The sequence below is a fragment of the Sipha flava genome, unplaced genomic scaffold (genome assembly GCF_003268045.1).
Source record: "Sipha flava isolate LNK unplaced genomic scaffold, YSA_version1 217_pilon_pilon, whole genome shotgun sequence".
Taxonomy (NCBI): Eukaryota; Metazoa; Arthropoda; class Insecta; order Hemiptera; family Aphididae; genus Sipha; species Sipha flava.
The window spans coordinates 492167-636345 of NW_020272843.1; the positions used below are offsets into that span (position 1 = coordinate 492167).

Here is a 144179-nt window from a genome sequence, read left to right on the forward strand (position 1 = left end):
CACGGACGTTATTTTACCGCGTGACATTCTTACCACGTCGTAATTTTAACGGCGCGTCTTTTTACATTAAAGTACATTAAAATGAATAAAGCACAGCACACGAGTGTCACGCCGTAAAATTAACGCGTGAAATTTCTAAAACTGTCATGTGCACTTTGAGATTTTTCTGCGAGTTAAAAATATCGCTCAATGAAAACTTCCTATTGAAATGCATAAAATGATACATGGAGAATCACATGCGGTAACAAAACGCGCGACGATCGATTATTAATTATTAAATATACGTTCATTCCTCATTTGTGGATCAAGTATAAACAGTCAGAGTATACCGTCAGAATATGATTTGACTCAATGAAATATAATTTAATAACAAAATATAATAGAAATAATAATAATTATAAGGAGTGTTTTTATAAAAAAAATATTACTAAATGGAAATTTAGAAGACAATTTTCATAATCTTATAATATTATATTTATACTTACATTTAATAAATAATTTAAACGTTAAATTGTTAAGGACTCTTTTTGTGATTAGTATAAGAATTGTATAAACTATACGCGATCGATAAGAAATTTAAATATAATACATAAATATATATTATCGTACATATTTAAATTGATTTTATTTTTGTTATATCTAAAATGATAACAAGATACACACATATTGAATATTTTTTTAAAAATCGTTCTAAGAAAAACTCAATTTTGGAATACTAATAAATTAAGTTTGGGATACATGAACCAAGTTCAAAGTCAATATTTGTAAAAAGCAAAACTTTAATTTATATTTAAAGTTCTCGATAGAAACACTTAAAATATATATTTACTTTTTGAAATTTTAACTTTAAGTGTATAGTGAATTTATATTTTGTAATTCAAAACGACTTTCTACTCCAAAAATCTAAACAATTTATTATACCATATTATTCAACTTAGTAACGTTTTTTGATTTTTTCCTTTGAATTATTGGTAAACTTATTAAAATATATGTCTACATAGTTATATAATATGAACATCAATTTATCTTATTATAGTTATCTATCTTATAAATAAAAATAAACTTTTTCACTTAGTACTTTTTTCTTGATGATTTACAAAAATATTTTATTACGATTATTTTCGTGACTATGTTTATAAATATTATACGTAAAGATGTGTAGTTTAGATATGATTTAATTATCTTCAAATGTTAGTGTTTCGAGTTATATTAGTGGTCATTTTTAGAATAAATAATGTATGGTGGTTTTTGTTAAGATGCAATTTGTATTAAGATCACGTACTACTTTTATTTTGGTATAAAAACACATTCGCTTAATCTCTCGTAAAGGTTCAGTAAGTATAAAGAAGCTCTATCAAATATCACACTATCTCTCTCTCTTTCTCTCTCACACATACACATACACAAATTTACTTACGATATCCTGATGACCGATATGTTTAAATGCTATATTCTGTAAATTGTTCAATAATTTAACAACTAAAAATCAACAAAAATTATACGTAAGTTTGTAATTTTTTCGATTAAAAACATGAAAATAAAACTTGATACGTATACTCAATTTGACCAAGGAATGATTAACGGTCTGCACATATATAGAGACTATCGAAACAAATCGCCTGACTGGCAAGTGCGATAATAGACTATAAAGGGGAACACATCAACCGCACCGCTTACAAGATTGATACGTCTAATTATTAAAGACGACTGTATTGTTAGAGTGAAAAATACTAGGCCAGTAGGTAATTTAGGGAAGAAATTTCCCACAGGACGCTATTTCCCCTAACCGATAGCACATTCGGTAAGCCCGTAGTATACTCTTCTGTACGAGTATACTCATTACGAGTAGCTGAAGTAACATTATTAATATCGGAAAACTATGTTCTTTCTTTGTTTTATATTTTTCGATCATCATTCAAGGGATCATCACTTCGTTTTAATTTAATAAATGTAATTCAAATAATATCCATAATTTGTGCAGATTATATTTGCATACATTCGTTTTGAATATTTGGTCAATTATAAGACATAACCAGTAACCAGTTTTTTGGAAAACTGCTATTGTTTAATAAATCGTAGTTTAATTAAATAATTTTTGACCCGGTCGATAAATGCGCAATTGAAAATGAATTATTAAATGAAACTATTAAAAAACTATTAAAAACTATTTAAAAACTATAAATTTTATTTTTGGTAATAAATGACGGGTATTGTATAAATATTAAACAATAAGATCCCACAACAGGTGCCAAAACAAACAAGAATGTTAGTTCAAAGAATTATTATGCATATCGGTTGATGATTAGACGCGATCAGGACAACGTTATTCTACGATGTCGCGAGCTTTGTCAACGATTCATGGTCAACATGTATGTAAAGATATAGAGCGAAATAACCGCATAATTTACAACTGAAGGTTGGATCTCCGGTTATTTTGCTTCGTTTTTTGAACCCACCATGGTTGTGCAACGGCATGCGATTAGTCATTAAAAAATTAATGAAAAATATTATCGAAGCCATCATTTTAAATGGCAAATTCCGAGGTGAAAATATATTATTACCGCGAATCCCTGTTATACCCACAGATGTGCCAATACATTTTAAACGCCTTCAATTTTCAATTAGATTGGCATTTGTTGCAATGACTATCAATAAGTCTCAAGGCCAAACGATGGCTTTCTGTAGCTTAGATTTGAGCACATCATGTGTTTCACACGGACAATTATACGTGCTCTTAGGCCATAGTGTTTGTTTGTGTTGGCGAAAGATGGGATAGCAAAAAATATTGTACACTCTGTTGCATTAAGGGATTGATATTATTTTTTCTAATATTATCATAATTAGCGATATATATAATTTTAAAGGATCAATTTTAATAAATAATTAGAAAAATAAATATTTAATGGTTTTTCCTTTTTATACTTCGTCACCGTTCACAGCACTCCATACCTTTTCCACTTATATACCACATCCTTACACACTTATATTAAATTAGTTATTTTTTTTCTAACAAAATATTCACTAGAAATAATTTATATGACAAAACAACGTTTGTCGGGTTAGCTAGTTAACTAACATAAAAGTTATTTTGAATTCTGTTATTTATCCGTATGATAATTTAAATATAGATTTTACTAAAAAAAATTATGCAGTGTTATATAATATGTATATATAATTTTAAAAATCATATTATGGAAAAGAAGAAGGCAAACCGATATTAAGTCCAGTTGATTTCGAGACTCAAGCACCAATTGTTATGATAGATATTTCTAAACAGAATTATATAGGCATAGCTTCGAATGTTAACGTTAGTATAGAAATTAAAGCTTTAGAGAATCTAGAGAGTGTAAGTGCATATTGTATTTTAATTCACGATCGTATTATAGAATGTGTACCTCTTAGCAGAGAAGTAAAAAAACTTGTATAAATGCTAAACGTAATATTGCAAAAATTGTGTTTACATTATGAAAATAAAATATTTGTATACAAAAAATAAAATAGTCCTTTTATTTTTAATTTTTTTTGAATAAACTTTCCTAACTAACTAATAATTTTTTATTGGAATAATTTTGAGTGAAAAAAAATGGAAATTATTTATCCTATATTATTGTACTTGTTAAATTTTGAAATTTTTTTCCCACTCTTTTCCGATTAATTTTTCTATGTTTATAGATTCACTACAACACCACAAATCACTTTTAAAATGTGCCAATAAGACGTTTAACGTTTTAAAGGAATTCATTTTTAATAGTTTTCAATTCTTATTGCTGTATTTTGTATATGTTACACCGAATTTATGAAATTGCTGATTTCATGAAATCAGCAACGACGCTGCCGCCGATTACGTGAAATCGGTAACTCAAAAAACATAATATTGCGTGAAATCGGCAAGACCCTTCTTAAAAAATTATAAAGCATAATTTAATTTAAATAAATGTATTAAATGCTGGAAATATAATAAAATCAAATTGTAATAATGAATATTATATATATATTTAAACTAATGTGTAAGACACCGGAAATATAATAAAATAATAAATACATTTTAATGTATAAAAAAAGTAAATAAAAAAAATTATATTATACTTAAATATTTTAGCAAGTATGGCTTGGGTGACACGCCAAATTACATATCATATTATTTTTTTTTACATGTGCACTTTTTAGGTGTGCAATTCGTACAAGTACAATATCAATATACAGCCAATCAATAGCCTTGTCCAGTCTCAACTGACCCCAATCTAACAAGTTCCCGTAATGAATATTCATTTTGTTGAACGTCTGTAGTCGTTAGGGAACAGTACTTTGTAGCTGCCAAACTATTCCGCTCCAGCCATGTGCTTAAAATCCCTTCTTTATTCCCTATACGAAATATGCCATCTTTTTATTCTATAATAACTGCTAGAAGGTAGGCTGCATAACCTCGCCCTCGATCCACAGACAGGATTGACACCAGCACATTGTCACCAACTTTTAAAGGAAGGATAAAATTTTCAAATACTGCCATAAGACACTATTTGTAATTATATCATAATAATGTGTTACCGAATTCGTGCAATCGGCAGAAAAAGGCTGCCTAATTCACGAAATCAGCAATCAAAATTTGCCGATTTCATGAATTTGGTAGCCAAATTGCCGATTACATGTATTTGGCGACAACGTTGCTGACATCATGAAATCAGCAATTTCATAAATTCGGCGTAACATATATATATATTATTGTTATATACTAGTTAAATTTAACAATATTGATTTTTGTTATTAAAATAATTTACATAATTTTAACAGGATTAAAATAAATTACGAAAAAAAAGTAACGTGTAAAAATAAATCATATGTTTCAAAAAATATATCTTTAAATAATTTTTACCTGAAATGTTTTTGATTTTATGCATTTAACTAATTTATGATAACTATTTTCGTGATATACTATAATATCATATATTTAATTTCTAAATGCTTTCCATATAAGAAGTCAAGTAACAAAATTTAAAATTGTAATTTCTGGCGAAAATTTGGAGAACTGTAACTACTGGTTAAAAAGAAGGTCAACTTTTGGAAACACCTCTGTTTAGTAAATACTTGTCTATTTTTTTTTTCTGTATGTTGTTAGAAGCTAATTTTAGAAACACAAAACTACTAAAACAATTATTATAATCAAATCGTTTGAAAATATCGTTTGTTAGAACATATTATAATGGGAAACTTGTGTATTTCATTAGTTGAGCACATTGTTCGAAAATAAGAAACAACTTCTATCGAATTGCCTCTCTGCGTAATTGTTAACCGCTGCACAAAAAAAAAAAAATATATATAAAAACGCGTAGGTGCCTATTATGTACTTTTGATCTAATAAAGCTATACCAACATAATCAATTTAAGCAAGTGTGTGTTGCGGCGGATGTCCTCGGGCCACTCGTGTGAATCGGAAACGGTCGCGTGGCAGAGGGTGCTGCGTTCATCGTCGCAGGGCCTTGCAAAACACGAAAAGGACTTACCGGACACGTGCCGTCGCCGCCGCGGGCTCGCCAATCAAATTACAATTATTGTTGTGCAACTATACAGCACCGTACGTGTCCTCGTTTTGTACTAATTTCGTGTTCCGTCGACCGGAAACCGTGTCCGCTGAACTATCTTTGGTTCCTTTTGGCACCTATCTTTGTATATTCAAAAAAATAATGTTTAAGGGAAAACCTCTTTATAACGGAACCCCTATAAGACGAAAATTTGCTTGGTACAGATAATAACTGCAATGCTGTTTCAAATGGAAACTTAAATTACCTCCTTAAATCGCAACCTCCGTGAACCAAAATACCTTCTACTTGCTGGAAAACAAAATTTTTCGATTAAAAAATTTCACCATGTAGATAATACAGTATAACTTCCTTGTTTAACAAACTCCTTATTTAAGATGAAAATTCTAGGTTATAAAATGGCAATATTGTGTTTGGAAGAACTACTATACTTTTAACCGTTTTATCAAATTATGATTTATTAGAATTAACATTAGAAATTCGAGAATAATACTGAAAAAACCAAATATGATATTTTTCTAAACTACATATATAATAGCTAATGTATTGTAAAATTTAATCATTTATATTAAATAGAATTAGAATCAAAATTGATTAGTAATTTATTATATATACCAAAAAAATGAATTTGATTTTTAAATTCTGCACGCGTTGTTTTTTTTTAAACTTATTTTTATCAGTCTACCTGAAATGGAAACTTTTTTTAATGGCAAAATCAGATGGTCTGCGAACTATTACGTTATAAGGAGATTTTACTGTATTCGTATAACGATGGGCAGAGATCAAATGTAGTGCGGTGTTATTATAAGCCGGTGTAGTGAGAAGATTACTCGTTTGCCGTGTGCTGATGTACCGCGTAAGAAAGGAAAATGCCGGAGGAAAGTTGTGATATACATTTGACGGATTGTCGGTCGTTCGGGCGAAAGTAATATATCATATATGTATAGAGCCAAAGTACCTGTAAAAAACGAATCAAATTTCTGATAACGGGTAGAGATATAATATATATAATATACGCAGTCAGCGTGCGTGTATGTACATGCGCGCACAAACGCGCGCGCGTATGCAATATAATAATATAATACACGCGGGGCGCGCCCGTCCGTGTGGAATTTCACATAAACAGAATAAAATATGGTGCGAGCGTTATACACACACTATATGTATTCGTGGCAGTTGTAATAGCAGTCGTAGTAGTAGGTCGTAGTAGTAGTAGTAGTAGTAGTAGTAGTAGTAGTAGTAGTAGTAGTAATAGTAGTAGTAGTAGGCAGTAGTAGATGAGTATAAATATAAGGGGAATAAATGATAACAATAAAAATATACACGTCGCATAAAAGTGAACTCGCTATGTGCGTGCGCGTGTGAGCGTGTGCGTGCATGTGTGTTCACGAAGAGAATAGGGAGTTTCGGTCATGGGGTACTGCCGCTCCCACCACCACTGTTGGCTGCTAGGTCCCTAGAGGTTATCTAAGGGATGATGTTCTTAGGCTTTGTGACTGTGTGTACGTATTTGTACGTGTGTGTGTGCGTGTTCTGTGTACTGTAGTATTTGTGTTATTGCCAATGCCTTATATGCGCGGAAAATGATAGCGATATTGCCCCCGCGTGAGACATATGCGGCCATGATCGTGCAGGGTGTGGGGAAAGAATGAACGGGAAATACACACGTTTTATCCAGGGCGCGTGCATTGCCGAAAGTCGCCCACGTCCTTCCCCGCCCTACCCCTACCGCACATCCTTCGACCGCCCACACACCCGCGTCACCACAGAAAGCGCGTGCACGCACACTTTACATATATATATATATATATATGTGTGTGTGTGTGTGTATGAGTATATATGTGTATTACGAGAACTTAGAATAACGTTAGAATCGCATAATATATCCATGCTATAGTGTATATGGCAATCACTTTGATCCTTCTTTTATTCCGAAGTAACAGTAGCAGCAGCCTATATGCGCCAACGTGTTTTTAACAAAACGGGGTAAAAAATCCCCCCTTTTCCCACTTTTTTTTCGTTCACCGAGTGCTATAACGCTGCGCGATGTAAAATGCGAAAACGCAAACTAGAATACAATAACACGTAATGCGCGCCTGCAAATACACACCTTAACATATATGGTATAAACAAATTGTTGTATGTTTTTCGTATAATATACACTTATAGCCGTTGCTTTGCCGCTGTAATTTTAGCAAAACGTTATTATTACAAATAATTCTGAGCGGCTAAAATATTAACCATGTGCGTTATCCACAACGGGCAAAGCGGTCACATCAACTCGAGAGCCCAATCGTGTCTATCTAATATTATGCGCGCGCACGCACCGCGATTCGGAACGGGATTTCGTATTGGAATTTTTATCGGCACTCCAATAATATTCCTTATCGTTCCGTTTCGACGTCATCTGACACCGAAGCGCTGTGCATGATTACTGCAATTGCTTTTCAATGCCGTTTTCGTTGATTATAGAATATGTTCAAATAAATACTCAAATAAAATATTCTGGATCAAACGTCTTTCAACTATTTTTCACTACACAATTACATCAAAATAATAATTAAAGTTAATTATCATGTAATTTCCTATTGTATGATGGAGGTGGCAAATATTGAATGCCTGTAGCTGTAAAAAATCCTGCGTTTACTAGTAAAATCTTTAAATACATCCAAGCTTTTGATGTTTCAATATATATATATACATAGACAGTGTCTATTAGACACACTAGTTGTTTAGTAACGCATGTATAATGCTGGTGATAACTGCAGAGTTAAACGCATTTCAATGGCACAAAACGCGCACACGTTTATTTGAGTGCGTGTTGTGCGTGCGTGCGTGTGTGTGTGTGTGTTGTGTGTTTTGTGTATTAGAAATGCTGTCCTATGAGAATACCCACACATAGTATATAGCGAATCCAATTAACTAGAGCAAACCACCACCTTTTGATATTGGGGACCAATAAACGCGCGCGCTAATACACATATACCAGAGTCAATATTGGCCATGCGTGGTTTTGGTAGACTTAAAATTTCCGTCGTAAAATGAGGTGCGCGGCAGTTAAGAAGCAGCTGGAGAGGTCTTGTTGAGGAATCGCTATATATATATATATATGTAAACTTGCAAGTTACAAGCATATAAGTATATGTATATATTTATGTACTCACACGCGACACGTGGAGCCCTATAAAACATTCATAATCATTGAATCACGCGAACTGTGGTTCACGTCGGTTGGGGAGACGATTGGGGGAAGAATAGACACGGAGAGAAAAAGAGAGAGAGGGAAACAGTGAGATAGAGAGAGATAAAGAGAGATAGAGAGAGAAGAAAAGCAAGAAGGTAAGATGTCTTTGAGTTGAGCTTTTCATAATAATATTCACAGAGAACCTGGCAGGCAAGTATATATACACAACGTGATTGCACGCACAGGAATACGAATATCACGCATCGACAGTGTAATATATAATATGCATGGTGTTGAAAAAATTGAAACCATACTTCGATATGCAACCATAATTATAGTACCAATACTACCTATACTTACGTATAGCCATCTGACATCGTTAATTATTATATACTTGTATGAGCCATTTTTTTTACCATTATCATTAGTACTTAAAGTTCGAAATACGAAATAAAAAAACATTTTTAAGGACATGAACACTTATTTCATTTTTCATAATCTTTAGAGGTGGATTTTTTTTTTGTATTTTAGTCAAATCTGTTTAAATATTATCGTGCACCCAAAAGGATTACGACGGGTAGTGATGGTAAGGAAAAAGGCAACACTTGGAAGAATTTAGTATAAATTGTATAGATGACTTGGTTTATTAATTTAAACAAACACACTGTAACTATGCAAATATAATTAATTTAAACTATACAGGAGTCAAGTCGGACACGACTAGTATTAACAATAACACAGTCAAGTACCTCCTAGAACTCTATATAAAGTGACTCCCAGTGCCTAGCGAGCAGTTACCTTATAAAGCAGTCCACCTGCGTCATAGCTTTTGATTGATCCACGTCTTATGGCGTGATGTTGAATAACGATGACGTAAATAGGGCCTGTTCGTTACAATTTATACTAAAATACATTTTTAACTCTAAAGTATATACAATGAATTTAACCATTTTATCATTATTGAAGTTTTGTTATTCAACAAATATATATATATTACGTTATATATTATAACAAACATAAAACGCAAATCTTACCTATGAGGTTGAATTGAACTTATATTAAATAAGATAGGACAGCACTATATTATGGATAATACCAATTAGGTATTGTATTTAATTTAATACAAATGAAAATCTCTCGATTTTTTTTGAGAAACATTACATAAATCCTTTATTTAATCATATAAGTACGAGTATACGTATATTTTCTATACTACAGCAAATCGGATTGTATTTTATTTTGAATGTTTTATAAAAGTCGCCATCGTGGTGGTACCTATTGTAGAAAGAATACAGTAGTAAGAAAACGTTATTGTTGTTGTGAACATGTATATATAAATATAATACGTTTTTGTACATATTGTACATTTTACACTCATATACGTATACATACGTGTGCTGTGTGTGTGTGTGTGTGTGTGTGTGTGTGTGTGTGTGTGTGTGTGTGTGTGTGTGTGTGTGTGTGTTTGTGTGTGTATGTGTATGCGCGGACAAGTATATAAAAGTATATACATTGGCCCAAACCAACCGAAGTCAACCATCGTGGCTGCTGCTGCCATCTGTGTCTGTTTGCTGATGTCGCCTCGGGCCACGCAAATTTAATCATCTCCTTAGTGTATACGTGTAAACACAATTTTCGGCCTTAACTGGCAACGATTTTCGCAAACATTTGCTCTCATTGTTCCTTTTGTAAATTCACTCACTATATATACATATTATAACCCGTAGCTGTACCGTTCCTACTGAGCCTCGAAGACTTTCTCCCCTTAAACGATATTATAATATTGTGCCGGTATGGTATCTCGAGGAAACATATACATACCTATGTGTATAAACACAAACGTTATTATTAGTAGTATTATGCGATTGTAATGAGGTAATAACATTGATGAATAACAGAAGAAATGACGTATAATACGATATGAAAAAATAAACGTACCTAGTAAATAATAATTTCGTATAAATACGAGTATTATGCTTGTATAGCGTATTATACAACGCAAAGGCTCCGGACGTAGCCGTAATTGATATTTAATTATTTTTATTTTATCATGTCGATTTATGTGAACCAAGTCCTCCTTTTTTAACTGTCGACCGTCTGAATGTTATATAAAGGTTATACTAAATGTAATATTTCACGTGGAAAATTCATTAAATCGTTCAAAAATCTACAATATATGATAAAAATTAAATAAATTTAGCTTACATAAAATTAAAATTTTAACTCATTATCAAATAGTAAATTATGAAAACTAATAAAAAAAAACACTTAATATATCAAAGTAACTACAAATAAATATAAGATTGTCCACATTAATTTATCAAAAAAAAAAAAAAAAAAAATGGCTATTAAAAATCGTTTAATTACTGAGCTTGTTTAAAAGTTTCAAAATAAGAATTTTTAGATTTTTCAATATGGCCATATTTTTTTGAAAGTGAAAAAAACGAATAAAGTTAAAAGATATGGTCCATTCAAAATCATTACTTGCTTTATATCATATACGAGTATCAACATTTTAAAAACCTACAATTTTTCGATGATTTTGATTGACTGATGACAGCCTTTTATATTATGAACTAATTAAAAACAACATTAATCATTAACATTTTATGACGGAAGTGTTGTAATTATCACACATTGCCCACTAAGGATGCAAGGATTCTAATACTCTTTTACTTTTTATAGATTCATCACCGCCCAAAAAACATATGCTGCTCAAAGCTAGAATTCTTACTTCGAGTGCATATATTATAGTTATAAGACTCATGCTTCAAAAGATATTTGAGTTTTTAGTGTCGATGAAAGAAAAGTGGTCGTTGGACGTGAATTTAAGATTCCAACGTATTGTCCCACCTACTCCTGACGACTGTCTTTTGTCGATCATTACCTAATTTATGAATGAATAATTATATAACACAAGAATCGGTTGCTTATGTAATACAATAGTATTGCAATACAATACACGTGACAAATACTATATATTCTCTGCAGGTATATACTTTTCCTTTATCATAAATATATTTATTTTTCCTTCTATAAAAATTTTCTCTTGTTAGAGTGACATTGCATGTTATGAATCGCTCGAATTAATAATTCAACGGCCTTTGACCATAGGGAAAAAAACGCACGCTTAATAACGGTACCTTATATACACTGCAGGATAGCATGAACAGTCTTCGGCAACTATTAGTTTATTTCACCGCTCATGGGTCGGTTGTCAGCTAATAACCGTGTGCAATAATAAGGACCTCGATCGTGTGTTCGTCAATGTACTTTAACCATCACGCACAGCATTTTATTCCCAATCGGAAACACATTATTATTATTGTTATTACTATAGAAAACACTAGTATTATGTATGTATATTATACTGTGTATGAAGTATACTAAAGCCGATAAAATTATATAGGCGCTTGTGCTATCAACCAGAAACTTTCCATGTGAAAATGAAAATTAATACAACCGGTAATTAGTAATACTATACGTTTTATGCACATACACAAATACATTAATGTATACATTTATGTTGTACATCTTGAACGTTATTATAAAATAAATACTTTTTTTACGAAAATAATATCACGTTTGTTTAAACATCAATAGTTTTAATATTCCACAACGTGAACATAAAAATAATATAAGTGTAACAAATAATAATGTAAATTTCTTTTGCGGTAAAAAACTTAAAAGTAAATTATTGAGCGTTGAACTATAAGAGTAGTATTAGGGTTTTTTTTATTTACCTAATAGATTGTATTCAATATTTATAAATTCTAATTTAAAATATTATTATTCATATATATTATAAATGTCATTATTCAGTAATCACAGATACTATTAATATGACAACTGTAAGTGGTCGAATGTTGAAGTTCTCGGATTATTTTCATTTAAAGCACTATGCAATTGTGGTTTATTCGACATCGGCAGTGTATTATAATTTTTTAATCTATATCTATACTACTATATAAAGTGAAGTCGTTTTTTTTTTGTTCGGGATAAATTCTAAAACTACTTATTGAATCGTCGTGCAGTTTTTTTTAAATTAAAGAGGACATCACAGAGAAGGTTTTAGGTGTAAATTTAGTCTGATAAAGTTAATAAATAATAAGTTATTAGTTATCTATATATATATAAAAATGGAGCCAAAAATATATAACATTTCATCAATTGAGAACGGCTGGGCCTATTTGGCTCAAATTTTTTTTAATTGTTCGTAATTGTCAGGAAAAGGTTTTTACAAAAAAAATTTTGGAATAGTCTTATTGTTTAATAAATCATAGTTTAATTTAATAATTTTTGACCAGGTTGATAACTGCGCAATTGTAAACGAATTATTAAATAAAACTATTAAAAAACAATTAAAAACTATTTAAAAACTATTAATTTTATTTTTGGTAGTAAATGACGGGTATTGCATAAATATTAAACAAAAAGATCCCGCAACAGGTGCCAAAATAAATAAGAATGTTAGTTCGAAAAATTATTATGCATATCGGTTGATGATTAGACGCGATCAGGACAAAGTTATTCTACGATGTCATGAGCTTTGTCAACAATTTATGGTCGAAATGTATGTAAAGAAAGAGAGCGAACGATTTCGATGCTTACAATTCAATCAAAAAAAGCTGCGTACAGAAGATTCTCAAAACAATTGTTAGATATTAGTGATGGGAAAGTTACTACATATGAAACGGGATGTATAAAATTACCGACCGCTTTTTGCACAATAATTTATTCACAAGATGCTTTCATTGACCAGATATTTCCCAATGTACACAGGCAATACACAAATCATGAGTGGCTGGCAGAAAGAGCAATTTTAGTAGCAAAAAATGTGGACGTCAATAAATTGAATTTCAAGATACAAAATTTGTTACAAGGAGACTTGGTGTCATACAAATCTATAGATACAGTTTGCGGTCCTACTGTTGTAAATTATCCAACAGAGTTTTTAAACTCATGCTACCGTATAATTTACAATTGAAGGTTTAATCTCCGGTTATTTTACTTCGTAATTGGACCCCCACGGTTGTACAACAGCACGCGATAAGTCATAAAAAATCAATGAAAAATGTTATCATTTTAAATGGCAAATTCTGAGGTGAAAATATATTATTACCACGAATCCCTATTATACCCACATATATGCCAATACAATTTAAACGCCTTTAATTTCAAATTAGATTAGCATTTGCAATGACTATCAATAAGCTCAAGGCCAAACGATGGCTTTCTGTAGCTTAGATTTGAGCACATCATGTGTTTCACACGGACAATTATATATAGCGTGCTCTCGAATCATCCAGTTTGTGTTGGCGAAAGATGGGATAACAAAAATATTGTACACTCTGTCACATTAAGGGATAGATATTGTTTTTTACTAATATTGTCATAATTAGCCATATATATAATTTTAATGGATCAATTTAATCACCAGATCTTCCACCTAAATGCGCTCTCTGCGAAGGCGCACACCCAGCTAACTATAAAGGATGGATGTACAGTATACAAGCAACTGACTCGCAAGCATAACAACTTCTCAACCAAGAAACCTCAACAACCACAGCAATTCAACTCCACCGTCAACGTCGAACAATCACAACAACACCTAGCTACTGAATTCTCGTCCAAGCCACAGACACGCTCATATGCTAATGTAACTGAGGGTCACCATCCTCCCAAACCTAATACCACGTCTCTCAACAACAATGCAGGTGAGCTTCTTAAATTTCTAAACGAGTGTAAAGCCATTCTAAACCCTCTTATAGCACTCCTCACCACGGTCCTCTCAAATCTCACAAATATCAATAATGCAAAGTAGCCCTACATCAAAGTCTCTTCTTATCCTCACTTGGAACTCGAATGGGCTCATGAATCACAAAAGTGAAATTTTAGCTACACTCCAAAACAATAGAATCGATATCGCGCTCATTTCTGAAACACACTTTACTAATTCCTCAAACTTTTATCTACCTGGATACCAAATATTCAAAACCAACCACCCAGATGGCACGGCACACGGTGGAGCCGCTATCATAATTAGATCATCACTGATCTACTACCCTCTTCCCAGTATCCAATTACCTCATATTTAAGCCTGCGGCATATCTCTAGCATTAAATAGCATACCTATTAACATTTACGCAGCTTACAGCCCTCCTCGCCATACAATAACCTATGTCCAACTTAATGATTTCTTCTCCACCCTTGGACAAAAATTTATAATAGGGGGTGATATAAACGCAAGACACATGCAATGGGGATGCCGTACAAACAATCCTCGTGGTAATACCCTCAAAGCACTAGCTTACAAAAAAAATACAAAATTCACGCCCCTCCCTCTCCAACCTACTGGCCTTCCTCACCCAGAAAAAGTCCGGACATCCTTGACATTTTCATAACAAAAATACCAAACGATCTATATTCTATGGTAATCAACCTAGATGACCTATGTTCTGACCACTCTTCTGTCCTCTTCACAATTGATACAGCTCCTCTTCACAATTGATACAGCTCCTCTTCACAAACACGATAAACCTAGTCTTATTCAAGGCCAAATGGATTGGGGTAAATTCAAATCAACCATTGACGACCAAATCAACCTCAAAATTAGCTTAAAATCCATTATCGACATTGACGATGCCGTAAACCATCTCACCAAAACGATACAAAATGCAGCCTGGTCTTCCTCTTCTCCACTTCCTCTTAAAGACCATGCTAGGAACCTACCCTTACATATTAGAGCCCTAATCTCAGAAAAACGAAAAGCTTGCACCACTTGGCAAAGAACAAAATATCCCTCCGATAAACGTAAATTCAACAATCTAACGAATAAACTAAAAAGAACTTTGGCCTCAATTAGGTCAGAAAACTTTACTAGGCACCTTGTTTCTCTATCCACTACTGACAATTCACTGTGGCAAACTACAAGAAAAAAACTTCGCTCCCAACCTCATCTTCCTCCTCTGAAAACAACTGATGGATCATGGGCCATCACTGATCTGGAAAAAACAAATTTATTCTCCCACTACCTCGCCTCTACCTTTTAACCACACAGCATATGTCCAACCCAAAATTAAAAAGTAAGCCACTCACTCTCCTGCACATTGCCTATGCCCCTTCCACCTAAACATATTCGCCCGAGCGAAGTTGAACATACAATACACCGCTCTCCTCGTCGCAAAACCCCAAGTTATGACTTAATCACATCTGAAGTAACTATAAAACTGCCAAAAAAAAGCCATATTGATGCTCACGTATATATATAACTCCATGTTGAGGCTCTCGTATTTCCCAGTCCTATAGAAGTTTTCTGTAATCATCAAACCAGGGAAATCACCAGACTCACCTAAATTATACAGACCAATTAGTCTTCTTCCGCTGTTCTCAAAAATCTTTGAAAAAATTATTCTTAAACGTATCCTGCCCATCATTGAATCTAATCTACCCAACAACCAATTTGGATTTCGACATAACCATTCAACTATTCATCAGATCCATCGCCTTGTTGATAACATCTCTTACGGAAAAAAAAGCTAATATGTACAAGTGTATTTCTAGACGTGGCATAAGCCTTGGACATAGTCTGGCATAAAGGTCTCCTCCTTAAAATTAAAACCATTCTCCCCCCTTATTACTATTTAATGTTCAAATCTTACCTTCTAAACAGACACTTCTCTGTCCGTTCAGGATCAGCCATATCTAAAATTTTTCCGATCTGTGCTGGCGTCCCCCAAGGAGCAGTCGCAGCTCCACTACTACTGTTCAACATATTCATCTCTGACCAACCTACCACTGTCCATACAACTACTGGAGACTTTGCCAATGACAAGGCACTCCTGCCTTTCCATTCAAACCCTGAAACGGCCTCAAACTTTATCCAAAACCACCTTAATATCTTATCAATATGGTATAAAGATTGGGGGATAAAAGTTAATGAAACCAAATCCGTCCACTGTACGTTCACGCTTCGACAAGCTGTTTGTCCTCCTGTGTACTTAAATCACCTCCCGATCCCACCTGCCCAAAATTTTCGCTACCTAGGTCTTCACCTAGACCGCCAGCTAACCTGGGCAACACATATCCACACCAAACGGCTTGCTCTAAACAATCGTTCTCGACAATTACGTTTTCTCTTAACATCTAAATATCTTAACCTTAAAAATAAACTTTTATTATATAATGACGCGGCACACAGGTGATGGTGTGTGTGTGCACGGTCGCGGTGCGGTGGGCCAAAAGTTGAATGTGAGAAAAAAAAGAACAACTTCGGTTTGTGGTGACACAAAATGTATATTTATGTAGACACACAGTTTAAGTTGAAATAGAGAAAGGAAATAATAATAATAATCAGAATAACGTACACCATAAATATGTCACAATAAACAAAAAGGTTAGGTTATATTAATATAGTTAGAAGAAGAAACGAATGGATAGGCCATATAATGCGACACGAAGGACTAAAATTGATCATAGAAGGATGCATAGACGGTAAGAACCATAGAGGAAGACCAAGATTAGAGTATATTCAACAAATAATTAAGGACCAAGGATGCAACTCATACGTAGAAATGAAAAAGAAAGCGGATAATAGAGAAGAATGGAAGATAGCTGCAAACCAATCTACGGATTGAAACTATAGAGAGAGAGAATTATTCCATTTAGCTTCGCTCGGGTTTCGACCTTATAAATTATTTCATAAGAAATGTTTGACGAAATAAAAAAGAAAAAGCAAAAATTAGAAAGTCAACAATTTTATCGTTAGTTTTCAAAAACTTGTTGCGCAATTATAACAATGTCAATGTACACTGAATTAGATATTAGTTAATAATTAAATTATTAGATAATAAATAAATATATTATATTAGAGGAAAAAAACATAAACAATCTAGTAGTTCTCAAATTAATGTAATCTCAAATGTGGGTAATAACAGGTCTTAATAATTACAAAGTAATTATATTAGAAATTTAAAAAATAAAAAGCTAAAAACCACCCATCAAAAATTATCTAAAAGCAAAAAAAAATTTTACGTTTATAAAGTCAGAAGATATAATATATCAATAAATTTAAATTCTTAAACTTAAGAAATTATTGTTTTCCTTAAAACAATAATTATTGAAGATTAACCTAACCTCGTCATAGCATATTGGTTAGCTAATTATAACAGTTTAGTATCAAGTAAACGTTTGGGTGTTGGCATAGGCGCACATCAGTATGAAACTTGGGAGTGCTAAAATTATCCATCCAAGACGAAGCCCACCACAAACCCCTTACAACAGTGGTTCCCAACCTTTTTCATCTTATGCCCCATGGTAAATTTTAAAAAATCTCATTCTCTCTCCCTCTAAATTTAGAGTTTAGGCGATTTTTTTTAGTCGTACTAATTAAACTTTGTACCTATCAATATTAGATTAAATGCAAAAAGGTCTATCCACTATCATTATAAAATATGATTGTTATCGATGCGGAATAATTTGAAAATATGTAGTGATTTCAATTTTAAACATTGTAAATTTAATATATCATAATTATTTTTGTAATTTTATCATCACTATATTCTCTTCTGAGTCAACCCAAAATTACCCTCTCCCTCTTGGAAACCACTGCCCTACAATTACTTAGCATAAAATGTTTTAGTTTTACTATTTAATTATAATTGTAGCAATTTTTATATTATAACTAAATATTATTAATAAACATCACTATTTTTTATCAATAAGCAATCAAACCTGTAGACGGTAAACAAAACCAAGATTCTAAATGGTATTCCAGCAATAAACTTGAACATAATAACAATATCACATAAATACAAATACCTAATATCATATGTATTCAAATAGTATGAGTACGTTCGTGGGCATTAGTGCATTATCAATGCAAACTGGAGTTTATTCTATCTTATAAATGCAAAATAAACCTTTTTAAACAATAATTTTACCTCAAGATAAACTGGAGGTACTAGTTTAGAACTCAGGGATGCTAAACACTCCCTAGCACCCCTGTATGTGCGCCATTGGGTGTTGGGTGGTATAAATAATATTGTTACATATTATTCTATGCGATGATTATTGAGTATTATCGCTCATTATAGTAGAAAATGCGAAAAAATCGAATGGATTGACGCTATCTAGGTGCATGACATATACGAGTATGTAACGGTCGTTCTTGAAAGAATAAGTATCAAATAGAACCGTATTGAATGTGTAAACTACGGCAGCTCGTCAAGTTACCGTGTTCCGATGCACGTGGGGTGTTATAGATTAACTCCCAAATCGTTAGCAGGTGGTGAGAAGGAGAGGAATGATAATAACTTGAGGTGAAAATCGCAGATGATTTATTGCGTCGCTAATTGTTTTCCGCTGCCTCAAGCACACTCGTTTAGGAGTGGAACGGGGCTGTAATAACATTTATTTATTCCGTGGTAATAACCACCCGTATAACAATAATTTGCTTACGCTAATCGATATTATATGTTCAATGGTTTGTCTGTAACATTTATTATGAACCCTCGGCTATTGTATAATTATGTGAAAACATAATATATGTGTTTAGCTAAGTAATTAATATGAATTCATTTAAAGCGACCTCCATCACCACAGTCAAACACGCTTGGTACGTAAGCTTTTGCCAAAAAATCATTAACACTGTGTCACAGTGACATTCCTAACGGGTAGGCCTAGTATGCCCGGGCCTATCCAGTTTTCAAATAGTTATTATTAATATTTTTTACGTAATTATTAACTAGTTTTTAAAATCTATAAGTATTATTAACAAATCAAACAGGAGAAAGTGTGTTATATGTATTATATGATCATTTTTTCAAATAAAATTTAAGAATATTATGAAAAGTATACAAAAAATAAATGAAGTGTATCTATATAAATTAAAATAATTATAACTGGGCCTGTCAAACATCTCGATTTTGGGCATGTCTCTGTTGCATAATCCTTTTTTTCATTAAACTTATTAGTTACATTTTTATTTGTAAAATTTAAATGGCTGTGTAATTTTAAAAAAATCGTACGATCTATATAGGTACACTTATAAACAAATTTTTCTTGTTCCTTGGAGTACACTTCTTTGTGAAAACGAACATTTTTCTTATGAAATAATGTCACTACGACTTTTAACTTGGCTAAATGAGAGACGAAACAGCGCTTCCAAGGAGTTCCAACAGCTGTAGACATAATATTTTCACCTCGTAGCTAAAGCGGTTTCCGCATTCATTTTATTTTTAACACCGTAATAAATGTTAGCATTGGGAACAGCCGTCGCTCGCCGCACACTATAATGTAGAGGCGTCTCCAGAACTTAATTATAGGGGCAAAGGCGTATTTGAGTTGAGGTCATGGGGAGGGGGCGAAATTAATTTTTCTTCAATACAAACTTAAAAATAATTTACAGTTCATTACCTACAGCTCATGTTTCTGTTATAATGATAGACTAGTAATTTATATTCTTATTTATACATTACATTTTTTTAAATAAATCAATGTATTACTCAAGAAAAATACGAACCATTAATTCGCCCATTAATTTTTTTTTTCATTTTTTAAAATTTAGAATTAATCTCCTTTACAAACTTTCTGTGTCACTGAAATGTTACATTATTAAAAACATACCATCGTCAGGGCCGTAGTAACCAAATAATGCGACCGAGGCAAAACTTCAAAATGCGTCCTTAAGAATTTTAATTTATAAAAAAAACTGGATATTTTTTTAAACGCAATATAAATAATGATTTTTCTTTATAATTATGTATTTTTATTAATTTTATTTAAATCAATAACTTATTAAAATATAAAATATACATTATAATTATAAGTACATAGGTATAACATAATTATATTTTTAAGTTATATAAATAAATACATAAATACATAATATTACTTTTACTTATGAGTAATAACTTATAAAAATTAAATTGCAATTTTTTCATTTTTGCGCCCCTCCAGGAATTGTACCCGGGCAGTGGCGGCGTGACGGCAGATTTTTGAGTCCCTGGACTCAAGTCAGTAGGTGGGTAGGTGGGTGGGTATCGAATGGGTATCTAGCATGTAGAACGAATAGTGGGGGAGCTCTTTATACAAGCTACCTTTAAATTTCTTTTTAGATGGGTGGGTGGGTGGTCAAAATCCTAACAGGACTCATGGAGTAAAATATTTCACTCCACCACTGCACCCGGGGCGTAGGCACCTCTATCCCCCCCTTGCTAGGGCCCTGATCAACATAGAGATCATAGTATATAAATTAATTTGATTGTTTTATGTATCAGAATCTCTACATATTTTGTTCTTAGCAAATCGGTCTATTATTTTTTTCTACATTTAATGCAATTTGCCTGTGAATATGCAAAACGTTAAACCTGAATTATTAACGTTAAACGTTAATCTTCTTTGGCTTAAATGTTTATCTATTGTATATGTGTTACAGGCAAAGTATACAATTTGGGCAATATAGATAATGGATGATATGATTTAATGAAATATAATAAATCGTAAAACATAGTTAAAATAAAGTCAAATTATTATCTGTAACTAGTTTGTTCATTTTTACAATGGGGATGTCCACTTTTCCACATATTATACGCGTGTACGTGACATAATATATTATTACTATATTTACTAATTTATAAGTTATATTATATGTAATTGTAGTGCTTATCATGCAGTCGGCCTTTTACCTTTTCTCAAAAATGAACTATTTCGTAACCGCGAATCATTTGTATAGTGCCGGTTAATTCATTCAGTGCGTACCTAACTACTAGTGCTCTACTAGTGCACGGTCCGTAATTTTAGAGACCGGACCGGACTGAAAATGTTAAAAAAGTACCGAAGTCGGACCGAACCAATTGCTACATTTAATTTTAGACCAGACTGGACTGAATATTTAAAATAATTTGTTATAGTGGACCGAGACCGGACCACCGCGCCGGTCCAAACTAATAAATTTCAGACTGTAAAAGCTTATGAACCAGACCGAACCAGACCGCGGACCTATTTTTTTTCTACCATACAAGACCCCAAGTATAACATAATATGATAGAGCAGACAAATGATCCAAACTAAAAAAATATTGCACCATGAAAATTGACTATAGTACATTTATATTTTAGTATAGGTATATTAGGTATATATATATACTACACTATAATATACTCGTGTTTATCTCATTATTAAGTATTAATTAATTTTACAAAGAATTTTACGTAGAAATATCGAACTTAGCGAATCGACTATTCATTTCCAAACTCCGTTTCCCCAAAATAATGAATAGATAAACTATAATTAATATAAATCAAGATCATAATGTGCGAGTATTTCATTGGCAGTTGTATACATTTATATATTTGAACGGCGCGGCACTTCTGCAATATTCCACGTTACCCGCAACCATAACGAGAATAATAATAATTTTTCTTGAAAATATGTTCGATAATAAATTATTAATAGGCTATTAATAATAGCCAATAGGTACCATGAACAGCTTTGAGATATATACAATATACATATACATTGGCCCACAGATTAAATAAAACTGTGACAGTAAATACAGTTTATATAAAACAACGGTGCTGGGGTAAAATATTGATTCCCATGAGCCATAATGATAATATTCGTGTTATTAATTCTATAAATAATGTCTTTATAATTTTAAATCATTGTTCAATAGATATTAGATTTGAAACAAGCCGTAATATTAGCCGTACATTTCAACCCATTAGTGCCGTGCGTTGACATTTGACAACGGAAATAGACCTATTTTTGGAAACTTCTTGTGGATTGGGAAATATACTTATCGCGATTCTGATGATTCGTATAGCTATATTTATATGTGTAGATTAAATCCCGTTATCGATATTTGATTACAATTACAGTTATTATGAGATATTTTATTGTTTTATTTCTACAATTGACGCTGTTCGTGTAACATGGATATTCCTTTTGAGTAAGTAATTTTTATCATATGTTAAATAATTTTTTTTTACTTTTTTTTACTGGACCCGATTATAAATATTCTAAGCTATATATTTTTATAAATAATATAAAAATCATTCAAAAATTGAATTCAATATGCTTGACTGAATTATTATGTTGCCAAATGGCAACGCTAGGCGGTTATGGTCATTAAATAACTAATATTAGTATTTATTTTCAATTAGAAATGGTTTTACGCTGTCTGAAGCGCTTGATATTCTTATGGATGAGGATTTTGAGGGGGATATTTTTATAGAACCACCCAAACCACATGTCGATACTGACGCAGATTCAAGTGATGACGACGGGGGCGGGTAAGTCATATAAGTTGTAATTATATTTTTATTATTTTTTATTTTATTTATTTTTTTATTATTCGTAGTATTGTCGACAATCTCACATCTCGTCAATTATTGTCCAATGCTGAAATACGTCTCTCAAATAATGATAGGATAGGATTGGATAATAATAATTTTGAACCTCAGAATATGTATCAACTTCACGGGGAGACTTCCCTAACTTCATCTACTACTTTACTACCTGACAAATTTCAAAAGTGAATTGCCGATCGAAAAAAATCTAAACGTAATCCAGACTGGATCAAAAGCGCTGATTTCGATATTGAAAGACCATCACAATTTCCTACACCAGATTATTCCAAGTATCAAAATTTATCTGTCGTAGAGATTTTTGAAAAATTTATTGATGATGAAATTATTATGTATTTAGTCGGGGAAACAAAAAATGACGCGTTATTTTTAAATTTTTCCGATCCCAATATAACAGGTGACAAAATTCGATGTTTTTTTAGCAATTTTATACCTTAGTGGATATAATAATTTGGCATCTAAACGCCACTATTGGAATTCTTTTGATGATTTGAAAAACATAGCTGTAAATCAAGCAATGCGTAGAGATAAGTTTTTACAAATATGTCGATTTTTTCACCACTGTGCCAATAATTCAGAAATTAATCACAGTGATAAAGGTTGGAAAGTACGCCCTTTGATGGAAATGTTAAAAAACCGTTGTGTTAATAATTTTGTGCCAGTAGAACACTTGGCTTATGACGAGAGCATGGTGAAATATTTTGGAAAACATTGCTGCAAGCAGTTTATTAGGGGTAAACCGATAAGATTTGGCTATAAAATATAAAGTTTAAATACGAAGGATGGATATTTAATCAATTTTGAATTATACCAAGGAAAAAATCCAAAATCTAATACCGATTATGGGCTATTATTTGGAAAAGCTGCTAGTCCATTGTTATTGTTATTAGATTAAATTCCTGAAAATAAAAGAGAATTTAAATATAATATCTACATGGATAATTTATTTTCGGGTGTTGCTTTATTTTCATTTTTGAAATTACGAAGATGTTCAGCAATTGGAACTATTCGTGAAAATAGAATTCCGAAAAAATGCCCCTTGACTAACAAGAAACTTTTTTAAAAAAAAACATCGTAGTTATTTTGAAACGGCTATTGAAAGAAAAGATGAACTATTGTATTGGAGGTGGATGGATAATGCTGTAGTTACTATGATTTCATCTTCATGTGGTACACAAGAAATTGGACAGGTAAAATGATATAGTCAACGAGGTAAACGGAATATAATGGTATCAAGACCAAAATTAGTTTCAAAATAAAGCTTGCTATCGAATAGGCATTAGAGGTAAAAAATGGTATTGGCCTTTGATTACTTGGATGTTTGATGTGGCTCTTCAAAATAGTTGGATTTTATATAACAAAACAAGCAAAAAAAAAATATCCCAGCTTGTGTTTAGGAAAGAGCTTGTAAATGTTTACTTACAAAAATATAAAATCATTCCTAAAGGAATAGGGAAACCCACGATGTCATTATTTTCACAATCACATTGTCGTATATCCGATTCTATAAGATATGATAAAATAGATCATCTTGTTTGCTAAACTGAAGATAAAAAAAAAAAAGAGTACGCAGGAAAAACTTGTAAATCTATAGTTCGGACAATGTGTTCTAAATGCAATTTAGGATTGTGTATTGATTGTTTCATGCCTTTTCATTTGCCATAGTAAAATATCTATAATCATACTTTTTATAATTATTTTATTATTAGGTATTATTTTTATTAATTTACAATACAAATATTCTCAAAGTTTTTTGATATTTTGATTTATTATATATATTATATATTATATACAACAAATAGATTGAATATTTTTTTTTTATAATTATGTTTTACTCATTGTTTAGATATTTCAAGGTGCTTTATATTACGAATACATTATTATAAAGAATGTTTTCAATATTATTATTATTATATATAATTAATGTTTTGATGTTCTGATGGATTTTATATGAGAAATAATAATAAAAAATGTGTTATTTTGATATTATGCTATAAACTATATTATAAACGCCTAGCGTTGCTATATGGCAACATCAAATTTTTCGGAATTTAAGTATACAATTTTCATTTTTTTGAAAAAATAATAATAATCAAGCATCTTAGACAAAAATTATTGAAAAAAAAACATTTAAAAAAAAAAACTCCGGCATATACCGATCGGTCCGGACCGGACGGGACTGATCTGTTATATTTTAGAAACCGGACCGAACCGAAATTATTATAGTTTAAACCAGAGAGTCTATTCTCAAAAGTATCAAATCTGATAATCGAAAAATATGGTTCGATCGTTAATATTGATTCGATCAGATATTTTCGATCAATCGTATTCTCAAACAACTGTCGAATACAATAAATTACTTTCGGCGCTCTTTTCGACTGTCGAATAAAATCATATTTTTTCCATGACATTTTTAATTGTTATTATTAATTTTAATGATAACAAAAGTTAATTAATATTATTTAATAATACCATCTAAACCTATATAGTATTTAATATAGTATTTTATAATACTTAATATTTATGGATTCTTAGTTTGAACTTTAAGATTATAATAACTATAACACTATGAGCCTAAAGAAATGCAAAGGAAAGTCCGTAACAAATACACAGAAGGAAACACTCGTCGAGTTCATGGAGAATAATATGGATTTAAAAAGAGGTAAATTTACTCCAGCTTTACCCACAAAAAGGCTCAAAATGTATGGGAACAAATAACTCAGTTACTGAATATGGCTGGTGCTAACAAGACCGCTGATAAATGGAGAAAAGTAATTATTATTAATAAATAATGACTAATAAGTAATATTAATTATTAACACCAATTAATTAACTCATCATTAATTTTTGTTTTACATGTTTTTAATTTAATTACATTTTTTATTTAACCCTAAAATAGATTTACCAATTGATTTACCAATACCCCTTACGGTTAACATATACATGTTCGGGATAAATAATGTCCTCCGACTTTGGAGGTACTATTGCTATGTGAGTCCCATCAATAACTTCTATCACACCAGGTATACCAAATTTTTTATTAAATCTAGTAATGAAAGTATATAAATGTAATATTTTCTAAGATGTTCTAATAACAGAATACTTATGCAAAACGGACGTCATTGAGTTCTTTAAGGGAACTTGGAAAATGAATATATTTATTTATTATTTCTGGACAATTAAAAGCATTTATTATCTCAGTAATACATCTGCTAAAAAAGGTTGACTTACAGCAGAACCTCTATTTTCCTCTATATCTTGATGATAACTTCCACTGGCAAAAAAATTTTAGAGCAGTTAATAACTTAAAGAATAACAGTACAAAAAAATATTATATAATATAATATAATTACAATAATCTTATATTTGTACAACATTGTTATTTATTACAAACCTTTCTTTGTATACTTAATCCAGCATTTGTCACAGAACTAACCATAAATTAAGTCAGAATGTCTAATAATTCTCGAACTAGCATCTTATTCAACCGATAAGTTCCAATAAATTGTCTATCACCAAGTTCTAAAACATGAAAATGTACATGATTGTATAGAAAAGTTTTCTATTTCAAATACTTAGGCATTGAAATTAATTTTCCAATAGTTAAAAAAAACATAACTATCTATTTACATCAAAATTAACAAAAACTGAAAAATTAAATCCATATTTCTTTTTATGAAAATCACAAATTACATACTTATGTTCATATATCTTGAAATTAGTAGGTCCAATAGTCAATAGTAGTTAATGTTTATAAGCGGTGCAACTATATTAATATTCATATATTTGTGTTAAAAAACATGATTATTACCAACGAATGGATCTTCTTCTAGTAAAATACGCCTTGGTATATTTTCTATATTCATAATATTAAATATGTCCATATTTGCGATGTTATTTAGCATATAATATTCCAATTCATGGTCAAACGCCATGGTTGTAAATTATAAATTTCACCAATTATAAGTTTAAACAAAATATAATAATAATGAGTTACGATTGTCGTAGTGTTTTCGACATGATTCACTATCGTTACGAATTATCGAATATTACTGTCAAACTAGCTGTCGAAAACGTTTGAGAATAATAATTTTTGCGGAAATCCTAAACGACGATATTTACGATCGATTATTGATCGAAAGTAGTTTTCGATACCTTTGAGAATAGACCCGCAAGGCCGGACCTAAATCATTCAAAAAAATATTGATTCAGACCGAACCGATCCTTCACGTATTTTTATACAATAAGACCGGACCATGGTGCGGTCCTTTATACTCTGTCCTTTTATATACTGTCCAGTTAGGACAGTGTATAAAATGCCCAAATTGTATACTTTGCCCGTAACATATATATATATACATATATTTTTACTGTAAATCTGAATTTTTCTCGTACTGCGTTACACGGAACGGACATTGCTGATGAAGATATCTGTCTAACTGCATTATCTCGGCCACGGTGGCGAAATAAAAACGACCGTTGTGCTTGCGAAGACGTTCCCGGGGAAACTCTTGGGAAATCATTGCACGACTGACGCGAACTTTACGTTGCTTAACAACGGGATTGGTTACTGCCGGTTAATGGGATTTCTCTTGCAAAGATTTACCTGAGTCGTTGAAAGCGCTCGCACACGCACACACTTGACCTATAGCAAAGGTGTATATAATAATACGATGTGCTAACAATTCGCGAAGTAATCACTTTCTTGGGCTCACCTGCAAAGGAATATACCTATGCTTTTGTTCGTCGTTTTAGAAATACAATTTATTTTATATGCTACATGTATTTCATAGGTACACGCGTTGTGTTGTATTATATTCTTTCGGGTAACCGATTAACAACGTTTGTTTACGATAATGTTAGGTTTGAAATGAGAATCAAGCAAGAAAAATATTTTAACCAAAACAGCCAACAGCTATGCGTATTACGCGGTTGTTCATGCTTTAGGTAATCAGGTAAATCAACGCCGATCGAGTGCTAAAATATGATATTATATTTTATTATTATAAATTGAGTATCTACTAGTGATGAGTACAACTGACTGACGAGTGACGATTACGTACTACAAATAATCTACTAATAATTATTTTTTTATCCTACCTATTAATTTATAATTATTTACACCTATATAATAAATAAACTATACAATAATTACAATATTTATTATATATTATTTATTATATGATTAATATATTTAGGTATTAGTATTTATATAAATTTTTATTCAATAAAAAATTCTTCAATTCTCTTTAAAAAATTATATAAAAAAAAATTGCTGATTTTATAAAAAAAGGTCTTTCAGAAATTTACCGCCGACTCAACAGCTAATGACAACTGAAACACTCTAGGGGAATGCCCCCCCCCCCCCTCGGAACGGACCAAAATCAAATGATTACTTATATAGTAGATTATCAGTTATGATAACTGAAAATATATTATATTAATAAATGAATAACTTAATTTACCTTATGGTTACAAGGAGCCTTTCTTCAACAGAAATTGGTTTTTGAAAATTTGTTGAACCATGACTACAATCAGATGATATTTTTTCTAAGATGTAGTCGAATGTGTCTATAGACATCCTAGCAGTGCTCGACTCTTAGGAGCACGCAGGGGGACGGCGTACTCCTTCTAATTTTTAGAAATTTGAGCGTCCCCCCCCCTATAGTATATTATGATGTTATAATTATAACGATTAACAAGTTTTGGAGACTCAATTTTTTTTAAGCAAATAGAATCCCCTTCTTTAATTTTGCCAAGTCGAGCACTGCATCCTAGTAAATGTTAAAAATAAACCAGCATTGCCACGTAATTTTCCATATAGACAATGGAATTCGCCGAACATAAAGCGTTCTTTATATATCTGTTGTATAGGCAAACGTTTTTTTTTATATTTTAAAACTAGATACTTAAGGTACGTACTTTCAGATAAATTTAATAACGAAACCATTTCTGATTTTGAGAGTGACATTATAATAAATTATAATTTACTACGAGTAAAACTTACAAGAGTAATGTACTCTTAAATCGCCTGTGATGGACTGACGAAAAATTGTTATTAAATCGTATACATCGCAATATCGCATTGACGGACGCCACGTAGTATTATCGGATTATCGCATTAACGAATAAACGCATCGCATTGACGGATGCTACCACGGCGTAATATAGTTAACCATAGCGAAAATTTTATTGATTCACTAATACAAGCACACACTCAACGGATAGAAAGTTTATTGAGACCATTATGCTTAAAAGTAATTAAAAATATGTGTGGTACAAGTCCTGATCTCCTTCCAAGGTAAAATTATTATAAGTTATGTGAAATAAATTTAACGTAATATGTATAGTACAATGATACATATTATTGTAGATATCTCATGGAAACATGGTGACGTGGCATAAATAAATCAGATATATTTAATGCATTTTTGAGAGATATGGCGGAAGTTTTTGTATAATATATTACATTATATTTATTTATACTCATTGACAACAATTTTTTTGGCAAACTAATTATTAATTATTAATTTTATTTTATTACTACTACAATAATTATACTTTAATATTATGATATAATTTTTAATTTATTTATTTGCGCTAGAACGCATACTATATTCATAAATCGCCGGTAGACCGCATACTATACTCGTAAATTCACCGTTTATACATTTTTCTTAGGTTTGTTCCTTGTTTAATTATTATCAACTTTAAAAAGTTTGGTAGTTCATAGTGAACATAGTAAAGAATAATCTAAAATTGAAGCACAAAAAAAAAAGTTTATTTTCTTAATTTTAATTACCTAGGTACCTACATTAAATTATTAATATATTGTACATTAAAAAAATTCAAAACTATTTTTTAAATAGGTAGAAAAAATGAAAAAATAAATTAATACAAAAGTTATTTACATTTCACAAAATTAAACTAAGAAACAATTAAATTGTTCAATTAAATGGTATAAACATGTTACCTGTGATTTCTAAGTAGGTACTTATTGTGAATAGAATTAGAATTTCTGGTAAATTATCGTTTCCAAAAAGATTGAATTTTTATAATCTAACGTCCAATATGAATAAACAAATTTACAAAAAAGTCGATTGAAAATGAAATTTCATTTTTACATCGACATAGATATCATAAAAATTATTCAACGTTCAACGCTCAACTTTAACAAGACAACGATTAATCGGTTTCCATTATGTGACAATTTGATTTTGAACGGCAACGGTTTTAAATAGTAATTGATTATTAAAAATCCTACTTCGCTCCAAATCGAATTAAAATTCACCGATGGATCAGGAAAAAAGGGGATTGGGATACGATAGCTGCGAAACCCTTTATCAATATCCTCATCTATTTTTAATGGTTCTGTTAAAAAATACAAATATTTCTCTGCTTCGTGTAAATCTAAGAAAATGTGATAATCATTGGTAAGTGAAATTATTCATTTTTATAATTAAGGATGTGTTTGTAGACAGTGTAGGTACACCATAGATAAATATACATAATATAAGTATACACAAAGGAGTCTTATAATGTATTAACCAGGGCCGGCTCAAGGTATAGGCGAGCTAGGCACTAGGGGGTAGTGATATTCCGTTTTTTGTGAAATTCGATGTTCCTTAGTGCTAAAAATATGCCCAGTAAGCTCCTGATCTCTAAACTTTTTATATTAAAATCGGTCAATATCTTCAAGTCACGAATTGGAAAAAAAAACGTTTTAATATGCGGGAGGGGAGTTTGTAACTTTTGCGAAACAATGCTCCGCATCGTTTTTTTCGTCACCTGAATGATTTTATTATGGCTAAATGGCTTTCTGTAAACACCCATCAGCAGTCAGTATGGGCATGACTTCACTAGACAGGAAAGCACACCCGGTAATGTTTTTAAACATCCGCGACACGCTGCCCGACGCCCGTGCCACGATCCGGCAGGTCAGGAACGTGTGAAAACCTGCACGATACACCGCACCACGTCTCAGCCGAGCAGTGTAGCTGTCAACACGTGTACTGTGTAAAACACTTCTGTGATATCATGATGTCTTTCAACCTGCGATCTTTGGATACTGAATGTCCGATCTTTGGGACACCAAAACCGTTTTCGATAGTAATGATACCTACCTATGGGGATATGATGAAACATTTTTTATTTATCTCTAATGAGATGAAAAAAACATGTAAGTAAAGCCCTCCAATGAAGGTGATCCGCGGAAAAATTATTAAAAACATAGTTGAAGTATGGGCTAAAGTTTCGATTCCTACAGTGTCCGTTTAACATGTTGAATCAATATTTTCTACGTTTTACTAAAAGTATAAAAATACTAAGAAAAGTTTCAAATCTAAAGCCCATGCAACTGAGGATATCACCAAGGATAAAAGTAAAATAGCATTACTTGAAATGGGGCATAAGTTATTTGATATCGCTGCATGTAAGTGCTCTGAACCGAAATTTTGCAAGTGTCCAACTTTCAAGAAGATTCCGTATCTTGAATTAAAATTTATGGAAGATCAACAAACAGTTCGTAAAATAGGAATCGGAGGAGTTGATCGAAAAGAAACAAAAAAAAAAAAATGAGAGAAAAAGAGGAGCGTATAATTAAACGGATGGCATGGTCAAAAAGTCTACAAACTATTCAAAATATTCAAGATGAATCTACATCAATTTTTGCTCCTGAATCGGAATCAGGTCAAGATTCGGATAGTAAAACGGACAAATGGCTTCTACAAAAACGCTCATTATCATTGGATTCGAGTTACTATAGTTGCATAAAACTTAAAAACTCATCTGTAGCAGCCGATCGATTTGGAGTGTCCAACGGCGCAGCAACAGCAATTATATCTGGAGCTCTGTAGGATTATAAACTGGTCATTGATAGTGATAAAAAAACCAAACTGGAATCCAGTTTGCTTGCTGATAAAAGTAAACTTAATAGACAGAGATCAAAGATAAGAACTGAAAAATGGGAAGAAGCGTCAATGGCTCTTCAGACCAACACTGCAACAGCAATATATTTTAATGGAAAAAAAATGAGACTAAAACCGGAGATAAGAGTCGCACAATTAACAAAATTGAAGAGCACATATCTGTGTTATCCCAACCAAATGACGAATATCTAACGCATTTAACGCCGGCAGACGTTTTGATTCCTAGTCCGTCCGTCTGATCTTCTATGTATATTTATGGATGTTCTTGTGAGGAAAAGTAGTGCTACAGATTACCAAACTTCTTAAAGTCGTAAATGTTATTATTCTCTGACCAAAGATTTCTGCATTTGCTTAAACAAAAATAAAAACATGTTATACATAAAATATTCATAAAATGTTCTTTAGGAATATTATTTAATCATATATTATTCAATTATAATTCATCAAATTATTTCCATATTTATGATAATGATTTATTAAATAATAAAAAACAATAATTTATTTAATTATTTAAAATATTATGATAAAAATAAATAACAATTCATACATGATTTTCAATACTATAATAATAAAAATAGTTTGCAGTATACAATTATAACTAATGGCAATACGAGACTACTTTCAATGAAATTTGATCCGTGTTGAATAATACTAAAAACTAATTTTTATGAAAAAATAGGCTGACATATTGAACGTATTTTGAGCAAGAATTTAATTAAACAAACAAAAACTAGCATATCAACATAAAAAAAAATATTACAAAATAGATGTGTTAGTATAATGTTTAAAAGAAAAAGGTATACATATTTAGATTCTAAAAATAATTAGAATTAATAAAATTAAGTTATTAATTTAAATTTAATTCATTTTTAAATTTATTTACAAAGATAGTATCAAGTTGAAAAATGTAACTTAAAAGCATTTATATAACTTTTAGAAAACAAATTAATTACACATAGAAATGATTCAGTATAAATAATAAACAATGTTCTGTACAAAATAAAATGTTTGAAAAAGAAAACATATTCTTCAATATAAGATAAAACTTTTTTTGTCCATTCTATTCAAATATCATATAAATATTTTAATCACTCTTTGATAATATATTTTGATTGATTCATCATAATTCCAGTATTAAAATAATATCCTATCGGCAATGGTATATTAACCATATAAATTCAGTAACTTACTTCATAATTTATACTAAATTATTTTATTATTTTACAATGGTGCAAAAAAAAATATATTTTTTTTTCATATATTTCTATTTCTATATTTGAAAAATTAAATTAAAAAAATTATTAAAATATGAATACATATTAATACACTGTGACTAGATTTAAAAAAAATTCAATGCTTTTTAAATATACAATTTATTAACACGTACAAGATACATTGATTTGAAAATTTTATATTGAATATACCAGCGTTTTCCAATTCATGGGCCACTACAAAATTGTCTAAATAGAATTGCTCTTTAAATGTAAATAAGTATAACAGAATATAATTTCTAAATATCAGAAAATTTAGTTGTCAAGATATCGCCTCAATAACAAGAAAAACAGAAAAATAAAGGATTAAAAAAAGACAAAAGAATTTCTACAGAAAAAATGTACAGTAATAAAATTACCAATTAAAAAAATTGTTTGAAAGATTATTCTAATCATCAGTTTTTGTAAAACAAAAAATTATCTGTCAAGATGAATATAACTATTAAAATTATTTTTCATAGAAAATTAGAATTCTCAGAAAATCATTAAAATTCAGACTGTATCATTAAAACTATTAGAAAATATATTTATATGGCTTTACTTAATTATAAGCAAATATCTTCACATTAGTTGATTAGGATTTAATTATACCTATATATTTTTAATATATTTGGACTTTATCAAATTTTTCCAAATTATCATAAAAGTAACATTGAAAGTTTAATTCTATTATTATTTTAAGTAAAAAAAAAAAAAATAAATGACTAACTATTCCAGGAATTAATTTAAATACATATTCAAACTATCTTAATGAAAATTATATAATTTAATAAGTATAAAAAGATATCAGTTAAATAAGATTATTAAACAGATTTAGTTCTCAATGAAGTTAAACAATTTTAATTTATTAAAAAAATTGTTAAAATGGATCCAAAAACATACTTCAATTCATTTTTATTTTAGGTATCATAATTTAAATAAAAATATTTTCAATTAAACAATCATACTTTTTGCCATATTTTTTAAAATACCAATGTGATACATTAAAGTTATAATTAATTGAACCGATAAATATAATAAATTATTAAGTAAATCAAAAAATAGCATTTGGTAAGATACTTTTTAAAAATCAATTTACAATTTAAAACAGCATAACAAATATTTTTTAACATAAAGACTGTTAAAAAATTCAAACATATCTAATACAATCTAAAAATATCATTAAAATACTTGATATTAATCAAGTATTAGTTGATAATATAAAGTCAATTTATCACTTCAGTCTGTTAAATATTAACTTACACCTTTAAAATTATAGACCTTGATATTAAGTAATATAGAAAGATACATTTTTTGTAAGCACTGATGGCTTAGCAAATATATAATCATTTGCTAAACGATCTTGTCTAGTTACTTTTGCTGTAACTATGTATCCTTTTTCTTCTAAGTATGCTCTTACTCCATCATCACCTTCTTTAACATGAAAAAATTCCACTGATAAAGTCTGAAAATATATTTAATAAAAATGAATAATAATTTATTACAATAATCATTACTAAATAGAATTAACTGGCAATGAACATATTAAGTTTGTTAGATTTGTTTTTTTTAGACATAAAAAGACATAGAGGATCAAAATAAACAAATGTTATCAACATAATACCACAGATTATATGAATAATAATAATAATAATATTCAAAATATTATCAACAAAAGAAAATTATTTAAAAAAATAATAACTTAAAATACAGAAATCCCATTTTTTATTATTCCTCAGTTATTACTCGACCATTTCTAGTCCATCATTATACCATAATCTATTAATAAGACACATATAACAACTAAACTTACTTTAATATCAATTTTGTCAAATGGAATAGTTTTTATTACATTTAATTCGGATCCTTCGACATCTAAGCTGAAATAATCGATTACAGTTACATTTAACGCTAGGAGATATGTATAGAGTGGAAAACATTGAACATTTACAACAGGAGATGTTTTTTTTTCAATATCATTTGATATAACTTCGTCTTCAACAACTTCATCATTTGCTATACGACCCATATTACTTCGTTGAAGAAATGATACCTTAAAATTAAAAATCAAAATTAATTTTTTCTATACTGAAAAATATAATAATACCGCCTTAAATTCAAATAATAAACTTACTATTTCAGGATAAGGATTAACACTAAGACAAGATGGTGATAAATAAGCTCTTCGTCCTTTTTTTAACATTTTAATGAAATTTAAAGGATCAGCTTCAATAAGTAGCCCTGTCCAACCATAATACCGTTCAAAATATAATGTATTAGATCTAGTTTCACCATCCAAAGCTCCACATTCAATAAAAAACCCTCCTTTCTAAAATTAAAATAAATTAATGATTACATTTAAAAAAAAATTCTAAGTAGTTCATTACTGTATAATCAATAATTTTTGCTATTTCCATAGCTTGTCCCATTGATGGATCAATTAATGACCTGTCTGATAGATTATAACGTATTCTTCTACCTTTGCTTTCTTCAGCAGGTTTAACGAGAAAATGATCTCGTAATTTTCGTATAAGATTAGGGTCATCCATAGATACTTTTGGACCATTCAAACCACTATCTATAACAAAAAATGTATTATGTATATTATATATTTATCATATCTAGTACTAAAAATAATAAGTAGTTAAAATACTAAAAACATTATTTTATATCTGGTTTTTACAAACATTCATGTATAATTCATGAATTATAACTAAAACTCAGATAAAATTAAAATATAACTAGAAAATTCGCAATAGATAATTTATTTATATAATAAAAAGTACATGTGCAATCAAATCAATATATAAACACATTTTAACAAATCAATAAATGAGTATAATATTGAAAATTGAAAGACATATCGAAATGAAAGAATGTTTATTAAACTAACTGGTAAGAGCCAATGAGAATGCAGTATTTGGAAAAAATTGAGAGTAAAGTTGATTGTGCACACATAACTTTTTTCAAACTCAACGAATTTAAGCAGTTAATAGCTCAAAAAAAAGAGCTTGATTCACCGAGTGTTCTGAGAGTCAAACAATCAAGAGCCATTCATTAAAAGAGGAGCTATGAGAATTTAAATTGCTTGAATTAATGTGTCTCATAAAAAATGTACAGGGAAGAATCGCGTTTGAGTATAACTTGAATAAGGTGGGAGTTGAGTAAATTTCAATGATTGATAACATGATATGTAACCTAATCAGTGTCTAAATACCTTTCGTTTAAAAAAAAAAAAAAATGGAAGAAATCATCCGGTAATAACGGCCAGACGGACTTTAGTTTTCATACATTTTTTTAATGTATAAGTTACGCTTGAGTCAAAATATTTAATTATGAATTTTAAATGTATATTTATGACTAGGACTGGGATTTCGTTGCACTGTGCATTTTTTCTGAAGCTTTCTGTACAATGCTTGTTGTTACAAATATGTTTTAGATATTTTTAAATTAGAATAAGAAATTTTATTTTGCATTTTTTGAAATTTTTTGATTTTAAGGTCATTTTTTGAAATTTTTAGGGTATTTTAAGGGTTTTTAAGTCATTTTTGGTGTGTTTTAATTTAAAATTGTAGATTATAGATTTTTTCTACCGATGGATTAGTGTTGTTGTGTGAGGTATGCAATGTAAAAGTTGCTGTTGAAAAACATTTTACCATACAACAACATATATCAAAAAACAAACATGTTAATGGAGTACAACTAAGAGAACAAATTGAAGAACAAGAAAAAAATATATATATTTACAATAACTTATTGGGGAACAACATGAGGCACGCTCTCGTGATTTACTGTAACAATAAAGAAAAATTTTTAATTTATTAATATATGAAGTAAAATAAAATACTTATGTACATGCAATGTAATTTTTTTAAATTTTAAAGGCATTTTCTAATGCATTTTTTGAGTTTTTTAAGTCATTTTTGCATTTTTTTAAGATCATTTTTTGTTATTATTAAGGACATTAAAATCCCAGCCCTATTTATGACTCTACAGTAAAATTAAAAAGAGTAATTTTAGTAATATTTATTTTTAACAGAAGATAATATAGATTCAATACTACCAAGAGTTTCAGAATGGTAGTTTGATCATGATAATTTATTTGCTTCTTTGTATATATTTTGCAGATTACTTTGTTTAGAATGCATATATTGGCAAATTTGAATGGCATATTTTAAATAATTTTTTCATGAAAAAATATATTTATTTACAAAATGTAATTTATATTGTAATTTTTCTGGAACACATTCACTTTAAAAAATCAAAAATATGGACAGTTCTTTTAACTATTTTAATATATTATTTTTTAAATTCCATTTTTTAAATTATATAATTTCCAACAAATCCAACATTTCTGGTCTTTACTGTCTAATAAAATCTACTTTTTAATTTTATCACACATTATTTCTGATATTTCTTTCCACTTTATCCATCCATACTTTTTTTTCCTACTTTTTCTTTACATTCTTCTCAAAATCACCATTTCTTTATACCGATCCTAAGAACTTAACTCCAATTAACAATTAACAATACTCCGAGTAGTAATTTGTATTTTACTTCAACTAATGCTCAATAATTTTACTTAGAGAACTATTTTCTCTATATTTTAGCTCTTCATTTATTTTTACAAGGACTTCTTTCACAAACAATAATTTCATTCCATGAATAATTATTTTATAAATTGATTATTAACTAAAGTCTCAAATTTACTAATAAACAATAAATAAACTGTACGTAAAATAAGATAGAAAGAAAATAATATTAGCTACAGACCAACAAGGAATACACAATAGACACTTATTGGTTCTTTACCCTCTAATTATTAAGTCATGTAAAAAATTCTAATATTACAAGAATTAACATGTAAGTATCTAAGTTCTATATAAATCACAAATGTATAGTCATAAAAATATAGTAGGTATCTATATAATTAATGAATGATTAAATTCCTTACCTTTGGAGTAGTTATAAAAGGTATTGAACATTTCTGGAAGAAAAAGATAAAATAATATTTAAGTGAAACCAATGTAGCCAACGAAAAATGTATGGACTTACCATCGTAGCTTTTTAAATCATTTTCCTTGTTGTATTTCGACGTTAAAACATTGATTAAGCAGACAACTAAAAACGCTAGTATGAAATACAGGCACAGCTTCTTCGACAAACGTTTCATTATTCAGAGGATTGAAGTCAATTCCGTTTTCAGAGTACTTCACCCAATTTTAATCTTTTTTCTATAACTTCACCTGAGCCCTTTAATCACTCGAATTCGGAAAAACACATTAAACGAGTTACTACTGACAACAATGACATCACTGTTGTTCACATATGAACAGAATCATCCCGTCAGTTATCGTACACAGACGTATAGAGGAAAGGCTTACTGCTACAAAAATAATCGAATGCCCGTTAACGAGTGGGTTTCATCACACGGTTCACAGCGCAACGTGAAACAACATGACACCGCTCGTGGTAAATTTCAATACATTTAAACGACGAAGATAAGTAAGAGAAATATTACCAGTAAAAGAACAAGGCGCAATAGTCTCGTATAGTGTACCAAGTGTTAATTAAGTAATAACAAAATAAATATTAATGTCAATTGAAATAAAAATATTATTAAATTTTTTTGAACAATGTTAATTATTAGAGAAATGTGATAACTAATATGTGCCTTCCGTTCGCGTTATCTATGAGGAACGTTTAAATACAGGAATGCACCGCTGATTATGCGCATGCGCCATTATTATCTATGTTGAAAAACCCCTGTAGAAGGGGCTAATTAGAATAATAAATATAACTGATATAATTAGATAATTAATTAGATAATTATATATAATTAGAATAACAAATAATAATTCTAATCAGAATACTTTCACGGTTCCTTAGCCGGTCGTAAGAGGCGACTAAATGGGTTAAATATGTCAAATTGACAGCCGGTGTAAAATTTTGTCAAATAGTGGAGTCCGAAACAAAACTTAGACGGTTTGTCCCATCTTAGATTTGCGCGGGGACTACAAGTGAGAGAAAGTATCATAGAGGTGAATGAGGACTAGATGATAAAACCGGAGTTGCCCGATTGCGGCCCGAATCCAGGTAGTCGTATTTTATCCCAAACACAAGTATCCCGATTGCGTCCAGACAAACATTGGTTCACAAAATGTTTAATATTTATTTTAAAAGTATGATTATAAGATTGCAGTAACAAATAGTAAAATAGTAAAATAATAAATTTTTTACAATATAAAAAGATATGAAATACAATTATGTCAGTAAATAGTCAATAAATAGTCGAATATTAAAATAATAAATTGTCTACAATAAAAAAATAGTTAATAGTTGTTGTATACATATATGGAAATTACCACGCCGAATATTGGTTATCGTGTGAATCGTGATTATGATAGTTGATTACGATGTCAAAATACGTATCGGACGCAATTGGGATATTTATTTGGTTTTGATAACCAATCGGGATAGGTGAAAAGGTAAAAAGGTTACTTTGGGCCGCAATTGGGTGACGCCCGATAAAACAAGACATAAATAGGGGCTTCTGGGCCACCCTTACCCTCAGTCCACCTGCAGTACTCAACACCCTCAGCCACCGCCATCACACCTATAGACCACCCTCAACCTCAGCAATAACCTATACCTCTGACGGCGAACAGCCTCAACCGCTACCGCCCAATCATTTACGTAACCTATCTTTATTATACCACCTCCATATTACTAAGTAAATATAAAAAAACGGTTAATGAAAACAAATTGAAATTTTTCTAGCGTTATGAATGATAAAAAAGAAATAATTTATGGTTAATAAAGAATTTTATTAAAGTTGATGAAGAAAAAAAAAAGAAAAAAAATTAAAATAAGAATTTTATAATACTTCTGAGTATATGATGTTTTTTGTTATATTTCCTGTTGAAATAAAAACATAAGATGATTCGGGTCCCCAGTTCGAGAAAATACCACGTATATATGCCCATGTGAAAAGCACTCTGTACGAAGATCTACGCCAACGTACTTGAATGTTTGACCTTGCGCTTTGTTTATGGTAATGGCAAAAGAAACTTTAACCGGGAATTGAAGCCGTTTGAAAGAAAACGGCAATTCAGAGGGAATCATGGGAATTCTTGGAATAAATGCAATTTCTCCTTTCGCTGGCCCTGTAAGAATTACAGCTTCTATATTATTATTTCGCAACGATTTTATTTGAAATCTTGTACCGTTACATAAGTTCGGTGGTTGAAGATTACGTAATAATGTAATTGGATCACCAATTTTTAATTTTAGCTTATGCGGAGGTTATTATGAGGTAGATTATTCTACAAATTCTTGTAATCGGTTATTATCGTAAGAACGCAAAATTGAGAATTCAAAAGGATCAGATGCATTTTCATTTCGAACAGGTGAGTTCATTCCCAATTCAGTTAAATATTTTTCAGACAGACAAACAACTTTATCTTCTATTTCAATCAATCCTCTATTAAATATTTCATCAGAAAAAGTAAATTGCAAGTCATTTAATCGAGTGCGCTCTGTATGAAGAATATCTTCACAAAAATCATTTCTGAACTGTTCCCACAAAGATTGAGGTTCAGATGGTTGGCAGAAAACTATGATTATTGCGAATAATTCTCTTAATTTTGAAGAACTTTCTGAAAGAGTTGCATCCGCTAGAGCATTATTCCATTGCTCGTCATTTTCTAAAAGCCCAAGAGCAAAACAGGTAGCTTTAAAAGTCGCGTGAATGACTCCATCAAAGGCCTTCAAGCTTTCAAATGAAGTAGGACCTTGTACATAATTTAGTAACAATATTAAATGGAAGCACTCACTTTGATTTGGGTGAATCGTGTAAATTCTACCAATGGTAGTGTCCATTTTTATTCCTGGCCAACCTGGAACATCTTTTCCCCGTCTTATCTTTAACCAGCCTTTGCTATCATCCCAGGTATAATAAGAAGGAACTTCATGAAAGAACAGTGTTTTCGCAAAATCATCATGTGAACACAGTTCAAAAAATGCAGTTAGTGTCGTTTTTCTTGGATTTTCAATAACTTGATGAAGATTATTAGCATTAAAGAAAACACGCTGTCCATTTTCTAGATGAACAGCCAAGTGCTGAACTGTCGGATCTCTATCATGGATTTCAAAATTGAAAATTCTCCAGAACGCTTTAGAAGTACATATGTATCGACCATTCAAATAATTTATAATCTCATCGTTTCCATGATTAACAGAAAAAGTAGCTCTATCTGAGCACTGGACAATACGGTACAACCCAGCGGTTGTTAACCACGATTTCTGTTTGACCACGAACTTTTAATATTGCAGTATAACCTCCATCATTTGGTGATCTCCGTCGGTAAGTCGGATAACCATCATCTCCAGTTTGAGTATGCTTGACCAATTTGTGAGGGTATTTCTTAGTACATTTTCCATTATTCATACATGGCGATCTAATATTTACTCGCCGAATGGGCCATGAATCATATTCTTGCATACTATTTCATAAAGTATAGGATCTCTGTCTTTGTTTGGTATCTTGGCAGAAATAATTTTATCAATATCATCTGGCTGAATTTTCGTTTGTAACCACAAAAGAATGTGGCAGTGTGGCAAACCTCGTTTTTGCCATTCAACAGTGTACCATAAACATAACAATTTACATCTCCGAAAATATATTTATTTTTTAATACATGCATAAACTTTTTTAGTTTGAGATGAAAAACTCTAGAGATTATATCGTGTCTATCCAATGATTTTTGGTCCTGAAATAATTCATTTTTTATTTCCGGCCATTCCGGGTTGCATGTGAAAGTAATAAATAAATCTGGACGGCCAAATTTACGAACATAAGTCATGACATCCTGATTTTTTTCATACATGTAACGTGGGGAGCCAGTATAAGAGGAGGGAAGAATTACTTGTTGCCCCACGTTATTAGCATTAATATTTGCATCATTGTTAACAGCATCTCGGAGGTGAACATAATCATCCGCACGTAGTTATTTTTGATGGTTACGAATAAAGTGTAGTCTTTCAGAAATCATTTTTGCCATTATATCTACGGCGAATTGGCTGAATAATGTTTTGTAATAATGTAGATGATTTAGACTTGTTTCTCTAACCATAAACCTATAAGAATAAAATTGCATGCAGGAGACAGTTTTTGTTCGATTTTGGTTATTTTTCTGTAAAATATTAATGTGATAACCGTCTTCGCCTCTAGTATACATCAATAGACATTGCAGTGCATCATAAGATCTATTCAATTCGGAAACTCGACTCAAGTGTCCACTCCGACCGTGCAGAACTATATCTCTGGGACCTTTATCTTCATTAACTAATAATACAGCTACTTCATCGATGGTAGGTGCATTATATTGACCTCTGTGTTCATCTTGAGGAACTCTGTCAGCATGAATAATTAACTTAAAGTTTTGCCACTCATCAAAAGACCTCGACTCCAGATTAGATCTGAAGCTGTGTATGAGGTGATTATTTTCACGCAAAACTGTTTGCAATGATTCAATGAGACCTCTTTTTAAATTTGGAATTATATTTGTTCGAATAGATATTTGATCCGATTCTGACATAAAATACATTTGTAAAAATTTAGCATTATTTCCAATTTCGGGTAATAAACTACCTATTAAATGATGCACTTGACCCTGAATTTTAAAAAAGGGCATGAAGTTCCCTTCAGCTATTTCGTTTGCTCCAAATTATGTAATTTGAAACAGAGTATTATACCGTCTAGAATTATCAAAGAAATGTTTTGATAGATGGTGAGAATTATCAATTAAACTTTTAATTAGGTCTGGAAGATCCTCAAATTGGTGTAAAACAACTTTACCGTCAGCGCAGCAAAGTCTATGGGTTTCATCTTTCCATTTTTTTTGCATGGCACTTAGGACATAATATAGTCATTCGTCCAATTTGAAGCGCTTTAATATTTAAATAATCAATCTCGTATTGATATACGCACAATATAGGTACAATTGTTTTTAATTTTTTATGAACTTTTATGAACTTTTTTACTGACAAAAGTGGTACTAAAACCTTCAGCAGAGTGTCGGGTTTCAGCCAAAAAAAATTTCAGCCAAATCGGTTTAGTAGTTTTCTCGATTAGCGCGGTCTAAGAATAACCCTTACAATTTTATAATAGTATAGATAGATAGATAGATTTCATCCGTCTGATTGAAATTTGCAAAGCGCATTCTATCAATCGCGCCAACTGTCAAACGATTGACAGTTAAGTCAAATATTATGTCAAAAGATTACATTAGAAAAGTTTACAAGCTCTAGAATATCTTTTTTAACAAACATCAATAAGAATGTTTCTAATTTTGATTGACCCAAACAGTTTAAAATATATTTAAGTGTAAAAAATGTTTTTTTACATCTAACTGACCTCTGAAGTCGATTGTCTGGGAACCATGAACATCCAACATCAAAATTAGACATAGGTAGTTTGGTCTATTCTATGACATCTAGAGGTTAAATCGTAGAACCTTTAGGATTTTTAGTCTGTATTTCTGTACATTAGAAAAGAGAATAAACACCTTAGAAACATGCCAATACATGATTGTTATCATAATATGTATTTTTTAACCTTATCAGTAAAACGAATGCTACCAATTCGTTGAACTAATTATTAAATTCTTTGAATATTTTGTTCAAATTTTAAATGAAATAGAAATGGAAGCATGTCATGTAGTTATTTGTACGATTTTTTTATTTTATGTAATAATTTCGACGAAATGTTTTGTAGAAAACTTAGAGATTGTTAATATTAAAGGCATATCAATAGAAAGTAAGTTCTATTTTGTAACAGATTTTTAAATTAATTTAGTTTACTATTATCTGTAATGTATTCTGTATAATGTAAAACCAAAATCGAACATTTTTACAAATATTTCCTGATTAGCAAGTATATGCTTATGTTAATTTTTCCCTTGATACATTTATTATAATTTTGAAATAATATATTTTAAATCATTCTGTTCCATGAACTATTTGCTAAATGTTGATGCATATGTTGTTTATTTATTTAAACTTTTTAATATTTTAGTATTACCATTAAATATTGTTTTAATATTACTATAAATCTGTAGAAACAAAAATAATCTATCAATACATTTTTATTAAAACTGACATGACATTTGATCAAAACGTTATATATCTATATTACTAATACAAGAATAAAATATGTATATAGTTACTCATTTCATTGGGGTTTAGATGCAAAGTTTTATGCACCTGGAAAACGTTTTACATGTTTAGATGGTTCACTTACCATTCCGTATTCATATATTAATGATGATTATTGTGATTGTTTTGATGCAAGTGACGAACCAAGTACTTCAGCATGTCCTAATGGTACATTTTACTGTACAAATAAAGGAAGTCTACCTTTTATTATACCATCATCACGTGTAAATGATGGGATATGTGGTATACAGTTTATCATTAATTATATTAAGACATCTATTAATTATGATTAATTTAATACTATTTTTTAGATTGTTGTGATGGTTCAGATGAATGGACTAATAATGTACAAAAAGGGAGGTGTTACAGTTCTTGTGAAGAATTGAATCATGCAACTAAAATAGAAGCTAATAGAGTAGACAATTTATATGCAATTGGGTTTAAAATAAGAGCAAAACTAGTTACTAAAGGCATATATCTTCTAAAACAAAAAAAAGTAAGTGTTTAATTTTTGCATATGTTTATATTCTACATGTGTATTGTAACAATTAGAAAATAAGTTCTCCCAAAAAAGAGTAAATTATATCTTTTCACTTGTCAAATAATATGTTTTTATTTGAAAATTATATACAATACAATTATAATTATTCAAACTGCCTTCTAAGAATAGACTTGAGTGTGCTACTACTGCAGTTTTAAGTATGAAATTTATAACAAAAAATCAACAACAAATAATTTAGTTTGTTGGATAGGTATTATAGTTTTTGAAAACTTATACATCATAAATAATATAAATCAGTGGCGCAACCAGGATTGGTTTTCTGGTGGGGGGTTGTGAATTTAGAAAAAAATCAGCATTTTCTGCAGATTTTTGGTAGGGATAAGGAAGTAAGATTAAATTAGGTTTATGAGCAAAATATTTAAATTACAAATTAAACTGTTTAACTTCTATTTCATATTGTGATACCACAAAAAAAAGTATTATACAATCGACTATTGAGAAATCGTAATAGCAAAGTCATTGATGTTTTAAAGTTGAACAGAACGTTGAATTTTTGAACGTTCCATATTGTCATGTTATTATTTTTATCAATTATAATATTCATATTTCATATCAATCAGCCATTTCGCGTCTTCAAGGTAAACCATTTTTTTTATACGTAGAATTTGTAAAAACCTCAGAAAAATTTTGGGAGGTCACAACCCCTAAACCCCACCACTAGTTGCACCACTGATATAAATAATTATGAAAACCAAAATGATGAACACAATGTTTATGTAAGATCATAATAAGATATCTTGTATATTAAATAAAAAATGTACTGCATAATTCTTCTTTATGGTGTTTTAAAAGTTTCAACTTCCACTGTCAAAAATGGATTATATAAACTTATAACTAAATAAGGAGTAAGATCCTTTATACTTTAATATTAATAATATATATAATATATTTAAAATTTCAAAACTGACTTAATAAAATTATATATAGGTAAATAAAAGTAACAATATTGTGTTTTGTTATTAAGAATAAAATGTTTCAACTTCTTGCTTTAAAAAGAAATGCTCAATATATCAGAAGTAATACAATGAAAAATAAAGAAAAAGCTGAAGCAAAAAAAAAAAAAGCTATTGAAGAGGAAAAATTAAGACAACAAAATGAAGCATTTAAAATATTTAGTGAAATAGACTCTAACAAAAACAATAAGTACAATAAAATTTTATCTTAAGTTTTTAGAGGATCAAATATGTTATTTTATTTAGTTAAGTTTTAAAAATACTTTATATAGAATTGAAGTGGACAAATTAATTGCTTACAATATTGTTGATCAAAATCAAGATGATTTCGTCTCACAAAATGAAAGTAACGTAAGTCAAACTAAAGTCTTAAAATCTTTTTAAAAATTGAACTTAACTAAATATGTCTATAACACTGTTGATAATATTTGTATAGAATTTTATGGAGGGTAAAAAAATTTTTGATCTAAATGATTTTATGTCAAATGGTTGGAAGTGTTTAAAACTATTAAGGTATAAAACACCTAAAGAGATAAAACATCATCCATCTATACTTGAAGTCAAAAAAGATAATCTAATTCAAGATAATAAATATCATATCAATAATGAAACGGAAGAATATAATGTTGAAACTGTCAATGTTAAAGAACTATTATTTACTGAAAAAACCAAAATCATAATTCATGGTAATTTATTATTAATTTTAATAGTTATATGAAACATATAATCAAAAGTATACTGTGTGTATAATTTATTTAAGTCATGTTATAGAGTGTAGTTAAAAATTTATTGTCGAGCATTAATGTAAAGTATGCCTATAAAATTATATTTGAGGGAAGATTAAAAGATTTTAATTTTAAAAGTGATTTTAGATAGACTTATAAAACCACTAATCAGCAGTGGCTTATTGATTTATATGATATTGGATCCGCCCCTGGTTGGGCCCCAATTTTAAGAATATATCTCAGAGCCCTCGGCGATTTCCGGGTATCTGAGTGGGCCAGACCAACACTGCTTATAACATATGTTTTTGTTAAAAAATTATAGATAATTATTCAATATGTACTATAGTTTATAGTTTTAATCTTGTTTCAACCGTAAAGATGGTGTCAATTTAGGGATATTTCAAAAAAAAAATGCTCAAACTAAGTTAGACTTTTATTAAAATTTCTCTAAGTACAATTAATTAATTCAACAAACGGTCTGGCGTGGAGGTGCTTGCTAAACAAGTATAAAAACACATCTAAATAGTGGTCTGTTCGGACTACCTTATATACCCCGTTCTTATGGGATAATTGACCCGGATATAGTTAATATTCTATATCCCCTTTGGACAGTATCAACTATCTAATTTTATAACACCTTACATAGCATGTTTTTTATGTTGTCTTGGCTTTTTGCAACAACCACTTAGTTTTATGTGTCTTCTCTGTAAATCTGGATATTCATAAAGATATATATATATTATATTACATGCTGTATTATATGATGCTCCCATGCAATGACCTACATTGTATATATCTGTAAGAGTCGTAACCTACGTATGTATGTCCGTAACAATCTATTAATTAGAGTAGCTACTGACAATATTTGACAATACGCAATCATACTTATTTTATCACACTAAGAAAACCACATCCGCACAAATTAACAGTACATATGTAATACACATTTTAATAATTTCATTTGAAAGGTATGCTAAAAAGTAGGCAGTCCAAAAAAAAATTTCAGCAGGCCGATATAGATTATACCAGAATTTAAATTAAAATAAAGTAATTAAAACAAAAAAATACTTACTGCTGATCAGGGCCGTGTTAAGGGGGGGTCAAAGGAGACAATTGCCCCCGGGCGCCGTAGTTTTTTAAATGTAAGGGGGCGCCCTTATCTGCACTTAATATGCTACCTGTGCCCAGTGGCCCCGTAAAAAAAATTTTGCCCCGGGGCGCTGAAATGTTTGACACGACTCTGCTGACTAAATCACTAAATATTAATGTGTACTGTATACTAGATAAATTATGTTATTTTTGATTTGATGGTTTGATTATTATTAGTTATCCTAATTTTATCAATCATAATATCATAGAGCACATTATTACATGGTACAATAATGCCACAGAGTATACTCTGTGCATAATGCTAATATTGAATCTATTTATGAAATTAATGTCGGTTATCTTTGTTTACCATGGAGAATACCTAACAGTGCTGTAGCTTGCTGCTGTCGACCAGCTGTTTGTGGTTGGGGGGATGACTGGTTGAAGAAAACAGGCTACAGAAATCTTTATCACTTTCGTAACCAGAATAAAATATATGTGGAAAAATATATAAGATTATAATTGATTATTGATTATTACATATTAGGTAATAATATGTAATAGAAAAATTGAAATCAGGATCACAGGATTCCATTTGTTGATACGGCGCAGAAAAATTGGATTCAGGCCAAAATACAGTGTTTGGAAATTTTAGGTATGCACTGGCATACCCTGCATACCTCAAATGACGCTCCTGATTTTAATTCTTACATGTAAACTTGATTATTATAATACATCAGTGGCGTATACATAACTTTTGTATTGGAGGGTTCATGTACAAACAAATCGTTTTTATCATTATATAATATATTGTTATATTATTTACATTATATTTATTATATCATTATTTTTTTTTACGTTTCTAACGCCCTCACACTGAGAACATTATTTTATAACATTTAAAAAAAGACCTAGAGGGGATTTGACCACCAAATCCCCCCTTGTATACGTCACTGTAATACATATATTACTAATCAGTGCATTTATTGTTTTCATAATGTAAATATAATTATTTCTAATTTGTTTCTAGAGTCAAAAGAAGCTCACAAACTCTTTGAAGAAGCTGACAGAAAACTTAAGGATATTCAGAGAAAAATATCTGATCTTCAAAAATCATTAATTAACAATTATGGTTTGGAAAATGAATTTGCTGCTTTATATGAGCAATGCTATGAACTTACTAATCAAGAATATACATACAAATTATGTTTATTTGAAAAAGTAATGGAAATAATTAATTACATTTTTAAATTAGTAATATTAAAGTATACTGTATTCTTATTAGGTAACCCAAAGGTCTGTAAAAGGAGGTTCTGAAGTGAACCTAGGTGTTTGGAAGGATTGGGTCAATTTTTCCAATAATGACCCAAAATATCATACTATGTTATATGATAAAGGACAATACTGTTTAAATCATTATCAAAGGTTTACTTTTGTAAGTATTTTCATACTTTTAATGTATGAATAAAAATGAAATGAAGTTTTAAAGAAATTATACTATTTTACAACTTATTAGTTACATGAATATACATTGATTATAAAAAATATATAAACTATATTATAATTATTTTAATAACATAATCTAATTATAACAGGTGCACTTGAGTTGTGGTTTAAAACCTAAACTTATTTCAGTAACCGAGCCTAATCACTGCGAATACTCAATGGAATTTGAATTACCTTCAGTATGTGTAAGGCAAGATGCTAAATACTCCAATGAATTTAAACGAGAAGAATTATAACCAGTTATTTTTATATTCTACATTTTTAGTATTAATACTATAATAATTTATTGTAATTTTTAATTGTTATTACAATGAAAAATTAACATTTTCTAAAATGTTTTTTAGTGATCACTTCATACGATGATATTGTATTAAATTGTATATAACGTGTATATAGATGCAAATAGCAAATTGTTTTAAGCTGTACAATGTTACCACTACTAATGATCAAATAAAATTGTAATTTTTTGTTTTAATCTTGATTTTAATTTAGTTGAACTATACATCAGAAGACGATTAATAATTTATTAATATATGAATCAGAAATTTGATGTAAAAAAATATAAAATTAAAGCAATTAGAAGCAGCGTATTTATTTCACATTGTAGACCTAAAAGCCTGACAAGATTACGCATACTTAAAATCATCATAATTACATTTTGTAAAAAGATTTGAGTGGATTCACCTTTTTTCTAGGTTAATGTGGAAATCGATTTTTGATATTTGTTTAAAAATTGTCTTTAAATCTTACTTGAGTTTCTCAATTTTTTTTTAATTTTTAGATTTACTTTAGTGTCTTTTTTTAAGAATGTTAAACAGTGATTTTAAAATCGACTACGACAATAACCTAGAAAAAAAGGTTGATCAACTCAAATCTTTTTACAGAATTGAAATCCGATCATTTGGAGTTGACTTTTCGAAGCTTCATTCGAAGCTGTCAAGCTTGATAAATTTTCAGAGTTTCTTATTCGAGGAATAGTAAGTTCCTACACCGTAAAAATCAGGTACCTATGTAAGTTCCTACATGGTAAAAACCAGGTACATATGTAAGTTCCTACACGGCGGAAAAAGGTGTAAATATGTATATACAAATAAATATATAATAAATATAATGATACAATATAATAAAAATCGCATAACGCATTTTCACAAATAAGTATATAAAAATTAGATTTGTTATTGAAACTTAATACGCTGGTATAGCGTGGTATAGCTATTTAATACAACTATACATTCAAATATACTTAATTTAAAGCAAAACGTAATCACTAAAAAATACGACAAGCTACAAGCTGATAATAGTATCCCGATTCCCGACTCGACATATTTACGACTTTTCACCATAAACTTGATTTTGGTTTGATAATCTTAAAATGACTTATAACTATACGCAGTAAAATGTACATCTAGTTATTTTTCTTAAAATTTTTGTTAGTATTGTTCGAAACATCCGTGTGTCCGTACATATCCGTCTATACTAATCATATACAGTTACCTATTCAAAGTCAAAATGAGCGAGAATGTATCATTCATGTTGAGTGAAAAAGGCAACGAACTGCTAGTTTTAAATGATTTTAAATTTTTTGAACATCATACATCCAAAAAAAATGAAATTACATGGCGTTGTGTTATAAATAAGTGTAGTGCAAAAGTTTATACTTTGGGTCAAAATGCCCAATTAATATAGATAAATTGTGTTTTGGTCACATTCATGCAAGTGATGCCACTTTAAAACAGCAACAAATTAGTAATTCTTGCAAAAAAAAAGCTGTAGACTCTATAGTTGAAAAACCGTCAAAAATAATACGAAAAGAAGTATCAAATTATGCTAACGAAGGAGATTTAATTGCACCCGACTTAAAACTCATAGCAAGGAATATTCATAATGCATAAATGCATTGTTTTCCCAAACTGCCGACATCAAGAAAACAAGTTCACCTATTTGGGTTTTATTTCAAACTAGCTGAATTATCCGTCATTGCCGGGTTTAAGTAAATAAATGTATGTAACCTGCCAAGATTAAATTTTGTTAAATCTATTGAAATTTAAATTAATTAAGATTTTTGAAATAATATTTTATACATATTAATTTAGCTTTTAAGAAATTTTAGCACTAAAGGTTCAAAATAAATGTTTTACTAATAGTTTTTCAATATGTTATCTACAAAACTTCTTTGTAGACAATGTTCTTCACTGATCTATTAGGCGACAAAATCACGTCAAAAAATATTAAACCGATTTCAACCTTTTAAATTCAAAATTTCGAAAAATCCTTTCTTAGCGCACGTCTTCATCATAATAGCTATCTGTATGCCAAATTTCAGCCAGATCCGTCCAATGGTTTGAGCTGTGCGTTGATAGCAGTCAATCAGCTTACTGTTTTATATATACAGATAAAGATAATACAAATGATTATACGGATACTTTAAATTCACATTATAATACTATATTCCATCAGAAATCAAGTTGAAAATGTTGAAATTCAATTGCATGATCAAGATATGTAGTCAAAATTAAAAGACAGTCAAACATTTAAAGCAAAGGAAAAAGTTGTTTCTGATAACATATGATATTAGTGCATTTAACGAACATATGTACAAAATATGATAATACATTTTCGAATAAAACTGATTCGTCAGATATTCTTCAAATGGGATTGAAGTTTAAAATGTTTCCTAAATATATAAAGCTATACCTTAATAGTTTGGAACTCGACTTTTTACAACTGATGAACGACCGTGGTGCAGTTGTTACGCTTGATAAGCCTGATAAACCGAAAATTAGACGATTAAAAATTGTTGACGACATTATAAAGAAATAAAGAATATTTTGAAATTAAACATCAATAATAATATTAAAACGAAAACAAGCGTAAATAAACCTTTAACTGTTATTATAACTGTTGATTTTAAATATTCTAAATCACAATATATAAATTATATTTTACAATAATAAAGACAAGATATCAATACGCCCTTGTGAAATATATATTATTCAATATGTGCAATTGAACATTCAATTGGTTTTACCATTGATTATAGAATAGATTCTATTCTATAATCAATGGTTGTACGTTACTTAAAAATCTATAAATATAAATGGACAAATGAAAGTCTTTCGAGTGCCATCGAAAATCTCACGCGTGCCAACCTTGGCACGCGTGCCACTTATTTGTCACCCCTGATCTATGTGGGGTACCGCGACGGCGCGCCGGTGCTTGTCCTCCGGTAAGACTTAATAGGTAACATATGGGTTATTATAAACACCAGACTGCGATACGTCAGTCGTCGCGTTATCACGCGGCCGCGTTATCAGTGCACGTATTACACTTGCGTACGAGCGTTTATTACCTAATACTACGACATCGACCACCACACACGGTCACTGTGCACTGTCGATAAACTCATGCTGTAGAACTGTTCGCGGCCGTAACTTAGCGGACAGCCGAACAACAACAATAAACGTGAGCCCCGTGTGCCGTGCGCGTCTATGTTGCAGTGCTCGTTTGACGCACACGCGCTCGCACGTACACACACACGCACACTCAAGCGTGCGCGCGCGCGCGCGCACGCGAGCGAAACGTTATTGCACCCGAAGTTGGTGATCGTCGGTGCTTGGAGTATCACGGTCGTTGTAGTACATTGGTGCATTTGCATCAAGTGTTGGACACGTTCCGTATCACTTCATCCTGTCTAATAGTGCTGGCCGGACGCCGACGAAGGGGTACGTAGTGCACGGACTGCGATTGGAAGTAAGCAGGTAGGTAACGAATAATAATTCTCGAACCCCGCGGTCCCTTAGTTTTCACCACACATCGCCTAGTCTCCGAATACCGTTTAATTGAGTTATTCATTGTTACTAGTGAGCTTCTTCTAGTAGTCGACGTCATTACACACTCATCTCGCAAAGCGAACTGATACGACTGACGTTACGGTGAAATGACGACCAGAACGGATCCGAACATACTGATCAGTCGTGTGCGCCGAACCCTGAACAATGCCATCAGGGACGAGAATTATTACATGGCTCATCAATTATACATGTCTCTCTATTCCAGGTAGGAGCTTATTAATTCAGATTTATCGCTTACCCTACTTGTGTAGTGTTGACATGCAACTGTCCTTTTTTGTACCGTCCATTTTACTTGCAGGTACATAGGCATACAGAACAAAGAGGCTGCAATCAGGACTCTGCATGAAGGCATTGTTGTACTAATGAATAAACATCAAGTAATTATTAAGTTAAAATATAGCTTTATAAATTATTATTTAATCATTGTGTGCATTTCAGAATAATCTAGCTATCGCCTTATCAGAAATGTTTGCACAATCATTATCAACACAACGCATCATTCCTAACGATGATATATTTGATTTCGTAAAAGAGTAAGCTTATATCATTATTACCTCTATTGATAACAAATTAAATAAACTAGTATTTTACATCAGAATATTCAGCAAACTTGGTCCATCACATGCTACCGAACGAGAATCCATGTTGAACACTATCGTCCAATGGACAATTGAATTTTGTCCAGAATACCCACACGGTCACCCAAGTTTACATAAAGATATAGGATTTGTTTACTGGTCAGGTATGTGTAATTAATTTCAGTCTAGTCTTATGATAAAGAAATTATTTAGAATCCATTCATTTTTAGAGTTCAATTATACATCAGCACAATACCATTACTTAAGGTCATCAGATGGCTTAGGATTTGCTGCCATGTTAGTAGAATTGCATAGAACAAGAGGATTCAAACATGAAGTAGATTTATTTATAGCACAAGTCGTACTGCAGTGAGTATTTACAATTTGTATCGGAGATCGAAGTAGTTATTTATATATTTGATTTTTAGAGGGTTGTGTGTGCGTAACAAAATAATTGCGCAATCTACGTTTCAATCATATACTAAATTACATCCTGCTATCAAAGGTGAACCACCATTCATATTGCCATTACTCAATTTTCTTTGTTTCTTACTTAAAATATTAGACAGGTTGGTATTTTATTTCTTATTTTATAGTTCATTGGTAATCAACCTATTTCCTATATTTTGACATTTATGTTTTAGCGGTCAGTTAAAAACTTATATAGTACTTTGTGAGCAATACCAAACGTCTTTGATTAGAGATCCAAGCTATACTGAATATTTGGATAAAATTGGGCAATTATTTTTCAATGTCAAACCAATTGAAAGGAGACCTAGACAACAACATGGATTTTTAGGTGAGATTTATAAAATTTAATTATACATGTCATAATAGCATAATTTTGTCCATACTGACTATAAAGAATTTTAAAAATTCCAATTTTAATATTTAATCTGATTATTTGGTTTTTATTGGTATATTAAGTGTATATGAGTAAAAGTTAAGAATTTTAAATAATCTTTTTGTGTTCATACAAATATATTAAAACTGATTTATATATATATATATAAGATACATAAAAAAATAAATATTTATTATTTATATTTCATATTAATGTTTTTACTCTATATCAGTGTTTCCCAACCGGTGTGCCGCGGCACATTGGTGTGCCACGAGGGCCCTTTAAATGTGCCACGATAAATCTATAAATTGTTTTTTAAGTATGTATTTACCAGCTTATTATTGATATTCGAGATGAAAACTGATCGAACTAATCGTATATATGTTTATATTATTTATTGTAAGTATGCCCGTCGCAGCCGTCTCGATCTATCGATTGTATTAATATATTTCACAATAAATAACCCTCTAATAGAGTAGACTGTAATTAGTATACATATATATGTATCAAATATGGTTCACATAATATATGGATTGGTGTGCTATGAAAATTTTGTTGGAGATGAAGTGTGCCGCATTATTAAAAAGGTTGAAAACCACTGCTCTATATATATGTGTCAGTTTTAATATATTTATATGAACCCAAAAAGATTATTTAAAATTCTTAATTTTTGCTTATGTACGCTTAAAAATATACTGATAAAAACTAATTGATTAGCTTAAATATTAAATTATATCATATTAGACATTAAAATATATTTATACTAGCTGATGCGACAAACATTGTTTTGTCATATAAATTAATTCTAGAGAATATTTTGCTAGAAAAAAATAACTAATTTAATATAGGCATGTAAGGATGTGGTATATAAGTAGAAGAGGTATGGAGTGCTGTGAATGGTGATGAAATATCATATAAAAATAAAAAAACATCAAACATTTATTTTTTAATAATTTATTAAAATTATATGTATTGCTAATTATGACAATATTAGAAAAATCAATATCAATCCCTTAATGCAACATAGTGTACAATATTTTTTGCTATCCCATCTTTCGCCAATACAAACTAACTGGGTGGTTTAAGAGCACGCCATGTATAATTGTCTACGTGAAACACATGATGTGTTCAAATCTAAGCTACAGACAGACATCGTTTGGCCTTGAGACTTATTGATAGTCATTTAAAATGTCAATCTAATTGGAAATTGAAGGCGTTTAAATTGTATTGGCACATCTGTAGGTATATTAGGAATTTGCGGTAAAAATATATTTTCACCTCGGAATTTGCCATTTTAAATGATGGCTTCGATGACATTTTCCATTAATTTTTCAATGACTAATCGTTTGCCGTTGCACAACCGTGGTGGGTTCAAATTATAAAGTAAAATAACTGGAGATCCAACCTTCAGTTGTAAATTATAAGGTGGCATGCCTGGTAAATCCAATTAGTTTAAAAACTGTTGGATAATTTACAGATTTAGTAGCATCGCAAACTGTATCAATAGATTTGTATGACACCAAGTCTCCTGGTAACAAATGTATCTTGTGATTCAATTCGTTGAAGTCCACATTTTTTTTCTGCTAAAATTGCTATTTCTGCCAGCCACTCATGATTTGTGTATTGTTTGTGTACATTGAGAAATATCTGGTCGATGAGAACATTTTGCGAATCAATGATTGTGCAGAAATCGGTCGGTAATCCTATACATCCCGTTTTATCTGTAATAACTTTCCCATCACCGATGTTAAACAATTGTTTTGAGAAACTTCTGCACGCAGCTTATTTTGATTGAATTGCAAGTATCGTAATCGTTCGTTCTCTATCTTTACGTACATGACGACCATAAATTGTTGACAAAGCTCACAACATCGTAGGATTACGTTGTCCTGATCGCATCTAATCATCCACCGATATGCATAATAATCGTTCGAACAACATTCTTGATTGTTTTGGCACCTGTTGCGTGATCTTGTTGTTTAATATTTATGCAATACCTGTCATTTAATACCAAAAATAAAATTAATAGCTTTCAAATAGTTTTTAATAGGTTTTGTAATAGTATCGTTTAATAATTAATTTTCAATTGTGCAGTTATCGATCTGGTCAAAAATATTAAATTAAACTACGATGTATTAAACAATAGCACTTAGGAGTTTAAAAAATAGATAAGAACCTATTGGCAGACCTACCAAATGTATGTATGAAATTTCATTAAAATCAGTTAAGTTGTTTCAGTGGAGTATGGTTACAAACACTGTGACACGAGATTTATATGTATATATAGATTTAAAACTTTATTAAAATAATATTATTTAGTAAATTTAGTATACTTAAAAGTATTAATAAGTAAAAATAAGGTTAATAAATTAATTAATAAGGTTACACTTATTTTTTAAACACTATCATCTAAATGTTTGATGAGTTTGATTTTTTATATCTTAAGTTAGCATTGTGGAACCTTATATATTTTAAGAAGGTGGCGTCATCATTACTGTGACATGTACTGCAAGATGTTAGAAAACTTTATATTAGAAAATGGAAGAATTTGGTAATAATAATAACTTGAGGTTTTAACAAAATAAAGCTACAACTCATATGACCTATTATTCTCATACCATTTTGCAAGAAATGTTTCCTGGTCGTCTGATCTCCTTACGGGAAGACGTCATATGACCTTCTTGTTTCCCTGATTTGAACCCATGTAACTATATTATATGAGGCTACCTTAAATCTGAATTTTTCAAACATCGACCTAGAACCATGAAAAAACTAAAGGAGGCTATCTGTCAATAAATGCTATGATTCTAGTTTATATTCTATCTAGAGTGATGAAAAATTTTCAAAAACAACTTCATATATGCATTGCTCATCAAGACATAATTTGGACGTTATAATTTTTTTTTTTAAAAAATCCTTATTATATATTTTCTATTAATAATTTTTTTTTTTTTGGCCCGGAAATGTAGAAGTCCATTATGCCGCACTCTGTATATAAAAATCATATAAATCTCTTAAGAAATAAACCATTAAATAATATTTTTTATTTGTTTTTAATATTTATTTATTGGCACAAATGTAAGAGTATAAAATATTGTTTTGTTAAAAAGTGCACTTTAACTATTTGATACTGTAAAAAATATTAGTTTAGTTGAAAGAATTTTGAAAATTACTTATATTAATTCTATTATAAAATTCTTTTGAATTATTGAATATTAATAATATCAACTGCACTGTTAATTTTCAGGTAATTTGTTAAGTACACTGATGGGAGACTGTGATCGCGATGGAGAGGAACGTCCATCTTCATCACGTCCAATGAATGTAGAACCTCTTGATTAATTCAAACTTTATTTCACTAAATATATTTATTTTTTCTTTCAAACACTGGGTTTTATATTATTGTATTAAAAATAAAATTAAATCTGAATCTATTTGTGTTTTATTTATTATATTATTATTATTATGATTTTTATTATATTTTTTTTTTACTATGTCTAAAATCTAAAAAATAAAATAGTGGTCAACTAATTTAATAATAAAATTTAATTTATTTAATTAATTAATTTGATTAATATGTTAAATTTAAAGTATATATGAATTGTTTATTTCATTTAACATAATATTATGTAATTTTTAAATATTTAATTTTTGGTTTTTACTTCTTTAAGAATAGTTGCAATTACAGCTATTTGAAGGTCTACAGTAAAAATATAAAATAATTATGGATTAAAATATAGTTTATCAAATGTTTCCTTAGTATGTATTTATAATTCTATTCTTGAACGCTTACTAAAATCATTATATGTATATACTTATAAATAAATGTATATGTATGCGTGTGTATACATACGTAAAATAAATGAATGATAAAAACATTAAAAAAGGATTCAATATAATTTAAAACCTTCTATCCCCACTTCTGAGTGACCTAATGTTATCCAGATTCAGCTAAATCATCTCACAGTTGTGGTTAAGACACCAACGTGTGTTTTCTAACGTTTCATTCTTCTAATATAAATTAACATACAACATAGTGAAGTTATTTTTGTTTTTATACCTTACAAAATGATCCCCATAAAGGAGTAAGTCTTATATAATCAACTTCACAATAATAAAATTAATTTCTACTTATAAATAAATATTTTATTTTAACAGAGTTTTAAAAATATTAAATATTTAAAATATATTTCAAGAAAAAAAAACTTTTAATAAAAGTAAATTAACCAAATAAATGGTTATAATATTAATAACAAGATAAAAAAAAATTTTTTGTGCCAACCTTACAATAATATAATTTAGTGTCTTTAAGTATCGAGGATTAAAAAAATTAAATATTTATTTATTCATTTGAATATAGTTAATATCGATAGTTATATGTGTAACAATAAGTGGAATATCAAGTTACATTGTCCTTGTATGGCAATACAACTAATAGTGAAACTGTATTAAGGAAGTAAGCTTAAATCTTGAGTCCAAATTTATATTATATGTTATTTATATTTATTTAATTTAAATGTTTATACTAATATAAATACTAGTTATACTTAAAATCGAAATATTAAACCGATATTCAGTAAAAAACAATTATAATAAAAATATTCAAATTGTATTATCAAACAATGAGGTACAAATATTCATCATTAATACAACTTCTTGAATAATTGAAAGGTTAATTTCTTAAAGGAATATTTGTGATAATATATTCTATCACATTACAGTATGTTTAGACATTGAATAAATTATTTTCTCTTTCAAAAGAAATCATAGGTGTTATTTATATTAGAATATTAGATTTGTTGTTGATTATTTAAACCAAACTAATGTATATCTAACTTAAACGACATTAAAGATTTATAAAATGTATTACTACTCGATTCATCAACAAAACATATAGAATACACCAATATAAATGATAATTTATATTAAATTATTCTTTTTTTACTCAATACGCAAACGTAGGTAATATTGTGTAGAATATTTGAATTCTGATATAGTATACCGAACAGAATTAGACACGTACCTTAGAAGTATTTAATTTCAAAATAAACATATAGAAGATCATATACATATATATAAAAAGGACGAAAAACATGGTTAGATGCAAGTTTTTTTTTTAAATGATATAATATTATATTTGGCACAACTCAACGTTCTCTAATCTTTCTAAATTTAACATAATGCTCTTTGGATATGAGGTAATAAACATATCATGATAATGACACGTTTTAATGGAATTCGTATATATTACATAATTAAAGTCTAATTTATATATTTTACAAATTATAAAATGTATACTTGTAAGGATTTGTAAATAAGATTTTTATATTTCAGAAAATATTCAAGATGGATACAAATTATTTTGTTTGCAGCGATTATTTTTCCAACTAAAATAAAAGTTTCTGCAAGTATGTGATTTGTATATAAATTTAACTGTTCATGATCTAGAACAGCGATTCTCAACCGTGGGGTTGTAATCCCTTTGGGGGTCACCAACATTTTTTTTAGGGTCACATCATGTAAAAAAAATTATTTAAAATCAACAACAGCAAAAGAGTAATTTAAATTTAAAAAATATTAAAATTTACATCATTTTTATTATTATTTTTTTTTTATTAATTTACGCTAATCGACTTTTATAATATACCTTTTTTTTTTGTAAAATGTATGCACAAATAAATACAATCATAACAGTTTGTACAATTTTTCAATGCATACATTACAAAAGGGTCGTTAGAGATATTGGTAACATTATAGGGGGGTCGCGAACTCAAAAAGGTTGAGATTCACTGATCTAGAATATACATTATTAGAGCATCGTTTCTCAATCAGGGGGTCGCGTCGGTCGGATATTATTAATCACTTATAATGTACCTACGGAAAGTATACCCAGTGGCGTATGAAGATTTGCTAGCGCCCCTTGCAAATTTAGAAAAAGTTACCTTTCTAACCAATTAAAATTTCATATCTTGATTTTATCTGCAATTTTTATATTATATGAAATTTCTGATCAGTCTGATTAATAACAAAAAACTTTATTTCATTTATTCATAGATATCAATTCTATACTTTAAGTTTAAAACTGATTTTACTTTATTCATGTAAAATGTAAAAATATAAAAATGTTCGCTATCTTCTGTAGTATAGATATACATTTATTGAAAAAAAAAACAGAGTCCGCAGGGGGCCGCGGCTCACCCGGCCGCCACGGTGCGCACCCCTATGTTGGTTGATATTTGTCCCATACGTGTTAAGATATTTGTAACTAGTAAAACCGATAATTTTAATTATACTCAAATTAATATTTATTACTAAGGGTCGTGAGGTGACTGATTTTTTAACTACTTTGAGGTCAAGACACTAAAATAGGTTAAAACGATGTACCTAATAGAGTAACGATCATCGGTAATTGTAACTAAACAAAGTGCAATGTATGGATGTGATTTACATTTTGATATTACACAAATTTAAATCAAAAAGTTTGTATACTAATTCGTTTTTAATTGAATTGCAGAATATAATACGTCAAAAATACATTCTACAGATTTCGCAGGTTGGTAATAACTAATAATATCCATAGTTAACTACGTAACATGTAACATAAGATATTGAATATATTTTTACAATAATCTAGAACGCGACTGGAAATTGGTAAAAGTCGCGCAAAAAAGATTATGGATTAATAAGTAATACATTTATGTAGGTAACAAATTATGTGTCTTGAACTTGAATATTTAATTAAATACGTTCTTGTCAATAAATATTGGTTTTTGTAAACCATGAATTGACCTGGTTGAATATATCACTCGAAACATGTTTCTTTGACTTGGTACAAGAAGGGCCAATGTCATATTATGACAATGTTCAGAAATTAAATCATTAAATTGGCCAATTTTTAATACATAGGTACACACAATTTTTAAATGTTATGTAGGAACCCAAAAAAATTATGTTACTATATTGAATTGTTAAATTGTTAAATGAAATAATTATTTAGTTGTAAAAATAGAAAAAAGGGATAACCTAGATATATATCTATCTCTATGGTATTTTTAAGTTTGAATAATAACTATTTCATTCAGTTTACCTCGAGTTTTGACTTAAAGAATTATTTCTCAAGATACTTTTAATGAAATAAAAAATAAAAAACAATTATAAGAAAAGTCCAAAAATTTATCGATATTACTCAAAAACTTTTACTACGCAATTACAAGATTGTCAATATAAACTAAATTATACACAAGATAATTATTAAATTATAATATATTAGATAATAAATAAATATATTAAAGGAATAAATATGGACAAAAAATATCTTATGAGATTAATATAATAGCTTCATATATTTTATAGACTGAAATAAGGTTGATACAATTTATGAAAATAGTAAACTATAATATTTCTGAGTAGCCATGTTTTCCGTTTTTTGATTAGAAGTATATATGTACATAAATTATTTTCCGAGCTAACTTGAAAGCATGCAACGTTCAATTGACAATACATGGGCGAAAAATGGATCTGTGTTATCAATGCCTGTTATTTTCAACGTTTGTCCTTTCGCATTTTTTATGGTCATCAAAAAACGTACCTTGATGGAAAATTGAAGGTGGTTGAATTTGAATGGGTACTCGCTTGTTGTAAATGGAATTCTTAAAATACCTTTACCGCCCTTTAGCCATTCAGAATTTTCACCTTTTATTTTTCAAAGACTACTTGTAACCTTGTACCGTCGCACAATTTTTAATTTTTTTTTCTACTTTTTGGTTATGCACTTGGGATAAGATTAATATCATTCGATCGCATCGATTAGTTTCGGTTATTTCGGTCACCTAACCTCGCGTTGAGCGGCCAATATTGGATTTTCTTTTCATTTTGTCATTTTATTTTTAATCAATATAAATAAACATTATTATTAAGATCTATGTACTATAGGTTATCATAGAAAGCCAGTGGTTCTTAAATTAATGTGATCTTATATGCGAGGAATGACGTGTTAATTATTATGTATATATTGTTATTATATAAGATATTGAAAAAATAAAAAGCTAGAAATCGTTCATGGAAAATTATCTATTAAACAAAAAAAAACCGATGTAGTCGGTCGCGTAGTTTCTGAGAATAGTAGTTTCAAAGACAGTAGTTACAGGTTTATATAGTTATATATGTTAAAATCATTAATAACCCGTGCTCCTATAGATATAGTTGTAGAAACAATTAAAGAATCGGTAATGTTGCATACAAATGTTGTGCTGCAGATTATGATGAGGGGACCAGCAAGCCCATTAAAGACCAAGCCTTAATGCATGAACCGTGCGGAGACTTCCGGCCTGGCGAAGACGACTTGCAAATAATCGATTTTATTAGGAAATTCGGTTTGGACTCGGTCGAAGAATCGTACAGAAGAAGCGTAACCAAAGTAACTGGATCCAACCGTTGGCAGACGGCTTACAGGGTGGAAAAAACGATGTATTTAACAATGCCCACGAGGTACACTCGATATAATATATTGCATTTATTAAAATATATACGTAATATAATATATAATTTTAATTTCTTTATAATATAATTATACAATTTGTACAGTGTCTGCATTGGTGGTTATGGCCCATTTTCATCTCCTCTCTCCCAAAACCGGTGACTGTCTAACACTGGGTTTCAAGATTTATAGTTGTATCCCTAGCCCGACTGGATTTGCATTTTTAGACATTGATTTTTTCAACGTCCTATTGATTTTAATTTTTTATATTCCATAGATAGCGCACTCTATAAAAAATATAGGGACACTATTTGACATGTAAATATAATTTTATGGAATTTTTTTTTATACAGATCATCATTTATAGATTATACTTAATAAGTTAATGTTTTGATTTTTGACATGTGAGTCGGTTTTAAATAATGATGTTCCATGTCATCACCCCATGTTTAAAATTGTCAATTTTTTCCATCTGAAGTACCATTATTTTATTAATTTTTGTTAATTAATATATTTTCATACGCCTTATATTAATAAATAAATGTAGATTGTTTCATAAAATAATTTTGAAAAGTGTGTCTTAAATTTGGCATGATACCAATCATAACTTGCAAGGAAAAAACGTATTGGCTATAGTTATCAAAGCTGGGCAAGTTAAAGATTTTTTTTAAAGTAAGTTAAATTAAAATTTAACCAATATATCTTTTTAACTTCGTTAAGTTAAAAATTAATAGATAAAAAATTAATAAAATAATAATCACTAATATCATATTATAATCGGTGGGAATTGTCTACCGGATGGCATCTCGCACACAAATTCTATATAAACATTACAATTTACACGTTCATTAATAAAAGATTATGTTAAAAATACGTTCGAGATGTTATTCATATTCACTTTCTCATCGGTAATAAAAATACCATTTCTACGATTAAAAAGTAATTTTATAAATACAAGTGGACTAGTATTATTTTATTAATATAGTACTCATAGCAGAGATATTTTTTATGTATTTTTTTGTATTACGAAATATTTTCGTATTGTATAAACATTTTTATATTTATAAAAAAAAACTCAAAACCTATTGTTTTTCTATACATAATGAGTAATGAGTATTTAAATGTAAATTAACATAAACACATTTGGGGGTGCTAATTTCGAAAATGAGGGTATATGCAAACCCCCCCCCCAAATTGCGCCTATAGTAATACTTCAACATATAAGGTATATTAATTTTATATATATATATATTTATGTATAGTAAATCTATTTATATACTCCCACTAATTTTTTTTGTAAACAATGTAAGAACATATCATTTACCTACATATTATAATAATATTTTTCAGATAAACAAAATTATTTGAAAAATTAGTTTATTTAAAAATGTAACTTAATTTTTTTATTTTTATATAAAACTACTTGAAGTTAACACGTTATGTACATTAAAAAAGTAACTTATTACATTAAAAGTTAGTTCGAAAATAAAGTAACGAATAATTAACTTAGTTAATATTAACTTAATGTTTTAATTTAATTTTAATTTTCAACTTTTTAATGTCCAGTCTTAATAATTATACATTTGTATGTATATTATTGAATTATTTACGAAATTAAAATGCTCTATTTTACATGACATATTGTTAATTATCATAATATTAAATTAATGTATGTTATAACACCAAGTTGTATTTGTGTTAACAGGGATGTATTTCCTTTAGGCGTTCCTCAGCAATTCTCTTTCATCGCTACTTTTAGTTCAAGAATGATGGACAGGACACAATGGTACCTACTTACGATCACTGATGATCAGAATATTATTAATTTGCAAATCACACTAAACCAAGTTAAAAAAATCATTGAGTTCTCTATAGTTAATTATGAAGGTTATTTGCAAACTGTTACGTTTGAAGCAATTAATGTAAGTTAATCTAATTATTATATATTGAAACAACCAATTACTTACACTAAATTGGGAATTTAATTGTGTACCTATACGGCTAATTTAGATCTGTATTTAGGTCTAATATAGTAAACACACACACACACACACACACACACACACACACGTAGTATACTTTTAATAGTATTGATGGGAACATCACTGCTTAAAATCCTCGCTATTTGGTTTAGTTCATAACCAAATATGCTATGCCATTATGAAAACTCCTTCCATTAAACTCCTTTCCATTACATTTTTAATGGTAAAGATTAAAAAATATAAAAATTTATAGTTCATAAAAATTTTTAAATTTATTAGAATATTATATTTTTAATAATATTAAGTTCAACAAAAGTAGAAACGATAAAATAAATAAGATTAATAAAATGTATTGCCTATCTCGTTGGCTGCCACATGACCGTCGGCAATCCAAATGATTTTATTTATTGTGAAGCCATTGGGTAGCCTCCATCGCCCCACCCACCTCAAATACGTCACTGTGGTAGGCCACATGCCAGCCGGCGACCCTTAACTTCATATTATTTTACAAGGTTTACTGATTAAAACTGTATACATTTTATCAAAATCGGACAATTAGAGCTATTTTTGTAAACGTAATAATTTACGACAAATTATGTAAAAATGTTATGGTTCACCACGATCTGAAATTACTTGAGTCGCCGACGGCCATGTGGCAGCCAAAGTGCTATAAAGTTACTTCGAACCAAGAATTACGTATTTTATTTTATTTATTCTATTTAATTTTAAATTTAGAATGTAAATTTAGATTTAGCGAGGGCCTCACAAAATTTATTAAATGCCGTGGTAGTGGATACCATTGGGTTAGACTATCTAGATATAAATAAAAAAAATTTAAAAAAATCGAAATGTACAAAAATATATAAATCATTTTTAATTTGGACTACAGATTGTCATAAAACACATATAAATCAAATCATTAGTATTTAATGTACTTAATATAATTGTTGATTGCGACATTTAAAAAATGTGTTACATTGATGTTTTTATTTTTAACAGATATTTGATAGAAATTGGCATAAAATCCATTTTGGAGTATTTTATGATAGAGTATTACTTTACGTGGATTGTAAACAAAACGGTGTAAGATTATTAGATCCCAAAGGTACGGTGAATATATTTGGTAATACATCATTACTAACAAACACTGATTATCAAACAGCGGCAGTAAGTTTCTTGGAATATTTTAATTAATTTAATTTATAAATAAGTTGACTTAAACAAGTTTATAATATGCATCTAATTATTTATAATACGTCAATTATATTACCATGTGCTTATTCCCGTTCTTACGAAATTTTTTTCGATTTTCATTTTTTTCTAGTGTTTATTGACCTCTAAAATGTTGTCAGCGAAACTATACCATTTATAGATAATCGTTAAGTTTTCTTTAGTTCTTCTTATAAGTATATTTACTCTTTCTAGAATTTCTCTTTGAAATTTAAATATAATGAAAAATGGAACCAAATAAATATTTAATTTTATACATGTTCATACAATACATCTAGTACATGTCCACGTTATAATTTTGGATAGGACTTAATAAAATTACCATCTAAGATAGGTTTCTGTACTATCTAACATGATTCGTTTAATACAGATTTTAAATTTTACATTAAAATATAATTTAGCAATAAAATCTCTTAACTATGGATAAATCTTAACTTTTCCACAAAATTACACGTTTGATGTACTACCTAGTTTTTAACCAATATTCAATATGATGAAGGCACAAAAAAAGAAAAAATCACTTTGTATCTAATGATCGGCTTTCTAATTTTCAAACTTAAATTAAAACTTTGTCTGCACTTTTCAACAGTAGATAATTTCCATTATTCGTTCAGGTGTCCAATACATATGTTTAACTATAATATTAATATTTATAACCAATGGTTTAGTATCCGAATATCTATCGAATAGATTCTCCTTAATATTTTCCTTTTTCAACGGTATATTCTAGTATATTTATCCTTCTATGTACAACTATTTAAGACCCTTTCAATTATTGTGATACTCAAAATATCCTTTAATATTGTTCGTCTCCAAACGACATTTTTTCTTTTCTTCCAGCTATTTTTAAAACTTTATAGTTATAAATATTTTTTTTTCTATTTACATATATATAATTATTTAATACAATTACAAAATACAAATATATTAAGTTTTATTATTGAAATATTAAAAACATGTTTTAGGTGGATGTACAATGGGTAACACTTAGTTGTGATCCAACAAGACCACAACGAGAAGGCTGTGCCGAACTCAATAATTTAGTAAAGCCTATAATATAAGATTAATTATAAAATACATTTTAAATGCTTTAATTTTTTCACGAAGATTGGAGAAGAAACCTATAGTAGTAAATGTCCTCTAGAAAATAAATGTTCAAAAGCACACCAAGTAAATGTAAATCAAAGTCTACAAGGTTCAACAGGACAACGGGGACCACCAGGACCAATAGGACCACCAGGACCACCAGGACTACAAGGACCACCAGGGCCTCGAGGACTTTTAGGAATTGAGGGACCTCCAGGATTACAAGGACCTCCAGGTTTACCAGGAGCTGAAGTAATATGAAAACTATAAAATAACTTCTTCTGTGTTATACTATTTTTTTTAAATCTTTGAGTTATTCCTGAATCCCTATTTATTCCATACAAGAAAAAATTATTTTCTTAATTTCCAAAAAATAAAAATTACATTTTTAAGGGCCTTCGAGGACTTCAAGGTTTACCTGGTACTCCAGGTTTACCATCGTTACCTGCTTTACGAGGGGAAAAAGGAGAACCGGTAATTACTATGTGTAATCTTTTAATATTACAGTTTACTATAAGATAATTATAATAGTTTTCCATGGATAAATTATTGTATTTCGCAGGGAGAACCAGGAGTTCCAGGTTTGAGAGGCGAGCCTGGACTTCCCGGATCTTCAATTTATATTCCAGCTAAACAAGACACGCAATATTTAAGACCGGTAAGTTTACGTCCTAACTCAATATGGGTAGTAGGTTATTGGGTTCATACAAACTCAGTAGTACTAAAATATAATTTTACCATAATATAAAGGTTATAATAAGTACCCAGTACATAATTACTGCTGTATTTGTAAATTTGCTTAAAAGGTAATTATTTTATTTTTATTTTCATGGAAACTGACAACAGTTAATATATATTACACAACTAAGTTCATAGCTAAAATATATATTTTTAACAGGGGACACTTGGAATACAAGGCGAAAAAGGAGAACGTGGAGAACCTGGGCCACCGGGTTATTCTGTACGTAAAACCATTTAACATTTATAGGCATATAAGTATAGTGTACATTTGCTCACAGAACCGTACCATGCTGTATAGTTGGTATCCAAATAAACATTTTAACAATACATTCCTCGTTATTATTAATATGTTTAAGGATAAAATGTAAATGCGTTATCAAAGATATAATTTGTCTATATAATAGCATAGCCTTTTCAATATTTCACGTCCCGTAGCCCGAAACAGCGATGTGTTGATTATTATATCGTATATTTTAATCACCATAATAATATTGAGTTTTATAATATATTATTTTAATTAGTTTAATACTTCATTATAGGGGAATAGTTTCAGTGAAAATGAGATAAAAGAAATCTGTATATCGATTTTGAAAGGTAATTTTTTTTAAACTAAATCAGTTGCTATACGAATTTTAAGTCATAAATCCTGATGATCGGTTTCAGAACAATTAATGGAACTTACCAGCTCGCTCGTTGGTCCACCCGGACCACCGGGTCGGTCAATTATCGGTAAGCCCGGATCCCCAGGTATCCAAGGACCACCGGGTAAGTTAAAACATACGTAGTCATTATGCGATATAATTAAAAGAAAATAAAAATCACCCATTTGATGCTTATTGTATTGAACAGGCGAGCCCGGGCCACCGGGGTTAGGAATGCCGGGTGAAAGAGGTTTCCCAGGAGCTCCCGGTACACAAGGATCAACAGGTAAGTTACAATGTAATAGAAAAATGGGCTACATTACGATTCCGCAAAATTTACGGAATCATGTAGATCTTCATAATTATTTATAAACATAAACGATTCTGCAAATTACAAATATATGTATGATTCCACATAATTTCAAATTCAGAGTTAAGACCTGAATTCATATTTTCCATAATTTTGAACTGTGCAGTCATTTGTTTTTGATTTACACGTGTAATTGTTTGTGAAAACTTGGTTTAACGGATCTTTATACGAAATTTTCGTTGTTATTAACACTACTATTATTATTCACTTTATTAATTTTATTTTACATTATTTAATTATTATTTGTATTTTGATACTAATCAGTTTTTGTGTTTTTATTTCTTTGATTAAAATATGTTGTTTCTATAAACAATAATAAGAACATAATATTTCAATACCACATGCAATAAAATAATTAGGTAAAGCTGTTAGTTTATTTATTTTTTTTTTTTTAATTATTTTTATCATCAAATACAAATGTACCTATATGAATCAACACGTCTATATGTAGGTACGTAAATACATCTGTATCGTCTATAAGTTTTAACAAGTATTTATAAACTGATGTTACGGCAACGCTACATTTGAAATCATGCGGAATCGTTTATGTTTATGAATGGTTATGATTCACAAATGATTCATAACTTATGATAAATCTCCACGAATGGGTACCCAATGCTCGACTTGGAAAAATTAAAGAAGGGGGACTTTATTTACTTTAAAAAAAAGAGCGTCCCCAAAACTTGTTAAGCGTTATAATTATAACATAATAATAGAAAGAGAACGCTAAAATTTCTGAAAATTAGTTGGGGTACTCCGTCCCCTTGCATCCCCTCTCAAGTCGAGCACTGTAGGTACCTTTTATACAACAGGTTAAGGGTTAGATATCATTAAGTAGGTATATTATTAAAAGTTAATAATCATTTCCATTATATTGAGAAGACACATTGTATTTTATACTCAACAAATTTACAGTATCCATTGGCGCCGAACTTCTAAAATTTTACTCAGGCCAAATAAAAATATAACGGCCACAAGCCTACATTTTTACTTAGCATAGAAAAATAATTTGTGCTCTAATTAAACGTAAATTATTTTATTGACAATAAATAATAAATGTAATAATAAATAAATAAATGAATAATAATAAATGTGTCGCTCGTTAGTTCATTCACTTTCTTCTTGTTGTGTGCACCTACTTATTTTATACATTTCAGTTGTCATAAATTTATAACGGCTCTTCGTAAACACTTTAATTAAACTTTAACTTCAGACCAAAAAGTTGAAGTAATTCAGTTAATACTGATAATGACCAGAGCTGTGGTACGAACGCTTGGAATTACGGAATAGATAAATCGACTTGCTGGTGACGCAAAGAAAATAATTATAAAGTTAGTCGGTACAATTCTTGGAACCTGGAAAAAACTAAGGCACACGATGCACACGTGCGTTTTTTTCCGCTGCGGTGCCGCTAATACGGCGAACTTTATATGTGATCAAATCGTGCAGTGCACATGTCTTGCGGCGCGCTGCGTTCGGTGTCTGCCGCAGATAACGTCGCCGCAACGGCACCGCGCACGCAAATCCGGTTCAGTAGTACATTGTTGTATATCGACTTATGCATACGTTCGATTTTTCCACGTTAGATGTCCGCAGCGGCGAAAAACACACGTGTGCATCGGGCCTAAGTCTGAATTCGTCCAGACTATCGTGTCTTTCTGCATTTATAATCAATGATTGTACTTATATTTATTCATTTTATTTTTAATTATTTACCTACTAAATTATACGTTGAATATATATATTAAATTATTTATAATAAATTAAACCAGATAATTATTGTAAAAGATTAAATTAGAAAATCACTAAATTGTAATTTCTATTGTGCAATTTATTTTAAAGGGCGCATGTAAATTCCACCGAATACTACTTTTTTAGACCTTTTTTCATGTAAATTCCACCAGTACGTTTTTTTTTACCTGAAAAGAAATGTGAATTCCACCGTTATGATATTTTTACCTAAAAAAATCATGTAAATTTCACTGGTATTTTTTACCTGAAATAAAAGTAACATAATTTAGGTAAAATTTTAATCCAAATCCAATCTGATTAATTAAGATAACATAATTTATGTGGGTATAGATTTATTATTATATATTTAGTGTATTAAATACAATAATTAAACATTTAAAATTTTGCTGGTTAATGCTTAGATCAGTGGCGTATTTACGGGGGGGGGGATATGGGGGATAGATCCCCCCCCTTGACCTTTTTTTTTTTCCTAGGTAGCTATAAGTTGTCTCATTTTCTCTAATATTCTTAATATGATATTACTTTCAAGCATGTATGTTTTCTGTTTTCTAAATGTTCTAGTCGTGGTAATTTTACCGCTCTGATAGTCTGATATACTAATCGCCACTAATCGTTTATCGTTGGCGGCATGTACGACTATCAGGCAACAAAAACTATACCTATATTATGGTGTACTGTATTTTGTACGTTTCTGCGAATTATTTTTCATGCAAGAGTGTTTATAATAAACCCGATAAGCAATCGGTAAACAAAACAAAATGACCATGAAGACCGTGGATTAACCATAGGGTGGCCGGGTGGGTTTATTTTTAGAAAATTTGTTACTAGTATATTTATGGCTAATGTATAGCTATATATATATATATATTTTATCGTATGATATCGTGATTCGTTAAAAGTAGATATGTACGGTCGTTGGACGTTGACGGATAGCGACGCCGCGCCATTCCGAGTACTGACTTACTGCCGAATTGACTATTGTTCGACTTTATTTTTTGCGTCTTGTAAGTTGTAACTGTGAAGTTTTAAGACAATATGAGTAATACTCAAAAACAAAAAAAAAACTTTATTTTCTTATTTTAGTACAAATAAAAAAAATTTGTTTGGAAAATGATGAGGTAATTATAAAGATTAATTCTTATTTTGCCTTGATCCACACTAACCTCAATAGGTAACAAGTTAGGGGATTTTAAAAATGTATATTATGTACGAATTTATGGGTGTTAGGATGTATTATTATATATTTCATCCCCCCCCCTAGCAAAATTCCTAAATACGCCACTGGCTTAGATGCAGCTTTGATGAATTGCATACCTAATGATAATATTGTTTTCTTTGAATGCCGAAATTATGGTGTTTAAATATTTTTGGTGTGATTTTGATTGTGAATTTCTAAAGTTATTAGGTTCATTAATGCTGTTTAATTTAATGTAAGTGAATGATTGAATATCTAATAGAGGTTTTGTAAAGTGATGTATATTTGAATGTGTGTTCTCAAAGGAGTTTATGTGTTTTCAGCAGACTTGGGTAAAATACTTTTTAAAAGTATTTAGAATAAATACTCAAATACTTACAAAAATAGTATTCCAAATATGTATTCAAATACTTTGTATAAATTGTATTCCGAATACATTATTTAGAATACTTTAAAAATACTTCTAGTTTTCATACTATAAAAATAATAGATGTCCACTCAGCAGAAATATTTAAAATTGTCAGCTAAATACCTATATGTTATTTTATATTACATAACTGTTATAGTTTATGGTTTACAACAATAATAAATACCTAATATTAGCTTATACAAGGTAGGGTATAGTTAATAGTAATAAAATAATTTAAAAAAAAGAGATGATTTAACGGTATTCGAAATACAGTATTCAGAATACTCGTCATAAGTATTCAAAATACTTTAATCAATACTTTCAAAAAAAGTATTTAAAAAGTATTCAAAATACTTAAAAAGTATTCTGAATACTACCCAAGTCTGGTGTTCAGGTCAAAATAAGTACCAGTAGAACTTACATTTTTTTTCAGGTACAAAAAAAGTATCGGTGGAATTTACATGTTATAAATCCAACACTAAAATCTAAAAACTACCTGAAAATCGGTGGAATTTACAATTGCCCATTTTAAATTAGATCAGACATCAAATTATAGTTTGGAGCAGTAATTAATACAATTTTTTTTTTAAAAATAAATTTGAGTGTAGATGAATGTCTTCAGTATTAAACCTAGTAATCTTCTGGCTTATGGACCTGTAATGGGCTATAGGTACATAATAATTATCAATTAGAACCTATAATAAATATCTAGTAGGAGTATCAAGGGATACTGTAATAAGTACAGCAATGTATTTTTTTATTTTAAATTGTTATAAAATTGTATTTGGTAATCGAATAAAAAAAATGAGTTAAATTGAATTAAACTGTGAACTGTAGGTCCAGAAGGAGCAATTGGACCTAAAGGAGATAAAGGAGAACGTGGGCCAGAAGCTGTAGCATATGAAGGTCCACCAGGACCCCCTGGTCAACCTGGTACATATTGTAACATTCATTTAATACTTCTAATAATACTATCACAATTTAATTGTAGGTCCTAATGGAGCACACGGTAGACCTGGAGATAGAGGAGAACCAGGAAGACCCGGTATAATTTAATAATCAAATTTTTTTTCTTTCAATATAACGCTAATGAATTTCTATCGGATAATATAAAATATGTGTGTATCAATGGCATTAATTGTAACGGACATTTTTTTAACAGGTCCAGTTGGTCCACAAGGTTATCCAGGACCTCAGGGTGCACCAGGTTATTGTGAAATGTGTAATAATGTTTATTACGCAGGTAGACCACCAGCAGCTGGAAATTTCAAAGGACCTTAAGTTACAAATATATATATATATATGTATTTTATTTTAATTAATATTTATAACTTAATAGATTGTAACTAATAAAGATTTATTTAACTAAGAAGCAAGTATTCTTTAATAAATTCAAATTGTGGTAAAATTATAAAAGTTTGAAAAATCATTAAACAATGATAGTTTGCTGAACTTCCTGAAATGCCAGAGATTTAATCACTAAAAATACATTTAAGTTTTTGATGGCTTGTAAATAAATATTTTATTAGAATTAGGTAATGATAAAAAATAAAAACAAATTATATTTCTAAAGATTTAATTCTAAATATAATTTTGTTAGTAGTATCATTGAAAAATGAAAGAACGAAAAACATATAAAAACAAATAATTGAATTTATTTACACAATTACATTGCCTTTAAAAATTAAAATAATTAATAAAATTGATTCTAAAATTTTAAATTTATCCAACATGGTTTTTAGTAATGGTATTATCCAAATCTGTTACCCATAACAGTAACGGATTTACATCTAAATGAGGCACTATACTTGGTTTTCAATTCAAATTAAAAATTTTATATAATTATTATGGTAATTTTTTAACATTTCTTAATCATTTTTTCAACTTGAGGTATCTTTTTTGTTTAAAAAACTGATCAAGTATTTTATTATATTAACTTAAGACTGGATTTACCTTTAGGATTAAAAAAAAAATTCAGTAAACCTAATTTGCGAGGAGACAATAGTTCATTAAAATTTATGTAAATCCGCCACTAATTCACGTTCATAGTGTATCATAGGCTATGTTCACATTTATGGTGTATTAAAGGCTATGTTATTCTACATTTAAATTTATGTATGTTATAATAAAGTTAGCAACATTTTAAATCATTATAAATTTCTTGAGGCAAGGTTTCATAAATAATTTACACTAAAATTGAATTTTAAATATTACACAATTATATAAATATATATATATATATATATATATATATATATATATATATATAACTTATATATTGTCCATAATATCATCTGTAAAATAAAAATAAATATACAATAAGTACCCTTTAAAACATTTTTGTTTTAAAATCAAGCAGAATTATTTATAAATATAATAGCAATTTTAATTAAACACAAAAACACATAATTAAAATAGGTATATCACCTTGACATAATTACTATCACACACAGTATTTAATTAAACAATTATTCAAATTAATTAACTTGAATATATAAATATTAATTATAGATTTTAATAGCTTTTTCTAAATAATTTAATCGTGTGCGTTTAGTTTTGTTGGGATGTTCCATGCCCAACCACGGTCGATTACATTGTCCTTGAGCTGAAAACAATAATTTTATATAAATAATTAAAAATTAATACATCTAAGTACAATGAAAATTTAATTAAAGCCGGGTTTACATGACGACAGTCACAGTCAGGACAGTGATTGTCAAGAAACTACTTCCGTGTAAATATAATGGCAACTACTGCCACACTGTCAACTGTTAGCTATCGAGCTCAGTTAGATAATTAACAGTAAATACTCGACAATGTGACAGAAACTTCTATCGTGTATGTAATATTACATATATTGGTAATAACTACCATACTGTCAACTAGTAATCGCATGATTTTTGTACATTGTTGTTATTAATTATCAAATGTTCTACGTGAATTTAATTTTAATGTTTAAATTAAAATAGTTAAAAATTAAAAATCATGAAGAGCATCCTTATTTATGGGATAAAACCACAATGGACTTCATGATTAATGTATTAATATATATATATATTTTTTAATTTTTAAATTCATTTTTCCTTAGTTGATAAACAGTACACCAAAATATTAATATATTTATAATACCTAAGTTATTCCAACTTTGTATCCATTTATTACTGTAAGAGGATCTCTCTTCTTTCAGTATCGTTCATGATAATATTATTATAATTTATTATTCAATGAATAAATATTATTTTCAAAAACACCTGTGGTAATTTCATAATATAAAAAAAACAATACAAATTACAAAAAAAAAAAACCTGTAGTGCGAGAGAACGTATGTGTAACATAAATACTAATAGGAGTATGACAGAGTAACGGGCCCCAGCACTCGGACGCTGATACAGCGCTTTTAACAGATGGTCTAGAATTGTTGCCGCTAGTAGCGCCATCTAGTTCATCCAGTCTTGTTATTATCAAAGCGGTCTCAGTGGAAAAATCTATGGCAGGGCGCAAAGAAGGAATGCACAATAATGAAAAAAATGTTGGTCGTGCTGTGGCTATTTCGCTGGACAAACTATATACTCAAAATTTAAAAATTAGAAATAATGTAAACTTACAGGTTGGAGGTGTTTTGAAATCTTGCAAGTTCATAACATGAGAATCCGGTATAAAAGTAGCTCTTACTCCTTGACAAATTGCAAATTTATACTAAAATAGAAAATGTAATTAAAAAAGATATTTTTCAAGCCAGAAAAATTATTTTACTTTTTCCAGCTCTTTATCTGGAATTCCAGTCTTGTTAACAATTCGTTCTTTTACATCTGCTAAAGTTTCTTCCTAAAAAAAAAAAAATAAATAAAAAAAAAAAAAAATAAAAAAAATTATTAAAACTTAATAAATATAATATTTATTTAAAAGTAGAAAAAATTTCTATGTAATTTCATATTATTTCTGGTATTTGTGACTGTTATTTATGCTAAGCTAATAAGAGAAATTTAATTACATTCCAATAAATGAGATGAAAAAATGTATTAAGGGCATATTTTGAAATTTAGAAAACTTATTTTATGATTTTAACCTTTTATATATTTTTTTTTTTTGTTTACTCTCCATAACCAACATAATATTTATAAATAATAAACAAGTATTGATAGTTAATGTTCAGTTCAATGCGTATAAAATATATAAATATAGTAGAGCTCAGATTATCCGAACTTCCAATTAACCAGACAAAAAAAAAAGTTTGGTTTTTTAATAACTTTTAATAACTTGTAAATAGGACTACTGCTCCATGCTAATTGAAGCATGGAAATGTATAAAAAATTGCACTTAAGGTAAGTCGTAAAATAAGTTACCGAAGCAAGCTGAGGACACCCAAAACATGAAATTAAATGTTGAAATAGGTAAAATACAGGAGTGTATAAACCAAGTACACGCATATGGGGATTGCGATGAAGATAATATAAATGAGTAGTTGCTTATGGACATAAGTGATTTTGGATATTAAATACTTACAGACAGCGGCATAGCCTGGTTAGTTAACGGGATTAATCATTACTAATAATGACTAAAATTAGTTATTAGTAGAGAACGGATTTCTATGTAAATACATATTTTTTATTAAAAAGATATATTTAAGATTCGATAAGAAATGTTCATAATTTAAATTATTCCTATTAACATGATGCTATTTTTATTTTACATATTTTACTTATTTGTAAATATTTTTAAACATATTTTATCATTTCATCATTCATACGTGTTCTTTGTACATAAGTACAAGAAATTATTTCAAATTTAGATCCAGTAACTTCTATCGCTATTAGAAAAGCTCAAAATATTATGCAAAATGAAACATTAAAAACTAATTAAATTTTCATCTCAGTGAATTTTAGTTTTATTGCACATACATTTACAAAATTAGAAACAAAAATATGTCCTTAAATGAAAGTATCTAAATTGTCGAATCAACGATTGCAAAATGAGAACTCGTAAGCGGACCAATAGATGTTGTAAAAAAGAAAATTCATGCTGTTACAGAAAAAAATTCCAGGCTATATTGATTTTCAATAATGAGAGACATAATGAGTGGCAGACACCTTTCTAAAAATTTGGAATTATTTCCCTCTGATATAATGCGCTTCAAATATGCTTTAATCAACCAATGTAGGTTGATGTGGAACGATCATTTAGCCGTTTTAAAAATATTTTCAGATCTCATAGGCAACATTAATATTTGATAATTAAAAAATATTGTAATAATTCAATGCAACAAACACTTTAATAATTTAATAATTAAATTTTTTTTTTTTTAATTACATTATTTTCCTACATATTTGGATGTTTTTAGCACTTATTTTATAAATTATACTTACATATATATGTACATATTTCTGTATTTTTATTACATATAAATCCGTTCCCTACTCATTAGTCAAATGTGTCACCAGTGCTTTTGAGTTAAAAGCTTTGTTTTTCAAGAACTTAAAAATATTTAAGGAAATTTAATTCCAATTTTGTTATTGGGTATAGAGTTATCTTTTTCAATGCATTTTTATTCTACCATATGGATATATTGGTTATTAATTATTGTTATTATATTATTAAATATTTGTGGTTAATAAAATATGTTTCAATAAGATTTAATTTGAAGTTTTATTTTGCCACTTACAACATAAAATACACTGCACACCACTGGTTAGAAGGCATACATGATTTAATACCAACTATTAATTTAAAACAAATCCACACTTATGAGTAAAATGGTCTAAAACAGCTAGCTGTTTGATAGTATACTAATATCTTATAATATCTTACTAAGTTTTTTTAAATCTATATAATTCAATATTATTAATTTTAATTCTTTACTTACATGTATAATTTTAATTAAAAAAGGAGTACCAAATGTAGAATATACTTCTTTAGAGAAATGATTTACAGGAACTAATAATTCATTTTCACTAAGTTCCATCTCATTTTTGGGTATTTCTTCTATTCTATTTACATTTATAAATTAAAATTAAAATTAATAAAATAATGGGCACATAAATGTAATTATATTTTATAACAAACCTATAATATTTGGACGGAAATGATGAATTAGCTTCAGGAATTCTTACTCCAGGATTGAACCATTTAGATATTTTAGCAGATATGATTTCTACTGTTCTATAAATTTATTTTAATATAATATTTATTCTAAGAAAGATAATTTATTTTTAAATTTCTTACCTAAATTGTCCAGATCCTTCAGGTGATAATTCTACACTGTCACGTAATACTTCATAAAAATGAGCACTTGATCCATCATTCTTATTTAAATATAAGATTATTTCCCTTTCATCTTTTATTTTTGGACCACACCAAACAATCTATAAAATAAATCATAAAACTGTAAATAATAGAGAATCATATTTAAAGAATACTCCACTTAACTTACTTTGACAGGTTTCTTGCTTTCTAACTCATCAACAGGCATGTGCATTTCTTGATAAAAGAATTTCTTGGGATACCTTTTTCCATAGCTATTATTAGAAATTAGGTCACGAATTTGTCCACCATAAGAGTACCCAATTGGCTCACCAGGACATTCTTTTTGACCGCTGCTAAAACAAGGAATATGAATACAAGAAAATAAAATGTACTAATGAAAACTCTATACATACTTAATACTTAAATAAATCTGTAATTTTCTTTGGTCGACAGCTACTCTTTCAGCAACTGCTTGTAATAAATCAGGGTACGATGTCCATCCAGGTAATCCCAAGGTAAACCCGGGATCATTAGGAATAAGTTTATCACAAAATGTTACATATGCTTGAGAACAAATATTCCTAAAAAGATTTTAAATTAATAGCCATAAATATATACTTTTTTTTCATTGAAAATATACTTAAAATGATCAATAACACTAAGATAATTTCTTATAAGTTCTTCTTTTTGATAAATTAATATTTCACCATATGTTGAAGTCTGCATAATCTTGAATTAAAAATATGTTAGACTTAATAATAATAATTAAAAAAAATTATATCATTAGTATTCATACTTCGCAGATTGGATCTTCAGGTTTAGTAATTTTTTCTACTTCATTTTTGTTAGTTTCTTTATAAACTGCAAGTTTTGTGTTCTCATCAAAACCAGCTCGTTTGTTCATGATATTCATAAGAGAATCTAGAAAAATATAAACAAAACTTGACTTAGTTTTATTTAAAAAAATAATAATAATGTTTTATTATTTGAAAGTTAACACTTACCTATTGTTGTTTCATACGTCACAAAATAGTAACCACAATAAACTAATAGCCTTTCTTCGGGTATAAACAGTTTAAAAAAAATCAAAGACTGATTATTTCTATCAAATGGTAATAATGAATTCATGCTTGGCTCAACTAACTCTAGCCAAATATTCCAAGTAGTTGCTGAACTGTCTTGTAAATCTTGAATAGTTTTTAAAGCATTTGCTTCCATATCAAGATATGTAGGTCTTAAAGAATCATGCTTACTAGTAATTAGAGGCCAAATTCTAATTTGATTAGAATGATATTTCTAAAAAAAATTTATAATTTACAATTGTTTTGAAAATATTTAAATGTAACTTACAAAAGTGTCTGCCAACAATTTATGTACTTCTTTCAAAGTATTTGTCTTTTTTACTTTGACTGTACGGACAGCAGACTGATCTAAATCAAACAAGTCTAATCCTAAATAACTATCAAAACAGTCTTCTAAGACCACTTGTACATTGGTGTATATATGCAAATCATTTCGTTCTTTTCGGCGTATAGTTTCAATACGTTTCTCATCTTGCAATCGTTCTACCAACTAAACACATACAAAATCATCAACATAATACCCTAAATACAGCATATTGTATTAGATTTTTTAGCTTAATTGGACAAGATTGTTTGAGGATAGTATTAGCTATTATACCTACTTCTTTTGGTATGTCATTGATAGTCACTTCTTGAAGAACATTTTTAAGTTCAGAATCACGTATATAAACTAACATATAAGCATTTGTACATTGTTTTATTGGCATCATGTTCTCATCACCGTCATTACCACCAAAATTATGTTCAATTGCTTCTTCTTTAGGACATCTTGATACAACATCATCGTCAAATTTACACCACTTAAATTAAATTAATTTGTTAATAGGTAATATAAAAAAATATTGATTGTAGAAATACTTTGCCATCTCCTTTAGGATTAATGAATACAACATAATGTCCACCGTGGTTATCTCCACTATGAACAAGTACAGCATGTAATATATAATCAGCTGGAGTTTGTTCCTTTACTTTTAAATACTCATCTAAATTGATTTTATCATAAAATTCAAATCTAAAACAAATATTTTAAAATATAAGATATAAATATTCTAAAACTAATTATAAATTTGGTTTTTACCTATCATTGAATTTCACAGAACTGTCTGTAACTGGATCATATTGAAATCGCATAAGGTGTAAATAAAATACAGGAGGAAACGAAGCAAATATGACACCCTTTTCAGCATCTTGTAAGCCATATTCACCAGCATCATATCTATTATCTCCATCTAGTATCTCAACTTGAATATAATCTTTAAATGACTCGTAAACTAAAAAGTGATATGTGACACAAAATTAAAAATTATTGTATATTATTTTCATTTTTTTTTTTTTTTTTTTTTAATATTCATAGGAAATATTAAAAAAATTATTTGAAAAAATCAATGCCCAAAAATTATTTTACAATTATAAGATAATTGTTCTTCTAGTTGTTAATATAGTATTTTCAAATTACATTTTGCATGATGAATAATAAATTAAATATATACTAAATTTAATATAACTTAAAATTGAATAATACAATAAATTATAGTTTTGAATTACTTACTGTTTTTTTTCCCTTTAATATTAAGCTGGATATCATAAAATGTTTCTGTCCGCTTAGAAGTGTAATCCACATTTTTACAGTTTATATATGACTAAAAATACATGGTAATTGATAATTATTTTATATAAATAAAATATTATTAATGTATTTGAAAGTAAAAAAATAACTTACAATCATTTTACCCTCGAATAACTTTGGTATTGTTCCTTCAACACACGTTCCTTTCATTTTATTTTCCAATTTGTCAAGCAACTTCAATAAAAATCAATAAACACAATTAAACATTTATTTTATTTTATTTAGAATAATTCACATACAACTCTCAAAAATTCTTGAACATCATGTTGCATAAATGAATCAAGTGTTTCCCATCCAAAGCTCTTAGTTAACTTTTTTGTACCAACAGGCTTATCATAGAACTGAAGCTCATGAAATACTCGTTGCAACGCCAAAGCAACACTTTTATTGCTATCATCACTTTCAGTGGGCATTTTATATACAGCCTAAAAATAAATATTGGAATCAGAAATGTGAAAAATATAAAATTATTTTATTTACTTTGCGTAGCTGATTAGTAAAATATAATGCTTGTAATAATGAGTTCATATAACAAGTTGCACCTTGGTTTTTCAAACCCACATAACCAGTATGTTTTTTCGAATCCCAACTAACACCATGAGGTGCATCAGCTGTTACAGAAACCTATTATAAAGAAATATTAAATTGTTAAATATTTAAACATTCATTTAAAAATATAATTTATTAAATAATTTAAATAAATCAAATATTTTTATCAGTGACATTTTTTGTAAGTCATGCTAAATGAAAATTGGAAATTTTTCCAAACAAATATTTAACTTACTTCAAATATAACAACATCATTTTTAATGAATCCTTTAGTTTCATCAATTATATCATCCCAAGACATGAAAAAGCTAAATCCCCAATCATTCTCCTTGGGATAAAACAAATGTTGAATTTTACGCTCAATATTCGCTATACCTTCTTTTTGTGATATTACACGAAGTTCGGCACTAGCATTGACACTCCAAGAAGTATTTTCTGAATCACCATTACACTAATATAAAAAAATGTAGCAATGAATAATTTATAATATTAATATAAATGTAATGTTAAGCTAAATATTACATACTTGAAGAAAAAACCCAACAGAAGGTTGAGCCGGTTTTGCTGATCGATTATCTTGGCTTACTCTATGCATGATCATAATTTTCCAAGGAAGATCACGTACATAACAAGGAGGCGATAGTCTTTGTTCTTTAGATTTACTAAAATTTTCAATTGCATACCTAAAAGTGGCTTCAGGTCGTGCATTATCTAAAAAAAAAAAAAAGTATCATTAATGCTTTATTATTTCTTACATTATTGTAGTCTGAATAATATTAACTTCAAAAATAAAAATATTTCAACTTTTTTTTTAATAAAGGTAATATTTATAAATAAAAAACTATCATCATATAGGTATGAATAAATGTACAGTAAATCTATAGGTGTATCATATATTTTTAACTTAGCATCCACCTGAGAAAAGTTGGTTATAACTAGGGAACGGATTTATATGTAAATGCATATTTTTATTAAAACGAGGTATTTAAGATTCGATAAGAAATGTTTATGATTTAAATCATTCCTATTAAAATTATGATACTTTTATTTTACATAGTTTTACATATTTTGGTATAATTACATATTTTTACATATTTCACTAATTTTTAAATATTTTTAAACATATTTTTATCATTTCATCATTCATGCGTCTTCTTCGTACGAAAATACAAGAAATTATTTAAAAATTATATCCAGAAACTTTTATCTCTACTGGCAAAGCTCAAAATATTATGCAAAATGAAACATTGAAAATAATTTAATTTTAATTAAAAATAATTTAACAAAATTATTAATAAAAAATACTTCACCAAATGATAGTATGCAAATTGTTGAATCAGCGATTAAAACTCGTAAGCGGACCAATAGATGTCGTAAAAAAGAAAATTCATGCTGTTACAGAAAAAAATTCCAGGCAATATTGATTTTAAAACAATCAATGACATAATAAATGGTAGACAACCTTTTAAAAATTTGGAATTATCGCCTTCTGATAGTATGCACTTGAAATATGCTTTTAATACATCGGTTGATGTGAAACGATAATTTAGCCGCTTTAAAAGTATTTTGATACCTAATAGGAGACATTTAACATTTGATAATTTACAAGATATTTTAATAATTCAATGCAACAAATCTTTTTGATAATTTAATAATAATAATCACTTTTTTTTAAATTTTTTTTTCCCCACATATTTGGATGTTTTTAGCACATATTTTATAAATTATACTTACATATATATGTACATATTTCTGTATTTTTATTACATATAAATCCGTTCCCTAGTTATAACTAATAATCAAGACTAGAAAGTTTTATCTTTAATTGCATATACATTTTTAGTAAATCTTAGAATATACTATGATGTAAATTTGTTTCATATGAACCTCATGTTATACAAACATTTATTTTGTCAGCTTTTGCATATTTATTATTTTTAGACATATTTTCATGTAATAACGAAAAAAAAAACTGTATAATTAAATTTATTTTATAATTAATTTTCTCTGAATAAATATCTAAAACAAGATCTAGAATTAATACAGTTCCGCTTAGAATTTATTTATCTCCACTATTCCTAATCATTTAGGAGATTGGAATTCTCTAATTTTATCAATTAATAAAAAAAAATTTTAAAAATACAACTTTGTAGAGATTAATAATTGTTAATAACAGAATTTAAATAAATAAATAAATATAATATTTCAAAAACAACTATATTGATAATTGTTTTTTTTTTTTTAGTTTTATTTTGCATATTTTCCCATTTCTAGCGCTAAATATAAACTACATTAGTGTTTTAACTTCTGAATCATGCTTAAAATAATATTAATGAAGTATAAAATAGGATAATTAACAGATATTGTGCAAGTATAATATTATGATAAATTTAATTTTGAAAAAAAAAATTAATATCTATTATATTATTGTGAAGATTGGTTTAAATTAACACAAATTACAGTTCAACTTAACAAGCATACAGTTATTAAATACAAATCTACAATTAAGTTATTATCATTGTTCATAAATTAACAAATAATTACCTTCTTCCATTTCTACATCATTCGAAGCAATGGGAATGCCCTCAGGTACCTCATCTACTAAATCAGTATTCATTGGCATCTCTCGAGTTTCTCTTAACATCAAAGGCACATTCAATACCTCATTAGTGAGGACTAAAAATAAATAAAATATAACCTTTTAATAATAACGGGTTTTGTTTTTTTCTTGATTTTTTGTATTACATTTTAAATATTGGTAATATTGGTAAACAAATACATTTGATACATGTTAAGCAAAGAAAAAGAAAAATATATTTTAATAAAATCATATCATATAGCACATTATTTTCTAAAAGTACATTCACAAAGCAAGTGAACATCAAAATCAAATAAAAATATTAATTTAACTTGTTATAAAAACCATGTTAATTAGAAAAATGTTGGACCCAAAAGGAGAAATAAATTTAATAGGTTTTGTATTAAACTTACATTACTATAATATACTAATACTATAATAAGTTGATATAGTTTACCCTACTCAGCACTTCTTAACATTTTGTGACAGGGATCACTGCAAAAATAATCATACAATAAGCCACAACAGCCTTCCTCCACTAAGTTTATAAGGTAAAACTATTATTATAATAGCTAATTTTATCATAAACTAATAACACCTGTCCATGTTGATAATGCTACAAAAAATTAGATGATAAGTTGCTACAACTAATAAGGGGCCACAGGCTACAGGTTAAGGAACCGCTGCACAATTCCATTAAATATTCAAATTATTTATTTTAAAATATTAACACCACAATATTATCTATTAAATAGATAACACAAAATTAATTATATTGAATACAAAAAAATATATATATCCTACATAACATTAAAATAAACAATTATTTTTTTGTATTATATATGGCTTCTTTTGATATGGATGAGTAATTTTTTTTTTTTTTTTTAATATATTGAAGTATAGTACAATGCAAATTATGTCTGGAATTGAAGGAGGATACTTTCAATTTAATTTTTAAGATTTAAATTTAAAGATTTTAAAAAGAAAACACCAAAAACTAATATTCTTATATTTAATGATTTTAGTTTTTCATAGTTAGCAATTTGATTAATTTTAATGTTATATAAATTGGTATTATAAGCAAAGAACCACAAAACAACTTTTCTGAACCACTACTGATTTTTTTTATCAAACATTTCATTAGGATACTACAATACTGTGTGTAATATATTGAAATGATGATCATACAAAACCAAAATACAATACTTTTAAGAATGATTATGAAAATCATAACAGATAAATTTGATGAACAAAGACACAAAGAATTTTACTATTTATGTTTATATTAGTTCATTCATTTTTAAGTTAAGTATTTGTAATAATTTACTAACATTAATATTAATTAGCAAATAATCTATCTATACTATATATAAAATTGTAAGGGTTTTCCTTCAACCGAGAAATATACTAAACCGATTTGGCTGAAATTTTTTTTGGCTGAAACCCGACACTCTGCTGAAGGTTTTAGTACCACTTTTGTCAGTAAAAAAGTTCATAAAAGTTCATAAAAAATTAAAAACAATTGTACCTATATTGTGCGTATATCAATACGAGATTGATTATTTAAATATTAAAGCGCTTCAAATTGGACGAATGACTATATTATGTCCTAAGTGCCATGCAAAAAAATGGAAAGATGAAACCCATAGACTTTGCTGCGCTGACGGTAAAGTTGTTTTACACCAATTTAAGGATCTTCCAGACCTAATTAAAAGTTTAATTGATAATTCTCACCATCTATCAAAACATTTCTTTGATAATTCTAGACGGTATAATACTCTGTTTCAAATTACATAATTTGGAGCAAACGAAATAGCTGAAGGGAACTTCATGCCCTTTTTTAAAATTCAGGGTCAAGTGCATCATTTAATAGGTAGTTTATTACCCGAAATTGGAAATAATGCTAAATTTTTACAAATGTATTTTATGTCAGAATCGGATCAAATATCTATTCGAACAAATATAATTCCAAATTTAAAAAGAGGTCTCATTGAATCATTGCAAACAGTTTTGCGTGAAAATAATCACCTCATACACAGCTTCAGATCTAATCTGGAGTCGAGGTCTTTTGATGAGTGGCAAAACTTTAAGTTAATTATTCATGCTGACAGAGTTCCTCAAGATGAACACAGAGGTCAATATAATGCACCTACCATCGATGAAGTAGCTGTATTATTAGTTAATGAAGATAAAGGTCCCAGAGATATAGTTCTGCACGGTCGGAGTGGACACTTGAGTCGAGTTTCCGAATTGAATAGATCTTATGATGCACTGCAATGTCTATTGATGTATACTAGAGGCGAAGACGGTTATCACATTAATATTTTACAGAAAAATAACCAAAATCGAACAAAAACTGTCTCCTGCATGCAATTTTATTCTTATAGGTTTATGGTTAGAGAAACAAGTCTAAATCATCTACATTATTACAAAACATTATTCAGCCAATAAGTCGTAGATTTGATGGCAAAAATGATTTCTGAAAGGTGTAATAATGAGTTTATGGGTGGCATGGTGATTTCCGTCAAACTTTACCAGTAATCCCTAAAGGTACTCGAGCTGATGTCGTTAATGCTTGCTTAAAATCTTCCCCTATATGGAACTATGTTGAAAAACTTTATTTGCGAACAAACATGAGAGTTTATTTATGTGGAGGGGACGATACTTTTCCAGCACAGTTGTTGAAAATTGGAAATGGAACTTTAGAAAATGAAAATGGTTACATTTCTGTCAATCACACGATTGGACGGGTGGTCAATAACGTGGAAGAGTTGATTTCTACAGTTTATCCTGACATTTTTAATCTGTCCAATAAATCTTATCAGTGGTTATGTGAAAGAGCTATTATCTCTCCGAGAAATGTAACAGCAGGAAAAATTAATGATATCATCCTTCTAAAATTCGATGGACACTCAAGTGAATATCTATCTATTGATACAATTACATCAACAGATGATGCTATTCATTATCCACAAGAATTTCTCAATTCTCTTTCTCCTTCGGGATTTCCTCCTCATAAGCTAAAATTAAAAATTGGTGCTCCAATTACATTATTACGTAATCTTCAACCACCGAACTTATGTAACGGTACAAGATTACAAATAAAATCGTTGCGAAATAATATAGAAGCCGTAATTCTTACAGGGCCAGTGAAAGGAGAAATTGCATTTATTCCAAGAATTCCCGTTTTCTTCCAAACAACTTCAATTCCCGGTTAAAGTTTCTTTTGCCATTACCATAAACAAAGCGCAAGGTCAAACATTCAAGTATGTTGGCATAGATCTTCGTACAGAGTGCTTCTCACATGGGCATATATACGTGGTATTTTCTCGAACTGGGGACCCGAATCATCTTATGATTTTAATTTCAACAGGAAATATAACAAAAAGCATCATATAATCAGAAGTATTATAAAATTCTTATTTTAATTCTTTTTTTTTTCTTTTTTATTCTTCATCAACTTCAATCAAATTCTTTATCAACCATAAATTATTTCTTTTTTATCTGTATTTATTTTTATCATTTATAACGCTAGAAAAATTTCAATCCGTTTTCATTAACCGTTTTTTTATATTTACTTGCTGATCACATTAAACAATAATAACAATAATATTTGAATAAAAAATTCTACATATCATGGTCCGAAGGCAAAATAAACAACCAATCACGGGCGAAGCTGTGACGGGTCGGCTAGTCGTAATATATAGAACATGTTAAATAATTTGAGCAATTATTTATTTTTTAGAAAAATAGATTCACTTTTAATGAATGTTAGACATAGATCATGTCTGAAAATACAATAAATGTTTTCACAAACATCAAAGATACAATGTTCATATAGTTATAAACGTACCCTACCATTTATTTAAATCTTTATCATCTTTCATAAAATTATACCAATAGTTTCCGAAGTCATCATAATGGTAACAGTCAAAAATAACTCATTATTATTGTCCATTAACACAGTTATAACATATTAATTAAATCCTACATGAATGTTAATAAAATACTTTGTAGTATAAATTAAATAAGAAATGAAAAATTTGCAAATAACTTTTGGCTTTTATATTAATATTTTAAAAAATGTTCAAAATGTACCACAGATATTAATCAATAGTTTATTTTAAAAATATTAGGCATTCATAACTTAACAGGCTTTTATCAAATTCAAATTACAAAATATCTGTAAAAAAACAAATGGTCAGGATGAATTTTGAATAATTATTATAACCCTTTAACATTTAAAAAAACCTTTAAAAGATTGTTGGATTTTTTTTTTTTTTTTTTTTTGATAGGTTATCATTCAATGAAGGTATTTTTAAGTTGGTCTAGAGTATATCAACTGTAAAATATTGTAAATACGACCTTTGAAAAGTTAAAACGCTATCAAACCACGTAGCAACAGTATAATACGAAATACTTTAAATAAATCAAAATAAAATACAGCTGAATCCTAATTACACTCACGCAGTAGATAACAGTAATATAAACAGTGCAAAGTTAATTACAGAGCGACAGAAGTAACACTACGGGGACGAAAGCATAACAAATGAAAAAAGTCTGATGCGCATGAACCGTATAAAAACAATAACTCGCAAGTAATCGTTTTGTCGTATTATAAAAAACGAATAACCGTCTTGACGACGTGGGACGGCGGCAACCGCGCCACAGAGCATCCCTTTCTCATCGTCGATTACCTTCCGAGATATCCATTTCCTCCGGAACGTCATTTTCACTGTCCCGTTCGACCATGTGGTTCATAATACAGGGCACAGGACTCGTTTTAGACTTTTTTCTCCTCTTCCGTCTGCCGAACGGTATGGCACTGCGCTTGTTTTCCGAATTTTTCTCGGCCAAAACGAACTTGACTGGTTTACTCAGTGCACGCCCAATTTCTGCGGCCGTCAACCACAGTGGTATGAGCCTATATTGTACACGATCGTCCAGACAATGTGGTGCTGGAACCAAGTCGGATGATTAAACATCCAAATCGTGAATGAAAGGGGTCGTTTGGATTTCGCGGTGGCGGCAACAGATATACGAATTACACGACGATACGGGAAAGGAATAACAAACAAAATGGCCGTGTGCGGAGAAACAACACCGCTCAGTACATCAAGCCGGTCACATGGACGGGGCAACGGAAACGAGCAGTGCGTCCCAAACGTTGGTATGAATCATGGAGTATCACTGAATGTTGACGATGATAATGACACGACGACACACGTCTAGGGAGAATGAGGAGCGTCTAAACTATAAAGTAATCTAAACACAGGAATGTACCTTATGCATTCTGCATATGCGCGTAATTTATTCACCACTATCATAATGTTAACGAATGAATCTCCACAGGAAAAATTTTTTGTGTCCGTATTTAATATTGCCTACATTTAGCTTCGTTTTTGCAGCTATCAAAATGTGATAACATTGATAAAACGATAACATAATTTTTATTATAATAATTTTATATATTGCTAAATTTAAATTTAAATAGTTAAATACAATACTAGTTAAATAAATTTAATAATACACAATTCGAAAAAAAAACACAATATTCACTTACGATCGTCATTTAAAAGGTAATATTCAAAAGTAATAAAAATATTATATTTCATTACTCTCATATTTTTTCATAACTCTAATTTCAAAGTGCCATATTTTAATCTTTATTAAACAAGAACAATGAATTAATTGTAAGATACAGCAATACTCAATTATGGCACCAAAATGAAATTGGTTAATTAAGGTTTACTACAGCTGATAGAGCGGAATTGGCAGGTAGCTGATTTTATTTTATATAATACTATACTACCATCTATACTGGTTCCTATTCAAAGGGTATTAAATGATGTCCACGATTCTGTAGAAGAAACAACATTAAAATGTTTATATCATAGTAAGAGTGTTATGAGCCAAATAGTAAAATCTATTAATAATCCAATTTAGTATTTTAAATACTGTGCAAGATAATTTTGCCACAAATTTAGGAAGAGATGATTTTTGTATTTAGAAATGACTAAATCTGTGTTGATGGGACCTATGGTTTAAACTTTAAACAGTTAGGTAGGCTTTTATTATAAAAATACAAAATATTAAACCTAATTATAACATTTGTATTATATTTCGCATGAAGTATTCGCAATGAATTGTGTATTTTTAAACTACGATATTGTGTTTTTTTTTCTAATTGTGTTTTATTAAATTTATTTAACTATTTTAATTTAAATTTAGCAATATATATAAAACTATTATAATAAAAATGATGTTATCGTTTTATCAATGTTATCACATTTTAATAGCTGCAAAAAAGGGGCTAAATGTAGGCAATATTATATACGGTCACAAAAAATTTTTTCCTGCGAAGATCCATTCGTTAATGTTAGGCTGTTATCAATATATTATATCAAATCACTATAATAATATGAGTTATGAATCTAACTATTCAAAATTTGAACATACTACATACGAATTTTACATTTTTTTGGGCTTCAACCATTTTCAGTAAATAAATCATTATACATACAAGATATATTTGAAAAAATAATCAAAACAGCAATAACTAATCTAATATGTTAAGATGGGTTTTATTAATGTTTATTTATATCTATATTTACCCAATTACCTATTTGAACATTTCATAAACCAGACTTTATCAAAATTTATCACACAAAGGCTATTTACTAAATTTTGTATTGAGTATTAACAATACAATTCACAAACATCTTAAACATAAAAATTCATTATATAATATCTATATAAATGACTAATAAGTTTAAGTATGAATTATCAAAACCAACTAGTGTAATGTGTCGAGTTATGAGTTCAACACGGTTACACAATATTAGGATGTAAGGATTTTAGAGTTAGATTAATAACTTTATCAAGAATACTTATTACGTTATTACTGATATTTTATTTAACACTTTTTAATTTAACATCAACATAGACATAGCAAATGATAGTAACAAATATAAGCGGAGCGTATATACTGGATGGCTGAATACATTTGGTTGCTAATGCTGTTTCGCAAATTTTTCCAATTCGAAATTTTGCGACTCACACGTGATTCATATTACTTCAATTAATTTCTTCATGGTTATAGTTGTAAATACGTAGTAACTATAATATACGAATGAAAAAATAATGTATACATAGTACATTACACTATAGTTGAAACTAAACATCTCAATAACAAAAAAAATTATAACGAAATTGAACATTATTATTTAATAGCTAAAATAAAATTATAATATATTATTTAGATACAGTGGCGTATAGAGGTTTTCATTTTGGAGGGGGCCGATTATTGAATATATTGATATATTGAAAACGCTCGACGCATGCCGTTAGTTTGTAGGTGGTATGAAGAGGTTCTCGAATAAGCTATACTGAATGTGGATGTAGGCGACTGGAATAGGTCCGACTCGAACTGTCGACCTTGATCAGTAATGATCGTATCGGGTACACCGAAACGTGCTATCCAGTTTGACGTTAATAGGTGAGCGACTACGCATGCGGATATATTTTCCAGCGGCTATACGTCTAGCCAGTGAGTAAATACTTAAATCCCTTGGACGGAGATAGTGGACTAACCAGATCGATGTGGATGTGCTTGAAACGTCGCTCGGATGGAGCGAAAGGCGTAATACTGGTCGTCTTGTGTCTGTGCACGTTGGCATGGTTTGCAGTATCGGGTCCAGTGAGTTATTTTGCGGTTCATGTCCGGCCAGCAGTATCTCGACTTGATGAGCGAGAATGTGGCTCGAATTCTGTCATGAGCCTGACCGTGTAATCCGTTAAATACTCGATGCCGGTGTATTGACGGTACGTACATACGTGCTTTGTCAATCGAGTAGTCCGTATATAGTTTGCCGTCAGGTGAATCGCGTGGCTGTAGAAATGAATGTACAACTGTAGTTGTAATGAGCTTCGGACGTTGATAATTGCCTGGAGCTGCTGGTCGATATCCCATTGTCGTAGGGCAACTGATTTAAGCAGAATAGACACTATAATTACTCGTCAGTTAAAAGTAAAGACAAATTATTGGATTAATGTGCTAACTCGAGTATGTTCTGTAGTGAAGTCATTAGCTAGCCATGGATTACCATTTAGAGGAACTGAAGAAAGGTATGGATCTTCTATTGCTAATAGTGGTAATTTTATTATGGCAATGGAATTAGTTGCAGAATATGATCCTTTTTTGTCTCAGCATATAAGTAAATATGGGAATCCAGGTAAAGGAAATACATCGTATTTATCTTTTTATACTTATGAGCAATTCATAAGTATAATCATAGGCACAATTTGGGGGGGGGGCTTGGGTGTGCTTAGCACTCCCATTTTCAAAATTAGCACCCCCAAATGTGTTAATGTTAATTTACATTTAAATACTTATTAGGTACTCATTATGTATAGAAAAACATAATAGTTTTTGAGTTCTTTTGTATAAATATATAAATTTTTATACAATACAAAAATATTTCGCGATACGAAAAAAAAAATATCTTTGCTATAGGGTAAAAGTTTCAAGTTTCTAGCCATATTACTTTTGGAATTATGACTAAATAACTAAAATTTGAAATGTGAAAGTCTTATTTACAGCGTATTTTTATCATTTCAGGACATTTTTTTCCTCATGTCTAGAAAAACTATTATGATTTTAAAAAATGACCTATCTAAAGTACCACCGCATGCCAATTTAAAATCTAAAATAGTCCTAGAAAAAACTTTTGGGCCAGTATTTCTATCCGAAAAAGTGTTAAACAAATAAAATACAAACATCATTATAAAACCATAATATCCTTTGCTTCAGTCAAAATCTAAAAGTGATCATGTGATAAAACATTTGTGTTTATAGACAGGTAATTCGCTATACGTGCAATAAAAATATAAAATTATAGTAAATAATTTAAATTTAGAAATATTCATATATTTACCAAATATTTTAGTAACTGTTGAATTGTACGGTTTGCGGGTGTCTATAACCATTAAGGTACATGAAAAAGATAGAAGGGCTTCAGCACCCCCAGTTTTTTCATTGCAATTGCGCCCCTGAGTATAATGTCAGAAAAAGTAATAGAAACAATAATTAATGAAGTAAAAGTGGCAACATACTTCTCAATTAGTATTGATTCAACCCCAGATGTAACTCACATTTAACAACTTTCTTTTATTATAAGGTATGTATTACCAAATGGAGAACCAGTGGAACGTTTTATTGGATTCATTGACGATGCTGGGCATAAGGTAGAGTCGTTAACTGAGGCTATATTTTCCATATTGAAGAAATATGACTTAAATGTTTGTTTTCTTAGGGGCCAGTCTTATGGTAACGCCAAAAATATGTCTGGCATATATTCCGATGTCCAAACAAGAATTAAAGATGTTATTTCCTTAGCTGATTTTGTTCCCTGTTCCACTCATTCGCTAATTCTCGTTGGAATGTGTGCTGCTAGTTGTTGCGAAAAAGCAAACAATTTTTTTTCATTCACCCAAAACTTTTATGTTTATTTCTCTTATAACTTATAGCTAGAGCTTATTAAAAAGTACAATAATTTCACTCTTAAGAGTTTATCAGATACTCGTTGGTCTACTCGAGATGATGCTTGTCATAGTTTGAAAATAAATTGGGCTGGCATGAAAAAAGCATTAATAGATTTGATACATGATAAACTACAGAAACCACTTACAAGGTCAGAAGCTGAAAGACTACTTCGACAACTTAATAGACTAGAAACATCATTTATGACTGAGTTTTGGAACGATGTACTTCATACATTTAATAAAACAAGTAAACTATTACAGTCTGTTCAAATAAATTTGAGATTGTAGTAGAATTATATAATTAATTAGTTGCTTATGTTAAATATGCTTCTTTCTTAAGTAAGAAATGTTTCAAACATATGAAGATGCAGTAAAAGAAAAATGTAGATTGTAATAAAATTCCGGAATTTGAAAATAAACCAAGAAAACGAAAAAAACATTTTGATGAATCCAATGATCCTGTTCATACATTTGATAGCCAAAACAATTTTAAAACAATACATTTTATGTCATTGTGACAATTTAACAGTTGAACTCAACAAAAGGAAATCTGCTATGACTGTATACAGTGGCGTAGATACAATTTTTTTCTGGGGGGGGGGTTGTTTAAGAGTAAGTTTTTAAGTGTTCTTAGTATATCTTAAAACAAGGTCATATGTCATAATATTACATTTAAAATGGTATTATTATTATGTCCCGTATTTAATGAAAATTATTTTGTTATTCAATTTTTAATATATACCTAATCATAGTAAAATCAAAATATTTTACTATAATATGTAAATATTAATAAATAATAATCAAATATCAATAAAAAAAATTTGTGTAGGGAGGGTGGAAACCCCTTACACCCTCCCCGTAACTACGCCACTGACTGTATAATATCTAATTATATCCGTAAATACAGCTTTATTTTAAAAATATATGAACTAAACCCTTCACAAATACGTGCAAATGCAAAAAAATGAGATCTATAAACAAAATCTAGATGAATCTTTTGAAAATTAATGTGTTAATTTTTAAAGTGTATTGAAATTAACCATCAACTCTCCTAAAACGCTATTAGACATGAATAAATTTATAAAAGAAAAATAATTAGTTACAAATTTTCCATATGTTGATGTAGCTTTAAGAATTTTCCTTTGTAATTTGGCCTCCAACTGTTCAAGTGAAAGGTCTTTTTCTACACTCCATCAAATAAAAAAATATTTAAGATCATCTATGTCTTGCAGTTCTAAACATAGAAGCTACTCATACAAAGAGCTTATATTACTCAGATGCGATAAAAAAACATTTACAGCAAAACAAGCAAGAAAAAAAACTGAAGTAACGATTTTATATATTATAATGTATTTAATAGTATGTTATGTATTTTATGTTTATTTGTTTATTTTATAATTTATTGGTATATTACCTATATTCTGTTATTTTTTACCTATTATAATATATTAATAATATTTACCAATCACTGCATTTACTAATTTTTTTCTTTCTTTTTTTTTTAATTTTATTTATCTAAATACCAAATTAGATACCACAAATCCTTATAATTAGTATTATTAGTACTACTTATCAAATAGTTTTAAATTTAATTATAAGCAAAATGAGGGGCGCTAAAATTTTGTTGCCCACGGGCTCCAAAATCTTAAATACGGCCCTGGTGTTGGGCGAACACCGCCGCAGTTTTCAGTTTAGCTTTAATTAAACAACTGCCTGGATGACATATTTCTACGCCACATGTTATTATCGCAGATTCTGCTTTTCCACCTAAAACATACATAATGAGACCATATCCTCAACATCGACATGATTTATCCGTAGAAAGAAAAATTTATTATTATAGACATTGCCGCGGAAGACGCGTTGTTGAAAATGATTTTGGAATTTTGGCCCAACGGTTTCGAATTTATTTTAGGACAATAACTTCTAAACCGGGTTACATAGAAAACATAATTCTAGTATCCTGTATTTTACATAATTATTTACGGAATAATAAAATGTTTTTAATAGAAAATAATTCGTATGATGAGATAGATCAAACTACTATTTTGAATGATTTACCATCAATCGGTATTAATGCCCAAACTGCAGGATTCAATGTAAGAGAAAAGTTTACAGACTATTTTAATTCAAATGAAGGATCAGCACCCTGGCAATACGGATACATTTGAAAAAAAAGTGTATTTACATACATTATGTATGATTAAGAAATCATAATTGAAAACAGTTTATTGATATTATTTTTATAAATTTTTACTTATATTAGTTATTATATGTATTAATTAATTTAGGTATGACAAACTTTGTAAACTTTAACATTACTGATGTATATGATATAACTATTATGTATATTATGCATGAATTAAAATTTCAATATATAATAAATAACTAAATAACTCGCCTTGTTGAAGTTTTTCCCCAATTTCTTTCCATAAATTGAATTTATAAGTTACATCACAATACTTTTTATGTGAAAAGTCATAAAAAACTTTATTTTCACGCACAAATTCAATTAGAATTTCGTTGTCCATTTCACAAATTTTTTTTAAATTTATAATTTTACATCATTTATTTATTTCAAATTATATATAAAAATAATAATTATAATAATAATAATTTTAATAATTAATAATTACAGTAATTAAATAATTTAATAATAATAATAATAATAATTAAATAATTTAATAATAATAATAATAATTATTATTATTATTTATTTTAAGATAAACAAAACAATGGATATGACCGAGATTAGCGCGACTATTCACACTAAACGGTTTCGATCAAAAAGCTCGTGACCGCGGCGGTCTGGATCGTGCATCGGCCGGACCTGACCGTGATCGATAGTGTGTACGATACCGTTGGATTACGTACTATCGATGTTGATTTGACCATGACCGGACCGAATCGAAACCGCTAGTGTAAATCGAGCTTTACAGATAGCAGGAACCCGATTGAACACGGTGGCAACCAAACAATAGGAACCAAAAAATAACCCAAAAACCACACGATTGAGCACGAAAATGGGAGCGACGTTTCCGCTTTGTACCGTAGAATATTTTTCGGTTCACCGTATTACTGTGCATTTAAGATTTTTTTGTAATTATTATGTAATTCAATTTTAGATTTGTAAAGATTATTTCATAATTTAAAATTTTTATAGCTCAGGTTTCCTAAAATAAATAACTCTCCAATAGAAAAACAAGACACCTTTTTTTTTCGCATTTTTTATATTGTTTTATATTGCACCTTAGGCAGACCACACACCAAAAGAGCAAAACTGCTTAAAGCAGAATTAGGCAGCTTTATTTTGACTAATCAAAAATAGAACTCATGTAATTCAGTGAAAACCCGCAGACTGATAAATCATAGTCAAAAAAAAAAAAAACGTTTTTGCTCTTTAGTCAATTCTAGTCATGATTAATCGTGTTTTATCAAAATAGAACACGCTCTATTCCGTCAGTCAAGACAAAACAATTTTTATCAGTCAAAACTAGTAGGATATCGTAGTCGTTGCAAAACGGTCATACGTAACATATATAATTATTATATTTTAATACTGTTTTTATATATTATATTACATTTAAATATACTATATATTTTTTTCATATATTATACATTTTGTGTACCTATATACCTATATTAAATAAATCTTCATCATGTGTGTACATATTATATATCCACATAATATATAAACAAATAATAAACATATGTATTTTTTTTAATTTTTCTACGCAGACTTTATTATGATCACTGAAAATATAGACCTGGAAACACTTATAATACTTGTCCAACAAAAATCAACCATCTATAATTATAAAGATAATTAAATTAAATTAAATTATTTGTTGTACGTATTTTATTTAAAGGATGAACCCACATTATTTTTTGTTTTTCACTCTTCGATAACAACAAAGAACACAAAATAGGCACAATAATTTTTTCTTCGTCGGAAGGTGACGAAATGGTGACTAAATACTATAAATACGATTTCAACATAAGGATGACTAACACAGTTTTGCTCTTTTGGTGTGAGCCGTCCAAAAACAATTAGTTTTTAATTTACTTAAATAAAAATAACTAACAATGACTAACACAGTTTTGCTCTTTTGGTGTGCGGCCGGCCTTAGTATTTTATTTTAGATAAAACTAGCTGTAGTTATAGTTTATAATTTATAAATAAATATATATATATATATATATATATATATATATATTATTTAACTGATAAGGGAAAACATTGTTTTTAATAGCAAATGGAAGTTTGAAAAATACAATACAAGAATATCAAGAAAGTTCTCTTAATATGGATGCATTTCATTTTTTTATTTTTCGAATTTCCATACTGAATCTTCAAAAATTATAAAATATGCTCTAAAATCTAAAAATCTCTAAATATGATTTATAAACTTTTAATATTTTTCGTAGTCTTGGAATGAATTTCTAGCTCACTTAAGAATAAATCCAATGGTGCAAAAAAAACATGCAAATGCAATAACTTCTGAATCCTAGTAATTAATATTATACATATGAAATATTAAATAATACCTTACCTTATACTTTGAGTGGTTAGACACCCTTTCCTTATATACCTCAATAATTTCCTTTCTTTTTTATGTAATACTTAATTTCACTACTACATTTATCGCACAATATATTTTCTACATTTACTAAAAGATTTTTAGAAACTAAAAAATTAGTAGCTAATTCTTCGTTTTGAATTATATTGTAAAATTCTTTTACAAACATTTTGAAATGTGACGTGAAAATAAAAACTATGTGTAAGCCCAAGAAATGTCAACCAATCACTAAATATACAATGAAAAATTATAGCACACAGTAAAAGAGAGCGCTAATTTTTATTAGCATCAAATCACAATAGTAAAGATATAAATTGACTAGTAGAACGCAAACGACAAGCATGCCGTAATTGCAGGTAGACAGCGATCTACAGTAGAGCGCATATGAAAAGATAGCCTGTGAAAAGAATGTCCATAAGGTAATGAAAAAATGAATGATTGTAATTTTCAATATAATTATATCAATTACTTTAAGTTATACTAATAAATAAACAAAACATTGCAAAACACTAAAGCTATTTGATAAATATCACAGAATAATAAAAATTGTGTCTAATTTTTAATGTAGATAGTAAAAATAATAATAATAATAATAGTACAATTCAAAGGTCAAAATACCTGTTTAGTGATAAATAATCTATTATTACAACTTTTAAAAAGGATAATCTTTAATAAAAAAAAAAATGAATTTAACAGTATCAATAAATAAACTATACAATACTTTAATAGAGTAACTCTTTTCATTGTATGTATATTAATAATATTATATATTTATTAACTTGGCAGCAACAGAAACATATTACAATAATTGAACAGAATTATTCTGTGCTAAGTATAGTAATAAAATAAAAAAAACAATAAATATAATTAGGTATGTGAATTGTGATAAAAAAAATTCAATAGATTAATAATTAGGTGTTAAGTAAATAAGTAAAAATGAAATAGTTAGGGACAAGAATTGTAAAAAATGGTAGGTAATTATATAAATTGCACAAGAAATTAAAACTTAAATAGACTAGACAAAATTACTTTAGTTTAAAACATCTATAAAAATTCAAAAAATAAAATAATATAAGACAATATGATTATGAAAAGCAACATAGACAAGCAAATTTAATATAGCTGATCATTTAAAGGCAGTCTTTTAGTGCGTAATTTTTATGTTGTTTGACTTATTTATAGTTATTTATTTTTGATTAATATCAACGATTAAATATTTGATCCCCCTTTACTTAATATTTATTAAAAAATAAATACATTATAGTACCCTTTTAAAAATACTTTATCACTTTTTAGTTATCATAAGACTTATCAAATGTTTGGTTATTGTACATTACAAACAGCAGAGGTTCCAACACGTTTGTCAAAACTTGCTGCACGTCTTTTGATTGCTTCCAAGTATACATCACGATTAAATTGTCCAGCAGCTAAAGGCATACTAAAATCAACAAATTATATATTATATTAAAATATAATTACACATGTATTAAATATTTGTAGGTCTTACGTATCAATACCCGGGCGAATTGAACATTTATAAAGACCCCAGACTGGTTTGTGATCAGAAGTACAAACTGATGGTACTGAACAGTATGTTAAACATTCAATACTGGATGTAGTACATGAAGATCCTGCAAAACATCAGTAATATATTTTATGATTTCTATTGTTATTAAAGTATTTTTAATTGACTGATCAATACAATTTAAATAGACCTATAAAATAAACTGAAACTGAATAATAAGATATAGTACGGCTAAGAACTCAAGAAAAACTCTTCTATTTATTTTCCATCAAAAGTGTACCTGTAGGACTTGGTAGAACTTGTTGTTTTCCACATTTGAAAAGAATTCTATCTGTATATGATGGTGTTCTTTGTTTAGCAGATGTATCAAACAATTCAGTTCCTGGATCATACTTATAAGATGGTGCAAAAGTTAAAGGGCCTTCTTGAAATCCACGAAATACTAAACCTATAATTAGTCGACATTATTATTTAGTTTCTTTTTAATACATATTATAATAGTTCATTGTTTATACCAGATAAGCTAGTTAAGCATTTTAACTGTTTTATAAGTTATTTATTCAAACTTATGTCTGCTCTACTATAATGAATAAAAATAGAAATTTATTTTCATCAGTATAACTATTTAAAAAATAAAAATGTCATATGAATTGAATAATTTAGTATTTAAATAAAAAATTATTTTGTTAAAAATACAAAATGAAAAATATATTTATGAGTAATGATTAAAAAATTATAATAAAATAAATGGCATAATTCTAGTATAGTAACCTTCCAAATTTTTTGATTTTTTTTTTTTTTTAATATGTCATTTTGCATGTTTTGTAAGAATGTAAAAAAAAGAAATAACCATGATAATAATCATCTTAATAGAATAGAACCAATTGTAAAATATTTTAATAATAGAATTACAATCATTTAAGAACCTGGTAAAAATTTAGTGTTTGACGTGTCAATAATTTTGTTTCATAAGAGATTAGTTTTCTGACAATATATCAAAAATAAGTGAAACAAGTATGGTATAAAACTTTATATACTGACATAACCTGGTGGATTAGTCCACAGAACAATGATATACTCTGGACAAGAACATGACAGAAATATCAAACAGAATTTGTTAACATAAAATTAATGGAAGAACTTCAGTTGAGTGACCGATCAATGTACATAGATAATTATTAAAATAGTGTAAAACTAGTAAAAATACTTCCAAGATAATGGAATATTTTGTACAGGAACTTAATGCGAAAACAGACAAAGAAACTCAAAAGAAATAATAACAAAGTGGGAGAATGTATTAGAAAATACACTAATGAAGGTATACTTGTAATAAAATTGTGAGACAGACAAAAAGTTTTAGTTATAAGCTCTGAGCATATAAACTAATTAATCAAAATTACTAACAGAACAGGTGAACAAAAAATGAAACCCATTGCAATTTCTATGTACAACAAATATATGTTTAGCATTGATTGACAGAACCAGACTTTATCATACTATCCATGCAAGAGGAATTCATTATTTTCAATTATTTTTACTAAATTCCTATTATATATCAGTAAAAAAGTAAAAAAAAAAATGTTCACTTTATTATAAGAGACTTTCAATCATGTCAGATTTAGTAAAAAAATTAAATAAGTATAAATGTTCCTTCACAAATAAAAAAATTTACATTTTCCTACAAACATTAAAAAACCAATAAAAACAATTATGAAAAAAAAGATGTAAGGTATGCTATTCCAAAGACATGGAAGACAACATTATTTTACTGTCCTGAATGTGAAGATCAACTCGGTTTATGTATTGAAAATTTTTTTAAAGTAATTCATGAACTACCTAAAAATTTAATTTATTTTTAAATATTATTATAATTCAATGTTTACAGTATGATTATACAAGTTATATATAGTGAAACCTCCACTAACAGACACTTCCCAATAGCAGACGTATTTTGGTGATGGTGTAATTATAAACAAAGTTCACCGATTTTTTCAAACAAAAATAATTTAAAAATACATGTATGTACATAATTTTGATTTTGATTGTAAAAATATAAAAATGTAATAATTTACAATAAATAATAAGTAATAACATTATGCATACATACATATTACATTATTATATAAATAAATTTCAAAAGTATCCCCTCTGAATAACGGACAACATTTTGGTGACCAAGAGTGTCCACTATTCAGAGGTTTCATTGTATTTACTTGCAAGATGAACAGTTCACTTTATTAAAATATTTAATATGTATTCAATTTTATTATTATTTTATAAATATTTTATTATTATACAAGGTTAATAAAGTTAGTATTCTTTTGTTTATTTTATTTTTATAACTGTTACTGTAATTGTATAATATTAAAAGTTAGTTGAAAAAATAAAAAATACAAGTATAAACGATTAAAAACAAAAGTTCATGGCTAATGTCAACTATAGTTGACACACACTTATCTATCAATTTTATGTGTGACAACACATGTCTGCAAGTCGAATCGACGACCATGTTAAATAAGTTCATTAATTAGTAAATTAAAGATTTACACACGATTTGACTTACCACTTAAAATACAGTCATTTAGTTGATCTGAAAGTGTTTGGTGCGCAGGAGAAACCAAAGGAAATTGATGCTGTGATACCCATTTCATAACTTCGGGTCGTGAATGAGCTAATCTAAAGTTTAGATCTCCACACCAAAATACATAATCAAAATTATTGGTAACATCTAAATAAAAATTAAATATTAATTTGGCTAAATAAAATTTTCAAGTATCCTATTACCTTTTGTTTTATGTTTAACAGGTAAAATTTTAGGAAGGTCTAAAGATTTAACAATCCTACGTACATCTTGTAAACGTTCTTTAACTTTTTCAACGTGTGCTGTTAGATGTGATGTTATAAATAAAATTGATGAACCAAATAGAGAAAAAGAAATTGCAACAGCACCTTTTGTTCGAAATGCTGTTCCTGGTCTGGTGCTAAAACTTGATTCTTCAGCTACTAATTAAAACAAACATAAATACTTAAAAAAATGTCTTCATTGCAATATATTTAAAATGTACCAGAGCAAAACCAAATTAAATCTCTTCGAATATAAATAGCTAAATGTAATGTGCCCAAGGATGCAGAATGAAAAAGAATATGTGATGGACCAATAGTTTCTTGAATATTAACTTCCCATTCAAATTTATCAGGATAACTTTCTTGAGTACCAATAGCAAGAATATCTGGAAGATGAGGAACTGTATCAGGCAGTAGTAATTCATTTAGTTCAGGTGGTGGTGCCTAAAATAAAATTATTAAATATTACATATTGTAAAAAGTATTTATTTTAAAATAATTCTTTTACTTGGCCATTCATGTTCCATGTGCCGACATATATACGAACTTCTCGATTATGTAACACTCGTTCTAATTCCATTGCTCCTAATAAAGAATTTCCAGCAATTCTTCCATGTAAATAGTTTCTATTCAAAATAATCAAGAAACAAATATGGTTTTTAAATAATTTAAATTTATCTAAATATATTACCTTTCTTTAACATCAGATGTAGGAATAAGATGTAATACTTGTACTGCAAATAAAGCTTGTCTGGCTAAACTATCCATTGAGTTATTTTTAGCTTCACTTTTTTTTAAATATTCAGATGCTGTTAACGTAGTAGTAGATGATGGTCGAATCACCTTTAAATCTGATGTATTTATACCTGTAGTTTTAGGAACAATAATACTATCAGCAGAAACATGTTGTGCATTACTAAAGATTTTACGTAGCTTATCACATTTATCTAAAGGAGTAAATGGTTCATTTAATTCTGAATTTTTATATTCTTCATCTTCACCATTGGTAGACGAGTGTAAGCCTAGACTCAATGACCGTTTGTGAGAAGTATTTGATTCTGCACAAGAACATACATCTGGTTCATTTAAGTTTTGTACATTCTGAAAATCAGACTGAGTCTTTGTTGTTTCAGTAATGGCACAGCATAAAGAAACATTTGTGCTTCTATTTAGTGGATTAGAAATGTTACGGTAAGGACCATCTAATTGATATGATGTCTTCATTGTATCAATATTGGGCATTGAAGACTTTTTTTTTCGCAAGTGCAGTATACTTAACAAGCTAGATTTTTTTTTAGGCGAATTATCGGTTTTATTCATGCTTGAAGTAGTAACTCACGGTTTGATTATTACAGTAGAGTTGAGATCAATTTTCAGCCGTTTTGAAAAAAAATTATTTATATCCAAGTGATTAGGAAAACACATTGAGAAAATCATAATTAAACAATTTAAGTGGTTTAAATAAAGTACAGGTAGATATAAACAGATACTTGAACGAAATTGGTTGAACGTGCATAACTACAAAATGTATATTAGTAGGAACACTAAAATTGTACGTATTTATTGTGGTTTTCTTATACTATAATTTTTAACATTCAATGTACTTATTTGATAATAAGTTGATAAAGATTCCTCGCATATTTATATGTAACTACCGACTATGATAGATTATCTATTATCTTGGTTCGTGCGTGCGACCGACCGACAGTACATGTGTGTCATGATAAATTAATTACTTTATCATGATGCACAGATATGTATAATCACAGATATGTACATAAAAAAGCTTTCAACCTACATGAAGTAAAAGGTTTCTAACAAACAATAATAATAATTTAATATTTTTATACATTATTTCTATTTTTACATAACTTTCTACATTATAATCATTTTTAATTTATATTATTCTGTGTTGATAAAAATAATTATGGCAAGGCTGAAATTGTTTTTTTTTTAATTGTGTCATAAATAAACGTTAAAAAATTCCTATTTACCATCCCTGCTTTAAATCATATACTATAGTTGGAGTCATAGCTCATCTTGCCTATGTAAATAATTTGAAGTACATATAAGCGACGAGTCTCGTTGAGATGCGTTATTTACATATGCGCGAGTATACTTGTCGCATATTTATTTTATATATAAATATGCGGTATTTAATATTCAATTATAATGTGGAAAATGAAATTCAATGAACTGATAAATTAAGGCGGGTTTACACTGATCGATCGTAGTCGAACGACTTCGCTGCATGACAACGGGTCGAAACTCGATCGAAACTATGACGTTTAACGCTCAACTGTTTTTTGGCTACATTTTAGTCGAAATCACATCAAGATCGTCACTTGTGTTTCGCGTTCTCGTTTGTGACTATCACATCTGCCATGAAGCGGTCAACCAAAGCCCAGTCGATTGAGTTCTCTAGCATTGAAGGGACCAATTTACCCAGGTTGAGGCATTCCTTGTTACTGTCAAACATTTTACTGTGCATGAGTATGTGGAACGCATTGTTCTCCTTCTCAGCGTAACTAAATTAGGTGGTTCACAATACGAGCACCAGACCGACATAATCCGGCCGATTCAGTGAAGGAATCGGTTCAAATAACCCATACCCTGTCATATGAATAACCTACCTTAACTAAAAATAACTAATCTCTTGTGTTAACCTAATCATCTTAGTCTATTAAAATTAAAATAATATTAATTTGAAATTGTATTGGCTGATATGAAAAAATTAAAACAGTATTGTTTATATTATAATAGTTTCTAGATTCAAATTTGTTTCTTCTCAATTTATTTAACATTTAATGTTCCAGAACGCAAAAAAAAAAAAAAAATTCAGAAAAGTGGAGAAAATATATGCCATTCCCTCAATTGAGTCGTAGTTACTAAAATATCAACAGAAATTGTACATCAAGAGTATACAAGTAGATATTAAAACTAATATTCAAAATATTCAGTAGAATCATCAATTTAGAAATTTTCCGGCCTTAATGCCAGTAGTTAATGTTAATTAACTTAAAACTATTACATTAAACACTTGGCCGTGAGTGAAGTTTTTAATTTTTTCGAGTCACATATATATTAGTTAATGTTTATTATTAATTACTCAGGATTATCCAAGGATGACTTCTATAGTTCATCAAGAAAACGAAACAGACTTAAATAATTCAATATCGTCATCAACATTGAACACTAATTCCAATATGATCATCTGCAAGTCTGAGTTTCATGAGCAGTCTGATAATAAAAATGCTCTACCAAACAATCCAGTTCAAGACTGTTTGACTGATATTCCTAAACTAAATATTTCTATAAGTAATGTAGTAACGACCTTTAATGTCAAGTCCCATTTGGACCTTCGATATTTAGCTCATCATGGTATAAATGTTGAGCATAAACGTGAAAATGCAATGTTAATAATGAAACTACGTAAACCAAATGCTACAGCATCTATTTGGTCAAGTGGAAAAATTGTCTGTACAGGTACTACATCCGAAACACATGCTAAAATTGCTTCTAGGCGTTTTGCTAGAATAATTCAGAAACTTGGTTATCACAATGTTACATTTAGCAGTTATAGAGTTGTCAATGTTCTTGGATCATGTTCACTGCCTTTTCCGGTTAAAATCATACAGTTTTCGGAAAAGTATAAAAAAATTGCTCAGTATGAACCCGAGTTACATCCTGGTGTTACTTTTAAGTTCAAAGAATTAAAAGCTACATTGAAAATATTTTCTACGGGTAGTATTACAGTAACTGCTCCAAGTGTAGGAAATGTTAATCAAGCAATCGAGCAAATTTATCCCATGGTTTATCCATTTCGTCGTGAGAAGACAGCAGAAGATGAAAGAGTAATACGTAAATCAATGACAAAAAAGAGAAATTTCACTGAAATTGATGAAAATGTAACTATGCATAACTCGACAAACAGTGTAACAAAACGAAGGTGTGATGGATTAGTCATTGGCATAGTAAAAGAAAATAATTCAGAAAATATTATTAAACAGGAATATGAAGATGATCTCTGAAATATATTTCAGTTACCCTAACAGATTCACTTACAGTTAACATTGCAGCAGTTTTTATAAGTTTATATAAAAGTTCTTAAAATATGAAAAAAAAAAAACTATTAATATTGTAATATGATCATTATAATAAATGTACAAAAATTAATTATTTTAGCATTTTACTTTAGCTGTTGTGAAACAGCCAAGTCGAATTAGAACATAGTAAAGTTCTAGCGGTTGAACTTGGAGTTGAACATTTTGAAAGAGCTTGTGAATATGATGAGCAATGTAATCTTTTTCGCGTCAATAAATCCTGAATATTGTTTTGTAAAATAAAAGCCTTTTCAAGTGGTATTTTTCTCATTAGGTTGGTTACATACTATCCAAAAGTTCAAAATTCATCATCTTCTTTATCGACACATCTTTTAGCGATTCCCATTTAGCTGTGGGTCTTTAGATGGGAAACATGTTTCTGTACAAAATTCCCATCATGGGGCTTAAAATTATTTCTACTATTAAAGGACGATCAGCGTTGTTCTACTAGCAGCAGTTAACGCTAATTATTGTTTTATTTATAAAGATGTCGAAACAAATGGTCATATGAACGACGCCTTAATTTTTAACAACTCATATATTAATGCAGCAATAACAAAAAATCAGTTAAATTAATCAAAAAACGCTTTTTTTTGTGGCGGACGAATATTTTAAAACGATATTCAAGAATAGGATTATTATCACATAAGTAAAAAAATTTTCAACTACAGATTATCTCGCGTTTTTGAAAGTGCATTTGGAAAGTGCATTGTATCATTATTATTCTATTATTTTTTATTAAACATACTAATTTAATATCAAATGATATACTATTATAGATCAACCTGACTATAAAAATGAAACGTTCTAAGTTAAGTGGAGACAAATATAGGAAATTGGCCAAGGAAAAATTGGAAAAACAAAGATTGGCTTTAGAAAATGTCCCGAAAATTAATACATTATTTAGTAAGGAAGTAATTACGTCAGTAAGTGTAAGTCCAAAAATATCTTCTAGTGTCATAGATTCCGGGGATATTAAAACAGTACAGAATGTAAATGAAAAAAATAATACTAATACTAATACTAATAAAACTACTAAAATAATACAGTACAGAGATAGAGTTACAAAATAAAACTAAAACAAGTATTTTTAGTAAAGATCCTTCTCAATGGATACGAACAGCCGACTTTATTCACTTTGTGGCATCACACGGTGTTGATCAAAATATGAACTCAGACTTTTCAAACTCCAAACGGATATACTCTGACCAAAGTAGATATTTAACTAAATCTATGTTCTATAGGATATTATCAAACAATGAAAAAATTCTTAGAACGTGGTTAGTTTACTCAGAAATTAAAGGGACTGTATTTTGCGCACCGTGTTGGTTATTTCGTGACGACTCTGATTTGGCTACTACAGGTTTTAATGACTGGAAAAACGCTTGTTCGAGGTTAAAACAACATGAAAATTCTATAAATCATAAAAACTGTTTAATTCAAATACAAAACATCAATCAAACTAAGGAAAAAGTAGATTCAAGATTAATGAATCAAATTGATGGGGAAAAAAACTATTGGAAAAATATTTTATTGCGAATTGTTGCCGTAGTTAAATCACTTGCCTTACGGGGACTCCCTTTTCGGGGTGACAACGAGTTAATTGGTTCTTCGAAAAATGGAAATTTTCTTATGTCAATAGAATTAATATCTGAATTCGATCCATTTTTGGCCCAACATATTAATAAATACGGTAATGCCGGTCGAGGATCAACATCATATTTATCATCAACTGTTTTTGAAGAAGTAATTTCTTCAATAGCGGAAAAAGTAAACAAATATTCTGTTGATGAAATTAAACGTAGAAAATACTTTTCCATTATAGTTGATTCAACTCCTGACATTACGCACATTGATCAGCTTTCCTTTATTGTGAGATATGTAAATGACCAAGGTCTACCAGTTGAACGATTTCTTGAATTTATACCAAAAGCGGGTCATAAGTCTGCAGAGTTATTTGATGTAGTCAATGATCTCATAAAACGTTACGGTTTGGATTGGTCCAACTGTAGGGGACAATCATATGACAACGCTAATAATATGTCCGGCAGTTATTCAGGTCTCCAAGCACGAGTTAAAGAAATAAATAATTTAATATATTTTGTTCCATATGCGGCATATTTGTAAATTTATATTAAAATGCTCATCTTTATCAAAATCTCCAATAATCGATTTATTTAACTCGATTAATATTAAATGGAGATTCGTTCGAAGGTTCTTACCGTTACTTTCATCCATGATTCAAGCGTTCTCAACGGTTTTTCCCCATGTTTACAAAGTTCACAAACAACCTTTATATGACATAAACTTTAATGCATTAACTCTCACCTCATACGTGATGGTGTCACCCAACTTTCTGGGCCACACCCCTAATGATTTACGACTTATGCCTCCATGCATAATTAATAACCTATTTAGACAGTTTATTGCCGATAACATTAATTCGTTTACCTTGGTATTCACGGATGGGTCAGTTACACAATCAGGTGCGGCGTTTGCTTACTTTTTCCCAGAATTACATATACAGTCTTCCTCCAACCTTTCTGCTTTCGTCTCTTCATTCACGGCTGAATGCTGGGCTATCCTAGAAGCTCTCACATGCATAAGTTCTCTCCCCTGCGGAGATTTTCTTATTGTCTCTGATTCTCAAGCTAGTATTTTAGCAATCGTTAGTAACCCCTTCCTTTCGAAGTGCTCCCCCATAATTCTAAAAATCCGCGCATTACTACTATCCCTTAAAATCAGGTCATTCTCCATCTGCTTCCTATGGACTCCAGGGTATATAGGCATAAATGGTAACGAATACGTTGATTCGTTAGCTGGCTCAACCGCCAACCACTCTTACTCGGGTCCACTGTGGTGTCCCTATACGGATTTAGTCTCTTTACATCGAAAAGTTATAAATGAACAATGGAAGCTGGAATGGGATTCCTTACTAGAATCCTATGCTTTTGGTTATAGGTCATTATTTAAAAACATCCCTAATCGACCATGGTTTCGTTCCCTAAAGATGAGCCGTGCAGCCATAGCTAAATTCACTAGATTACGCACGGGCCATAGCCTATTACCACACCACTCATTTAAATTGGGACTCAACAGTAGTGCGTGTTGTCCTCTACCCAACTGTGGTGGAGAATACTGTGATTTCCATCACCTACTCATTAACTGTCCATCTCTATCTATCCAAAGATCTCAACTAAAGATTCTCTTTTTCATCTCTGGTATTAATTTTTCCCTTATTGATGCTCTTTCAACCGACAATACCAATATAATTAAACATACGCTAAATTTTATCCTGCAATCAGGTCTCCGAATTTAAGAGTGTGAGCTTTACCAACCTTAATTTATTTCGAATTCATGAACATAACTGTCGAGATATCATAATGTAATGTTAAAATCTCATTAAAAAATAAAAAATAAAAAAAAGATTTAAAAACTCGTAAAAAAATTAAATCAATTTTTTATGATGAAACTCGACATAATGATTTAATTACTTCTGGAAGAGAAAAATTTAAAATTGATACCTTTTTAGTAATTTTAGATCATTTATTGAATGAACTTAACAAGAGAAGAGCTGCGTATCAAAATTTTTTTTTTCCATTTGCTTTTATTGTCATGCTCGAACGTCTATCACATGATGATATTGTTAAAGGAGCTACACAACTTAATGAAATATACTATGATGATATAGATTTAAATGAATTAATCAATGAATGTTTACATTTAAAAGCACACATAATACAACTGGATGACGATAAGCAAAACAATGTTCCCAAACTTCTTCAAATTTTACATGAAAAAAACTTAATTTCAATATATCCCAACATCGAAATAGCACTCAGAATATATACATCTACTGCGGTGACTAACTGTTCAGCTGAACGTTCTTTTTCTTGCTTGAAAAGAATAAAAAATTATCTCCGATCAACGATGTCATAGGATCGATTAAATGTACTTGCTATACTAAGTATTGAACATGAATTAACTAATCAGTTATCATATGACGACATCATAGAAGACTTTGTGAAAAAAAAATCAAGACGTAAGACTATAATCTGAAGAATATGAAAAATAATTATTTGTAATATGCTTAAAGAGTTTTCATTCATTAATAAATAATAATAGTATTGATTTTATGTTTTTATTTTATTAATGATCATTTTTTATATGGGGTGTGGAGAGTTTTTACGTACCACTTACAGAAGTAAAATATCAATACCTATGAAAATTAGGCGGTAAATTTATTCCAGCCTATGGGCGGCAAAAACCTTAATCCGGCCCTGGCTCCTCCACTTAATTTTTCCCAATTCGAGCACTGGCTGTGTATTATAGACGTTATTGAAACTAGGTTCAGGACAATAATTTCCGTGCCAGTGCGTCGTCGTTAGTCGATGTACGCCGTCATCTGAGTTTATTTACGAGTTCGCAGCAGTGACATATTTAGGGATGGCCCGAGAAGCCCCCTTCCATGATCAGTGTAGTACATTTGAATACAATAATATCTGCTCGTATTATATTATCTTACATAACAAATTTTGTTAATTTCAAACGAAAATAAAAATAGCTTATACATTGTCTTGCGATAACGAGTTATAAATATTGAAGTTCCTTTTTTATACTTATAATTTGAGCAAAATTTTAAAAAATAAACAATAAGTTGTATGTAATGCTTTAGTTAACGCAATACAAGTAAAAAAATACCTTACAAAATATTCGAAAAGCCGTTAAAAACTCTTTAAAAAAATAATGAAAAATATTTCTAAATTAGCTTCTATTGTAAATGTTGATATTAAAATGACTCGTAATTGTAATAAACAGACCAAACGTGTTAGGCCCGATGCACATTGAGACGCAAGCGACGCAGGGCAGCGCAGCGTAGTTTTGTGTAATCTATTAGGTAGAACGTACTAGCGCATATTGGGAGGCAGGGCAGGACAGAGCAGTACTGTGCTGTGTTGACCTGCGTCACGCAGTGTCCGCGACACAGATTACTGCACACGTGTCGTGCAGTTTTGGAAATTACGATATTACATAATTTTAAACTAAACTAAACTAAACTTGTTAATTAAGTCAAGCTTTTTTAATAATTACGATGGAAGAAACTCTAATAGAAGCCGTCAGATATTACAATGTATTATATGACACTAGACCAGCGGTTCTCAAACTTTTTTTTTTTGCGTACCACATAAGTATATTATCAATCAGTCACGTACAATTAATTATTAAAAATAAAACCATACAAACTTCACATAGTAGTTAAATATATTTATTTTAAATAAAAAGGCAGTTAAATACTAAAATAAAATTAGTATTTATTTATTATTACAAATTTATTAGTGTTTTTAAATTAATATATGAGTTAAACATTAAATTTTTAATTTCCGTTCTACCACCATGCGGCCTTTCGCGTAGCACCATGTAGTCTTTCGCGTACCATTAGTAGTAACCACAGTTTGAGAACCGCTGCACTAGACAAATTGAATACACTGTGACTTTGTCTTCTCTTCATAAAATTACTTTTCCATGTTTTTTTTTCTTTACTTTACGAATACAACAAAATTAATTCATCAAATTTGTCATCGGAATCTGATTCAGAACTTAAATTTATTAAATTTTCGGTCATCATACTATCGCTCATGCTGATAACTGTGAACAACAACTGTCGGTGAAACGTCTGAACTGCGTATTAATATGCGCTCACTTAGGTAGCGCAGTTTTTCCTGCACTGCGCTGCGTCGCCTGCGTCTCAATGTGCGCTGGGCCTTAATGTTAGTTTTTATACTCCACTAATTTGCAGATAAAAAAGAGCAGAATTTAATTAGTGTTAAAAAAAATTTAATATTAAATAAAGTTAAAAATATTAACTAAATATTAAATTAAGTATTCATTCATTTTCTAATAAAAGGGTTTTTCTTGTTCGTAGTTGTATAGAGTTGTAGTTAAATAATTTAAGTTTCCTCAGAATATTTACAACTAGCCGCTACTGTATATAATTATTAATAATAAGCGTTTTGGCGTCCCAAAAGGATATTGTTTATAGTTGTTTATCATATTTTTAAACACATATTATTGTTGCCTGTTGAATAAATCGATTCTACTATATTTTGGTTGATTAAAAAACAAATAAACTATATTGTTTATATTTTAAAACACAATGTTACATATCAAAAATTATTAGCGCCCAACTTAATAGCTTTATAAAATTTATAGTATTTATCCAACGTCCGTGACAGTTACATTGGTTCCAAAGACACTGTAATATCCATAGTGAGAGAGAGTATACCGTGCGTCAGTGTGTGCAAGAGAGAAGTAAAGGACGAAGAACCATAACAATAATGGTTAATGATGAGTTTTTTTTTACAAAAATGATTTATTGATATACGAGAAAAAATGTTTAAGTTTTCTAATTGTTTCAGTCGAATTTATGTTCTTATTGTTTATTGAATAGTTGAAGCAATTTACAAATTTTAACTTGAACTATACCTTTTAACACGTACGCGTTTAAATATGTGTCTTATGATAATTACAACAGTCGATTAATATCATCTGATACATTTCAACTCTGGTAAAAGTGTGTATTTATTTATTTCATTCATTTTTATTAAATCGAGACTTATTCCTAGTTAATGATGACTAGTGAAAATATTCTATAATTTAATTGTTAAAATATTAAATAAAATGAAATATATTAAAGTTTACTGAATTTTAAATCAAATAACCTTACTTATATGTTTACATTTTCCTAGGGCAATATTTGCATTATGATAACACGAATTATTAAAGATTACTCAAAATGTTCAAATCAAATAATTGTCCAATAAATTGCCTTTCATAGAATTTTTTTTCTATTTAATCAAATATAGGATATAAACATTTTAACAAAATGTCTGAGGGAAGATTTCCATCTTATCATCATTTACCTCCAGCGGCCCCAGCACCACAAAGACATCATTTAGCAACTGCTGCAACACCTTCTGTTCCTCATCCACTTACTACATTCCATCATCCACCACCAATTTCTCATCAGCTATCAACATGGTTTACTAAACAAGGTAAATGATCGATAAAGAATAATTTGTTAACAAGTATTAAGTATTATTATTCAATTATAGATATGGCTGCTTACAGAAACCCACCATATGCTTCTTTGCACAATGTTGCAGCATTGCAGATGCATAAATCACAGCATACTCCTATAATTGATAGGTGGATGGACTCTAGAAATAATATGCCACCACCATCTAGACCAGGTCCACCATCACCATCTCCAGCTCATTCAACTAATGTATCACCTAGTTTTTCATTGACTCGGACTGTTGAGCTTGATCTTACTAAACATAAAAAAGAATCTGATCAAATGTCTATTGACTTATCTTCTAATACTTCTTTAAAACGAACAAAAGATCAAGTCAATGGTCAATTAATTTCATCTAAAATAGGAATTATTGAAGATAAAGCTATTAGTGTTATAGCATCAAATTCTCTTAAATTAATCAAATCTGAGATTAAAACCAGAAGTTTAGCTAATTACCCAGAATTGTTTGGTTCTCAAATAGTAAAAATTACTAGATTAGAAGATCATGAAAAAAAATGTAATAAATCAGATGATAAGTCTGCTAGGGATGTAGTTGATAACCCAGTAAAAATTGAAATAGCAGATACAAATAATGTTGAAAAAATGTTGGAAAACATATTTCAAATAAATGAGTCTGAAAAATTGTCTGTTATTAAAACTATTAAACAAGAAAAGTCTCCATCTCCATCAACAATGAGGGCTGAGTCTGTTGAAAAAATACTTAAATCACCATCTCCTATACCTAGAATTGAACATGACAAATCTGAGGATTCTTTATCAATTGAAGGTTCTTCAAAAAAAGTTCATGATACACATTCGCAATTCCTTGAAGTGGAAAATAAATTAGAAGAGTTATTTGGCGGGGTTATTACATCTAATAGTACAACTGATCAACAAGTAGTTTTAGAAAATAAACCTAAACCAATAATTCCTACAAAACGACCTTACACCAAAAGTAAGAAACAAATAAAAAAAGTTAAAAAGATTCCACCTGTAACTGAAAAACCAAAACCTCCAGTTGAACCAGCAACTAAAAAATACAAAGGTCCAGTGATTAGAGTAAATGGTGGTAACATAGAAAATCCTACAAGTTTTGTTATTATTAACCGAAAAGTTCAAGATGATGAGGACTCATTAGATGGTCGTAATATTAATCGAAAGACTTATTGTAAGTTTAAATTATAAAATTAGGCGGATAATCAATTTAATATTTTGCCTTGTTTAAAAGCATATAAATCTGGTGTTTGCAATGGTGAAGAAAAACCTGACGTAAGCAATTTAGAAAGTAGTGATTGGCAATGTGTATTCTGTTCTCGAGGACCTCATGTCAGAGACATTGGCTATGATCCTACTGGAGATCTTTTTGGTCCTTATTATGTCAGTATACCAAAAGTTATCAAAACTAATGATAACCCTAAACGAAAGGTATTTTTAAGTTAATTGTGCTCACATTTTTAAATTTTTATTTTAAATATTTTAATGTTATTTATAGAAGTCTAAGCATAATTTAAGTGATAATGATACATCAGAAACATTTATTGAAATTTGGACTCATGAAAATTGTTTAATTTGGGCATCTGGTATTTACATGGTAGGAGCTAAGATTTTTGGATTAGAAGATAGTGTGAGAATTGCTAAAAATACTGTAAGTATTTTTTTTTTATCTTAAGTACAGGGCATAGTATGATTTTTTTTTATAGGTTTGTGTTTATTGTGGTGCTAATGGAGCAAGTATTGGATGCACTGCTCGTCATTGCAAATCTAGTATACATTATAGTTGTGCTATACATGTTGGTTGGCTTCTTGATACCCAGAATTTTATGACTACTTGTAATGTTCACAGGGTAATTATATAATTTTAAGTTTTTTGGTTTTAAGTTTTTAATAAATTTAATTATATTTGCAGAATTCTCTCTTGGAAAGTAGTTGTCATTAATACAGCTTTCTTGATTATTTATCATATTCATATATAATGTTTTGTTTATTAAGATACCATGTACTTTTGATTAATAGTCTTGTATTATAGTTAGAAGAATATCTTCGGCTGTAATTAACTTAAAAGACTATCAAAATAGACCATCAAGTATTTTTTTATATATGTATGTGTATATTTGTGTACATTTTTATTTATTAGTCATAGCCTAAAATATTTCAACTAACCAAATCTCTTCGGTAAATTATACAAGGATTTCTTAAACTAAAGAGACATACATTTTTCCTCATTGTTTTAGAGCTGAAAGAAAATAATGTTTCTCAATTTTAGTTTAATATATCATTTTTTGGTTTATGTTAGTACAAGAACAAACTCAATTTATATTGATAAATATTTAAGTATTTATTTAATATATTTAATCAAATCTTGTAATTTTTGTATAAATTGTGTAATTATTATTTATTATTTTTTTTTTATTTCATTCATTATTATTTTAATTTTATATAATTATATTCCCTAAAAGAATAAAATATGATGACATTAAAAATATTTTTACAAATATCTTAGATAACTGGCAAATAATAAATTAATATTTTAATTTCTTATGTATTTGACTGTGATGAGTATCATATATCAATGGAATATTTAGTGTTACAATCTTAACTTGAATTTGTCAATTTTAATATTAAATTCATTAGCATAGATTTAAATTTACTTGATTTAATAATGAGTAATAACCAAGGAGATAAAGTAAACAAAACTACAAAAAGTAATTCTGTTCTAAAATGTAATACAGTTAAATCATACATAGTATTGTTAGAATTGTAAAATAATACAAATTAATTACAGAATATCAAATAACATAAATAAAGACAAAATAGTATTTACTATTTTATATTCAATAAATATTATTATTATTAATTTAGTTTCAATTTTATTTTATGTTTTAATTAAGTATACATTTAAGTTTATGTTAACTTGGTATACATTTTTGTTTTTAAGTTGTTTAATACTATGTTTGTATTTTAAAAACAATTCGTAATAAAAATATAGAGTGGATTACATGGGTCTGACAAAATTGGTAATAGGGCTTAGCAGTATTTTCTATATCCTATCACATGGTTGTTTAATCATTGTAGTGTTTTCTGTTTATTCTTAGATCATATATCTAAATATTTATATGGTTTAAGATAAAATATATTTAACAATGCTATTTTTTGTATAATTATTTATTTAATTTAAACTGGTTTAAGTGTATTATAAATCTAATATTAATTTTTTTATTATTGATCCTTATAATAGTAAATTACTGAGGTAATTAATTAAATATTTAATTATTATATTTTCAGTTTAGGTAAGGATTATTTTGTGAAATTATCATAGAAAAAGTGGATTTATTTATTATTACATAAGATAATACTGAAAACTCTTTACAAAAACAAATTTAAAAAGGCACAAGGATTAAGTGGGTGATATCTAGATATATGCACTAGTCCCATAGTTCTAAGTTTAAATTTAATAATAATTAATTATTTGATTAAATTTTTTTTTAAACTTGTTCAAATGTTTATAAATAATTTGGATTGAATTTTAAAGAAGAATGCATAAGTATACCAATTAATTATACATTTTAGAAAACCTAAAAAAAATTTGAAGCAATAATAATAAACTTATATGAAATACTGCTAAACATTTTATTGAAATTGGATTATTTTAGGTTGATGAATGGTTTAATCAAAATGTTTATTTAGTTTTAATTGTATTGCCTTCTTTTAACCATTTTATATAAGAACATTTGATCAACACGAAGTATATAGTTATATATTTTATAATGAGGATGAATTGTTAAATAAAAAAATTGAATAACAATTTTTATGAAATTTTATATTTTATTTAAATAAATCTATCAGCTATATATAGTACACACGCAATAAGTATATGTTATAACAGATTAATATCAAGAACAATAAGTGATCTTAGTGTTTGGTTTTATAGTTGGATAAAAGTGAAAATAAGAAAGCTGAGATCTATATGAGTAAAGAAAATATTTGTAAATTCGATATTTCATTATAATTATTTGTTAGAACTTCATAGTCATTTATAAATATTTGCATGTCTGAATTGATTATATAATAAAAAAAAAATCATGTTTCCTTTTAATTTAATATTATATTGAATTTTTAAGCATAATATACTATTGATGGGTAGATGGCTGATTAAGAAATCTTATTTTCACGAATGTGGATTTATATTATTCAATTTTTCGTTGTTTGATAAAATCGCCGCTAGATGGCATGTATGAGCATATTCATACATCGGCTCTCACGTGTGATTATTGTCCTTGTACTGCTCTGTATATATACAGAAAATTAACCTCATATTATTATCTCACGTTCGTCTTCTTACTTTCGGGTCTACACTCATGGCGCGGTAACCAAGCGGTTACCGATTGTCCACCAAATTGACCTGAGGAAAGTCCCCGAACTCTTCAGCAGAAAGTGCAAGCAACCTGAAAGGGTTGATCGATGCATTGCCACTCTTCCGTTTACATGGAAATGAAGGGAGGTCACTACACTTCCATGATCCATAAGGAAGGGCGAACAATGTAATCGACTGGTTCTAGATATAAAGTATGTTAAGAGAGAAATGTTACATTTCTTAACTCAATGGGGCTTAAAGACGTATGAGAGGAAAATTTTTTTTTCATTTTATTAAAATTTGAACAAAAATGATGAACATTAATTCTCGTCAATTCGCTCTACAAATTATGTATGTAATGCATTATATTTACTTGGATCGGTCGCAAACTCAGTTCGTTGACATTTCTGCACCGTTAAAATATATATAACGAATATCCCCGATTGATGCATAATATTTCATCACAATGTAACATTTTACAGTTCAATAATACAACGAACGCATCCGGCACTTCTGTAACGATACGGACAACTTTACGTATTCTTATTGTGTTCGCGGTGTTTTGTTACTCGCACCGCGTACCTACAACAACACTATGCATGTTATATATAATAATATACGAAATGATGCGATCAAACTCTGAGTTCGATTGGAAACGCATAACACGCTCGACCGTGAAATCTTTGGGAGACAAAATGCTTTCCGTTCGTAAGTATTATAATAACGTTATTGTACAGTGTATGTGTGCGTGTGTGTGCAGTATATTATATAACGCTAAGTCTTACTGTTGAAAGTTCACCATTGGATAGTACTGCACGATATCGCATAAATCCGGAAGCAACTCTCAGCGTATTATTCTACTATCAATACATGCGCACCGTGATGAATATCCGAATTTTGCGAAACGGTGGTGGAGTAAGGCGTTAAAGGATGTGTAATTGACGTCGCCACATCGACCTTTACATCACCAAGTCATTACATATGAGCAGTGACGTATATTCAATCTTGCTCTAGGGGGAGGGGGTTTAACAAAAATTATTATTATATTTTTTTTTCGTTGCACAGATAAATAAAATAAATAACTGCTATAAATAGATATTATTTTATACAACTTTTTTACCAATTTACAGTTTACTTTTCCATTACAATAAATTAATAGTTATTGGAATATAAAAATATCATAGTTAACAAAACTTTTGAAACACCTATCAATATAATTATTTAACTATCATAATATTTGTATAGTTGTATATTTTAAGTTCAAAGCGTAATAATGAAACTACTAATATATTACACGTCATCAATAATAAAACAATTTTTTTTTTTTTTTTTTGGCCCTGGGGGGGGTTTGAACCTAGAATATATATATATATATATATATATTATATTATAAATAAATGTTATGCGCCGTATGCTTTTAAGATTATTTGAAAATTTTGAACTAAAGAGCGTATAATAATCACAATTGATTCACGAAGAATAGGTATCGTATGTAATACGATATATTGCGATTGTAAGTAGATAATATAATGATTGTCTAGCATTACTCTGAATCGTACGTCAATCACATATAATATGATTCCTTCATTACATTAAAAAAGCCAAACAATTTTAAACCTTTCTAGATGCTGTGGATAGCTTAGACCCATGGGCGCCGGGTTTTCCAAGTTCCATGGGTTGCTCAAAATCCAAAGTTGTAGGTACCAGGTTAAATTTTTTTTTGACAAATAAATAGCATTATGGTTAACTATAAGGTTTTTTTTTCTTATCCCCAAAATATATGCCCGAAGGTAAAAGTTGGAAAAATTATTAATACGTTTTCGCCTTATTTCTTAAAATAATGAAGACTCGCAAGCAAAATAAAACTAAAATATTTTCATCAAAACATTTATTTATTCTTTTGGTAAATAATTTAAGTGCATTTTAACTTATATAGGTTAAAATTAATTTAATTTTTAAATAAATTAAAAATAACATTCTGTGCTTCTGTATACAGATTTTAAAATGTTAAAATAAAAAGTTATACAGTAGGTTTATATTCCTACATTTTCAACAAATTGCAAATGTATTTTGCCTTACTTTGGTCTTTAATAAACTTATTGGCAACATCGTCAATGTTCATTTGTTCTTCCTTATGTACATGTGATACCCCTATATCGTTAAGTCGTGTTGAGCCATTGTTGATTGTAGAAATGTTTTTAAACGCCGAAGAGCAGAAAAAGAACGTTCTGCTGTACATGAAGAAACTGGTACGGTTAATATAATTTTAATTAATTTTATCAATTCCGGTACCAAATCTTGTAAATAAAATTCTTCTTTAGAAAAATCGATGACATTTGATACTGATGATATATTAAATCCTTTCGACTTTGCAATATCCAACATAATATTACGATGTAACTCTAACTTTGTCTCATCAAAGTCTGAGCCATAATAGTCAGTTATAATTGATGTATTAATTTTTTTGGAGTTAACAATACATTTTTCAACATTTGCAAGATGTTCAATAACGTTGTTTTGAAATCTAGTATACAGAGCAGATAGTGCGGTATCAATCACTTCAAAAAATAGTGCCCTATAATGGTCTTTAGCTGACTTAAAATAATGTCCCTGTTTCCCTTCAATAAAACGTTTTGGAATTTTTCTTTTTTTAGGGAGCTTCACTTCACCTAAACCCTTTGATCAATTATTAATATTTTCCCACAGTTGGTCAAACCCAGTTTTTCGTTTTTCTTCTATAGAAATTATAGCTTGTATTTTTAATATTGCATCTTGGAAATGCAATGACTTTTTTTGAAGTTCCGAATTCAAAATTTCTATTCTCTCGAAAATAAATATCATCATATGTATCAAAAAATAAAAATCAAATTTATAAAGTTGTTTCGAAAAACCAATAGCCTTAGCACCTATTTCATTTTTTTCCGTGGCTAGTTGATTAAGGAATGTGTGAAGTATATTATAATTAGAATGAATAGTCTTTAATGAAACAATTCTAACACACCATCTGGTGGGACAAAAAGGTCGCAATGAAACATTATTTGAAAGACCGTTTGTACTTTGTTCAGCTTGAAGAGTTAAATATGGCCTGTCTTTTTGGTGAATCTTTTACGAATGCTATCAATGAACGTAAAGTAGATAAAAAGTCTCGAATTTTATCAATATTCTGCATTGCATCTTGCACTACAAGATTTAATGTATGGGCTGTACAATGAACAAAAGTTGCTTTAGATTCGACAGCGATTATTCGTTTTTATAAACCACTAATATGTCCACTGACATTAGCTGCTCCATCATAACATTGTCCGCGGCATTTAGATATATTTATGTCAAATCTATTTAAAGTGTTCATTACCAAATTAAATAATGTTTTAGCGTCAGTAAAAGGAGTTTCGAAAAATCCTAAAAAATGTTCTGCTATATTTAAATGTTTCTCTACTATGCGAATACACACAGAAACTTGTTCTATATTTGAAATATCTCTTGTTTCATCTAATATTATCGAGTATCAGAATGTGTTTTTTATTTCAGAAACAATATTTAATTGAACTTTGTGGGATAAAAGAGATAGTATTTCATGATGAATATCATGAGATAACCATTTATACTTAGTTCTTAATAACCAACTTTTTAATTCCGGAACATCATTAGAACGTAAACTGAGTAATTGTTGAATATTTGAGTTTATGTCACCATGACCACGCACTGCTAAACCTTGCCTCGTCAAATAAAGAAGAGATGAAATAATTTTTAAAAGAGCGGACCGGACGTCATTCATTTCTTTAGTCTTAGAAATACTCATAGATGCACATATGTTAAATCCTTTTTTTTGTGTTGCCGTAGATAAAACTGAAGCTCGATGGAAATTACTACCTACAAATACATACATTCGAATTGTTATAATGCGATAAATATTTCATATTATGAATTTGTGCAGTACACTGCAGTTGGGGACCCAACTCTGCAGTTAATCCAACTTGGGCTAATTTTATCTTAATATTTATTTATATAATAATTTAAAATATCATATCTACGATTTTCTATAACAATTGTGTATTTAAAATGTTTTTGGGAGGCAGAAAAGTGTAAATGAAAGAAATAACTGACTACAAAGATAAATTAAGACAAAAATAGATAAAAATCGATTTCTCCTCTGGAATAGCTAAATAATGTTATTTAAATATTTACCTTCATGGCATTTGAATCGTTCCAAAGCTTTATTCCACGCAGAAAATCCTTCAACTAGAAATGCGTTTTTAGAATTTTGATTAGACACAGAAGATGCAGGAAGATCAACTTTATTTTCAACAGCACTTGAATATATTGAACAAAATTATTTTTCTTTCACGCGATCATATAATAACCATGGATATAATTGTAACCATTTTTCTTGAAACACCCTTTTTTTTTGAGAAATTTCACTTTTCGATTCAATATTCAAAGAGTTAGATCTGTTATTCGCGTTAGTAGACTGTTCTGTGGTTTTAATCGATTTTTTTATTAACCTCTTATCCATTTTAAATGTTAAGAATACACAAAACTATGCTATTATAAATTATAATCACTGCAAAGTGCTTCGATATCGAATGGTCGATGGTTAATTGATACAAATTATCAGTTACGACTATTATAGAAATACTGAATCACGAAATCTTAGAAAATAGATAACATTGGTTCAGTCCATTAGATACGCATTTTTCGGATACTAATACGGGAATTTCAAACAATATCGATATGTATTTTTAGCCCACGCGGCCACACGTAATAGGTTAATATTAAAACCTCCAAAAATACTTTATTTTATATCGTGTGATCGTGGAAATAATATTACGTAATTTCATATTGTTATTTTTTTATTTCGTGGAGTGCTTGAGCACCACAGCACCTCAGTAGCCGGCGTCCATGCTTAGACCAGTGGTTCACAACTGCCGGTTTGCGATAAAAAATATGCCGGTCTGTACTGTTATCTAATCTATTTTTAGTGTAGTGTGGATATTAAGAAATATTTATCAGTACCATATACTCGTCATACTATCGCAACAATTTCGTATTACCAACTCTCAACATAAATTGTGCTTAAAAGAACAAGAACTTTTGCTAGTTATCATCAGATGCTGGTCTACAATTTAAATTTAAAACTATGTCTGTAACTAAATTTTGGATTAAACTCAAGGTCAAGTATTACGTGCTTTTCGAAAAAGCAATGAAAATTCTTCCATTTTCTTGGACATATTTGTGTGAAGCTAGATTTTCCGGAATGACCCACATAAAAACCAAAACTAGAAATAGGCTCGATACCCTACATAGTCTACGGGTAGCTTTGATTAATACAGTGGAACCAAGATTCGATAAAATAGTCAAGACAAAATAAGTACAACGCTCTCATTAAATATTGTTTTTTAATTTTAAATTTTTACTCATTTTATATTTATTTTTATTTTTTGATATATTTTATTTATATATGATTTTAAATTTTTATTAAATTTAATACACTAATCAGCAGACAAAACTAAAAAAATAAAGCATAAATTTTTTATTTTTTGAATCAAAACCCAAAGTGGTTCGTAGTCCTACTTAAATCTAGATTCTAGGTGTTCCGCAAAAATAAAAAGGTTGAGAACTACTGACTTAGACTAAGCACGTCTAATAAAAACAAGTTAAAAGGAAACACTTGGGGAAATCCAAGGTCGAGTGAGATACAAGGATAGGTAAATGATATTGGTATATTGGTCTTTTAAATTTGAAACCGTATAATATGTAATGTATCATTAGTCTCGAAAGAAAATATTCTAAGTGAAAAAGGTCTGGTAAATCAGTTTATATTTTTAAAGATAGTTCATGTAGTTGTATAACCAAATTTCTTAATAAGGTAGGTGAAGCTTTTAACATTCTTATTTATAAAAAAAAAGTAAAAATAAGTAAATATTTCGGGTTTCTTGCGAAGGTTCTCAAATATATCTGAAAGAGTTTATGGATGAGTCTTTTAGATGTATTGAGGATATAAGCAAACTAATAAGTGTTTTATAATATATTTTTATGAATTTCAACAGTTATAATTGTATGTTCTGATGTCATTCATTTGTTTTTATTATTGTGTTATTTATTACTGTATTATTTTGACATACTACTGGTGTATATCCAAGAAGATTTTCTTATTCGGTTTTGAAAGACTATTGAGGCCCATTACCGCAATACAAATCAGCTTCCATCTATTTCTATTCTTTGCTACCGTCTTGTATTCAATTTCTCCTAAAATCTTTTTTACTTTGTCTATCCATCTTTGTTTTGGCCTGCCTAGTGGTCTTTTTCCAAGGGGTTTCCATTTTAATACTGCTTTCATTAGACTATTTGATACATACATGGCCATTCTTCTATAATGTAATACTGTTAGGTACTATGATCGGTTCTTTATATAGTGGTCGCCGTTTATTGGACTCGGGGTTAATTGACTCATTCGCCTATTAGACTCAAAACGGCTGGTCCCGATTTTGCACATATATTAACACACGGCAAAAAATTCGTCTATTCGACTCACACACCGGTTAATAGGGTCATTTGAAAATTAGATAAATAAAGAAAATATGTACATACATTGAACAAACGTGTTATAAATAAGTCGGTACCTTTTATCGTGGAGATAAAATAAATTACCTTTTTCACGATAAATCAATCAGTCGTCAATGTCAATTAGTGCGACAGGTAGTGTATGAATAGACGTCGTCGTGTTCGGTGTGTTGTCTGCGTTTATATTCTATGTAAAAATTTTTATTTTTCGTGTTACAATAAACAAACGACGTGATTTGAGCGTGGAAGAAAAATTAGATGTTCTTAAAAAATATGACGAGCTTCCGAAAATGAGCCAGCGACAAGCAGCATGTAAGTTAAAAGTGTCTCAAAGTTTACTAGGTAGGATGCTGAAATGTCGACAAGAAATCGAAAATGAAACAATGGTTCACAAAAGTCAGAGAAAAATATGCCCGAGTTATAGGACCACTGTTGCGCCAAAAAGCCGAAGATCTTGCGAAAAAAATGGGTAAAGATGATTTTGTGGCAACAGAAGGTTGGTTTCACCGATCGAAGAAACGCGAAAACATTTCATTCGTTAAGCCACATGGAAAACAGGGAGATGCAGACCAAGTAGCTGCACGGTCGTGAATTAATTCAGAATGGCCATCTCTTATCGCCAAATATCCTTCGTCTTGTGTGTTCAATGTGAATGAAACTGGACTTTATTTCAGGGCATTACCTGAGCACACTTACGTGTTTAAAAATGAAAAAACTAGAGGAACTAAAACTAGTAAAGATTGTCTAACCATATTATAATAATATTATAATAACCATATTATGTTGTGCAAGTATGGATGGTGATAAAAGAAAACTGCTTGCAATTGGTAAAAGTAAAAATCCTCGGTGTTTCAAGGGTGTTAAAAATCTACCGGTAGGCTATACTGGAAACAGTAATGCATGAATGACAAAAGAAATTTTCACCGAATGGCTAACCAAGTGAGACAATGAACTTTGTCATGACGTTTTATTGCTAGTCGATAACTGCACGGCTCATGTGGTTACAGTGAAATTCAAACATATTAATCTCGTATTTTGACCCTCTAACACTACATCAATCATACAACCGTGCGATCAAGGGATTATTATTACAGATTATTATTACAGAACAGGCACGAGAAAGAATGTGATCAGTGTGATTAATGGTAACCTGGGACAAGAATTATGTACCTTACATGCTCATGAAATCGCCAAAAAATAACTGTACTTGAAGGTTTGCATTTAGCCTACGAAGCGTGGAATATCGTCAGTAAAATCACAATACGTAATTGTTTCCGACAAGGTGGTTTCATTCTCAATCCAAAAGAAGTTGAAGCTCTTGTCGAAAGACCCATTGATCTATCAATTTAACTTTATAATGAACGGATAAATATTGACGAAGAAGTCCAAACTACCGAATTCGTTACCGAGGAAGATATATGAGGTGAAATACAGTCAAAGCGGCTTAAATAGAATGTGGCTGGTGATCGCGACGAAGAGGAACATGATGAGAAACCACCATCAACTAAACAAATGCTAGAAGCGCTTCAAATTTTACGTAGAGGGATTCAGCAAATAGGCGATTTTGACGTATTCGAGAAACAAATTTTATGAAGATATGATTATGTAGTTGGCTGAAGAAGGAAAATCCAATCAACATTAGATGGATTTTTATCAAAATATTTTATTTATTAATTTTATTTTATTTTCAATTGCGTATAGCTAGATTTTTATTTTTATACATACCTTGAATCTCAATACATATTTTTAAGTTTTTAAATTTAAGTATTTTTAAAATTTTTTTGAGTCATTCGCCTTATTGGCTCATTCGGTTAATTGACTCAAATTGTCGGGTCCCAAAGTGAGTCCATTAAGCGGCGACTACGGTATAACTGTTGTAATTTTATGTTAATTCTTATTTCATATTGTTGTATAATATTATTTCTTTTTGGTCTATATATTCTTAATATTTTTCTTTCAAAAATTGCTATTTCGTCTTTATCTTCTTTGGTTGTTGGTTATATTTTAAACGTATACAAAATAACTGGTCTATTAACTACCTTGTACAGTGTAATTTTTGATTTTATCGATACTTGTTTTGATTTAAGTACGCTTGTTAATCCATAATAGCTTTTATTTTCTGTAGTAGTTCTAATTTAATTTCTTCGTGATTATTATTTTTGCTATTTATTGTAAAACCTAGATATTTAAAACTATGTACTCCTTCAAATTTAAAATTCTCAACTTTTAAATGTTTTCCATGATTTTCTCTTCTTGATATTACCATACATTTAGTCTTTAATTCATTGAATTGTAATCCTATGTCTTACCTATTATTTGTTATGAGCCCTATGGTACCCGTTTTTACTTCTTGCCTATTTGACTCTATTTGATCTTAATATGATAATATTATCTGCATACGCTAGTATTTCGAATTGTCTTTTGTTGTCTTCCAAGTTAATCTAACATAATTCTTCTTAGTTTTTTCGACTATTGTTTCTAGTGCTATATTAAAAAGTACTTAAGATAATTCATCTCCCTGTCGGAGTTCAGTCTTAAATTCAAATCCATCTGACATATGTTGGTTGACTTTAACTTAACATCTCGTTTTATTCATACATAGTTTGATCATTTTCACTATTTTAGCTGATATCGCAAAGGTTACATTCCATAGCCCTTTTCTATTGACTGAGTCATATATATGTTTACAATCCACAAACAACATATATAAGTCTTTCTCAAATTGAAAATGCTTCTCAATTAATTGTTTAATATTGGAAATGTGGTCTACTTTGTTGGTGTAGTATGCTACTTACCATAAAATAATACCTACAGACAGTGCTCGAATTGGGGGGTGCGCAGGGGGACGGAGTTCCTCTACTATTTTTTTTTTTTTTGTGTACCTCAACTATATTTTTTCATCGGAACTGAGGGTTATACCCTAAATATAATACAAATTCGATTTATGAAATCTCGATTGCAAATATGCAAATTAATTTTGCATATTTGATATTTTTGAACATATAAATGCATATATAGATTGTTTATAGATTAAGTAGCATATATTTTATAAATTATAAGTATAATATTAAAAATTGTCTATATTATTATAAATTATTAATCATTACCGTTAATTGTGTTATTTTCAGTCTACAAAAACTTTTTGTCTGATCGTCGAAGGTCCTTCAAGTTAGCTATTTATTTTTTATTATATTATGATCAATTATAATTATTTATCAAATTTATTTTGTTTTTTCATTGAAGGATATGACTATATTTTGTTTATTTACACTATTTAAATATATTACTGAAACCATTTCAAGTGTTACATAATTAATTTAATTTTTTTTTTATAATTTCGTTTAAATTTAAATTATAAAGACGGTTATAACAATAAAAAATGATTATTCAGTCACTCTTTTTAAAGAAAAAAATTAAACATAAAATTATAACAATTATTTAGACATTTATATGTATATTTTTACCAGACCTAACCTAACCAGAACTTTTAATGCTTAAAATAAATTTCAGTGGTGTGGGAGGGTAGTGGCAGCTTTTTGCATACCTGAAAAAGAGGTCTGTGCACGCCTAATGACATTATCTTCGCATATTTCAGTCTTTAATGCAGCATAATTGCATACATTTAATAGAGTTTTTTCACTTCATATAATCCGAGATTAAATAATAATCGGGTAAGTTATACTTATGAACTTCCGTGCAGTGTGTTCGCATTTAATCAGAAACTATGCAATGTCCTGTAATTGATGGCTGTCACCAGAGTACGTTAAATCACGTATTTCGCCGCCGCCGTTCTAATGATATCACCACTCCATTTCTTATCATATTTTCGAATTTCGATTACGTTAGAATTTCAAATTATTGCCGGTGACGACTCAAATTTTCCCCTTGTATTCGGAAAGACGGTTATTTCGTTATTAAAATTATTTCGGATTCAATACCATTTCCGAACTACTCCTTTGAACGTTTCGCGCCGTCTAGAATGGTTTTTTACGGACATATTTTTTTTTCATAACGGGAATATTGTCTGAGTGATTTGGATTACACGTTTTTGTCAATCTAGTTTGAACCGTTGGCCGTTGCTCTGAGACGAGATACTGAAAATAATTTCTTCCACCATTAAAACGTTTTATAGGGTAACAATCTTCAAGCGCAAGAATGACAATAAATGTAGGTGAGTATTTACTAGAATTTATTGCCTGTATATGTCGTCCTTGGCCATTCTTCAGTGTACTGTTGGTTTCTCATATTTTGTGCTAGCTTAACCTTTTTTTTTACAATTTTTTTTTAACTGCTAAGACGTAGTTACTTCCAAATCATTTACAAAAAAAAATACCCCTTAAAAACTAACACCTCCTGGTATACCTCCTCATTTTTTGGTTTATTACAAAGCACTCATTGTATTAGGTACTTATGTCTTATACATTGAGTATTACTGTATGGTATTATAGCTTTGTGGCAGCAAAATCATTGGCTGTCAACAACTTCATGGCAGACACTGTGAAATACTTAAAATCATTAGAAAGTAGACTTGAAGATATGATAAATAAAAGGGAACTCATGATTATGAATATACAGGTAAATTTTCAACTGATATTTATTAATTTTATGACCATTTTTTATAACTTTTAAGTAGAATTGTGTCGATCACTCAAAAAAGAAGAAACCATAATAAAATTCCTTGTAGGTTGATGGATCAGACTGGAAGGTGGTGGTGAAGTTATATGTTGTATTACAGAAAGGAAAGATTTTTGAAAAAGTTGGCGTCAACGTATCTGTGGTTCATGATAATTTATCATTTAGGACTATAGATTAGATAAGAGCTTGGTAATTGTGTATTTATCTAAATAATATATGTATACTGGTTACTGTTAAATGAATACATAAATTGTTAACTGGATTGGTTTACATTAAACTATTAAATGTTTAAAGTAATATTTATGGATGTCAAATCATGGTAAAATAAAACAGATTGTTAGACATTGTTGGTATTTTTACCTTGATACAAATTTGAATGAAGAAAATAGAATTTAAGCATTTTATTTATTTTCAAAATAAAAACTTCTAGTTTTTTTAGAGTTACTCTAGGCCATTCATAAGTTTTTAAAAATGTGCTTTAAATAATACAAAAATACTATGAATTTGTGTATGAAATAATTTTCAAATTAATTCCAGCCATTTAAGTGTATAAATAGTTGCATTGAAACATTTATTTTATCTCATTAGTTATAACCTCTGTTTGAAAGTTTAGAACTTATGTTTATATTTTCGTCCAATTAAAAATAAAACTTTTTATCAAAATTACTAACTCTGATTTTATGTTACTTAATGAATGAATAATGATCACAGAAGAGAAGAAAGAGGCGTGGGTGGTATATTTTTTAAGGATTTAGACACTCCATTGACTTAGTAAAAAGTTGTGTCCAAGCAATTCTCCATATATACCTCTAGATTTTATAGTAAATTGTCAAGTCTTATCAAATATTTTATTTATTTATATAATACAAAAATATAAAAACAATTTATAGGGTCAAGAAGAAAAAGAATGGCAGTTATCAAAACAAGAATGGTACATTAAGTTTAATTTGATTAATGATAGGGCAGAGACGTCTACAGAAATATAGCTCAGGGGGGGGGGTAAACATTTTTTTATGTAATTTTAAATTTTAAGCACAACAATCTTGTTCCGTTTTAATTCCATTAAAATTATTACACGATAAAATGTTTTAACAGACCTGTGATTTTACAAAAGTGTTTACTATTTGAATGTTTTGATTCGTATAGAATACTACTAATTAATTTATTGATGTACACCATACAGTGTTTTGATGTGTACTTTCTTGTAGAGTTTGATGGTACCCTAAGCGCGTTATTTTACGGATTTCTTAATATTTTTCTCAATAATTGCGAAAAACAGCGAACAATTGATTGAAAAATGTACCGGTTACCGGTACACACCGGTTTTCTACAAAATCGAATTAGTTTCTACCATAACTTAAAAAATAACTTCAGAGATCAGAATACATTTTCTGTTTTGTTGGCCTTGCAGTTTACTTGGTAAAATTAAAAATATTTGAATTACTGATGGCTATTATGATTTAAAAAATCTGGCTAGAAGTGTTAAAATGCAAGAAGCAAAAAAAGATACAGATTCTTATACCTTGAAAAAATGTATATTGTAAGTATGTTGCGTTTACTAAATAACTGCCCCACCACTTACGAGATTCACGAGCCGCCACTGGTCATGAGCATAGTTTATTCTCTGATCTTAGTAACAGATACATACATATTAGAATGAGTCATTATGCTAAAGAAGTTAATGCAAAGGAAGTATTTAAAAATAAAAGTTCTTTATTACAAAAATGTATTAAATTAATACTATTTCAAAATCTTTAAAAATTAAATTTAAATTTGTTTTATGTAATGTTTAAAATGTAAATTTTATAAGTATATTCTATTTTGTTTTGTTGTTTTTAAATTTAAATGGTATACATATTATATTTTACTTGCATTGATGTTTTTTTCTGTTTAAAACTATACATCGATGTATAGTAGGCTTCTTCACAAGTTCAAATAGTTTTTAATTTTTAAAATTGGATGAGTGGAAGTACTCAAATTGTTATGAGGCGTTTATATTTTTTCGTACGTTAGCAAGTGTGTCGCTATTTTTTTTGCCCTGCAGATGTAGGTACAACGTTCAAGACATGGCTCGTTTTCGTCTCACAGTTGATATTGGTAAGGGCGCGCTCCATTATTGTTTATCTGTCTCGATGACCAACTCTAATAATAATTCTAATCAATAAATTTTGATGAAAACTTCTGGGTAACTTTAAAAAATATAGAATAAAAATAAATACTATGGAATGAGCCAAGGGGGGCCCGGACTCAGGATTCACCCTCTGGGTTCGCCACTGATAACAATAAATTATTATCCTATTAACTGAGTTGAGATATATTGTAATATTTTTCAAAAACAATGTTTAGAAATTTCAATCTATTAATATCATGTATTTTGTATGATACAAAAGTCACATATAATATTTTAATATAGAGGTTGACATTATGTTTTCGTTTTTAATTTTTTTTCGTTAAATAACGTTTTTTAAAAACGTTTTCAAAAATGTTTTCCATCCTTGTTTTTTAATGAATAAAAAATGTATGAACGTCTTAAAATAATATTTAAAAACCAATAAACCACACATTATTATAATAATTACCATTCATACTCTATTTTATACATTATCATGTAAATATATGCAAATAATCTATCTCTATATATACTTTAAAAGAATAATTTACGAAATCAACAACAGTTTTGTTAAGCATTTTAAATAATGTAAAGACAGACTTATAGTTGTGGACTAATAGACAAATACAATTGACTATATTAAGTTCATTGTAGAACATAAAGCAAGCAGAAACCTAATATGGTAATATTTAATAATTACATTAATTAGGTACAGTAGCTATTGACTATTTAATAATAGCATAATAAGATTAATAGTTACTGGTCAGTGGTCATCAATATTGTTAAGTAGGTACATACACATTGCGATTTAATATAACGTCATATAGATGTACTTTAAACCAGTGAACGTGTTTGATAATTGATAATAATTAAGATATTTGATCAGACTTTCAGTGTTGTGTTAATTATTTAATATTCACATATGCGTATTTTAAAACATAATTAATATCACGTGAGAAATATTGAAGTTAAGGACGAGCATTTTCATTTAATCGTTTTGTTCCATAGACGCTGCAGGAGATTAGTGGTTGAATTATTAAAATATAATATGGTAGTATTTTTTCGATTTCGAACTTGTCTTTGGAATACATTTTTGTTCAACCGTCGTGTATAGGTTTAATGGTGTAATAGTGTTTACAGAAGTATTCGTAAACGATTCAATTTCGAATGAAAAATATTTATGTATGGTATCCGCTTGTCTGCTATATTAGTTGATCACTTTATGATGAGGGGAAGGTAGAAACAGGGCGTATTTTCAAATTGTTTGTGTGGGAAGGTTTAAAAATGTTCTAGAAAATAAGTGATTTTATAATATAATTAAAAAAAAAAAAAATACATATAAGGTACGAATTAATAATTATATTATATTATTATTATAAATACAAGTTAAAAGTTATTTATAATAAGAAAGGTAAATGTCTTTTTTTGTCAGTTCATCAATAATTAATGTTCTCTTTCTCTGTACCTTTTATTTATTTTACCTATTTATTTTATAATCTAACCATTTTTTTCTACTGTGAAGGGAGAGGGGTCTATATAATTATAAAATAATTATTATTGCAATAAAATAAACATTAATTATAATAAAAAAAATATTAAACAAATAAAAATATAATGCATTTTAAAAATAACAATGTGAATAAATTATTAATTAATTATAATTATTTAGGAAATTGTAAAAGTGTATTATTGTAATGTGATGAAAAACAAATTGTTAAATGAAAAAATATTACCGATTATTATTGTAATAAATGTGCTGAAATGAAAATAGGAAATTTTTAAATTATGAATCACAAAGTTATTAGGAGTTCTTTCATTTGTTGTAATAAACTAATATACAGTGTGATCACGATAAATGGAAACACTCAATAACTTTGTGCAGACTTCATATATTTAAATTCTGTTTTTTTGGCTTACTAATAAACATTATTATACACATTTTCAAATAATTAGATTATTTTTGTAACAATTAATTAACTTTTTTTAAAAAACTTTTTTTTTTTTAAATGACATGACCTATTTTTAACCATAAATTATTTTTTTCTGTATTTTTTAATGAATTTTAGTGGTTGAATTTCTTTTCTAAGTTAAAAATTGGCTAAGTTATAGCAACTTGATTTTATGTTATATGCACGGGTATAACAGATTATAAAATACATAATTAATAATAATAAAAATAAAAATAACTACCTAATCCAATTAATGAAATACCTGTTTGCCTATTTTGTTTATCTTTATCAAAATTATCTCAGTAATTATATTATAGTTAATATCATATTTGCATAGGTACTAGTTATAAATTAAATTAATGAATTTTTCATAGTCGATATTATTCTGGAGTAAGTGTCACTAGTGGCAGTAACTAATAAGAAAGAAAAATCGATATGTTGTAGTTTTTAAACAGATTTAATACTTATCTATTAGTTATTATGGATAATAATTCAGAAAATGTATTTAACGAAAATTATTTATAGTGGCATACAGAAGTATTTTGAGAGTCATGCAATTAACAAAAGCTACCTACCCATTTTTTTTATTTAAAAAAATTGTTTAAACTGTTGTATGCAACTGTAATTAACATGGTCATGATCTGATTTATAACATTTACATTTATTTTAAAAAGAAGATATAAGGATAGAATGAAGTAAAATATATTCTTACTATAATCAAGTTTTAATTAGGTACTTTAGTTACAAATGTTCATCAATATGACCTCCACCGGCCGCCCGATAGACATCTATACGGCATACGAATTCCTCTCAAACGTTGCTTTCATTTTTTATGTCACGGCATTCATAGCATCTGAAATCCTGAATTTGAGTTCTTCCAAGTTTTTAGGTAATTTTGGTATATAAACTTTCTCTTTTACGTAGCCCCCCAAAAAAATTACATACTGTGAGATCTGGGAAACTTGGTGGTTAGGGATAAATCGCCAAATCATTGTTTCCTTTATGCTTAATCAACTGATGAGGGAGTTTAAACAAACTAACGATAACTAGTCTACTAATCATTGCAGTGCCTCATTAATCAGCTACATAACTAAAAATAAACTTGATTATTTTATCTTTCCATTAGAACACGGGTCTCTAACAATATCAGTTCGTTCGGATGAAGATGTTTGAAACACGTGGTATAAACCTAAAAGTGTATATTTTTCTTATATTTTTGGTTATTACCATGGTTACAATAACGAATTCTACAGAACTTCAAACTATAGATTTATAGTCATTATTACGACTTGATTTGTATAGCTCGTGGCGTTTAAAGGCTTTCAATTGTTCGAAGTCTTTCACAATTATTTTACACTTAACGAAATCTTTGTATAAAGAAAGTGAATATAGTTATAGGTATTTAGGAGTCGAAATATAAACAAAAAAGATTCAAACCGCGATTTGTGATAAGACATGAAATACGTTAATTTGATTTCAACAAACTGACAGGTGTTGTCGTTTTACTGTACCCCATTACTGCGCGAGAGATTATTATATATTTATTATTATTATATATTATACATGTTTGGGACATAACACACATGAATCCCAGTGGAATACTACCACGTACAAATGGACGCGCTGTGATTTTGCAAGTAGTATCGTGTCGTTTCCAACGAAATATGACGTATTATTTGATACAAGGTTATTTATTTTCACCCCATTTCAATGCGTTCGTTATATTTTCAGCAGTTTAAAAATACTCTAATATAACAATATATAAAATAATGTATCATGCATATTAATTTTGTTTTTAAATATTTCAATTGGCAGTTTATTGTATTGACCTTTCAAAAGTTTTGTGTTAAAAAATATAATTCTCTCTAAAGTGAAATCTTTTAAACCGTAAAGGTGATTAGGTGAGACAGAAGTTGGGAGAAAATAATTTTATATCGAATGGTCTTTTTTTTTCATCGCCACTGCCGCATCATACTTGTTCTCGTTGAAACTTTGTAAACCATTATAGTTGGTAAACAATTCATATATGGTATTTGTTATCGCGTATCGTGTGTTATTAGATTAGAAAACGATAATAATTTCTGAGTAATAAATCGTATACAATCAAAATCATTATCACGTTTTTGTCATACCATAAGTATTATAGTTTTCACGTACATTAATAAAATGCATATAGTTTATACCCGCGGTTTAAAATATAAAATCAAAAGCAAATTTTGGTTATTTTTTAATTTTTGATCATTAACACTTCTAACATATAAGTCGAATTAACATTTTTTAGATTCATCATACGCTTTGTTTTGTATTTTAAAAGTTTTATTCTGTAACGTACACTGTTCGATTTCCCTTAGAGTGTTACAAATTGTATTTCAACAAAATTAGATTATATTTTTTTATCTTTATAACAATTTATTTTTTTTCGTCCGTAGATCTACGTGTAACATATTTTGAATTTTATTCAGCACAAAGTTTGTGTTACCTACAATATTTTAGGCCCTGTCGGAGAAAATCCGAGTGAGAAAAAAGTCACCAATATTTAGGTACCTACATTTGTGAGGCAATTCGTGTGTAAGGATAATGTTTTATCGTAGACTATGGTTTTTCAGTTTGACGACACCTAGTTAGCGAACATTTCGTTTGGTTGTACTTATTTTTAAAAACAAGTAAGAAATATAATAAAAATATACAAACATTTACTACGAAGGATATACTTCATTGCATCAATAAATTCAATACCAGTAAAATATAATTTGAGTTATATGGGTAAAATTATCTACTACAGGATAGTCGGAATTAATTTTATACCATTTTATAACGATGAAACAAGTCATCATACAAAAAAAAGGTTATACAAGAATATATTTTTATATGATTTTTACGTTAATATTTTTTGTTAACAATCAATGTCGTAAAATCTCATGATAGTATTTTATCATCCCTATAAATTTTAATCGTAGATACGCTCAAGAGAAATGTATAAGAAAAATAATATTATGTCTGAGTGTCGACGAATTGGGTGCCGGTGAACTGGGCTACACGTTGTGACCAGTAGCTAAGAGGTTGGTGATATGGAACAACGATCCAGATCCCAAGATTAAACGGGCCTGTAATGAAAATTCAAAACATATAAACATTAAAATAATCATAATTTTTTTTCTTACAATACCGAATCGCCTAAAATGTAAACGAATGTACTACAAACACATAGAATAACAGTTTTTTCCCGGTTTGTATTGTATTCGGACGGCAAAAAGTTTATTTGAGCAAGATGCTACTGTACGTAATACGAAGGAACGATTGTTTGACGATTTTAAAACGTCAACAACCGAGGCACTAAACGTACAGCACAACACTGTTGGTTGGGTTAGGTTAGGCACGATGCATCTATACGCAGTTCGGGGGTGAGTGCGTGACCGTGTAGGATTAGAGACGCGTAGACGCGCACCCGTAGTGCATTTCATGAGATCAGACGTACCCGTGGGAGGAGGACACAGCGAAAATCGGTCTGTGTACGGGCGCGTAACACACGCGCTACCCTTCCGAGGGCCGGGTTAACCGAAGGGTTGTCACGGACGGCGCGCGGCAGGTGTCGCGTACAGTGTACAATTCGCACCGTAACGGTCTGTCGTCGCGGTCTGGTCGTCGCGGGTTACCCGGTGCGCGGTCGTCGGCAGCCGCGGTCCTCTCGGTCGTCGGGCCAGTGCCGCGGAGCAGCCCACGCGCGACGCACGTTTCGCCCGACGGGAACGGATCGCCGAGCGCCGCGTGTACGCATGGTCGCCGCCCGGCACCTTGACGATATCTCGACCGCCGTCGACACCTCCGCGGGATCCGAACGCGCCTCCGCCGGGTTCTTTCATTTCTCTGGACACGGCGGTGCCGTAAACGATCGCGTCCGAACACACGTCGTCCGCGTCTCGGGTAAGCATGCCGGACGGACGACGGCGACAATGACGAAGATGTCCGCCAACACGTGGACCACGACCATGACGTGCTGGTGCTGGTGCTGGTGCTGGTGGTGGTGGTGGTGTACCGCCGCTCTGGCCCCGTTCGTCATCGGTGAGTGCCGTGCCGTTGCATTATCGTTGCTATTGCGTTTTTGTTTTTCCGTCGTGATCACTGCGCGCTACCGGGCAGGGGAGGCTGACGATCCCGTCACGTTATCCGACTGGTAAAATCATTTAGAAACTACGGGGGTGCGTTTTTTTTTTTAAACGTACCGGATATGATTTTAAAAATATTCGTTTTTTAATCATTCATACGACCGATTAAAAATATTAAAAATATACTCCGAACCGGGGTTCGATCACTTTGAATTTGAATTTATGATCCCTCGACAATATTATTATTCGTCATTCGTGTCCAATAGATTTGTGGGCAACAAATAAGTGCCATAAGCTCGTCGATCACGTATCACGGGTAAGTCACTGATAGATATGCGGATATTATTTTTTAACGGCTTTATATCAATACGATCGAATCGCGCACTGTTTTACCGGTCGGTTAGTTAGAAATGAGTCGATAAAAAAGACACATTTCGCATATACGGCGAGTGAGGGTAGGGAGAAGGAATATTGCCCCATGAGCCATTGATAGTTCTTTGATTCCGTTCGGGGAAACAGAATTAAATAACACTACATTTTAATTATTGTGATCATTCAGATGTAATTAGCAGAATGAAATCGGATCAGAAATTTGTATCTAACTATCAAAATAGTCGATACGAAAGTTACTTAATATTAATGTTTAAAATACATCATGCTTGAGTCATTAAAATGTAATTGGAAAATTAGTATTTTCAACCAATCGAATGAGTTCGTTATCTAAACGTTTCGAATACGTATATTAAAGGCGGATGTGCTAAATCAGCAAAAATTGTATAATAGGCAACTAAATATACACCATAACCAAAATATTTAAACCGTTATAATTTATGCATGTTATTATTGGTGTCGTATCTATATTTCGCTCACCAAAGAGACCTTGTTAACGCGAATGCAATGTATTTCGTTCACGGGTTAAACGATAATATTATTATATTACAGTTGTGTACACTTGCTTGTTGGAACGTTGTAGAGTTAGTAGTTTTGGTGGTGACTAAACATACAACATGTCTATACACGTGATGTATGTGAATTTCGTGATCATTTCATGATGATCATGTTGATCATTTCGTGTTAATTATTTGATTACGTTGTCGGTAGAACTTGTGATAAGATTAATTAAATTAATAGCTAGACAGATGCAAATCTTTTTTTTTATGTATTTAAACAGGAATACTTACAAGATATTCTTATAGAATACATATAAATAGTATACGTGATTTGCTTTATGTTTATTTAAGAATATATAGCTTGCAATTCATTAAACTCAAAAACCAAATATTTATAAATTTATTAATAAATTCTTAGAAATCTTAAATTAATTAAAAAAATTAAATTATAAATGATAATATAACAGTAACAGTACACTTGATAAAACATTAAAACACTTAATTTTATTTTTAATGATACTCATGAGAGAAAACCCCACATTATTACAGCTAATTAGTTATTAGTAATTTGATTACAGTGTACGTTCATATAACCATAAAATATAAATTATTTAAATATAGGTATTTTAAACGTGTTTGCTGTATAATGTGCATGTATCAAGTATACTTGAACTATTGGATACTAAATAATGATATTTTGTTCTAATTGTAGCGTTGTAAATCATTGATCTAATATCATGATAATTACACTCATAATAAACATAAATCATGTTTGGAGTATATAATAGTAATGAAATATCGAAAATTGTCTTTTAGATTAACTATAATGTTTATCCAAGATAAAGTAAAATGTATTGATTGAAAAAAAAAATTAACTATTATTGGTTTTTAATTTTTTCTTTTGGCGTATGTAGAATTGAATATCTTAAGCTATCACCGGATGTCCGAAAGTATTAGTAGTTGAAAAACGAGAACTGTGATTTCAGATAGTAATGAATTATGTGTTAATGAATATTCAGTGATTAAAGTTATACTCCGATGTAATAAGTCCATCTAAGTTCCTAATTTAAATGAGTATCTAATAAGGACGACGAAACATGTCTAGATATTTTATTTTCAAGGGGCTGATAATAGAAAGCGTCATATTATTTGGCTTGATTTGCTTGCGTTTATTTTTTTTCTCCGTAGTCTAAACATTTTTTCAAGCTTTATTAAATGGTTCAGAAGAAATTTTGAAAAGCATTTTATGTCTTGACGAGAAGGTATATGATTTCAGTTTGGAGTTTATTTGTTAAGTTGGCAAGATAAGCATCGTGAGAGTGAGGTAAATTGGAAATTAAAACGTTTTATTTATTCGGGACTAATATGTTACATATAGACACGATCAGTTTGATGGATACAATATTAGAAATTTCGTTAACAATGCGCTACTGAAAAATAACGCTACAAAGAGTGGAAGGAATTTGGGCCGAGATATTAGTGTAAGTTGAAAGCGAACTTTGCGAAAGAATATCTTATCACAATCGCGGTCAAACACTTGCACGATATCAAAGAAATAAGAATTAATTAATTCCACAATAAAATAATATAAATATTGTTTTGCAGTTTTTAGTGGTGTGCATTTAATGTTAATATTATTGTTGTTGATTGTTTGGCTATCATGTGGATAACAAAGAATACAAGTGTAAAAATGTAAAAGCAAGAAAAAAAACTATAATACGTTAAAACGTATATTTACGTTAAAACTATATAGTTAATTGTATAAATGACAAAATTCGTAGTTTTATATTCTACGACTAAAATAATTTAATAACTTATTTAGTCCACGAATAATAATATAATCACGTAAAATTATATAAACTCTGACTATCAAAGTATATTATTTTATTCATATATGAGTATTTATTAGATAAGTATACATTTTAATTCTCATGGAGTAACTTAGATAATTGTGGTTGAATTGTTTCATTACACATTATCAACCTAGACCATTTTTTTAAAAAATGATATACGAGTATACGCACTTATTTTATTTTCTACGAATATTAATATATTTTACTTTTGTAGAATATAAATTTGCGTCTTATATTTTAATAAATGTTTTTTACAAACTTTTTTCAAGTATAAGCTTTATGTGGCTGTTGAACATTAGGTATGGTTACGTAATATACTTCTAACTTTTTTCGTTATTTAAATTATTCTATTTTATTGAGAGAGAGACACTGTATCATTGCATTATGATCATTTTTCAATCGAATCCTATTACCTAAGTAAACTTATTTTGCTTAAATATGTTTAAATTTTTTTTATTTTTTGTAAATCGTGTTCTTTTATGTTTCTTTTATGTAACAAACTTTGTATTGTATATTTTTATCAATGTTAATACTCAAAAAATTTTCACTATTGTTACAATCGTTAACATTTTTTGTATTATTATACAAACAGCATGAAAACTCAATTTGGATAAAACAAAATATTTTATTTCTTCAATCAATTTTGCTTTTTCGTATGTACGAAAACTTCATTTTAATCGTATTACATAAGTTTTATTTGATTTAAACATCAGTCAATACAAATTACTTTTTGTTTTAATTTTTTTCAAATATCGATATTCAGATGGAAGAAACTATTACTAAAGTATTTCATAAAAATGTAAAATCTATTACAAGCATAGTAATATAGTTTAATAAATACTGTGAAATTTTCCCAAAATAGAACAAGATTTGTTTAGAGTTCTACTGTACACATCAGTTTATTTTGATTCAGTTACAAATGATATTAACTTATCTAAAATATTAGAGTAAACATTATAAATAAAGCCATATTTATGTAAACAATTAGGTATTATCAATGCATATCGAAGAGTAAATTGTAAATATTTAAACATATTTATTGTCCTTGTGATATTTTCATGGATTATACAAATCTTTTTGTAGATAAGTAAACTAAAGGGTCGTTTATGTTTCTATTTTCGATAAAGCACTAACATATCTTTTTTATACTGTAGTCTTGATACCTAATCTTTTACATATTCATACAACTAATGACTTCCATACATTAACCGTATCGTTACAAAACATATTTATGATTATTGTCTTATCTGTAATTTTTATCCATAATCATTTATACAATCAAAACTCAAACTTCTAAGCGTTGCTCATTGTGCCCTAGGAACAAAAGAAAGTTTTACATTACATCAAACATAATAGTATAACTTCGTATAACTTTTTATTCATGTATAGCTTATAAACAAATCCGTGTAAAAAGTTACGGTTTGTAAAAGTTAGCCGTTCAAGAATAAAATATATACATTTCATTAACACAATATTAATACTGACATTTATAATTTACTTTTACGAGTATATTTTGCGAGGCGTGTATTTATCCAGACGTGTTATGTAGATAATATTAATGATATATTTCAAATGCGTTACAATTTGATGAGCTTATATGGAAAAAGTACACGATTTTCATCATTTGTATAACAAAAGATATTATTAACATTGATTAACTTTTATTGAAAAAAAGATCACAGCTCAATAATTGAAAATAAAATAATATTGTATAATATAATGCACAGTTAATCGAAGAATCCTTAAATAACTAAGTTTTTCTATTCAAATTTGTTTAAAACAAGATTAGATACCTTCATAGCATTTATCAGTAAATATATCTAGTTTTAATTTAAATAAATAACTATTAATGATAAATGTATACGTTTATAAGTTTTTAATTGTTTATATTAAACAGTCTTATGTACAGGACTATTTTGTTTACTGTTGTGTTAAAATCATTTTTTTTCCGTGAGAAAAGTTTTGAATCGGTGCTTTAAATTAGTTTAGTTAAATTTGTTTGTATTTGAAAATATTTACTTTAAGATTATACAATAATAAACGCTTAAGTTGTACTATATCAAAGAAATGTTTGTGAAATGAAGTTATTTAATTTACCACTAAAACAATCATTTTGTTGTAAAATCGAGATTAAGAGGGTTTTTACACCAAAAAGCTTAACCAAAATATCAGATAATTAGATATTTGGTGTATAGGTAAGTTAAGAATATGTATTTCTAAAATCTGTTATAGGTATTGGAAATATTGAATTGAGTCCCATAAATTATAAGGTCGTCAAATTTAAGGTTCAATCTTTTTACACAGGCGTTGTTGAAATTTAGTCTCTATTATCGATATAAAAGAGACAGTAACAGACAAAAAGTCTTTTCATAGTAATTAGACCATTAATTTATTAATTTTCTATTATTTAATCCTAAATTCACAATATGTTGCATAAATTGAACAATAAGTGATGACATGATAATTTTTAGACTAGAAGGACGGATTCAAGAAACCTTTTTGAATCTATCCTTTATATTATTAAATTCACTTTTTCTTTGAATTATACAATAGATTGTGAACTAACACATTTATAAATATTAAGTATCAAAGTACGAGTTATACGATAAAAATAAATCGAAATTATTATTATTGATCGATGAAAGTTAATTAAATTAATTACATAAGTAATAATGTTTGCATTGATATGAAAATATATTTTAATATTTTACCTTTTCTTTTGTCATTTTAAATTTCATATGAATGAAAACATATTCTAATTTTTTAATAAACCTATTCTCACCGTTATATTTAGTAAAATTAGAAGAAGTAAATTGAGGTTTTTATATAAAAGATGGAATACTCTGTCCCCTCGCGTCTTTTTCAAACACATTACATAAATATATATTATATTATACGTAGTATGTACCGGATATTCCCAGCGTGTAACCACTATGGATGTTATCTTATGTGATTTCTAGGTAGAAAATAATAAATAAGAGCAACTTAATTTTGTCAGTAACGCAAACGTGCTGAAGATGACAGCTATTGCATTTTGAGAATAACAATTTATGGGTTTTTGTCGATTTTTTTTGTTGGTAAACTAAGCTTTTTATATTACCTATTGACCAGCATGACGACGAGTTTTAAATTATAATTATGTTCATGATGACGTACATATTTTATATTTTATCAATACATTTTTAATCAATAAAAAATTATAATTTATACATAACAGTAGATATACGAAAAAGTTATTTAAATCATGGTGTGCACATTTAATTTTAATGGATCATTTATGAATAATCTAGCTAAATTACCCGGACTCATCCGCAGAATTTCTTATTATTTTATATTAGTGCAATAATTATTACTGTTTCGATGTAAAAAAAAATGTTTGATTTGAAAAATTTGTTGAAATATTTTTAAGTAATTTATTTATTCTATATTAATTTAAATATACCTTAGCCGATAAAATCAAAATTAATGAATAAAATATTTCCTAATCAGCCAAAAAGTAATAATACATTT

The 144179-nt window shown here is 29.1% G+C and overlaps 13 protein-coding genes and 1 pseudogene across 19 annotated transcripts in view; 9 read left to right on the forward strand and 5 right to left on the reverse strand.

The window, feature by feature from the left end:
- Nucleotides 1-26000: 26000 nt before the first annotated feature.
- LOC112682970 lies at nucleotides 26001-27022 on the reverse strand (annotated as a pseudogene).
- A 7372-nt stretch (nucleotides 27023-34394) lies between these two features.
- Nucleotides 34395-38930, reverse strand: LOC112683046. 2 transcript variants are annotated; one of them, XM_025553897.1, is made up of 7 exons: nucleotides 38320-38930; nucleotides 38219-38251; nucleotides 35652-35842; nucleotides 35399-35593; nucleotides 35216-35317; nucleotides 35078-35144; nucleotides 34667-34729 (listed from the first exon to the last, which is right to left on the reverse strand). In XM_025553897.1, exons 1-6 carry the CDS (start codon nucleotides 38435-38437, stop codon nucleotides 35094-35096), a joined length of 690 nt encoding a protein of 229 aa, XP_025409682.1. In that variant the 5' UTR covers nucleotides 38438-38930; the 3' UTR covers nucleotides 34667-34729; nucleotides 35078-35093. The 2 variants fall into 2 exon arrangements, with proteins under 2 accessions (XP_025409681.1, XP_025409682.1); XM_025553896.1 differs by having other exon boundaries at nucleotides 34395-34729; nucleotides 35078-35317.
- Nucleotides 38931-40496: 1566 nt separating this feature from the next.
- On the reverse strand, nucleotides 40497-41186 carry LOC112683047. The gene is made up of 2 exons (XM_025553898.1): nucleotides 41100-41186; nucleotides 40497-40970 (listed from the first exon to the last, which is right to left on the reverse strand). The coding sequence occupies exons 1-2, from the start codon at nucleotides 41143-41145 to the stop codon at nucleotides 40585-40587; spliced, it is 432 nt and encodes a 143-aa protein (XP_025409683.1). The 5' UTR covers nucleotides 41146-41186; the 3' UTR covers nucleotides 40497-40584.
- A 2702-nt stretch (nucleotides 41187-43888) lies between these two features.
- Nucleotides 43889-49620, forward strand: LOC112683048 (glucosidase 2 subunit beta-like). Of its 2 annotated transcripts, none has more exons than XM_025553900.1 (9): nucleotides 43889-44083; nucleotides 44554-44724; nucleotides 44793-44977; nucleotides 46008-46186; nucleotides 46269-46347; nucleotides 46433-46682; nucleotides 48841-49031; nucleotides 49096-49245; nucleotides 49406-49620. In XM_025553900.1, exons 1-9 carry the CDS (start codon nucleotides 43969-43971, stop codon nucleotides 49550-49552), a joined length of 1467 nt encoding a protein of 488 aa, XP_025409685.1. In that variant the 5' UTR covers nucleotides 43889-43968; the 3' UTR covers nucleotides 49553-49620. The 2 variants fall into 2 exon arrangements, with proteins under 2 accessions (XP_025409685.1, XP_025409684.1); XM_025553899.1 differs by having other exon boundaries at nucleotides 43890-44083; nucleotides 44512-44724.
- A 2987-nt stretch (nucleotides 49621-52607) lies between these two features.
- On the forward strand, nucleotides 52608-57974 carry LOC112683049 (Golgi to ER traffic protein 4 homolog). The gene is made up of 9 exons (XM_025553901.1): nucleotides 52608-53074; nucleotides 53178-53372; nucleotides 53466-53544; nucleotides 53606-53700; nucleotides 53764-53909; nucleotides 53976-54114; nucleotides 54174-54314; nucleotides 54390-54544; nucleotides 57837-57974. The coding sequence occupies exons 2-9, from the start codon at nucleotides 53254-53256 to the stop codon at nucleotides 57929-57931; spliced, it is 969 nt and encodes a 322-aa protein (XP_025409686.1). The 5' UTR covers nucleotides 52608-53074; nucleotides 53178-53253; the 3' UTR covers nucleotides 57932-57974.
- Nucleotides 57975-59954: 1980 nt separating this feature from the next.
- LOC112682971 (collagen alpha-1(IX) chain-like) lies at nucleotides 59955-73776 on the forward strand (the record flags this gene model as incomplete). Its single annotated transcript, XM_025553770.1, has 16 exons — nucleotides 59955-59997; nucleotides 61104-61142; nucleotides 62845-63076; nucleotides 64771-64987; nucleotides 66047-66214; nucleotides 67243-67320; nucleotides 67385-67615; nucleotides 67757-67837; nucleotides 67926-68021; nucleotides 68262-68324; nucleotides 68644-68698; nucleotides 68768-68869; nucleotides 68954-69031; nucleotides 73309-73404; nucleotides 73463-73516; nucleotides 73634-73776. Coding segments are annotated over 16 exons (1752 nt in total), but the record flags the coding sequence as incomplete, so codon positions are not given.
- A 1104-nt stretch (nucleotides 73777-74880) lies between these two features.
- On the reverse strand, nucleotides 74881-89782 carry LOC112682992 (ubiquitin carboxyl-terminal hydrolase 7). Of its 3 annotated transcripts, none has more exons than XM_025553801.1 (23): nucleotides 89245-89782; nucleotides 84514-84645; nucleotides 82496-82680; nucleotides 82205-82420; nucleotides 81901-82044; nucleotides 81660-81845; nucleotides 81514-81594; nucleotides 81343-81433; nucleotides 80872-81064; nucleotides 80652-80805; nucleotides 80392-80593; nucleotides 80062-80276; nucleotides 79716-80007; nucleotides 79508-79632; nucleotides 79352-79440; nucleotides 79125-79292; nucleotides 78899-79064; nucleotides 78691-78830; nucleotides 78532-78627; nucleotides 78332-78455; nucleotides 76225-76296; nucleotides 76077-76167; nucleotides 74881-75076 (listed from the first exon to the last, which is right to left on the reverse strand). In XM_025553801.1, the coding sequence occupies exons 1-23, from the start codon at nucleotides 89306-89308 to the stop codon at nucleotides 74973-74975; spliced, it is 3330 nt and encodes a 1109-aa protein (XP_025409586.1). In that variant the 5' UTR covers nucleotides 89309-89782; the 3' UTR covers nucleotides 74881-74972. The 3 variants fall into 3 exon arrangements, with proteins under 3 accessions (XP_025409586.1, XP_025409584.1, XP_025409585.1); XM_025553799.1 differs by having other exon boundaries at nucleotides 80062-80283; nucleotides 80396-80593; nucleotides 89245-89780; XM_025553800.1 differs by having other exon boundaries at nucleotides 74973-75076; nucleotides 78899-79061; nucleotides 80062-80283; nucleotides 80396-80593; nucleotides 89245-89779.
- LOC112682972 lies at nucleotides 89627-94075 on the forward strand. Its single transcript, XM_025553771.1, has 3 exons — nucleotides 89627-89717; nucleotides 92626-92797; nucleotides 93727-94075. The coding sequence occupies exons 1-3, from the start codon at nucleotides 89627-89629 to the stop codon at nucleotides 94073-94075; spliced, it is 612 nt and encodes a 203-aa protein (XP_025409556.1).
- A 5570-nt stretch (nucleotides 94076-99645) lies between these two features.
- LOC112683051 (inositol polyphosphate 5-phosphatase E) lies at nucleotides 99646-104632 on the reverse strand. 2 transcript variants are annotated; one of them, XM_025553905.1, is made up of 8 exons: nucleotides 103731-104632; nucleotides 103548-103665; nucleotides 103261-103483; nucleotides 102980-103195; nucleotides 102759-102923; nucleotides 100476-100643; nucleotides 100178-100301; nucleotides 99646-100108 (listed from the first exon to the last, which is right to left on the reverse strand). In XM_025553905.1, exons 1-8 carry the CDS (start codon nucleotides 104357-104359, stop codon nucleotides 99994-99996), a joined length of 1758 nt encoding a protein of 585 aa, XP_025409690.1. In that variant the 5' UTR covers nucleotides 104360-104632; the 3' UTR covers nucleotides 99646-99993. The 2 variants fall into 2 exon arrangements, with proteins under 2 accessions (XP_025409690.1, XP_025409689.1); XM_025553904.1 differs by having other exon boundaries at nucleotides 99647-100108; nucleotides 102980-103198; nucleotides 103731-104631.
- A 1532-nt stretch (nucleotides 104633-106164) lies between these two features.
- LOC112683043 (TATA box-binding protein-like protein 1) lies at nucleotides 106165-107070 on the forward strand. The gene has a single exon (XM_025553891.1). It carries the CDS (start codon nucleotides 106165-106167, stop codon nucleotides 107068-107070), a length of 906 nt encoding a protein of 301 aa, XP_025409676.1.
- Nucleotides 107071-107939: 869 nt separating this feature from the next.
- On the forward strand, nucleotides 107940-109269 carry LOC112682973 (zinc finger MYM-type protein 1-like). Its single transcript, XM_025553772.1, has 2 exons — nucleotides 107940-108064; nucleotides 108192-109269. The coding sequence occupies exons 1-2, from the start codon at nucleotides 107940-107942 to the stop codon at nucleotides 109267-109269; spliced, it is 1203 nt and encodes a 400-aa protein (XP_025409557.1).
- A 4226-nt stretch (nucleotides 109270-113495) lies between these two features.
- On the forward strand, nucleotides 113496-116310 carry LOC112683042. Of its 2 annotated transcripts, none has more exons than XM_025553890.1 (7): nucleotides 113496-113707; nucleotides 114006-114194; nucleotides 114255-115385; nucleotides 115446-115642; nucleotides 115710-115862; nucleotides 115918-116061; nucleotides 116124-116310. In XM_025553890.1, the coding sequence occupies exons 2-7, from the start codon at nucleotides 114026-114028 to the stop codon at nucleotides 116151-116153; spliced, it is 1824 nt and encodes a 607-aa protein (XP_025409675.1). In that variant the 5' UTR covers nucleotides 113496-113707; nucleotides 114006-114025; the 3' UTR covers nucleotides 116154-116310. The 2 variants fall into 2 exon arrangements, with proteins under 2 accessions (XP_025409675.1, XP_025409674.1); XM_025553889.1 differs by having other exon boundaries at nucleotides 113497-113713.
- A 9194-nt stretch (nucleotides 116311-125504) lies between these two features.
- On the forward strand, nucleotides 125505-125888 carry LOC112682974 (tigger transposable element-derived protein 4-like). The gene is made up of 2 exons (XM_025553773.1): nucleotides 125505-125716; nucleotides 125804-125888. Exons 1-2 carry the CDS (start codon nucleotides 125505-125507, stop codon nucleotides 125886-125888), a joined length of 297 nt encoding a protein of 98 aa, XP_025409558.1.
- An 11574-nt stretch (nucleotides 125889-137462) lies between these two features.
- Nucleotides 137463-144179, forward strand: part of LOC112683039 (B-cell receptor CD22-like) — a 109007-nt gene continuing 102290 nt past the window's right edge. The window contains exon 1 of the mRNA XM_025553884.1: nucleotides 137463-137882. Within this exon, the coding sequence (XP_025409669.1) occupies nucleotides 137597-137882 (286 nt within the window). The 5' untranslated portion in view covers nucleotides 137463-137596. The remainder of the gene's footprint in view (nucleotides 137883-144179) is intronic.

Bases quoted from the DNA above. Each gene is read 5' to 3' on its own strand.
- LOC112682974 (XM_025553773.1), top strand. From the start codon at position 125,505: ATGAAACAATGGTTCACAAAAGTCAGAGAAAAATATGCCCGAGTTATA. The intron at 125,717-125,803 runs GTGAATTAATTC...ACTTTATTTCAG, and splicing joins GACCAAGTAGCTGCACGGTC to GGCATTACCTGAGCACACTT.
- LOC112683049 (XM_025553901.1), top strand. From the start codon at position 53,254: ATGACGACCAGAACGGATCCGAACATACTGATCAGTCGTGTGCGCCGA. The intron at 53,545-53,605 runs GTAATTATTAAG...TGTGCATTTCAG, and splicing joins TACTAATGAATAAACATCAA to AATAATCTAGCTATCGCCTT. The intron at 53,701-53,763 runs GTAAGCTTATAT...ATTTTACATCAG, and splicing joins ATATTTGATTTCGTAAAAGA to AATATTCAGCAAACTTGGTC.
- LOC112682973 (XM_025553772.1), top strand. From the start codon at position 107,940: ATGAAACGTTCTAAGTTAAGTGGAGACAAATATAGGAAATTGGCCAAG. The intron at 108,065-108,191 runs GTCAGTAAGTGT...AAAATAATACAG, and splicing joins TTTAGTAAGGAAGTAATTAC to TACAGAGATAGAGTTACAAA.
- LOC112683048 (XM_025553899.1), top strand. From the start codon at position 43,969: ATGGAAGCATGTCATGTAGTTATTTGTACGATTTTTTTATTTTATGTA. The intron at 44,725-44,792 runs GTATACAGTTTA...ACTATTTTTTAG, and splicing joins TGTAAATGATGGGATATGTG to ATTGTTGTGATGGTTCAGAT. The intron at 49,032-49,095 runs GTAATGGAAATA...TATTCTTATTAG, and splicing joins AATTATGTTTATTTGAAAAA to GTAACCCAAAGGTCTGTAAA.
- LOC112683043 (XM_025553891.1), top strand. From the start codon at position 106,165: ATGACTTCTATAGTTCATCAAGAAAACGAAACAGACTTAAATAATTCA.
- LOC112682992 (XM_025553799.1), bottom strand. From the start codon at position 89,308: ATGAACCACATGGTCGAACGGGACAGTGAAAATGACGTTCCGGAGGAA. The intron at 81,434-81,513 runs GTAAGTTATTTT...ATGTATTTTTAG, and splicing joins TATTCGAGGGTAAAATGATT to TCATATATAAACTGTAAAAA. The intron at 78,456-78,531 runs GTTTGTTATAAA...AAATGTAAATAG, and splicing joins TTTCCGTCCAAATATTATAG to AATAGAAGAAATACCCAAAA.
- LOC112683051 (XM_025553904.1), bottom strand. From the start codon at position 104,359: ATGAATAAAACCGATAATTCGCCTAAAAAAAAATCTAGCTTGTTAAGT. The intron at 103,666-103,730 runs GTAATATATTTA...TATTTTGAATAG, and splicing joins ACATCTGATGTTAAAGAAAG to AAACTATTTACATGGAAGAA. The intron at 100,302-100,475 runs GTACACTTTTGA...GATGTTTTGCAG, and splicing joins AGTTCTACCAAGTCCTACAG to GATCTTCATGTACTACATCC.
- LOC112683047 (XM_025553898.1), bottom strand. From the start codon at position 41,145: ATGGACACTACCATTGGTAGAATTTACACGATTCACCCAAATCAAA. The intron at 40,971-41,099 runs GTGAGTGCTTCC...TTGGGCTTTTAG, and splicing joins CACGATTCACCCAAATCAAA to AAAATGACGAGCAATGGAAT.
- LOC112683046 (XM_025553896.1), bottom strand. From the start codon at position 38,437: ATGAAACGTTTGTCGAAGAAGCTGTGCCTGTATTTCATACTAGCGTTT. The intron at 38,252-38,319 runs GTAAGTCCATAC...TTTTTCTTCCAG, and splicing joins TGATTTAAAAAGCTACGATG to AAATGTTCAATACCTTTTAT. The intron at 35,594-35,651 runs GTAATGAACTAC...TTTTAATTTTAG, and splicing joins CAAAAATTATTGATTATACA to AAAGGAGGGTTTTTTATTGA.
- LOC112683042 (XM_025553890.1), top strand. From the start codon at position 114,026: ATGTCTGAGGGAAGATTTCCATCTTATCATCATTTACCTCCAGCGGCC. The intron at 115,863-115,917 runs GTAAGTATTTTT...TTTTTTTTATAG, and splicing joins TGAGAATTGCTAAAAATACT to GTTTGTGTTTATTGTGGTGC. The intron at 116,062-116,123 runs GTAATTATATAA...TTATATTTGCAG, and splicing joins CTACTTGTAATGTTCACAGG to AATTCTCTCTTGGAAAGTAG.
- LOC112682972 (XM_025553771.1), top strand. From the start codon at position 89,627: ATGGCCGTGTGCGGAGAAACAACACCGCTCAGTACATCAAGCCGGTCA. The intron at 89,718-92,625 runs GTATGAATCATG...TATGTTCTGTAG, and splicing joins GCAGTGCGTCCCAAACGTTG to TGAAGTCATTAGCTAGCCAT. The intron at 92,798-93,726 runs GTATTTATCTTT...TTTTATTATAAG, and splicing joins CCAGGTAAAGGAAATACATC to GTATGTATTACCAAATGGAG.